The sequence below is a fragment of the Callospermophilus lateralis genome, chromosome 4, assembly GCF_048772815.1.
Source record: "Callospermophilus lateralis isolate mCalLat2 chromosome 4, mCalLat2.hap1, whole genome shotgun sequence".
In the NCBI taxonomy this organism is placed as follows: domain Eukaryota; kingdom Metazoa; phylum Chordata; class Mammalia; order Rodentia; family Sciuridae; genus Callospermophilus; species Callospermophilus lateralis.
Window position 1 is genome coordinate 40,252,463 of NC_135308.1, and position 120,881 is coordinate 40,373,343.

A 120,881-nucleotide genomic window follows, 5' to 3' on the forward strand; every position below is an offset into this window, starting at 1 on the left:
ATAGACCCTGTATCTTTTTTTCAGATTTGTCATAAAGGCTGCTGGCAGATTCAAAGACATTGAGATAAAAAAATCTTTGGACTTTATATATGAGTTGCTTACTTTTTTAAGTTAACAATTAATTTTGTTTTTAGCAAAAAGGAGAAGGAGTTAGAGGAAGTGGAGAAAAAGAAGAAGGAATTGAAATGTTTATAGGACTTTAAAAAATATAAATGTTTGTATTATTTTGTGTTTATTTAACAGCATTACTATTTATGACATAGGTTATGACAAAAGAGACAGGTTCTATCACTCTGAACGCAGGACTCAAAAGACCTCCTGTGACTCAATTGAACCAGACGTGAGCCTCTGTCTGAAATAGCCCAATGATCTATGTGATGGCAGTTTGTCAGCAACGGCAATACATGATGACCTTATCAATAACCCAGAAGGAAGGACAGAGAATGGGAATTTGAGTTATATAACTTGACTTTGAATATAGCTCTATTGCTTCATTAAGTTACTTAGCTTTATTTCTCCTTGAAACATTGAGTATTGTTACCATGATAATTATAATTAAGTGTGCCTTCATGGGGTTGGAATGAAAAATAAAGGAGATAAGTATATGTAAAAAAAGGATTTTTCAGAATATGAAGTTCTATTAGTTATGATTATAGATTTTATGTTGGTCTACAAGTCTTTCACAAATCATTTGACAAATATTAACAGTCTAATATTAGTCATGGACTTGTCATGGACTTACTATGGAGGAGGAGGAGGAGGAGGAGGAGGAGGAAGAGGAGGAGGAGGAGGAGAAGGTGGAGGAGGAGGAGAAGGTGGAGGATGAGGAGGAAGGGGGACCATATCAAAAGAAAATAAGGCCCAACTTGAAAGGGCTTCCTATGGCCAATTCTGGAATAATTTGAGCAACCAGATAATTTATGACAGTATTGGATTTTAGCCAAAACAGTAAAATAAGTGTCATTGAGTCCACATTAGCATAAAATAATGGAATAACTTACTGAATGCATGAGGCAGGATATATCTCCCTTATAGAAGCATGTGGAATAATACATGTAAGTACTATCCCCCAGAAAGAGGAACGTAATTCCCATACCACTCAGTGTGGAAGGTCTGAATGACTCATTTCCAAAAAATAGAAAATGGAAAGGAAAAACAGTAACTCCACAGAATACAAGCTTGGAAGAGACCACCTTAACCAAGTGACCAAGGTTTACCTCACCAGTGATAAGCCATTTGGATGTCAGCTACTCCCTGATATGAAAGAAGGAAACAGCCCTCAACCCTAAATAACACCAGGAAATCATGACGAGAAAACATGGGACTAAACCAATTGCTGAAAATTCTACAATATATCTGACTATACCCTTCAAAATGTCAAGGTCATGAAAAACAAAGAGAGAGATGGAGACAGAGACACAAGGAGAAACTAAGGAGACATAACTGTTAAATACAATGTGGATGGGTCTGAATTGCATACTGAAACAGAGAAAAGATACATTTAAGAAAAAAGCAAAACAGAAATGGCATCTACAGTTTTGTTAATATTATTTCTTAGTCTTGTCAAATGTACCATGGGTATGTAAGAAGTTAATATTAGAAGAAACTGACTGAAAAGTAAGGGCACTATCTATGTAAATTTTGTAAATCTGAAAGTCTTCCAAAATAAAAAGTTTATTAAAAAAGAAAAACCTTGGTTTGGCAATAAAAAGGAATGAGGTGTTGATGTATGCTACACCTTTGATGAACCTTGAAAGCATCGTGCTAAATATTTTTAAAAGCCAGTCACAAAATGTCACATATGATTATATTTATATGAAATTTCCAGAGTGGGAAAATCTATAGAAACAGAACTAGATTAGTGATTGCCCAGGGCTGAGGAGTAGAGGAAAGTGAGTAACTGCTAATAGACACGGGAATTTGGAGAGTGCCGAAAATCTTCTAAAATCAACTGTGACAGTGATAACCCAACTCTGTGAATATGATAAAACCCACCGGATTGGGCCATTCAAATAGGTGAATTGTATGGTATGGAAATTATATATCTCAATAAAGCTGTTATTTTTTTACCCTCTAGGGCAGACTTCATCTGTGGCTAGGTATTGGGGTTCAACCATTATCGTTAGACAGTTTTTCATTTCTGGGTTCCACTGTCTTTTCTGTTGCTGATGACTCTCCCCACTCAAATTATACCCTTTACCCAGCCATCAGGTAACATTGGATACCTCTTTCTCCCTACAGTCCCTATAAAACTTTAATTTATTTTACTGGTTCTGGTTGCATGATGCAAAAATTCTAACACCTCCCCACCCTGTGTTTGTGTGCTAGACCAGGGGTGGGAGGGGTGAATGGGTTTGGGTGGTGTTGATAATTACTCCAAACAAACTTTGTTCTGTTACCAGGAAAAACTGAGTGAATGCTGAGTAGCAAAGTAAAATATCTACTCTAACTTTCCTGCTCACTATTTAGAAATTGATAGAAGCATCTCAAATTTAAATTAATGAGATTTCCCTTAAAAACAGAAAAGAACTGTTATGCTGTATTTTCTTTTTTATTGATTTTATTATTATTTTTTAGGTACATGACAACAGTGGGATGCATTACAATTCTTATTACACGTATAGAGCACAATTTTTCATATCTCTGTATATAAAGTATGTTCATGCCAGTTGATGCCTTTATAAATGTACTTTGTCTTTTTTTGCATTACAATTCTTAATACACATATATACCACAATTTTTCATATCTCTGTTTGTATTTAAAGTATGTTGACACCCAATTTGTGTCTTCATACATGTACTTTGTATAATGATGTCCATCACATTCCACCTCCTTGCTAATCCCCTTCCCCCCTTTCCCTCCCACCCCTCAGTTTTCTTTTTGTATTCACCCAGAAAAACAAACGGGAATAAGTAAAATTCATGTTCATCTTGAGATGCTCTCAATAGAAAACAAAAGTATTGAGGGTTTTGGTAGCGATTTAATTAATTTCTTAAATTTTACTCAGGCAGGGCAATATTATACACCACCAACTAAAACATTGACTGTTTCAGGAAAGACTAAAATTGTTTATGACTGCAGCTATCGGCCATATGTCACTATTCAAATACAAATTAAAATTAAATAAAATTTAAAATGTAGTAACTTGGTTGCATTGGCCATATCGCACATATCCAGGGGTCATATTTGACAGAGGTCTATATGTTGCACAGTGTATGGAAAGAATATTTTCATCACAGCAGGACATTCTGTTGTGCAGCATTGTTTTAAACTATCATATTTATTTTTAGAATTTTATCATACAACAGATTCTTGAAAATATTTAACATAAGATAATCAGATAAAAACATTCTAAGTGGATTACAAACAAAGACTCTTACTTCCTTGTGTTTCTCTCACAAACACCTAAATAGCTCTTACTTTCATGAGGTTGGCTGAATGATCTTCAGTAGGTGGTGTTAACTGTCTCATCCCAGTGTGACATTTGAGTCTTTCCTGGCTGTGCCTCAGAGTGTTTCTTGCCAGCAAGCAGTTAGTGTTTGGGCAGTTCTCTCTTCTGCCTATTTGTCTTAGTTTGTTTTCTGTTGCTGTAATGAAATACCTGAGAGTGGGTAATTTATAAAGGAAAAAAGTTTATTTTGGCTTATGGTTCTGGAGGCTAGGAACCATAAGAGCAAGTGAAAGCTTCTGGTGAGGGACTCCTGCTACTTTAACTTAGGGAGAAAAGCAGCAGGGTGAGTGGGCATATGTAGAAGAAACAGAACATAAGGGACAGCCTCTCCTTATAAACACTCACTCTCACAGCAACTGATCCCATCCTGCAAAAGCAGAAACTCGCTCATTCCCACAAGACAGCATTAATATTTTCAAGGGGCTCTGCCCCTGGGACCCATGCACCTCCCATTAGACCCCAACTCCAAACACTGATGCACTGAGGAATTACAACTCTAACACATGAACTTTGGGGGCAGACATACAACCAAAGCACCAATAGCAAGTTCTCTCTTAGTATCATTTTGATCACTGGCCTGGCTTTGCTTGCTGCAGGCAGAACCCTACTGTGTTTGACTGGTTGGAGACAAAGTAATTGGTTCCTGGTCACGGCTGCTGGGGCCAGAGAAACACAGTCACCCTTTCCATGCCACCATTGCCAGCACAACTATCACACTGAATCTTTTATTGAAATTGGCAGAAACACAAAAATCAGTTCCAGAACCACTTGGATGACCTTGGTCCCTTTGCTCTTCTCAGCTTCTCAGGGAACAGAGAACACCAGGGCTCTCTGTGTTACGGCCTTTTCATTCTCCAGTACAGGGTTTTGTGGCTGCCTTCCCACAAGTTAGAAAGATAAGGTAAGCAAAATAGGGGGTCAGGTATGCCCCGCTCTGTCCAGGTGGGGCGGACTGAAGGTTGTCAATTTCAGGAAGACTTGGAGCAAATAAAGCCCGGGTTCATTTCTATTGTCAGCCTCAAGCTACACTTTCTGCTTCCCAATAATCCAAGCTAAAAGTCACATAATCCCTATCTGGACTTTCTTTAAGATTATACTGTCTCTGCAGTGTACAGATCTCCTGAGCTCCTAGACAAGGCTGGTGCATATTTCATCTATAGAATTCTCTAGAGCACCAGATTATCCTGAATGGTATCAGATCTTGGTTGGTACAAACTTGTCTTTTAGAGATCTCACTGTCCAGCTAACTTTTTCAGTCATATCATTGCAGTGTGTAAATGTTCCTATAAAATGACTGTTTGAAGCACTTCCAAAAAAATAACTAAAATTTTTATTTTTAATTGGTTCTTCTTAGTTATATATGAGAGTAGAATCCATTTTGATAAAAATCATACAAGCATTGAATGTAACTTATTCTAATTAGGACCCCATTCTTGTGGGCGGACACAATGGTGGGATTCACTTAGGTATTTTCATATGTGTACATAGAAAGATATGTTAGACTTATTCTACTGTCTTTCCTATTCCTATCCCCCTTCCCTTCCCTTCATTCCCCTTTGTCTAATCTACTGAATTTCTAGTCTCACCTCCAGCTTTACTGTGGTTTAGCTTCCGGGTATCAGCAAAAGCATTCAACCTTTGGTTAAAATTTTTATTTTAAAATATAGGATACAGAATTTAATTAATTTTCCCCAATTGAATGCATTAAAATCATTAAATGATTATTGTATAACAGCTTTACTGAAGTGTAATTGACATACATTAGCACCACTTTTGAAGTTTACTATTTGATAGGTTTTGATGTATCCAAAATCATCAACACAGTCAAGATAATGAGTGACCATTGAAAGTTACCTCTTGCCCTTTGGTGATCTTTCCTTCTTGTCCTCTCTCCCCGCTTCAAAACTTTCTCCCACCAACCTTAGACAACCACTGATCTGCTTTCTGTCATTATTAATTGGTTTGTATTTTTAGAATGTTGTTTAAATAGAATTTTACAGTATGCCCTCTTTTTAGGTTGGGGTGGGAGGAGTCTGAGTTCTTTTATTCAGCATGAATATTTTGATATTCATGCTGTCTTTATAAATAGCTCATTTCTTTTTTATTGCAGATTAGTGTTCAAGATTATGAATATACCAAAACTGTATATCCATTTGCCTGTTTGGGTTGTTTCCCATTTTGTGACTACTACAAATAAATGTCCTATGAGCAATCATTTTCAAGTCTTTGTATGAGCAATCATTTCCAAGTCTTTGTATGAGCATATTCCATTTTTCCCTTCTGGATAAATATATAAGAGCGGATGGCCATGTCAAATGGTAGCTGTGTATTTAAATATTTAAGATATTACCCTTTTACATTCCTATCAACAGTGTTTGAGATTTCCAGTTGCTCAACGTCATTGCCAACAACGTATGGTCTGGCTAATCTCTTTCAGTTTAGCCATTCTTACAGGGTGATATGGTATCTCATTATGGTTTTCATTTGCATTTCCCTCTTCACTAATCATGTTGAACAGATGTTCCTGTTACTATTTGTCATTCATACCACTTCTTTGGTAAAATATCTGACCACATTTTTTGACCATTTTAAAATTGGGTGTTTGCATATTATAGAGTTTTGGGTGTGCTTTACATAGAAGTTATGGATATGAGTCTTTTATATCAGATATATGATTATTTAAATATTTTCTTCCGGGCAATCATTTGTCTTTTTACTCTTCTAAAGTGTTTTAGAAAGAGCAGAAGTTCTCAATTTTGAGAAGTCAAATTTGATGTTTTAGTGGAATGTGATTTTGATGGTATAGGTAAAGAAAGCTTTGCTTAGCTCTTGATCACAAAGATTTTCCTCCTATGGTTTCTTCTAGAAGCTTTATAATTGTAGGTTCATCAATTAGGTCTAGAATTCATTTTGAGTCAATTTTTGATGGTGTGAAATATAAATTGTAGTTTATTTTTTGCATATGAATATCTAATTTTTCTGGCACCATAGGCTGAAAAAAATATATCCAGGGGACTGTTTGTGTACTTTTGTTGAAAACCAATTGACCATTTATGTGTGAATCTATTTCTGGACTCTCTGTTTTGTTTAGTTACTCTATTCATCTATTCTTAAGCCAGTACCACATGTCTTGATTTCTGGCAACTTTAAAGTTAGATAGTGTGAATTCTTTTCAAGATTGTTTTGGCTATTTTAGGTCCTTTGCATTTCTATACAAATAATATAATTTGTCTGTTAGTTCTTCAAAAGCAGTGTGCTAGAATTTTGATGAGGGTTGTGTTAAATATATAAATGAGTTTGGGCAGTGGTATCATAATAATATTGATTCCTTCAACCATGAAAACAGTATAACTCTCCATTTACTTATTTTGGTATTCTCTAATTTCTCTCAGCAATATTTACAGTTTGTAATAGATAGTAGTTGCTTTTTTTTTTTTTTTTGGTTTGTTAGATCTAACCTATTCACATGGTTTATGCTACTATAAATGACATTATTAAAATTTTCAATTTGCATATAGAAATAGAATTGATTTTTCTATTGACCTTGTAACATCCTTGCTAAAATAACTTGTTAGTTCTAACACCTCTTTTGTATATTCCATATGATTTTCTGTGGATGGGATCATCTGTTGCCAAGAAAAAAGTTTACTTCTTTGTTATCAAGCTGGGCATCTTTAGATTCACATACTAGCTCTATTGCATTGATTAAAACCTCCAGAGCATGTTGAATAGTAGTGGTGAGAGTGGACATCCTTCATTCATTTCTAATCTTAGGGAAAAAGCTTTCAGTCTTTCATTGTTGAGCATAATTCTAGCTGTAGTTTCATTGTAGATGTCCTTTATCAGGTAGAGGAAGTTCTTTTCATAGTTTGCTGAGAGTATTTTTAAGAATCAGGAATGGACGTTAAATTGTGTCAAATATTTTTTCTACAACAGTTGAGATGACAAATGTGGGTTTTAACAATTGATAATATAGTGAATTGCATTGATTTTTGTTGTTGTTATTAAATCAACCTGTGTTTTCTAGATAAAATAAAGTTTTTAAAAATAGAGAAATTAATCGAGGTGGATTTGAGTTTAATCTCCTTGATTAAACTCAATCTAATAACTAATCAGCTGCTTAGTTATTGTATCATAGTTTGTTAATTCACTAAAGACTATTTTAAATGATGATTATTTTCAATAAATCTCAAGAATTGCTTAATTTTTAGCTTAACAATCTTAAAATGAATAAAATATATAATGATAATTAGTTTGCCAAGGTTAAATGCAGTGTGTTTTCTTTAGTCCTGTAATGTCTACTTTTTAGGAGCTGGTAGGCATACCCAAATATATAATTTTTTTAGCTGAGAGCAAAGTATTCTGTGTAGTTCCACCTGTTTACACAACTCTTTGTTTTCTCCCCTCTCATTTGTGAGAACATTGGCTGGGAACCAGTCTAAATCAAAGCTCTTTTTGTCGTTTTCTCAAAGGAGATTGTAGGGTCACTGCATTGAGTGACCCTGGAAGTCCACAGGGTGGGTAAACATAAAACGATTAAACAACAATACCTCCCATCAGCTCATGCTCCCAGAGAGAGGTATAGGAAATGTTCATGGTCAAATTCAGTGTAAACTCGGGGCAGTTTAAACTCAGAGGCTGTTCTCACTGTTTTAGTCAGCTTTTTCACCTCTGTGGCAAAAAGACCTGACAAGAACAATCAGAAGAGGAAAAGTTTATTTGGGGGCTCATGGTTTTCAGAGGTCCATAGACTGCCAACGCCATTGCTCTGGGCCCTAGAGGAGGCAGAGCATCATGGCAGAAGGGTGTGGAGGAGGAAAGCAGCTCAAGATATAGCACCAGGAAGCAGAGAGTTAGCTGCTGCAATCAACAAGGACAAAATATATACCCCAAAGGCCCACCCCCAAGGACCCACCTCATCCAGCCACACCCTACCTGCCTACATTGCAAACCAGTTAATCCCTATCAGTGGATTAAAGCACTGATTGGTTAACATTCTCATAATCCAATCATTTTACCTCTAAACTTTCTTGCACTGTCTTTTACATGAGCTTTTGGGGGACACCTCTTATCTAAACCCTAACACTCACCAAAGGGGAATTACAAGATTTCCCCAAGCCTCATAGAGCAGTGAATTGCCAAAGTGAGGAGGCAGATAATGAGCTCTCAAGCCACGGAGACAGAGCCAATCAGACCTTGGTGGGTTTCTTTTAACCAGTATATCAGGTGAAGGAGATTGGAAGGAATTCAAGTCTCCTGAAGATATGAAATAAGCAAGACTTAATTCTCAAAGCTGTTAAGCAATACATAAGCAAAGCCTGGGACATAAGCAAAGGGTAGGGATTTCTGCAAGACAATGGTTTATAGTGCAGGTTTTGGAAATAAGGGAGGTCCAGATTGAGTACTGTTTTTAGAATTTCTTACCTGTGGCTCCTTCCATTTTCTTGCTGAGTCTCTATCAGTGTTTTATTCATGTTATTGTGAGATGAAGTAAAGAAATTAACTGTTACTTTACCAGAATATAACTGTTAAAAGGAGAAAGATACCATTCATAACATAACTTCTTTTTATTTTTGGTACTGGGGTAGAATCCAGGGTTGCTTTACAATTGAGCCACACCCTCAGTCCACCTTATGTTTTATTTTGAGACAGGCTCTTGGTAAGTTACTTAGAGCCTCACTAAGTTGCTGAGGCTGGCCTGGAACTTGTGATCCTCCTGCCTCAGCCTCCTGAGTCCCTGGGATTACAGGCATGCACCACCATGCCTGGGAACCTAATTGACTTCTAAGAAAGGATTCTGTTTATTGGACAGGATAGGAAAAGAGAAAAAGAGGACATTCACAAAGCAGAAAGGGAGAGAGTGGATCCTCTCAGAAAGGAGAAGGATAACACACCTTCTACTGTCCTTTTGTTTAATTGGGGGTCCCAGGAAGTTTCCAGAAAGTCCAGGTCCACCTCTTGACTTTTGACTGATATCAGGATTGCATCAGACTTTTAAGTCCCCACTGAGGGGAGATTTTACTATTATAATGACATGCTAAAATCCAAGGCAACTGTGGGTCACTTTTGTCTACAATCACTGGTTCCAAATTGTAACTTATTCTTACAGATTTTATGGTTGAGGAACTTTGTGTCTAATTTTCCCATCTCCTGGACTCCTGGAACCGGTCTGCATAAAAGTCACAAAAGTCCCCCATCAGAAATTGGGCATGGCAGCACATGGCTATAATCCTAGCAAGACAGGAGGCTGAGGCAGAAAGATCACCAGGTCAGTGAGGGTCAGTCTTAGCAATTTAGTGAGACCCTAAGCAACTTAGGCCCTATGTCAAAATTTTAAAAATTTATAAAGGGGTTTGGGGATGTGATTTAGTGGTTAAGCGCCCTTGGGTTTAATCCCTGGGACCAAAAAAAAAAAAGAAGAAGAAGAAAAGATAAAAGTCCACCAGGGCAACCCGTGCTCTGTGCTCTTCTTATCTGCAGGGAGGAGTCCTTGGACCTGCATTTCTCCTGAAGATAACAGGTTGTTTGCTGAGGAATGTAGCATATCCCATTGACTCAAGTCAGGCAGGCCAGAGCAGCCTCAGGCAAACTGTCCTTAAAAAGACAGTGTGTAGGGCTGGGATGTGGTTCAAGCGGTAACACACTCACAGGGCATGCGTGGGGTGCTGGGTTCGATCCTCAGCACCACATAAAATAAAATAAAGATGTTGTGTCCACCGAAAACTAAAAAATAAATATTAAAAGAAATTCTCTCTTAAAAAAAAAAAAAGACAGTGTGTAGCGGTCAGCACAGTAGATCTAGTCCACAAAACCATGTTCCCACTGCTGCCACCTTTCTGAATGACACATACTTGTGAGTGAACATTTGTAGACCTGACCCACATATTGTACAGGAATGAAACACTGATACATTTCTTTTCCCTATAATTGAACTAGATTCTGAGTCCCCTTTTCACTTGGTAATAATAAAAGTAATGATCTGATTTAAGGTTAACTCAGACATGGAGGGCTTATGACTCAATGGACAATGGCTATCTTCTTCATCAATTCCATATTCTCCCTTGGCTCCTTCCTCCCTTCTGCATAGGTAGTGATATGAGTTCCATATTGAAGAGAATTTTAACTATTATCCAGGTCAGGAGAAGAGGACACTGGGTCCTTGATTACCCATCATCCATCTGTAGCATCTACTGAGCTGCAACTTATCCTCCTAGGTGTCTGGGTGCATGGCTTGCCGCACTTGCTGGAATGATCACTGTCCTCCCAAGGTCTCAGTCTATTCATTCAATACAGGCTACTTCAGTCCTTCCCACTGGAGCATAGATCCTGAACTCCTTCATATTCAGTAGCCAGGTGCCATTTCCATCCTTCTCTCATGGTCCATAATAACTTTCTGCCACTATCCTTGGCCAATGTTTAGGCTAACTATCTAGATGTCTTTCTCATAATTTGTTGGCCATTATGGACACTGAATTCTTCTAAGGATCCCAGTCTTCTTCCCAGAGGAGGAATGCTAAGTTCTTTCTTGCCTTGAATCCTCCCAACCAATCTTGGATTTCCAGTTACCTTCCCCACCTGGACCCAGCCCCCTGCGGGGAAGAGGGGCAAGATCCTGCCATACTAACAAACTCATTCTTTTGCTCTCTCCTCCCCTTTGAAGTTCTTTTCTCCAACCAACAAAAGTCTTTCATCTTCTTCCTGTGTGGCTGAAAATGGCTTTTTCATCTTTCTCCTTCCCGTGTGTTGTTTGTGGGTAAACTTTATATTTTATTCCTTCAGGCTTTGGCTCTTGGTAATGAAAGCTATGTTCTCAGAATTCAGAAAACATGTTCCTTGTCAGGTGCTTTTAGCTCTTAGCTCCACTCTCTTACTGCTCCAAGGCTTTCTGGCTTTAGTTTCTAGCTGACTTTCTCTTCAGTGTAGATGAAAGATGTCACAACTTCTGGAACAGAAGAGAAAACTCATCATTAAAGGAAGTCTAAAGGTGGGAAGTCTCAACTGATAATTTATAATTTAAACATTATCTGCTACGCTAATATGTGTTTTTAGGTGGATAGTACTTTGTTGGATCAAGTTGAATCTTCCACAGAACCTAAAAATCACCAGTAGAGTCTATATTTTCACAAATACTTGCTTTGTTGTATGTGGAAGTAGAGACAGGAAAAAAAACTAGTTGGAACTCTGAGATGACATATTGTAGAAGAGAGGCAACAGATACTGTGAGCCTACGTTGACCTTAAGAATACAAGTCCCTACACCATCTAAAAATCTGTAGAAATTCCAACTTTCATGTGGCACAGACTGTGGATTCAAGCCAATTTTATCTCAGACAGTGAAGATGTCCCAGATGATATCTGTGCTAAATAGGAAATGGTGAAAATATGTTAGCTAATTATAGAAGTAGCAATTGTGGTGGTCGGAATATTCTTGAGGAAGCCTACATTCCTGAGCTGATCCACTGCAGAAAGAACAACATAAAACAGGACTCCACAAGAGGCAGCAGTGCAGTAATACTGTTTTAGGGTCTCAGGCAAGAGAAACTGAGACTCAGGTTCTAACCTACTTAATAACTCCTCTAACTCATTACCTACTATATAAAATGGTGCTCCAGAGGACCTCCACATGGTAATCAATCAATGTCTGGTTGGTTGACCTTGAAAACAGGGGATATATCTGGGCATCTGTTTAGATGAGTTATTGTAACTGAGTACTTTGGGGTCATCTAAAAGAAGGTCGGATAAATGTAAAATTGATTCTGTTAGGTTATAACAGAACGAATAGGTTATGAGAAAAATACGGTGGAGAGAGAAATACGAAGTATTTTGAGTAATCGTCTCCCTTGATGATAGAAGCCAACAAATACAAAATTTGGTGGGCAGGCCTCTGGCTGCAATTCTGGCAAGAGTAGATGCTGCATTCTTGAGTACAAAGGCCATCTGGGGGCAAAATTCTTTCTTCTTCAGAGGACCTCAATCTTTTCTCTTAAGGCCTACAGCTGACTGGACGAAGTCCACCCACACTTCAGAGGGTAATCAGTGTTACCTGAAGTCTACTGGTTAAAATGTTAATCACATCTAAAATATACCTTCACAGCAACTGGGGTTTGATCCAACTATTGGGTGCCATTGCCTAGCCAAGTGGACACACAAGACTAACTACTGCAATAGCATTTTTGTTTTTGTTTTAGAGCAGGCACATGGAGATGAGCAAGACAAGAACAGTGGGTAGCATTGAGATGGGTGGGTTCTCAGGGAGAGAGAAAAAGATCCTTACTAAAGGGAGACCTGGATCTATGAGCATGACCTTGGAGGTGGTACTTGTCTTCTCTGAGAGTCGAGAGGCATCCACACCCTGCCTTTGGAGTGCATATACTTTTACTTTGCTGTCTTTTAATAAATCTTTGCTTGTGCTTGCTTTTGACTTGTCCTAAAATTCATTTCAGTGACATAAGAACCCACCTATGCTGAGTTGAGGTCCCACTGCCCCTTGGAAGGACCTCCTCTTCCTTGTTTGGTGACAGCAAGACATACAGGTTTCTTCCTGTCTAGTTATGCAGACAGGATTCAGCACCCATGTAAACATAAGTTAGCCCCAAACTAAAGGAGCTCCATAACAAACTTTGGGGACTCTAGGCTCAAGCAGCATTGTTTTGTGGCTGAGAAAGAAAAAATGTGACCCTCAAATTGGGAAGAGAGGCGTATTCCCTGCTTCTGTGAGAAACTCAGCATGGCTCTGGCCCTTCAAAATTCTTAGTAAGTGCCAGAGAACAACTCTCTTGGCATGGATATTAACCTTTTCATTGTAGGCCCCAATAGCAATGACAAAGATGAGGTATCTCTCAGTTGGGGTTTTTGTATGGCAGAGGCTGGAGTGGAATTTAAGGAGAACAGAGTCACTGGGTGTGTCTGAGGAAGCCTTTAAAAATGCCCAGACATGCCTCAGAGAAACTTGTCTGGAGACAGGAATTTATGAATGAGACAGTGGAGACAACAAGAAGCCATATCTACAGATCTGAAAGACCTAGGGACCTGTGGATTATGCTAGTATTACTTTACAGATTGTAAAATCAGTTAGTCTTAGTACAAATTTTGTGTATTTAATAAAATTCCTGCAAATGTTGTTGTCTAAATCTACCTATAAACTTTTTGAAAACTACACCTAATATGGAGTTCAGGGCTCAACATGAGCAAAACCAGCTCTGTTCAGACAAACAGTATAGTTGTGTGGATGAGTGTATTAACTTCACACTGGCACAAACTTTGGTCTTGAGTCAAACTTATGGAAGTGTCTTAGTTTAATTATCTTAAAACTATAAGTGATCCAGTTTGATGACCAAGAGCACAAGATTCATAGAAATATAACCATGAATTCAAATTCCCGTGCTACCTTGCCACCTTTATGACTTGGATTAGTCATTTAATTTTTACATCTTGGTTTGTGTCTCTCCTGATGGGTCTATTAAGAATTCTGGCATACAGTAAGGACTCAACAGTAGTTGTTAATATCATGATTGCTTACTTCATCCAATATCATATCCATCTGCCCCCCTTAAACTTCAGCTGACATCAATGAAAGGGAATGTTAATATCTATTGTGGTTCTTAACCTTGGTAGGCATTTGGAAGCAAGGGACCTTTGGAGATGCTTTTGGGGGGTCAAGATGCTGTTGGTTGTCACAGTGACTGGGGAGTTCCATTTAGTACTGAAAAGATCGAGGATGATAAACACCTGAAATTTGTGAGCCAGTCTTGCATTATGAATTAATTGTCCTCCCAGCACCCTTTAGTGAGAAAGATGTGTTTTCATTTCTGCTTATTTTGAGCTGGAAAAGAGAAATGAAGTAGAGGAGAAGCTAAGCCCAGAAGGAAGGATTCATAAGACCTTACATATGACCAGCAAATTGTTCTAATTCCTCCAAATTCCTCATAACAACCCAATTATAAATTCCAATTTTATGACTGAGGAGGAAACAGAAGCACAGAGGTTAAGCACATTCCAGGCTTGGGTGGCTGGTAAATGGGAGTGCCTCATACAAAGCCCATGTGGACTGGCTTTGGAGTCCCCTGCTCTTAAACACTGCTTATAATGCCTCTCAGTAATTAAAGTGAAAAATAATGAAGCAACACAAAACACTTGCTATGGTTATAATTGCTTTTAGAGTTTCTAATGATAAATGAAAATTCTTTGTTTTCTTTTCAGCTCAAAAAGATTAAAATAAAGTCATTGTCTTAGGTAGTACCTCCCATCTTGTAAGAGAGAGCAACTTGAGGAAAGAATTAGCAATCCCATCATGTGTCTGTTCTTTGCTACACGTAGGTTTGCAGGAAATGTCTTCTCTCAGAATGCAGCCAACATTCTGTGAGTGTGTGAACATCTATTTTTATATCTTCTATTTGTAGAGATAAATTTATGTTGAAATATTATTGAATCTCTATAGCATTCTAGTGAAAAGTTTGATATTGGAATTTTTTCTGAAAATAAAAATGTACTTCGTGGTTTCAAAAATGAGGTGAAGGTGTAAAGAGAATACTGGAGAGGGACTTTAAAGCAGCCTGCACTTTTAAAGATTCTATAATGATGACCCCAATTTTCAGAATTAGGATTTTTACTCATGAACTGATGAACACAAATTTAGAGGCATCTCATGGTGACCCTGATGGCCAGCCAGCATATGACTTGAAACTACATTGCTGTTTTTAGTTTGTTCAGTAGTTGTGTACAATTATTTGAATATGGAGTATTTTATTGTGTTTTGCAATTATCTCAAATAATTATCAATAGAAAAAATGACACTAGTAATATGATAATTAGAGCAGATATAAATAACTAGTCGTGAAAAATTGTTCAACTCTAATTTTAATTGTGTACTCTTTGAACTTAAGACAGTTAAGTGTGTGTTAAATTGTGAGGAAGAAGAGAAAATAAAATGTGAAACAATGCTAGAAATAGATTGTTTAAAAGTTACGAATAGTAATTGAAGTGTACTGTTAGTGGAAATTGAAAAATCCTTAAAATCAAGGATTGGGAATTGTAATTAAATATACTCTGGAAACTGGAAGTCACAGGAAGCTCACAGGGCCATTGACAGCAATATGGCTGGCATCATCTTCCTCTGTCAAAGCACAAAGGAGTCAGGTGTTCAATTTTTGCTTGATAAATATTTTCATATAATCAATGAATAGCTCCGCATTTTTCTGCTTAATCCTAGGCATTTTTCTTTATCAGCCTACCTCTCCTCCCAACATTAAGACAAATTACTTTGGTTTCATGTCAATGCCAATTAACTTGAGCAAACTAGAGTTAAGAAATTACTATAGAAAATTGTTATTATTATTATTGGTGGTGGTGCTGGGGATTGAACCAGAGCGTTGAGCATGCTAGGCATGTACTCTACCACTGAGCCACATCCCCAGCCCAGAAAATTATTTTTTGTCCCTTTGTATAGAGCTACTTTTTTGGTGATTAGTATATGCCTTACATTTCCTGAAAAGAGACAGATAATATCCATTTATACCACTATTAAGGATTTCATAATATTTAAAATTTTCTAATAGTGTCCAGTTGATTGTTGGTCTATAGTTCTACTTTGGTTTTGAAGGACTCTGGACATGTAAATGTGGGTCCCTAAATATAAGGTCATGGAGAGTCATTGTTGAGTCATTCCCTTCTAATTTCTTCTCTCCTTTTTTTTTAAATTTTTTTCAAATTTTGAGACAAGGTCATGCAAAATTGCCCAGATTGGTCTGGAACCTTAGATCCTCCTGCTTCACCCTGTGGGTGCAGTGGCCCATACCTGTAATCCCAGCAACTCAGGAGTCTAGGCAGGAGGAACTCAAATGCAAGGCCAGCCTTGGCAATTGAGTGAGACCCTGTGTCAAAATAAAAAATACAAGGGACTGGGGATGTAGTTCAGGGGTAATGCACAAAAGAAATTGGACCAGAATACTTTCAGTTAAGGTAGAATAAGATCTGTTTTCCTCAATTTTCAGAAAAAGGTAATAGAATGATCTCTAATTTTTTTCTATGTAAAGTTTCTTGAAAACTTTTGAGTTTGCTGTTTCTAAGACCCAGCTGAATAAACAAATAGCAAAAAGCATGACCAGAATAATCAGGAGCAGCTAGCTAATGAAGTAGATCATTCTTTGACACATTATTGTGTTAAGATTATTATATTCTATGTATTACTATAAAATAGCTACATATATGTATACATGTATGTATACATGTAAGTATACATGTATATATGTATACATATATAGAAATATGCAATCCTATATCCTAGTAGAATATCATTTCATAGTCTGTGAAGACCATGGAATCTTAAAGAGCTTTATGACTTCCATGTGCTCTTTAACCCAGCAACCTAAAGAAGAAAGAATTGTTATTGGTCCTTAAGAGAAGCTACTGCTGATGAAACTCCTTCCACTTAATGACAGAGCCACCCTGCTCTGTCTGGAGTTTGGGGAAATGCCTCTTCCTTTTTTTAAGATATAGGGAGGAAATTTGTTTCTCAAATGCAAAGTAGCCTGTCCCCATGCATTTTGATGCAGACACCTTATAAATGGAAACTAGAAACAGTATCAGGTAGTAGCAGCTTTCAGTACAATATTTTGCAGGATGGCCCTGAAACGGCCATGGTTTATGAGGTCTGAGAGATAAATGACTAATTTGCATTCCAATGTGACTTTTAGAATATAATTCATTCATTAGTTGATTCTTTCCTATTATTATTTGATCGTCTTAGTTGGTTTTGTGTTATTCGAACATAATGCCATAGACTGGGTAATTAATAAAGAATAGAAATGTACTCTCTTATGTTTCTAGAGGCTGATAAATCCAAGATCAAGGTGCAAGCAAGTTAGGGCTCTGTCTGTTTCCAAGATGAGGCGTGGAATGTTGCATCCTCCGGGAATACTGCATCTTAACATGGCTGAAGAGCAGTGAAGAAAGAGAACTGCTCCCAGAAAGCCCTTTTAATAAAACAGTCATTTGTGAGGGTGGAGCCCTCATGACCTGAATGGCCCCCACCGGGACCCACCTCCCAACACAATTTCTGTGGGGATTAAATTTACAACACATAAATTTGGAAGAACACATTCAGACCATAGAATTAATTATCCCTGAAAAATGGCAGAATGCTCAGGAACAAAACTCTGGAAATAAACTTGATTTATTCAACCTGAAAATAACAGGATTCCTTCTTGGCCCTATGTTCAAGCCCTTTGAGTATGTCTTTAAGGTGATGAGACTGTCAATCATTAGTGCCAGATCCAAATGCAAACATAGGTGGCTCTCAGCAGTTAGATGTGAATCAAACCATTATGTCATTTCACCATTTTGAACAAATTCTGTTCACTGCTTTTATTTCTTTATTTTTAAAAATATTCTCTCTGCCAAAGAAAGAATTCCTTGCAGAGCCAGCATTTGAAATTACTCGTTATCTCCACAAGAAATCCTAATGTAATCCAAGAACTTCTATCTATTCATTAAACACTTCAAATTGTCGTGATCATGAAATCCGTACTCATATAGATTTTGCCAATATTTAGCATCTGACTAAATTGAAAAGAGAAGAGTGAGTTAAAGTAAGATTCCATCAATTATGAAAACTCTATTTTTACATTCTATTATCCAAATGCCAACGATGCATTTCAGATTTGTTAATAAGTTAAATATAAATTAAGCAGGAGATATATATATATACATATAGGCTTTAAGGTGCCCCAGAGGAACATTCCTTCAAATCTGATTGGACTTTGTAGAACAATTTTTGGGCTACTTTTTATTTTTATTTTTCAGTTGTAAAAACAGCATTGCCAAGATCCTGATAATTCAGGAGGGAACACCCTTCTCTTTTCTTTTTCCAGCTATTGTTATATGCTTGGGATATTTGCCTTTATTGTTTCCTTATGAAAAATATGCCTGATTTTATCTTGAGAAATGGTTACTACTCAAAAGATTATCTTTGAATTGAAATTTTAGTAAACATACACTTTGTCTCTCAGCTATTCAGTATTCAATTTAAGTTTTACACAAAATTTTTTTATTCTTCCCAAAGTATTTACTTTGACTCATGATACTATGACATCATTATTGATTGTGCCCTTTTTGAAATGGCTTTTTAAAAATGCATATTCTTTATAATTTTTGAAATCTGGAATGCAAATATTTGTAAAATGTTTTTAAAACTTAAAATTAAAATCACCCATTAACCCACCACCCAAATGTAATTGTTGTATTTGTATATTTCTCTCTTCTTCTAATCTTTCTTTATAGACATACACATGCATTTTTGAAATACATTTTCTATCCAGGTTATTTCTGGCTTGCTTTTTTATCATGAGTATTTTCCTAAGTCATTAAGTGTTCTCTGAAAACAAAACAAAATAAAACAAAAAAACCCCTTAAAGTCCCTGTAGTAAGTATTTCATATATGGCCACACCACAATTCAATAATTTTTTTAAGAAACTGTTTCTCGCATTTTACTGTTATTTAAAAGTGATGTGATGGGAAGTCATGATTGGTTGATCTGAAGATTTGACTCAGATGCTTCCAGATTGGTAGTTTTAGGCAAAAAACAAAACAAAACAAAAACCCTGTCCCCACCCCAGTGGTCAATTAGAATGCAACTATTTTGACCCAAGCTGAAGAGCTTAATGAATGTACAAGATCTTGAACTCTGAACAGATATTTGTAAATGACTAAAGAGTTAGGGAGTCTGTCACACAGACTAGATATCATCCTGGCCCACAAATACACCTTGTGCCCTTCAAAGAATGAGAGGAACTCATCACAACTGAAAATGGGATCAAACATGAAAAGCAAATCCTAACATCAGGGTTTGATGTCAGAGGGAGAGCGGTGGCTGTGGGTGCCACGTGCTCACTGATCTCAGAATGCATTCCACTCATGGAATGTGCGTCAATGGAAAGACTATGAACTCTGACACTTTGGTGACTCAGAAACTCTGCTGTGGCACCAACCCTAACTGAGCCATAAAAATACCTTAACTTTCATTTCACAAGAGTATCTGCACTGGGCAGATCTTTGACACTGGGGTGTGGTGGCAGCTTTGCAATTTCACAAACATTGAGGAGAGTGTGTTCTCAGCACTGCTGGTGACAATATCTACAGAGAGAGTGACAATGTTAGCAATGGCACTAGCTAATCATAATAGGAGATAAATCCCACTTTAGGATTACACTGAATGAAACTGTCATAGGCTTGGATCACCATGGTGGGGACAGATAAAACCCCTTACACTCTGGATAGCTGACAACATTGGAGTGGGAAATGTGCCAAACTGGGTTTATGTTTCATTTTTAGATCTGAAGCTAAGGCAGCCTTCCAGGCTTCCTGACACCAGACGTTGCATATTTCCCACAGTCACAGTGGAGGTAGAAAGCATCAACCTATATTAAGTCTTATTGTCCCTCGAGAGGTAGAATCCTCACCTGGCCAGAAAGGCACCAGGATTGGCTTGAGTATACACTGTGGTTCCCTTTTAAACATTATGGAGAAGAGCCCTGTATAAGAAGATGGAGGTTTGGGGTGGTAGGGTTTAGGTATTAAGTTAATGTGACTGTCTTTGTACTCAAAAGTTCGTAAAGCCTGAAATATTTTGATTTCATAAGCTATGCTGTGATAAATCTCTATCAGGTTGGGACCAGTACAAGAATGAAAAACTGTTATCAGTTTCTGACCCAAACTGGATTCTTTCTCTCTCTCTTGGAATTGTGGCATTAGTAACAAAACTAAGAGCTAATTATTCTGTGAAGGAAATTTTATTATTTGACCACAGAATAAGGAGAAACCTGGAGAAATAACTCTCGGATCAGCTTCTTGCCTGAACAAAGGATAAGGATCCTGTTAAGAGTAAAGAGAGGGCTTTAATTAAAGGGTAAGAGGACCATTCATGACTTCTTGGGGAGACAGCAATTTTCTTTGGGTCCTTATATGGGCCAGTTCAATTAGGGTCAGAAGCAGAGCAGATCAAGAAAACTCTGTCAGGCAGTAATTTCATTAGGGCCATATATTACAATGAAATGGTAATGAGTCTGGTTCTATTCTGCATCTGATTTCATAGGAGCAGCCAAAGTCCCAGATACACATCTGCATGGCTGCCTAAGTAGTACCCTGTCCCAACCGAAAACTGGTTAACAAGAAAAATTGTATCTCAGGTTTGAAAGGGTATTTTCCTGGTCTCAAACTCCTCCAAGTATTTGCTTTGGTCAGCTGGGGTTGCTATAACAAAATACCACAGACTGAATGGCTTAAACTAAAGAAATTTATTTCTCACAGTTCTGGAGACTGGAAGTCCAAGACCAAAGTCTGGTTTAGTTCAGATTCTAGTAAGGGTGCTCTTCCTGCCTTGCAAATGTCTACCTTCTTCCTGTGTAGAGAAGGTCCAGAGAGCTCAGTTGTCTCTTCCTCATTGTACTGGGGCACCAGCCCTATTGGATTAGGACTGCATCCTTGTTGAGAGCCGCAGCCGAGTCAGAATGACGCCTGGCATATTGCCAGAGGGAATGGTTGAAAGGTGACGCCAGCGAACCATTGAGATGATGATTTGAGTTAAGCTGTATATAATTGCTGTGCTGCTGGATTGATTGAGTTGTATATGGACCCTGCTCCTGGAATAGGGGGGCTCCGGGAATCTGCCTTGGCCGCCGCTACTTTGGAATTGGGGGGTTCGGAGAGATTTGGGCACGGGGAGCGCAGTGGAAGGAGTGTGTTCCTGAGTAGTGTGTGTGCAGTGCCGGTGAGAGTTGGGGAATAAAGAGTTGCTGTTTGAACCTACAAGGCTTTGTGGCAGCTCGGTTATTTGTGCCCAGCCAGACTGCGGCACATTCTTATGACCTTATTTAATCTTTGGCATCACCTAGCAGCCCCTACCTCCAAATACAATTATATGTGTGAATTTAGTGGGGACACAAACATTCGGTCCACGATAGTGTTTTAAACTAACAAAATTTAATACAAGGGACTAGACAGCTACAGAATTAATAGAAGGGGAAGAAGAAAAATGAGGAGGAGAAGGGATGGGGAGAAAGAGGAAGGAGAAGAATAATGTTTAGTAATAAAAGGTGCCATAAAATGGATCATCCTGTTCATAAAATTACTAAGAATGCCACTGTGTCACTGAAGTGGATGTCCTATGGTAAATATTTGCAGAGGGCACAAATGTTTTCATATTGTAGGCTCATTTTGAGAGATCAATCCATAAATATATTTACTGGTTCTCATTGCCAGTTTCCAATTTTATTTCTTCCAAGTCCCTGACATATGAACAAAATGCTGGTAGACACCCTAAATTGGCATTAGTGTGTACAGCTGGCCATCTATCCTTCAAGGCATATGAAACTTCTCGAAGTTAAAAGAAAAAGAAGCACAAGAGTTCTGCCTACTGGGAAAACTGCCTTCTCCTCCACCCTTTGTGGCCACTCCTGAGTGAAACCCAAGGTCTAGCAATCCCCTTGTGGCTAGTGTGGGGATATTGTGCAGAACTATCTATACACCAGGTGGGATCTTCCTTCATTTGTGAGCTAGGAGCATTAAATTCCTATAAAGCCAAAAGCAAGGATTGAGGGACAGCACTGAGAATAGGAGAGGGAGATAGAGGTCTGAAGTGCTTCCTCAGGCAACTCACTAGGACCTCCAGGATATGCACCAGTGGAATCTTTATATCCCACTTTCTCCTGATATTTGAATGCAGAGTTAACTTTGTGGCAGTATGGATCAAATACTTCATTCATGGGCTTCCTCTGCATCTTTTTAAGATGAGTATATGAGTACAACAGACCACCTAACATCCTTTAGGATGGCTACTCTCAGAAAACCAGACAATAATTTGTATTGATAAGGATGTGGAGAAATTAAAACCCTTGTGCACTGTTGTTTGGAATGTCAAAATGGAGCCGCCATCATGGAAAATGGTATGGAGTTCTTCAAAAAATTTAAAAATATGACTCAGCGATTCCATTCTTCAAAAAATTAAAAAAATATGACTCAGCTATGTTTAGAATTATTAAAAATGTGATCTCAAAGAGAAATTTGTACACCCATGTTTATAGCAGCATTATTCACACTAGCCAAAAGGTGGACCCATCCAGACATCCATTGGCAGATGACTGGAATAAGTAAAACATGGTATATACACACACAATGGATTATTTTTCATCCTTAAAAAAGAATTTCTGACACATGCTTCAGCATAGATGAACCTTGAAGACATTATGCCGAGGTGAAATGAGCTAATCATGAAAGAACAAATATTATATAATCACACAGTATTTATATGAGGTGCCAGGAGTTTTCATGTTCATAGAGACCAAAAGCAAAATGGTGATTGCTAGAGACTAGGGGCAGGAAATAATCAGGAGTTATTGTTTCATGGTTTTACAAAATGAAAAGCAGCTCTGGAGATGGATAGCAGAGATGGCTGCACAACAATGTGATTGTACTTAATATCATTGAGCTGAAACCCTAAAGTGATTAAGACTGAAAATTTTAAATTAGGTGTATTTTACCACAATTAAAAATTTTTAAAAAATAAATTAGCACAAAAACATTGTAGGACCAGTGGTAGGCCCTACCACTAACCAGCTGTTTCCAAGTAGGACTTGCCCTTGCCCAAGGCTCTACTCCAGAACCCCTATCTCCTGAAGATCCTGTGAGTGTTTTTGAATCTACTGGGGCTGAAAAAGGCCATGTGATATATCTGTATTCACTACAGCCCACCCAGCTGAAGAGTCTTCTTGCTCTAGCCCCATCTGGAGCAGGTAGTCCTTGTGGATACCTTAGTAATTGGTTAGTCAAGGAGCCGAAGGGCATAAAGTGAAGCCACTTGCCTTTCAAGTTGGAGGGGCTATTTCAACATGCCCTAGGCTATTGTTGATCCCTAGAAAATTCACTGTGATGTCAGAATTCCAGATTTTTCTGGAATGTGTCTCCTATTCTCTGATATTTACTTGTCTTACTTGGGAATCTGTTACTTTTTGTTCACCAGATATAATCAGCAAAAATTGATAAGTGTTATCAGTGTAGTAGACCAGTTTAGTATCCTTGACTTAGTGTCCTGATCAAAGTCCCCATGGATACATTAACAGAGAGGCATAAAATTATACTTCAGATTGAAATCAACTGCTTGTGATGATCTCTACTTACTAGAATGAATAAATATGACTTATTTTGGAAAATTACATCTGATGGGAATGTTGAAATGAATCTTGAAATGAATCTCAAAAGATTTGATAGAGAAGAGTAGTAGAAGCAAAGATGTAGAGATAGGCAATTGTAGGGTATAAGGTGTTTTCTTAGCATCTGGAGGACCATCTTAACTGACAGCTGCCATTTTAAGAAAAATTTTGTTTTCCTGCCCACTGGTGTTTCTGAAAAAGGCTCACCACTCTCTCAAAACAATCCAACCCTTAACACCCCTCCCATTAGGACCCATCCGGCTCTAATCCCTGAGCCTGCCCCATGAAGTCCTCAACCCCAAGCCTGTTTTACCTCTCTCTATCTATGGAGAGATGTGCTTTTATTTGTCAACTCTGAGAAATAAACTCTATTGTGTTTATTTATCTCTATTGTGTTTATAAACTCTGCCTGGTCTACGTCTTTCATTTATCACTCTCCTGGTTTCTCACTTTCCTTTCATTGGTGCCGAAACCCGGGATCTGGCTCCCTGGGTACCCACTCCCCTTTTTGAGGGTCACTGAGTGTCCCTGGGCCCCGATATGGATTCCATTGTGGCCCAGGCCCCCCATTCTGCTGAACGCTCTCTCTTCACCCACCACCAGACATTTCAGGTAAGACCTCGTCACTAAATGACCCACGGGTCCCAGGAAATGACCATTGATTGTCCAGCACTCCCAGGGTTACTGTGTGGTCAGGGGCACCCCCAGCCACAGCTTTCACAGCTACTGCTGATCCCTACTATCGATGGAGTCTATAGATGTTCTTTTATTTGATCCTGGGTTTTGAGAAAAACCACTGAGGGTGATTGGGAGTTGTTCCTGGTGAGACCTCATGGACTTGGGTTAATCTCTACCCCTATGCAGTCCCAGCTGGGCACCGAAGTGCCCCTACTGGCTCATGCCCTAACACTTACCCAGCAGTGGTGATGACCCCTAAGCATAACCATCCTCTCCACTTGGGCGATATTAGAGACTGGGGAATGCTCTACCTCTAAACTCACCATGGGTGGCTCCTCATCCATTCCCTCCCATAGTCCTCTAGACTGTCTCCTGGCTAACCTAGGGTCTCTCTCTCTTACCCTGAATCTAAACTCCCCAAAAATTATCTGTTTGAGCAATCAGATGTGGCATAAATATCCTTTGGACTCTAAATGGCTGCTGAATGGCACTCTAGATCCCAGTATTATCAGGGATCTTTTCAACTATTGTGAGTGTTTGGGAAAATAGAAAGAGATATCATACATTCAGGCTTTCTCCTCTCTACATTCTAATCTTTCTCTCTGCAACTCTTACTCTCCCACACAAGTCCTCTTAGCTCTCACCTCCCCTACACCTGCTTCCAAAGGGACATAAGATCCTACCTAGGACTCCTTCTCCTTCGAACCAGCTGATGAGCCCCCGCCATACCACAATTTTCTTTCTGATGAAGCCACTGTAGCAACTGTCCCCTTGGTCCCTCCACCCTTCTCTCCTCCTGCTACATGCTCACAGGCTTCTGCTGCCCAACCTGCATCTCTGTGTCCTCTACACAAGGTGGCTGGAGTAGATGGTGTAATGTGCCTTTCTCTTTGTCAGATCTTTCACAGATAGAAAAGCAGCTTGGGTCCTATACTTCATGTTCCACCACATATATCAAAGAGTTTTAATATCTGACTCAATCATATAATTTGACCTTCCACAATATCCATATGATCTTGTCTAACACCCTCCTGCCTGAGCACAGGCAAGTTTGAGAGCAAGCTAGAAATTATGCTGAGGAGGTACATCAGACCTCCCCTGCCCATCTAATTGGCTCTGAAGGGGTCCCAGATTGGGATCCCAATTGGGATTATAATTTGTCTGGAGGAGTAACTAGTAGAAACCAATTCATTACTTGCCTCATGGCAGGACTTAGAAAGGCAGCCCATAAGGCTATCAATTATGAAAAACTCCAGGAAGTCATCCAAGATAAAAATGAAAACCCTCAGCATTTTTAGATTGCCTGACCAAGGCTTTATTACAATATACTTATCTGGACCCTGAGACTCCAGATGGCAGACAACTACTAATGACTTACTTTTTCTCCTAGAATTTCCCCAATATTAAGGCCAAACTAAGGCACCTTGAGAGGGGGGTCCCTAATTCCCCAAGCTGAGGTTCTGGGAGTGACCTTAAGGTGTATAATGGGAGAGATGAGAAGGCCCGGAAGCAGAAATATCAGATGTTACAAGCCGTCTGTCCAGCTCAGCTTCTGTCCCTGGTTCCACTGGCCCGTGGAAGTGTCCCTCAGGGTCACCCAGACACTGTTTTAAATGTGGTCAGATGGGTCACTGGGCTCATACATGTCCCATGTACAAGCTTCTGGGCCCTTGCACTGGGCCATTGACTGTCCCTGAGCCAGTGGTGGCCCCTGGTCATACAGCCCTTCTGGTTTCCCTTTCCAACTCTTAAGACTGGCTGCAGAGGACTGACGAGGCCCAGGTCCCCATCACCTGACCACTACCATCACTCCTTGGGAACGCAAGGTAACTCTGTGTATTTCAGGTAGGCCTGTCTCCTTCCTTCTAGACACTGGGGCTACATATTCAGTCCTCAAGGAGTTCTGGGGGCCTGCTACCAACCCTTACAGACATCTAGCCTTGTTTGTGCTTTTGGCTCTCTAGCTTTCACCCACTCTTTTTTGGTCATTCCACAGAGCCCTGTTCCCCTTATGGGAAGGGACATCCTCATAAAGTTGGGAGATAGGCTTTCCTTCTCCCCTCATATATGCTTCCATTGAGACTCACCTGTCGCTCCCCTGATCCTCACCTTTACCTTAGGGCCATCTCCTATTCCGTGTTCCAGTGCCTTCCCATTACCCTCTTCCAGGGTGGACCTTACTGTCTGGTATGTTTCAAGTCCTTCTATCGCCTCACACCGCGAGTCCATTCACACCTGTCTCAAAACCCCCCCTCCATTTTCTGGCCCAATCACAATACCTGCTCTCCCTCCTTGTTGCTGCTCTCCCTCTCTTTTTGCAGAGCAGCCTTGTCAGGCTCCTGACAATAAACTCACTTCTGACCTCAAGTGTGTGTGTGTGATTAGTCCTGCGCCACTTTTCTTTCATTGATGCCAGTGACTGGATCCTGTTCTCCCATCAGCTTTGCTCTCCCCTCTGGGGATTTGAGCTGCTTTGGGATGCTGGCCTGAGAGCCCAGGATAATGACCACACACCCTCTTCCATTCACCTAGCGCTCTTCTTCTTCATCCATACTCTGGCCTCATTTGGGTAAGTGACTTGGCCCTTCCTTTCCCCTCCTCCTCACAAATCTACAAGTTTCTCTCTAGAACCCCCTTCTGCAGTGGGCCCTTCCTTTCCTGACCTCTCTCCTTGTCATAGGCCTTTTGCTAAGGCTTGGCTCCCTGCACCATTACATTTATTCAAGACCAGATTCAAAGGATCTCTAACCAAACCGTGAACCAGCTTCTGTTACAGAACTTCCAACCCTTCACTAAAATTGGGCCGTCCCAAGTCAGCATTGCCCGGCACCACTTGACCATCACCATTGCCTCAATGACACCTCATGCCCCTAACAAGAGTCCAGATGCTGCCCCTTCCCATCAGGAATAAGCTACAGAAGATCAGAAGATTGGTCTATGTTCCTGTCCCTTAAGGGACCCAAACAAACAAAAAAGGGGGGAATATAAGTCCTTGCTTAGCATCGGGGACTGCCATCTTAAGTGACTGCTGCCATTTTAAGAAAAGTTTCACTTTCCCACCCAAGGGCATTTCTGAGAAAGGCTCACCACTCCCTCATACCAACCCAACCCTTCACAGCCTGCATTTTTTCCTGCCCAAGGGTATTACCACTCCCTCATACCAACCCCACCTTTAATAACCTCCCCCCATTAGGACTGCCCTAAGCCCCAAGCTTGTTTTGCCCCTCTCTGGCTATGAAGGGATGGCCCTTTTTTTTTTTTTTGTCACCTCTGACAAATAAACTCTGTGTGTATCTCTGCCTGGTCTCTGTCTTTCATTTCTCGATTGCCCATCTCAGTTCCTCGCTTTCCTTTCATAGGGTATAAAAAGTAGCTGGCTGACTAATGGGTAAATTCAAAATACATTTATTGAGCACCTATTGAATGCCAGGGATGTACTTTGCTGAGTTTGTAAAAGACAGCAGTAGGATGTGGTTGGGCGTTCAATGACAGAATAAGGAAACGATTCAAAGGCAACTGTAAAGCACTTGAAGGCTTTTAAGCTGGAGAGTGATATGATTAGAGTTGCTTTTTATGAAGATTAATCTGGCAGCAGAAACTAATATCCCATCCAGGAAAAAACAATGCAGATCTGAGCTGGAGTAATGACAACAAAGAAGGAAAAGGATGGGATGAGTAAATGTCGAGGAGGAGGGATCTACATCTGCCCTGATATGGGAGCCAATAAGGGCAGAAGCCAAAGCAGGCTTAAAGCCCTTGAGCTTGAGCAACTGAAATCAACAAAGGAAATAAGGAAGTCAACAGGAGGCTTTGGTATTAGGTGGCATAATGAGAGCTGATAATAAGAGACTGAAGTACCTTGAAAGCAGGGGCTGGAATTGCTCTTGTCTACACTTTTATTCCAGGGCTTAGCATATGACGGGCACTCAATAAATATGTGTCAGAAAATATGATACATGCTTGATCTGGAATTGTCACACCCACCCTGAGAAAGAGACATAATTATCTCGTATTTTTGCTATTAATTCTATTTTTTAAATTTTGAATTAATTTAGGCATATATAACAATAGAGAATATTGTAATGAACACATCTATGGCTCAGCCTGAGAGACAAAGCATTATAATATCATCTGTCTTAGTCAGTTTGGACTTTAATAACAAAATAGTATGAACTGAGTGCCTTATAAAACATCAGAAATTGATTACTCACAGGGCTGGAGGCTGGGAAGGTAAAGATCAAGGTGTGGGATAACTCAATGTCTAGTGAAGACCTACTTCCTGGTTTACAGATGGCTGTCTTTTCATTCTGATCTCTATGTTGGAGGGAGTACAGGTCTCTCAAGGGCCCTAATTCTATTCATTCTAAAGTTTCCTCCTTTCAAAAGTTCCGCCTCCTAATCCATTGCCCTGGGGATTTGGATTTCAGTATGTGCATTTTGGGGGAATGCAAAAATTCAGTCCATAGCATTATCCTTATCTCCACCGTATAGGTGAGAAGGCTGAAACTGAGAGTAATAAGATAACATGGTCAAGGCCCCATAGGTAGTGCCTGTCAGAGTCGACTTGAGCATAGGTCTGTCTGCCTCCATAGTCCATTTTTTAAAAAATATTTATTTTGGGGCTGGGGATGTGGCTCAAGCGGTAGCGCGCTCGCCTGGCATGCGTGCGGCCCCGGTTCGATCCTCAGCACCACATACAAACAAAGATGTTGTGTCCGCCGAAAACTAAAAAATAAATATTAAAATTCTCTATCTCTCCCTCTCTCTCTCTCTCTTTAAAAAAAAATATTTATTTGGGGGGGTGTAGATGGACACAATGCCTTTATTTTTATGTGGTGCTGTGGATCAAACTCGGGTCCCACCCGTACTAGGCAAGTGCTCTGCCGCTGAGCCATGATCCCAGCCCCTCCATAGCCCATTTTTGTAACTACACCTGGTTTGTGACAAGTGGATTATTCATGGGATATCCAAGTAGATATAGTTAAGTAGAGTACTTAACTATAACATGTGATGCAGGGAGAGAATTCAGGACTGCAAACATCATAAGAGAATTATCTGCATCAAAGTGACAGTTGAAGGGATGGGAGTAGAAAGGGAACAAGTAACAATGACTGGCCTGAGGACATAGACTTGGGCTTGAACAGTGGAGTCTTCCTGGAGGGAGAACAAAATAAAGGAGTCTACTTAAAAACCCTGCCTGTTCACAGAGTAAACGTTCTTTTTGGCCGCCCAAGAGTTTCTTTTTTTGGTTTCTGGAAAAAGGGCAGAGCTGTCTACAATCCACTGAGTAATTTTTCTCAACATCTTTGGCACAAGGCAAGCCAAAGAAGACATGGATGTTTTGCATCATTGGGTGCATAAGACTCCTGAAGTTGAGTATGCTGTTTTTTCAATCAGGGAGAACCCTGAATGTATCTCTGACTCTGACATACTGGGCATCTAATACACTTCTAAAGGAGGCTGGGCTTGTTTGAAAATGGGTACCTTCCACCATATGTAGCAGGACCACTAGGGTTTAATACTGCTTAGTAGGATTTTATTGAATTTGTAACCATTAGCAATACCACCCTCCAAGGAAGCACTTTTTGGCTTTCCTGCAAGATCAGATGTTTGAGTTTTCTTTGGAGAAATGTAAGTATTTCATAAAAAGTCTTGCTAAGTTTGATAAGTTTCCAAATCTCTTCAGGCCACTAAAGATCTCAAGATTTTAGAAAAGTTCCCAGTTAATATCAAGGTTTTTTTTATTTCCTCTAGCGATATTATTTGCAGCTGAAATATCTATGTAGTACATTTTTCTTAAGATGTTTTCTAGAAGATGTTTGGTAAAACATAACAATGCAGTTTAGGTCTTGCTCTGTCAAGTGTCCTTAGAGCTCTTTAAAGACATTATCAATTCCTTTAAAAAATCAGAAAATGGGGCTGGGGTTGTGGCTCAGTGGTAGAGTGTCTGCCTTGCACCTCGTTTGAGGCCCTGGGTTTGATCCTCAGCCCCACATTAAAATAAAGGTATTGTGTCCAACGAAGATTAAAAATAAATATTTTTTTAAAATTAGAAACATGAAAAAGAGAGACAGTATTATGTTTTGACTCTCAAATTCCTCTTTTCTATAAAATTGGTATAGGCTAGGCTATACTAGAATACTGAAGCAATCTTGAAATCTCAGTGATTCATGCAACAACAACCAAAAGGTGTTCTTTTCACTCATGAAATTGTCTGCCGTGACTCTTCCAGTGGTGACCCCAGGATACAGTCTATTTTTCTCTTGTTTCAAGCTCATGCTGAGTACTTTGGGCCACAGTAACGTCATATATTGAGAGTAAATTCACTGTCTTTTTTCTCTTTTTAAGCTCAACATGTAACTTCTAGATCATCAAGACTGGGGAAGAGAGAGCAGAAGGGCTACACAGAGGCTTTGCAGGAGGTTACCCAGAAAGAGGCACAAGCCACTTCTCACAGTTCCCTGGCTAGAACTAGTTACATGGCCCCACCTAACAGTCAGGGGTTTGAGAAGTGTAGTCGTCGGATGTTCAGAAAGGACAGGAAAATTACATATTGATTTATATATCACATAACTGAAACATTGAGACACTGATGATAAAATGAGGGCTACCTTGGCAAGGGTAATAGTTCGATGAACATGCAAGTAATTCAGTCTTAACTCTGATACTTTGATGGTGAAAATAGTTTTGTTGAAATACTTTTATTTTCCATGTGGGATTCACAAATACTAAAGAAACACAGTTTTTCCAACCCATTTGGCGTATGCTGATTTAATACAAATCTGGGTGTGCATCTATCTGCAAATTTTGTGGAGTTGAAAGCATAACGTTTTCCCTTCCTGTCTCTGTCTTCCTCTCCCTCTCCCTCTCCCTCCCTATTCTCTTTTTGGACCAGGGCCAGATGGAAACATTTTGGGGTGCCAACTTGGATGCAATATTCATTCAAATGCCCTATGGTTCATCTCAGGCACAACAGATATTAAACATTAAGAACTAAGGGTCTGAACCCAAGTCTGTCCACTGATATTTTTCCTAAGTAATAGATAAAATATAACAAGTAGATCATTCTTCTTGAGGCATCTGTTGGAATTTCCACAAGCTTTGTCATCATCTTAAGTTGGCCTACTTTCAATTTCTTGATGTTAGTCATTTCACATTTACAGAATTTAGTATCATCTCATCTCTCTTTGAGCTGTCAGCATCAGCCATGATACTCTGATGACCAACAGTTAAATAAAGGCAATATTTCTTGAATAAATAAATGGTTATTTTGCTTTTCTCCCCTACTTAAGATGAATATAGTTAACCATCTCAATAATATACTGTGTCTCCCTCAAGAATTCCCCTGATTCTTCCTACTTTTCCCCCATCTCTTCTGCATGTGGGGTGGTGGTTGGGGAAAACAGGGAAGCTTGGGGGATACATGACAGTGTGAGTACCAGGGAGGTCAGTGGGGCTATTGAGGGTCTAATAGTCTGTGATGGAGGATGGGGAACAAGGTGAGAAGGATTCCTTGGGGAACAAGTTAGATCAAACCAAAATGTTTGTTTCTAGAAAATTCTTTCCCTATTGTCAATTTATTTCCATGTCATTCTATATTAATTTATCTAAATAATTTGATTATAATTCTTGGTTCATTTTAACCCACACTGAATTTCTTTGATAAACATAAAATGTATTTTTAACTTGTGAATTTTTTTATTAGTGCCAGGCTACTTAAATTGTTCAGATTTACATCTCCTCACTGCCAATTAATTCTTTTAAACTTATGCTAATAATACTTATATAAAAAAATTGCTCATTGAGTAAACTCTTGATTAGCCTACCAGTGGAGGGATAGAAGAGCTTTGAAAGCACACATTTCAAGATCATTATCCCAGTCGGAATGATTTCCTCCAAAGAAGATATGATTCTTGTATCAAGTAAGATGGAATTTAGAGATGGAAGCTACATTTAAGATTATCTGGCCATGTGACTTCCTCATGTAATAAATGGAGTGACAGAGGCCAATGTTGGGACGAGAATGCTCTTGAGTCTATTCCTGGTGCTCTTTAGTGAAAGAGCATGAATACATAATAAATACTAGTAAAAGGTCAATCTTGTCATCTGAAAACTGTTGTTTATAGTACTAGAGCTGTAGATGAAACAAGATGAATGAAGAGGATCTGGAAATTTTAAAATAAACTCAACTCTGTATCAAATAAACAATTTTTTGGAAGACTGTAATATGCATATCAGGTATTGAAAAGGGAGGTAAAAAATTCCCCACTGTCAAATAATGTGTCACACAGATGAGTAAGAGCTAGAAAAAAATTGAATAGATATCATTCCAAGAACTGTGTACAATTCTGTGAAATTTTGGTCATGATGGAGTGTTTTAAACTTAGGGCCACAAGAAAAGAAGGTGGAGGTCATTTCTTCTCTTTGGCTTTCCCAGTGGCTTAATGATGCCTCAGAACACATGCTTTGTATCCTTGTAGCTTCCAGTTCCGTTTGTGCTAGGTGAAGAGAAAAACACACACCCAACACAGTGCCAAGGGAAAAATGTCTCTTGCAATAGTCCCAACAGTGAAATCGCAGGTTGATGTGAGATGCCTGATTTAATAGCACACTTACTGGGGTGCGAACACTGTTGCTATTATTTCCACTCGTCCCAAATGTTATGCCGGCTGAGTCTGTGCCCAAATAGAGAGGGAGCCCACTAGGCCATACTGCAACCTCAGTTGTGTGGGGCAGTCCTTTTTTCCCTGCCCTCCTGTGAAATACCATCTATCGCAGGACGCTCTGGAAGGAAGCCAAAGAGGATGCGAAGTGGCGCATATTCCCCATCTGTCCTCTGAGAGGCCACACCCAACACAAGGCCCTCATTGTGTCTTGGGGAACAGTAGATGTACAGTACTAGGGGGCCGGCTGCCCCTCTTTTCTACTTTTTTTTTAGACAAGGTCTTGCTCTGCTCCCCATGCTGGCCCAATACTGGGCTTCAGCGACCTCCGCACCTCAGCCTCCTGAGTAGCTGGGATCACGGGCACGCCACCACCCGGGTTTTCGGGTGGTCCTCTTAAAAAGAAGCCCGAGCCTCTCACTGCAGTGACCACAGCCACGGAGGAGGGGAAGCAGCTCAGGCCACGCAGGTGGGAGAAGGCGCAGAGCCGCGCGCCCAGCACCGCGCAGGCGCCCCGGGTCCAACACTCGGGGCCTGGCGCGGGCGCGGCGCACCTGGAGGCGGAGCTAAGCCTCGTCGCCGCGTGCTCCCGCGCGCGAAGCCCCCTCCCCGGGCCCCTCCCGCCGCGCTGCAGTCGCGCAGGTGCGTGAGGCCGCGCCCGCCGGGGACCCTGCAGACGTGGACCCGCCATGGAGCACATCCGCACGCCCAAGGTTGGTGGCACCCGCGCGGGCGGAGGAGGGAGAGAAGGAGGAGGGATGCTGAGCGCGCAGGAGGCTCGACTTCCCTGCAGGGAGCTGGCAGAGCTTGGACCGCGAGCCGAGCGAGGGAGGAGCAGGCGGCGCTTAAGCATCTCTCCTCCGGTCCCTAGGAGGCCGGCCTTTCTCTGGCTGTTTCGCAGGCCTAGCTTTAGCTAACCTCTTGTCCTTGGTGCTCCGTAGACGTGGGGTCGAGCAGGAGGGAACCCGGCTCGTGTGTCAATTAACAGACTGCTAATAACTGTTTCCATCTCTTCTGGCACTAGGCTTTTAAAATTTTTCATATGTAATTTTAAAAACTGTTGACAGTTCTGAGGAGTTGACAGGGAGACAGACCTTTCAGTAGAAGGAAAAGGAGGTATATGCAGGTGGACTGGATGCACTTGAAAGCATGTTGAATCTTAAGCTTCAGACTCACCCTACTCACTCTTCCCAGGCTAGCTTCAAGGGACCTTTCATAGAGCTGATGATGATCAGTGTTTGCCCTAGGTTGAATGAGGGTGTGTTCCTGCCTTTTCCAGTCTGTTTAGTTATTTGGGGAGAAGGATGCAGTTTATAGATCCATCCACTGGTGTATTTTAAACAACGCCACCTTTTGCCACTCCACACAAGTGACTGGTCCCTGATTATACAGTTAAGTAACATTTCCTGGAATCCTTGGCTCAGTACCAAACCTTCCTACCCATAATTGTACTGGTAATATAATTTAGAATGAAAATGATTGTCATTCCTGCCTGGTGAAAACCCTGAACTAGTGAGAGAATACATTTAAAAATCCTATTGGCTGTTTCTTGTTTCTACCACCACAGCTCCTTTACATCTCGGATGGTCTCCTATTCAAACTCTACCTTCATAACAGAGTTAGGTCAAAGCTCTTCATCTTAGTGGACAGAGAGCTCAGGTAGCTTCAGGAATATGGCTCATTTCATGGAAGGAGGGAGACAGGTAGTTTGCTTTATATCCAGCAAGAAAACTTTATTCCTAAATTGTAGAATGGTTCCTGAGTATTTATTTCTAAAAGCCTGTTTAAAATTGTCGCATGCCAGTGAAAGAATAAATCTTTTACTTTGCTAGAGAATGTTAGTTCCTATAGTATATTTACATTGCATTGATTTTGCACTATAGAATTAAATTGTTGCTTCACAGTCAGGAAATTGTAAACTTAGAAGACAGTGCCATAAACCACAAGATAGGTGGTTCAAAGCTTTCAGGGTTTAAGTGGTACTAAATAATTTATTCCAAAATGACAAATTTAACTCATGGATTCACTCTGCCCTTGCCAAGGACATCTCTTCTTCTTTAATGAGGAAGAAGGCCCTTTATAAGAATTGTATGTGATAAGAATGTCAGAAGCAGGAATGAATGGGCAACATGACATTGGATATCGTTTTCTTATAGAATATAAATATTGGGGAGTAAAGAGACCTTTTCTAGTCCATTTCACATTCATCCTGCATAAAATCTGATGTGTAAATCTGATTATTCTTAAAATTGATTTCATAAACACCCTTCAAACAGTGTAGTACTTCAAGTTAGAAATCCCCTTCTATATAGAAATGGAAAGAAATTGGTGGTGGTGATGTAGACTTATCTGAAGTGTCTCTGAATTGGGGAATGGTTAACATATAGAATATTGCAGGGAAATAAATATAAAATTACACAGGTGGGGAGATGAGATTTATCTATTCACTCATTTCATTCCACAAGCATTTGAGAATCTTTCATGTATCATGCTTGGTGTTAAGGGCCAGGGGACTCACAGACTGGAAGGGGAGCCACTTGTAAATATGCCATTGCATGATGGAAAAATGTACAAGATACTGTAGGTAGAGAGGGGAGAATGGATAAAAGATCAGCTCTACCATCAAGGGTGAGGAAAGCTTGCTTAGAAGAGCTGAGAGTGAACATGGGAGGAGTCAAGGAAGGCCAGGAATATTTGAGCCAGCAATCGTGTAGGGGTGTGTGTGTGTGTGTGTGTGTGTGTGTGTGTGTGTATACATACATACATATACCTATATATTATATACTAATAAATAATTACAAAGAAGTCGAAATCTCAAAGAAGCTAAAAACAATAACACTGGTAAAAATTAAAGATCCCTTGTATTAAACAACACCCTCCTTTAGATTTACATTTTTTAGTCCAAAATTAATTTTCACCATCTAAATGAAAAAGAGAACAAGATTACTTTCAGAGCATGTCTTATAAAATGTAAAGTTGTCAAATGATCATATGCATCTTTGTTGTTTGCTCCCATCATACCCTGAGAGAATTGAATAGACAGTTTTCCTTTGATTTCATGGTTTCATGTCTTGGGTTTGTACTAGGTTGATGTTAATGTGTCTGAGATCCTAGCTAAGTAATCTACTTTTTCTGGAAGGCATTTTTTTCCCCTGTCTGGGTTTATGTGACCTATTGTGGATTTGGAGCAATATTTACCATGGGGATTGCAGGATTTTATTTAAGAGGAAAAGAAATGTATGCATGTGTAACACACAGTTGCTTTCCTATTACAATGCAAAGCATTCAAATGTCTTCAAAAGCTATATAGTAGCCATCACAGCCTCTTTGTTTTGCTTCAGTCTCTGGAGTGCAGTTTAAGGAGACACAGGCACATGAATAATTTGGAACGCTTAGCACATATCTCTTCGTGTGTGTGTGTGTGTGTGTGTGTGTGTGTGTGTGTGTGTTTAACTGAGGCTTTGAATACCATGTGCTAAGCAGAGCACTCATCTCCCAGAATGATTCCTCTATAGGCAAAATCATTTTCAAAGGACAAGCTTACTTCTTGTTGGGTTTAAGTGAAAACACCAAGTGCTACCTGCACTCTTTGTAGTGTACTTTTAGGTTCCTACTTCACTGCCTGGCTTCCTTTAACACTCTGAAAACTTTCCAGTAAGAAATTATTCTGCTAGAAGCTTAGGAATAATTTGAGTTCAGATACTATCTAGTTATATGAAAAGACTTCAGAGCTCCTAGAGATAATTGGAAGTGTTTGTGGATCTTAGTTTGGTCCTGGATGGATGTTAATCTGTCTGGGATCCTGGATAAATAAACTTTCTTTGGAAAGCATATCCTCACATCTGTAAATTGGAGTTATAAAACAGAATTTGTAATAATCGTTAAAACAGATTTTCAAAATGTCTTCTCTTCTTTTCTACCCCCACACCCAAGTCTGAGATGTTACTCTAAGAGCCTCCTAAGTGGGCTCCTAATTTATTCCTTTGCTCCTCTCTAATCCCTTTTCCACAGAGGGGTCTGGATGTTGCTTTTATGATCCATATTGATCATATATTGCTCATCTGCTAAAATTCTTGGATGGCTTTTCTTTGTACAAAGTAAGACTCTTCAAGAGGCCCATAGGACCCTGTGTAGACTGATCGATCCCTTCTTACTTTTCTAGCTTCGTTTTGTGACCATCTTCTTTTTTACTTACTGTCTGTTCTCTGATCACAATTGGCCTTTGTGGGCTTCTCGGAGGTGCAGGTTCTCTTCTACCTTGGGACTTGTGTACTGTTGTTACATCTGAGAGAATACTAATCCTCTGTCTTCATACCTCAAATTCTAGTTTCAAATTAAATGTAATTTCCTCAGAGAAGCTATCCCATCTTCATCAGATCTGCCTGTCATATTTTATCATAGAATTTATTTTCCCTTTATGTTCCACATTACAGTTATTGTATTTATTGGAGTGATAGTTATTTAATATTAAGTCCTCTTCTTACTGGGAGCTCTCTGAGGGTGAGGGTTGTATTCACCCCATATCTACAGTTCTTAACATAGTGCCTGGTACCAAGTAAGCATGTGACAAATAAATTAAAAATCAAATGAATGAATAATTATTGATTTTGGTACTTCATTTTAAAGAATTTTTGTTAGTGTGCATTGCACCCATGATTTGACATTATTGTGAATTCTGTAACAATATTAGCATGAAGTATTTGTGGAGGTCAATATATCTTATGTAGTATTGGTGTATGAGTGTCGCAATATTACAAGCATATGTGTAATCACAAAATATATTGTAATGAGATAATGTAAAATTCACCATTTTTATCACATTGAAGTTTAAAATTCAGTGGTTTCAGAATTTACAAAGTTGTGCAACCACCACAGCTATTCAGTTCCAGAACATTTTCTTTTCTCCCAAAGAAATCCAGTATTCATCAGTAGTTAATCTTAAATTATAATACAATATCTTACCCTATCTATGTTAAATATTGTTTTGTTAGGTTTAAACTATTGTTTAATCCCTTACTCTGTTTTAGATTCTGATATACATCTGCTATTTCTCTCAGTTTGGTACCTTCTACTATTTAATAACGTGCTTGCCTCCTATTACCCTATCTTATATCTCATCCAAGAGATAAACTAAATTAGAGGCATGAAAATTTTTAGTGACTTAAGTTATTTACTTTCATCTCTCAGGATCTTGGCCCTGATAGCAGATGTACTTGTTCTCTCTGTTTGATTTCATTTACCAGTTTATGAGTCTGTCCTCTAATACCCCTCCAAATAGCTTATCGGAGAAAGAAAGGAAGTACAAATGGTCTAAAATGACTGAGTGACTCCATGATGTTCCTGCTGACTGATGGTTTCCTTTTTTAGGTTTATACAAAGTTCCATTAAAGAGCTCATTTTAGAATCTTGCTTAGAATTAATGTCAAACTCACCAACTTATCTGCATCGTCCATTTAAAAATAGTTATCTCGTTTTAAGGTTCTCTAAGTGAGGGAAAGACATTGAGTCATAGATTTTCTTTCTCCATTTCATTCACCATCATTATACCATTGGCACTAAGGGTTGTACTCCTTTTATTTTCATTTAGCAAATATTTTTAAGTTATAGAATTAATATAGAGTACTATAGGAATTAACTACTGTTAATATTTGAGTACATTTTCTTCTGGCATGTTTTTATTTGTATGCATCAAATTTTTTGTTTGTTTAGAAATTTAGGATCATGTGGATCAATTTTGTAGATTGCCTTTTTTAACTTACCATCATATTGTAGTCTTAAAAAACATACTTTAGAAGATTCTGGGTGTTTTAAAATTCTATGGAAATATTATCACATTAACCATTTCCCCATTTTAAGGCTATTCTACTAACGTTAATTATTTATGAACATTTATTAATATTGTCTGCATATCTAGGATAGAGCCCTAGATGGAATTATTCAGTGAAGATGAAGGATTTTTATGGCTGAGATAGGTTGCCAAATGACTTCTCAAAATGTTACATCGTTTTCCATTTTCAGAAACAGGGTATAGAGTATCTTTTTTATTGTATCTTTGTTCTCTTATTGAAAGACCATTTGCTAATTTAAAGGGGAGAATAGCACTTCATTCTCCTAGGGTATTTTGTTGTAACTAGAAGCTGAAGCTTTTTCAAACATGAGTATTGACTATTTTGTTACTTTTCTGAATTATCGTTTTTCCCATTATATCAATTGGTGATGTGTATGTGAATAGTGTGTATGTGTATACATATATTTTAATAACAACCTATTGAGATATAATTCAGATACCCTAAAATTCAGCCTCTTAAAATATGTAATTTTATGTATTTTCAAATGTTCACAGAATTTTACAACCACCATCATTATCTAATGCCACAACATTTCATTTGCCCCCGCCAAAAGAAACCCCATACACACTAGTGATCACTCCCCATTTTCCCCTCCCCCACCCATAGCTGCCACTAATGTACTTTCTGTCTCTACCATATTTTCTGGAAATTTCATATAAACTAAATCATATACTGTGTGGCCTTTTGTGGCTTTCCTTTTTACTCAGCATGATGCTTTTCTGGTTTGTCCAACTTGCCGTGTTCATCAGCATTTGTGTTACCATTTTTTGGCTATTATTGAAGAGTGCTGCTGTGAACTTTTGTGTATAGGCTTTTGTGTGGACTTATGTTCTTATTTCTTCGGGGTAGAAGTTTATTTCTCCAAGATTAGAGTTGCTGAATTAATTATAGAGAAACTTTATGTTTAACATTGTAAGGAACTACCAGATTGTTTTTTGAAGTAGCCACACCATTTAAAACCCCACCAACGATGTCTAAGGGTTCCAGTTTTTCACCCTCACCAACACTTGATATTGTCTGTCTTTTTTATTTTAGCCATTCTAGTGGGTAAGAAGTGATATGCAATCTGTGGTTTTGACTTGCATTTCTCCAGTGAATGATGATGATGAGCATCTTTCATGTGCTTATTGACCATTTCTATATCTTCTTTAAAGAAATACCTATTCAAATCCTGTGTTCATTTTTCAATTGAGTTTTTTTTTATCTTTTTAATTAGTAAGTTGCGGGAGTTCTTATGCATTATGAATACAAATCCCTAATCAAATATATGATTTGCACATGTTTTCTCCCATTCTGTAGGTTTTTCCTTTCACAGTTTTGATGGTGTCCTTTGATGCACAAAAGTTTTTAATTTTGATGAAGTCTAGTTTACTTGGGGGCTGGGGATGTAACTCAGTGGCAGAGTGCTTGCCTAGCATACGTGAGATCCTGGTTTAATCTCTAGCACTTCAAAAAACAAAAGTCTAGTTTATTTATTTTTTTCTTTTGTTGTATTACATCTATGCATTTTTAAAAAATCTTCTTTTTCTGATTATAAAAGTTTATATTACAGAAAAATTAGTTAAAAAAGCAGAGTCATAATCTCAACACTCAGAAAAAAACTACTACTATATATATATTCGGTCCTTTTCTTCACATATAAATGGAAATGTAATTTAAAACAAAATTGGGTCCATTTTTCTCTTTCATTCTACCTGAGTGTGCGCATGCATGTGTATGTACATATGCTGTGTGTATGATTTTAGTGAATAAGAATCTGTTTTTATATGTCACAGTATACCATAAATATTTTTTCTCATTTTAGTAAATGTTCTTCTGAAAAGCATTTTTCATAAGTACATAAATGCACATTCTGTGGATGCACTGTAAGTTATTTAGTGTTGGGAAGCAGTTCTCTGTGGGTCATTCACATTTTTATACTTTTATTCTGAACTATTTATTCAGAAAAAAACTATCTGTTCATTATAATCCCTTGATGAACAGTTTGGGAAGAGAGAAGTAGTTTCCTTCTTAGTAACAGAGGGCAAGTTTGATTCCTATCTGGGATAATAAAAATGTTTTTCCCTTATGGGCAAAGGTTAAACAGGTTTGTTATCAGCCTCCTTAGACTATTGGCATTTCTTAAATTCTGAGCTTAAAAGTTCTGCATGTATGACACAGATCCTCTCTGTATGTATCAATGAATTATGAATATCATCTGTTTCATATAGTCTCATAGGTCATACTCCTTCACGTACAGTGAGTATAACATCCTTTATTTGTCTCCCAGAGACTTGTGTCTTCTCTCAGTGCCAATGAAACTGTGAGACATACTCGTTAGTCTATAAGCAAGTTAAAATCTCAGATGTTTCCAAGTTCTTGACGGCTTATCCTCTAGTATTTAATAGTTAATATGTATCAATTTTTTCACTATAATAACTGATAAACATCACTGCATTAAATTGTTATATAGATCTCTTTATTGCCTCAGATTAAATTTCAAAGTTATATTTTTTTGTTTCTATTTCTGTCTATATTAAGATTTTGATGCCTTTTCCTACAGTTTCCTCTAGGATCGTGTCTGCTTCTAGGATAGCAGAGGAACACTTATAAAAAATTCATTCTTGAGAATGATATATGAAGTATGAGTTATTCTTATTTATTCTTATTATGGTTTATTCTCATTTCTTTGCTTACTGATATGATTGAGCTTAGTTTTTGTGTCTGTGGTCATTTGTAGCAGTACCAGTTCAATAATGGTAGTAATGAAAGGAAATCCTTAAAGAGCCCTATAGCTACTTCACTAAGCACTGCTCTGTAGCTTTACACTAGTAATACACTTAGTCCTCAAAATTATCCTATGAGATGAGGACTGTTGTTAGTCCATTTAACAGATGAGGAAACCAAAGATAAATAAATTAATCAACTGTAAAAGGCAAAAGGAAGATTCAGATTAGCCAGTGTAGCCCTAAAATTTGTGTTCTTAACAACTACACTAACTACACTATTTTGTGTTTTGATTTTTAAAATAGGAGAGAGAATGCCTTTTGGTTTCCTGTGGCTCTCAGACCTGGTTCCCTCCTTTCCTCTAGGTGAATGGTCTGCCTCTGTGTTATCAAACATTCCCCTCACTTTTTCTTGATATTGCAATTTGCTTTTATCAAAAGAACCAAGCTCAGCATTGTGTTTTGATTCAGGTTTGTCTAAAGAGAGATTATTGTCCAAGTGTTAGACTCTCTTATTGCCCAGTATTTAACAACTGTTGAGGAGACAGTCTATATAGTCAAATCTGCTCTCTCACTTCAAAGACAAAGCTGATGAGTTTGTTGTAGTGAACCACACAATTATGTCTTCTTTAGTTTCCCAAGTCTAAGCCAAATAATCACTTAAATTGCAGTTAATCATTCCTCAGAAATCCACATTTCTTAAAATCCTCACTTCTGATAGGTCTGGCCAGTGCTTGTTTGAGGCCTAATTGTCCTCAGAGAGGCTTGGGTGTGCACAACACACAGTCTGTCTTAGAACTTAAGAATCCATAATCCTTCGTTTCATGTTTATGCACAAATGTAGCCAGCTGCAAGGTACCTTTCTGATTAGGTGAATACAGACCACATGTATGTGTATGTTGTGTGTGTTTATGTGTGGGTGTGTTATAGTCAAAATGACATGGAGATAAATAGAGTAACAGGGTTGTTAGTTAGGAGTAAGTTAACATTGTTATTTAATATATGATGATAATATAGTCTTTAAGATAAAATGAAATTTGAACAGAGATATAATTTAGAACATTCTTAACACCCAAAAAAGAAATTCTACATCCACTAATAAGTATTTCCTCTTTCTTTCTCTCCACACCCTAGAAAAACACTAATCTACTTTCTACCTCTGTAGATTTGCCTAATTTGCATATTTTATATAAATGGAATCATGTAATACATGGCCCATTATGACTAACTTTTTTCATTCGGGTTAATATTTTCAGGGTTTATTCATATTATAGCGTGTACCAGTACTTCATTCATATATTTCTTTGCTGAATAATGTACCATTTTATGAATACACTCACACTTGTTTATGTTTTTACCAGTTGATAGATATTTTGAATTGTTTTCACTGTTTATTATTAATAGTGCAGCTATGAACATTTGTGTACAGGTTTTTGGACAAATGTGTTTTCAGTTCTCTTAGGCATATACCCAGGAAAGGAAGCATCGGCTTATATGGAAACCATATGCTTAATCTTTTGAGAAATTAACATTTTTCCAAAGATGCTACCCCATTCAACAGAGGTGTTTGAGAGTTCCAATTTTACCAAATCCTTACCCGCATTTATTATTATCTGTTCTTTTGATGGTAGTTATCCTAATGGGTGTGAAGTAGTAGCATACTGGAGTTTGATTTGCATTTTCCTGATGGATAATTATCTCAAACATATTTTCATGTGCATATTAATTATCTTATATCTTCTTTGAAGAAATAGCTATTTAAATCATTCTTCATTTTTTGTTGTTGTTGAGTTGTAAGTGGTATTTATGGATTCCGGTTAATAGATCTCAACTGGATATATGACTTGCAAATATTTTCTTCCATTTTGTGGGATGTCTTTTCATTTTCTTCTTGTTGCCCTCTGAAATACAAACCTTTTAAATTTTGATGAAGTCCAATTTATCTGTTTACCTATATATATTTTTTTGGTTGCTTTTGCTTTCTGAATCCTATCTGGGAATCCACTGCCTTTTCCAAGGTCACAGAAGTTTACACTGTTTAGGTCTTAAATTTACTTACAATTAATATTCATATATTGTTTTTAGTCAGCTTTTTCACTTCTGTGACTAAAAGACGTGACCAGAACAATTGTAGAAGAGGAAAAGTTTACTTAGGGGCTCACGGTTTCAGAGGTCACAGTCCATAGACAGCGTGGCTCCATTCCTCCGGGCTTAAGGTGAGGCAGGATATCATGGCAGAAGAGTATGGTGGAGAGAAGCAGCTCACATGATGATCAGCAAACTGAGAAAGCAAACTCCACTCACCAGATACACATATATACCCTAAAGCTATGACCCTAATGCCCCACCTCCTCCAGTTACCACTCAGTTAATCCCATCAGGGCATTAATCCATTGATCAGGTTAAGGCTCTCACAATCATTTTTCCTCTAGACCTTCTTGCATTGTCTCATATGTGAGCTTTTGTGGGACAACTCGCATCCAAACCACAGCATATATGATGTGAGTTAGAGATCCATCATTTTTATTACATGTGGAATTCCAGTTGTCTCAGCACTATTTGTTGAAAAAACTTTTTTTTTTTTAACCCTGTATAATTGTCTTGACTCCCATGTTGAAATCAGTCCACCATAAGTGCATGTGTTTCTTGCTAGACTCTCAGTTCTTTCCTGTGATCTCTATATTATAGCATTACCAGTTCTTTAGCCTTTACCAGTACTTTTAGTACTTTAGTATCTTTAGCCATTATCCAACAGTCTTGATGACTATAGCTAGGTGTATCATTTTGATTGAGTTAACTGAAGGACTTCAAAGGCTTATTTTACTAATATATTACTTGTTAGAGACTGAACAGAGAATATAGTTAACTTAAACAATGTGGTACACAGTAACTTTTAGTTGTTTTTATTATTTATCATCATTGCAAAAGGACTTTGCCCCAGGTTTATATGCTGAAAAACTTCCATGAAAGAATTTTATTTAAGAATAAAAAGAATTTTCTTAATCCAAACATTTCATTTGACCTACTTATTCACTTCCCCAGTGCACAATGGGTTTAAATATTTTTTTCCTCTGGAGGCCTTCTATAAAGAGTGGCTTTGTGTGACCCAACTCTAGTTCACACCCATGCTTCAGAGAATATTTTTCTTTAATAAAAACATTAATCTCTGCAAGCACATGGATTTTAGGAAAGGTATCCAGCTTTGCTCAGGAAGCCTCTGCAGTGGCCTGTGAGGCAAAGCCTTAGGGACATCGCCCCAGATTCCTGAGGGAGGGGTCTTTTTGGAATGGATATGTGGAGAAGAAACTGGGAAGCACTTTGACTTTTTAGTGGAGGAATATAACAGAGTAACATGGGCACTGCCATTAAAGGGGATGTGGTTGAGATATTATACACCTCAAAACTTTTATTATACACCTCAAACTTTTTTAAAATTTTTAATTTTTTTCCCATTCTGAACAGGACAAGCTGTGAACTAGGTATGAAACTAAAGCTCTTGACTAGACACCCAGGATTCCGAGACTTTGTCCCTGTAAGGTTCAGTTTTATATTCTTATATCGCACTCAGAGGGAGCCCAAAAAGCTCATTTTGAACCATATTTCTTAGGTCCGGAACAGTCTCAACTATTTTTTTCTAGTGCCCTTTCCCCTGGTGGACAGCTAGTTAAAGCCTTTGGGAGTAAAAGTACTTCCCAGGACATAAACCGAACCCTTCCTCCCACAGCCATTTAAAATATTTTAAAAATAACTCCCACTTAAAGTTTTGTGGCAGGCTATGACAACTTTATAAAAATTGTATATTTACTTTTCTTCTCTTTTTCACTTACTAAAACACTGCTTATCACGGATTCCCGGAGAAATAAATTTATTGCCAAGCTATGAAAGAAAGTTTCATTCCTTCAGGCATGTAGCAAAGCATGAGTTATTCTGCATGTTCAAGGTGAAATTCAACTAGTTTGAGCAGTGGTAGTTTAAGAAAGGGATTCTGCCTTTTGGGCTAAGCAGATAGATTTAAAGACTTTGTTCTTGAATTTATTCATTCATTCATATTTTCAGCAAATATTCCTTGAGTGCTTCCTAAATGCAAGTTGCTGTTTAAGGGCTTAGAGATCCAATGGCGAACAAGACAGCTAGGGGCCCTGGTCTCATGGAACTTACATTGCTGTAAGAATTAAACAAAAATAATATTGCAGTTCTTTAAAACACTATGTGTATCATCCATGTATGTTGTCACATTAGAAGCTCTTCTATTAGAAGATCTAGTTCCCAGATCCTGTTAGCCTTCCCTGTAAACCTTCTAGTAGCTTCCCACCCAACTCAGAGAGAAAGCCAAAGTGGCTCTGAGATTCCTTCTCACTACATGGGCCACCTGGTCACCCACTCCTCACTCCTCACAGATCTGATCAGGTTTCCTCACCTCCCTGTAGACTTGAATATTTCAAAACTGCCCTTGCCCAGGGCCTCTTCAGCTTTTGGTTCTGCTGGCTAGAATCCCCTGTCCCCACATGTCCTCATGGTTGGCTCTCTTGCTTCCTTTAGTTCTCTACTGAAATATCTAATCATTTTATTACAGAAGATTTCCCTGGACCCTGCTGTCCCTCACCACCCAACCACTTACCTGCTTTAATAACCCTCCCTTGTATTGCATGTACCCATATATGCACATACACACAAACACACACACACACACACACACACACTTTATTTTTTCTTGTTTATCTGTGTTTTGCCTATTTCCTGCCTACCTATCCCCAAACAATGCAGACCACATGTGAGCAGTGACCTATCTTGTCTACTCATGTATCTCTGGCATCTAGAATAGTCTGTATCTGATACAGGTTGAGGAGCCCCCTGAATATATGTTGGATGACTGAATGAAGGAAAAGAGTTAAATGTGACTATGTCTGAGCTTTAGTACCTTTCAATGGCTTTATTTCTAATTATTCTTCAGCATTCTGTTTTAGTTCTGTGGCACTAATTTTACTTTTGCAGGTGAAGTTCTGCTTCATTCTTTTTTTCTCTGTTCTCTGTTTCCACTACTAGCAACATATTCCATTTATAATTAAATATTCCTCGCCTTGTCCGAAAATTCAAATTCAACAATGCAGCCTTTCTACTTAATGATACCTAATTCTACGTACAATCCCTTACATATATTGTTTTTACCTATATTGTTGATTTTCATTCATTGGACAAATATAATTCATTATGTTGTCAGTTGTAGTCTCTGTCATTGTAATGTACCTAGGACTATGGAATAAAAAGAAAGAATAAAATGAGTTAAGTTTGAAATGTGAAAAAAAAAGAATACAAAGACAAAAAAAATGTGATGCCTATCCCTAAGGATCCTACAGTTAAGGGTAGCTGTGATACTTTGTAATTATAGTGGTTTATTGTTTCCAAAAGCCAATAAACCAATATCCGTGTCTCCTTTTCCTTTCTTCCCATAATTCTGATGTAAGTGTGTACATAGCGTTGTTATGGGGCTGTAGGAAATATTATCTAGAAAATCATTAGTGCTTTCCTCGAGAATATATGTTCTTGGTAATAAGTAGTGTGGTACAATAAGAATAACATGTAAGAAGGCAGAATAATGAGAGCCCAGGTGTCACAGTGGTTTAAAGGAAGGAGAATGTTCACAGCAGACTGGATGGTTGAGGCAAGATTGTTCTTAAGAAGCTGGGCCTTGGGTATCAGGCTGAAGAGGGTCATGCAGTGCTGGGTATGCGGTGTCCTCACTGATGTTGGGAACCTCAGAGCTCCATGACAGAGCAGCAGTGCAACAGTTCTTGTTTGGCCCCAGAAGAGGCTTCACATCTTTGTGTCTGCACAGCAGTTTGCTTTATGTTCATTTCCCGGAATGAGAATGATGGGCTCTTGAGGGTTGTACCGTTAGAGGAGGAAGAGAAAAATATGGTGCTGATTACACAATTTGTCCTTGAGGGCTTGGGGGCCAGCAGTGAGGCATGGGAACGTGTAGATGGGCTGGAATCTGGCCTTGTCCTGGATGGACAGACTGTACCCCTTCGTCCTCTGGCCCTGATACTGGCCAGGAATTGGTGGGAGGGGGAATAAGACTTGCTTCTCCCTGTTCCTGGACTGTCTCCTCTCTTTGGACCAGCAATAAATTCCATTTGGCACAACATGCATTTGGAAAAATGCTTTCCCAGAGTTCCCAAAGAACTATATAAGTAGGCAGTTTAGTCCCTTTCTATCTGTGCCTTTGTGAAAACTATGCCAAATTCAGAGGCATTTAGAATTTTAGAAATCTTTTGAGCAAAAAAAATCATCATCATCATAAAATAAGGTATTGAATTTGTGTATTGCTTCAACGCAAGGTCTTTTTCCTCCCAATTCTACTTTGTGTTTTAAGTGACTTTACTGTTTTTAACTCAACTATCCTTAATAGATCACTCCATACATTTATTCTTTGAGTTCTTGGTAATAATTAGTGTGGCCCAGCATCTGTTCTTAATTTATTTTCTTTTTAACATCCCTCTCTCTCTTTTTCTCTTATTTGTGCTTGTTGTAATGGTATTTTTGGTTGAGGTTATTTTAAGGTGGTGTCGAAATAAATCCTGGGACTGTTCTTTTGTTCAGCAGCACATGTTCTTTTAATCCTACACATCCAGAGTCATCCTACCAAAATAAATTATATGGGTCCTGTGCAAAACTCTCAAGTGCCTGCCTTTTTATTTATGAGAGTTGGTTTCTGGCACAATGTTTGTAGTTTCCTCTGAGCTCAAACAGGCTTCTTTTCCTCCTGTCTGCCTTTTCCAAGAATTACCCGGACTCTTATTTCTTAAGCAGCTATGGCTCTGGGTCTCTAACAATTTTAGCTTCATTATTCCCCTCAGAGAAATCTAGAATTTAGTTAAATATCAGTCAAATCTGCTGTTTTGACAGTCATTTAGGTAGATAGAACAGCAGCCTCTGCATTTATAGGCTTTCCAGAATCATCAAGGTTTTTCCTTGATCTTTCACTTGAGTGAAAGAATGCTTATCCGTGATGGAAGTCTCATTGTTTTTTATTCCTTTTAAAAAGGAATAAAAATAAAAAATAAAAAGCCTGTGTTTTTCACAGAGAGGATCGCTTTGTATATAGGATTTACTTGGACATTTGCAGGTGTCTTAAAAATATATAGAAATGTGTCTGAGGTACTCTGTTTCTCACATGGAGCAAAGACTTCACTTTGGAAGTTGATAGACTAGAAATCCTTTTAACACATGTACAATTTCAAGATTTTAATTCATTTTATTATTTTTTTGTGTGTGCAACCAGCATAATAAAACACTTAATGGATATACTCATTTATCCTTTCCCACTTAGTTTTGAAAACTATTTCAAGATTACCAGGTTGAATTTTTCTGAGTATTTACCCCTGGGATTCACCCCCTTGGATTATGAGTCCTTTTCCAAACTGGGTCTTAGTCTTTCCAAATGTGAATCCTCCTACTTCAGAACTGAATCTGGCTCTGTCCAGGTGAAAGTTTGTACGCGAGAAGACAGATTGAAGATGTGATCTCTGCAGGCAGAATGGCTATTTAGAGGGAAGGAAAGCGAAAGAAGGATGATCTGTCCTCACATGTATTCCGGTTTCAATCAGTATGTCTTTGGAGAATTATAATTGGCATATACCATATGATACTTACTGGTGATTGTTTTAGGACTGAAAGGAAGAAACTGGTGAGCAGGTTGTAGAAGGCCCTGATCAGTAGCAGAGGGTAGACACTGTGACTCTGAATAGAGTGACATGATCAAGGTGTGTTGTAGGATGACTGTTTGTGTAACAACTTGGGTAACAGATGATGTGATAGACACGTGCTGGGCTTTAGTTGCCCATCATCCATTCTCCCAGGCTCCCTCTCAGAATACTTGTTCAATCTGTATGTTTTGGGTATGTCACATAATATCTGACTACTCAAATCATGGTATTATGTGAGCACTCTGATTGGTTTCAGGATAAGGATGCAACCCAGCAGAATTCAGTAAACCTTTGCATGGGGAGCTGGGGGAGTAGCTGCTGCGTTTCTCCATGCCCATGGTTTGGTAGGAGATGAGGTTGAGGTTGCTGGAGCCATCCAAAGCAGAGAACAGAGAGGGCCAGCATCGAGGGCACAGCCAGGAGATAGAGTATGAGGAGCTGGGTGCTCTGAGCCCCTGGCCAGTCTTGAAGCTAGATCTACTACTGACATTTATATATGATCCAATAAAATTCCTTTTGGTTTGGCCATGTGAGATTTAGATTTCTGTCTCTTTCTCCTAAAAGGGTCCTGACAGAGATGGAGTCAGGAAATCTGTGTTTAGTATTACCAATCAGGAGTCTCTTGATCAATAGTCTGGGTATCTGAGTAGGCACTCAACAAATTAACCTAATTAATTAATTAGTAAATTAGAAGGACCTTAATTGATTGGGGGCAGCTCTCTGGTTTTCATAGAGTTCTTTCACAGAGAGATTGTTTTGTATCATATCTGATTACATTTACCATGTTTTTGAAATAACAGTTTCATAGCAGGATATATTTTTAAGAGAGTTAACTTTTTTGGGTAGCTTAAAAATGGGTTCTTTTCAGACATCCCAGTATATGTTGTATATCCCACAAACATTCTCCTCTGTGTTGTACAAAAGATCTTTTATGGATCTCATGAAGGGTGAGATCTGTTTCTTCTGGTTACATGTCATATATTTTCTTGGATTGTGCTCTGTGATTTTTGCCCTTTTCTTAGTTCTTCTCCAATCTCTGACCTTTGAATAAAATGGTCCTGGGAAAAGACTTTCATTGGTTTTATAGTTTTAAACAGATTAAATCTGCCTTTTGGGGAAAGGATTGATGTTCCTGATTTTTCTACCAAAAGAGTGGATTAGAATACCCTTAAAGTTTCATGGATAGCACTTTTTATTTGTTTAAGCAACTTTATGTAAGGGTAAAAAGTGCTTTTTGTTTTAAATTAGAAAAGTTAAATGTTTTTTTTTTTCTGTAATTGTAAGAGATTATAGCAATTCTGAATGGTCTGAAGAATTTGTTATTGTTTTAATTTTTCTGCTTGCATATCAGAGTACTTTGCCAACTATAATTGAGTAGTCCATCTTTCTGGAAGAATCAGTAGTTACTACTAGTTTAACATAGAGGAAATGAAATCACAGATGTGAGGTGAGCATTCAGTGGGGACAGAAAGCAAAACTGATGTCTCTGTTATGGGTTTCTTTAGTAATAATTACTGTTTGTTAAAAAATTACCAACATGGAATCTATCTCGATTCTGCTGTCTTCTTTCCTGGCAACTGTTCTGTAAAATTAGACTTTACAGAGTGCCCCAGTTTGGCATCAGAATTTAGTTAAATGGCCAATAAGGGAGTAGGCACTGCTTAAAGGCAAAAGAGCTTTCATACCGGTATTGTCCAAGAGCTTTCATACCGGTATCGTCCACACGCACCCACCTCCCAACTCTCCAGATCCAAAGGCATCTGCTCTCCCCAGAAGCTTCCACACCACCCTGCAGTGGGTGTTCCTTTCTGAGAAGCTGTCAGGCCAGGAATCTGGTTCCTGTGTGTCACAGCAAATGCAGCTGCTTTTTATGTTACCCTGTCCTGGTGGATGGCCATTGGACACCGTGGGACTGGTTGTTATAGCCACTGACCAGAACTCTCACTATTTTATTCCAATCACTGTGCTAAATGCTGCACAGTACAAGAGAACTACATTAACTTTTACGTATTTTTTCACCGTATGATTATTGCACATTTTTGTATTCTATACTTTCACATTTTTGGCTCTGCTCACAGCTGAAAAACATTTTAGGCAGAAATGGACTCTGCCTGTACTTTTAGGTTCTCATTATTGTAATTGTCTCAACTTTGGTTTTTGCAGAAGTCATCCTTGTCACTCAGGCTCTTTCTGACCAGTGAGGAGGGTATTGGGTGGGTAGGAAGGCCCTAAGTGTCTGCCATGTAGTCTGAATATCAACATCAAAGACTAAAAAAAAAAAAAAAAAAAAACAAAACTGATGGATGGCTAATTTTTTTGTTTTTAGAAATAAAGTGAGCATTGTGATATGTATGTACATTCTCAGAAATAGTTTTCATTGTTTCTTAAGGATTTTATGGCATTAGATTGAATAGGACATCTAAAAAGAGATTCAGTCAGATGTCATTTCTTTAAGAAAGCCAACCAAAGGCTTTTTTTTTTTAATACTTTAACAAGACTTTTAATTTAGATTAAAAAACTAATGATACTTACTTATGAGAAGTAGAAGTCTCCAAGAATTACAGAAACTCTAGGATTCCTACCTAGTTATTAGCTAACTCCTCTCTGAAAGAAGCAAAAAGGAAAAGAAGAATTTAAGACAGGGAGGAGTTTAAGACAGGTTAAGACTGAAAAATAGCCAGTTATAGCCTGGCATCTTCTCACCCTGGCTACCTGGCCTGTGTGCATGGGCTTGGGATGTTCCTGGCCCTACTTTGGGTCTAGAGCTGTGGATGTCAGTGTAGCGTCTGTCTCCATTTCAGGGACTGTCGCAGCACCGTTGTTCTGAGGCGGGGGCTTCCTTTCCTTAGAAAACCACAGGGTTTCAATGGTCAGCCACATTCCTGGATGGCTGAATTTCTGGAGAATTTAATATTGAATTGTATTTGACCTACAGAGTAGAAAGCTAAGATCCATGTTCTATGAAGATTGAAATTAGAAGGTGGCACCATCAGAATTGCTAAAGAGAGGCTCTGTCTCTCTGTTGTGTCTGTGTTCTCACAGTTGCTATTTCGTGCCACTGAGTCAGACCTGCAGCCTGCTGGAATGGAGGGAGACATTAGAAACCCTTAGATTCTTTATTGAAGGCAAAACCCAGAAGGAAAAATGTACAACTGCCTGTGCCCACAGTTCAGTTTCAAAACCAGAACCAGAACCAGAGCCCAGGCCTCCTGACTTGCAAATACTTTTCTTTTCATGTTGGTAGAGTTAGGAAATGTCATGATACCAAATTTAGCATGACAAACTATTTATCTAGCTGCTTTTCTTAGATTAGAACATAAACTTGTCTTAGGATTTGGCTGCTGCAGACATTTTGATTTCTCCCTGTTCAACGGTCTCTGGATCTCTTCCCCCGGGTGATTGACAGTGACCTTTAGCCTAATTTATATGGTACTGAGAACTTGGTCTCTGTCCTGAACAAAGCTTGTGGCTAGTGCCATTGGTTTTCCTCCTGTCCTTTTCAATGAATGGTAACTCTACCCGGCTCTGTGAACTCCTTATCCTGCAGAGCGGCTTTACTTACGCAGATAATCCTAGATGATTCTGGAACCCACAGTCTTCGGCAGTCTACCATTTGACCTTCAGGGTAGAAAGCAAAGATCCATATTTATTATTCTATTAAGATTGAAATTAGAAGGTGGCAACCATCAGAATTTCTGAAGAGAGGCTCTGTCTCTCTGTGATTTATAAGGTCCTCCTGACTCCTAGGCAGCGAGGGAAGGGCGAAGAAGGACTTGTGTTCTGTAGCCAGGGTGTCCTGTTTCAGACCTGGCAGTGCTTTGTTGGAGCCCCATGTTTTGACTGAAGCTTTTCAGCCCTGGCCCAGAAAAGCTGACAAAACCTTTTTCCTCCCTCAATCTAACACCAACAGAGGAGGGATAGGAATAAAAAAGGATGTTAAACTGGGCCACAGTCTTTTCTGTTGGATCTGTAAGATTCTAGAGGGTATACAAAGACTCTGTCTTTGTTTTTCTTTTTAGAACCTAACTCAGTGCCTCACAGAGGCATTTTGTTCCATGGAATTGGATGTTCAGTGTTCCCTTTTATTTCTTCTGAGAATCCTGAAAATCTGTCTGTGCCAATGTTTGGTCTCTCATATCCTATTTCCAAGTTTCTGTCTTTGAGTTTATCTCAAAGGATGGCATTCTGATAACAGTTTTGCATATATTTACAGTATAATTTTGTCTTAAAGCATTGTGTTTTCAAAATCAAATTTCATGTGTACAATTGCTTAAAATAATTGCCAGCTGATTGTTCTAAATATTAATTTTAAGTAACAGTACTAGAATGACCTCAAAGACCGTGATGAATGAGTACCTTGGGGTTTGGAGTTAGATGAACCTTAGCTACAGACTGAGCCTTGCTTCCTGTTCCCTACATGAGCTGAGAAAATTTGTCAAGTCTCTAAATGGAACTTTGAAATGAGGTTTATGTAAGAACCTAACTAATATAGGGAATTAACTAAGGTCAGAGATGCAGAACCATAGAATGAAGTATGACATAGAGTAAGCACATATTCTAAGAATATTTGTTGTTTTTTATTATTGGTTGTTATTTTGAGAATTTTTACATAAACCAAGAGACTGGGTTTGGCCTGATCTGTGAGATGTTGGTAGAGTTATTTTAAACACCCCCCCCCCCCATTCTCTTACCTTCCCAAAGTCGAAGGTTCTCCTGAGAATTTCTGCCAGCTTCCAAGGCTTCTTGCATTTTTTAAGTCTTCTCTGGCAATATTTGCTGCTTAGTACAGGGGGTAGGTTGTTTTACCATCCGTTTGTGTGTGCATCTCTATTCAATGACAGCTAGAATGGAATCTGCCTTTTCCTGAATTACAACCCTTCTACCTCCACCCTGACCAAAAAAAAAAAAAAAAGGAAAAAGAAAGCAACACCAAACTATCAAGGAAGGCTTCTTTTTGGTATATAGGCAGCTGTTTGGATGATTAGGGCAAAGGAAGGATTGATGCTACGTTAGAGCAAATGACTTCAAACAAATTAGATTATACTTGTCCATCCCATCCCTGGGGATTATTTCTTCTAGCACTTCACTATGTAATAAAACACTTAAAACAAGGTATAGGTATTTTCTAAAATACTCTAAAAGAGTAACAGTGCTTATATTTGGATTATGGTCCTAGGGGTGATTTTCTTCCTTCTATATTACTGAATCTTTGAACATTTAATCAATTTGTACATAATTTTTGAAGACCAGTTTTAAAAACTGAGAAACTTCATAGGGTTGGAAGAGATTTTACCATAAGCAGGAAAACAAATCCTTACCCAATCATCCTTATCTCCTTTTTCTAATCCTTTAAAATGTGTTCCTCTGAGATCCCTCTAAGGAGTCAGTGTATTTCCTGTGTGCATCACAGTGCGGTGCTCTTGTTGGTGATGCTGGGCTTCAGTCTCTACAGCATCTTGATCTGCCATTTGCTCCTGAAAAGTTCTTAATGTGCTTTGGTCTTGTACCCTACATCCTCACTTCTGCAAAGAGGAGCTCTTTACCTTTTCAGTGCCTGTAAGTTTGTGTGTCAGGTTCTTGGTTATGACTTCTGATCCTGGTGCTTGCAGGACCACTTCTTTTAAGGTTGCTAGTGTGTTTCATGGGCAACTTACAGTTCTTGCCTTCCTCCATCTTTCAGCACCATATGATGTAAAAAAATCCCTCTCTCTCAAAGCATTCCCTCGGCCATCCCCCTGACAGCAACATCTCCTAATTAATGGCCCCCTTCCTGGCCACTCCTGTCAACTTTGCTCTTCAGATCCTCCTCTTCTGTGGGACCTTTAAACATTGAATTTCCTCATATTTCTTCTCTTTCCACTCTGCATACTCTCCCTTCAGTCCCATGGCCTCAAATATCATTTATAAATCAAAAACTAGAAATTTACTGCATTTCAGCAAATCAGTGATGGTAAGAGGAACAGATTTTATGTCCCACCAAGAAAGAAAAAAGCAGTGCCAACTAAATGACACAGTGACATCACATTAGTCATATGTGAATCTCATTGTCAGAAATGTCAGGAAGGGAAAAATGTATGTAACTTCACGTAGGTTAAGTGCCCTGCCCAGAGCATGCATATCTAGTGTGTTTTAAGCTGTGTTCCCAGGAGTTTGTGGCTAAGCTGCAATAAGTTTGCCTCAAGAAATGGGTAGTTTCCTGAGTCTTATCTCTTCAAATATGAAAGAAGCCTTATTGCTGTGTAAGTTATTACATATGTAGATGAGATAGAATTTAGGTAGCTCAGCAATGAGGCAGTCGTTGAACCAGTGGGTTTTCAGGGTGGTGCTGGAACTCTGAGTTTTATTTCATTTTTAAGTTGCTCTGGCTTAGTATGTACCATGACATGAGCCCTGAACACTGTTCTCTGTCTTCACAGAATTTATTAGGTAACAGAATTTTAATCTTTACTCTTCATTTCTTTTGCTGTTACACATCACTGGGAAATCATGCTGTTGGTGTTTCCCTCATTTTTTTTTTTTCATTTCTTTTTTCCCTCCATAACTTTAGAATTGCTTTTGACAGCTCTGGGACCTATGAGAACCATTGCCAAATTTTGAAATTTAATTTTCGTGCAGCAGCATCCAAAGTTAACAAATAGACATGGAAAACTCCCACTGTGTATTCCAATCTATCAACATCTGTGTACCTTATTCTGTTCCACTCTATTTTCTAAAAATAATTTAAGTGGTATGGCTTCTGTCACTTCTGTAGGAAAAAATAATTTATGCTAAATATTTTTGGTTCAAAAATATTCCTTTATAGTCAATATATTATCCACAAAAAGTCTTGTTTCATTAGCCCTAAGTCCAGGAAAAACCATTTGTACTCCATTTTTAGATGTTGTTAACTGGTATAGTGCCTCTGGTCCTACGCTTAATGTAGCTTAGTTTTAGCATGCAAATGAGTTTTTCTCCCCCAAAAAATGTTCTAAAAATAATATATCCCCTTATTTTTTCTCTTCCACAGTTCTCTTTAATAATATCATTTCTTGTAGTTAGTTCAAAATAGAATGTTTAATAACAAAATTTTAAATAAAAAAAATCCAACCATGTGGGAATTCAAAAATATTCTCCATAAAAACTCTTGGGTCAAAGAAGAAATAAAAACTGCAATTACAGATTTTTTAGAAAGCATGAAGAATGAGTATACAAACAAAACTCAAAGGATGCAGCCAAAGATTTACTTGGAGGAAAATGCTTGAATTTAAAAACTTTTGTTATTAAACAAACATAATGAAAATTAACAAACTATTAAATCTGGGGATTTATAAATAAAAACCATATGATATACCCAAGGAAGGCAAGTTACAACATTTATTAGCCATCAAAATCAGAAATTAACAAATTAGAAAAGAGAAAAATTATGAAGTCGATAATTTAAGACCTATTTGCTTTAAAGAAAAAAACCTTACCTGTCTAATCACAAAATAGTAAAAGCACAATTCACAATATTAGGAATTAGAGAAGAGATGAAAAGGGAGAAGTTTGACCCCAGAGAAGGATTTAAAAATATTAAGAATTTGAAAATATGCATTAAGAAGATAGTTTATAAAGAAAATAGATTCCAAAAGAAGATTAAGGGAAAAAATGGAGACATGGAACAGCTCTGTAACCATATAAAAAATTGAAATCATTATTAAAGAAATATTTCCAGAATAAGATTTATCTTTGTTTCAAACAATAAACAATGTGTATGATAAAAGCTTTCTGATTAATTGGTATATTCACAATATGATAAATTCAATTGATAAAAGAACTCTTATTTTATCAGCATTTCCAGTTTCAGTTTCCAGTGTCCTTTGGAGGTTGTCTTGACCTTTCCATTGCATTTCATGTTGGGATGATCCCAGGGCACACATCGTTGACATTGCTCCACACAAACAGCTAAATGCTTGAAAAACGAATCATTTGCAGGCATCTCTTGCAACCACTGAATTTTTAGCTCAGTGATGAGAATTCTGCCAGTCAAAAGATTTTATTCTAAATGAATATGAGGATCTTAAATTAGTAGGGTTTCTTTATATACAATTCTCTGATACTTTTTTTCCCCAAAATGTATGTTTGTATTTCCTACTATGGTTTATATGACAGCAAACAACCATAAGGACATTTCTACAACTTTAGAAACACATGAGATCACATATCATTTTCTTTTTCATAGAATGTAGTTCATGCATAGTTACTGTGTAATCTCAGAGCTTTACTGCATACACTTTCTGCCTTAAATTAGAATTTTTGTGTAATTACTATGAAATGAAAACATGGACCTTTTTAAATCTCAAAGAAAGGATAGAATCTACAAATGCTTTGTAGTACATTTAAAGTCATCTTTTAGTAATTGGTGAATATTTATCTTCTATATACATTATCATATTGAAGTCTAAATAAGGGGGCACATTTTGGTTTTTGTTACTGTAGGAATTCTCAAAATTTTACATTACAGTAAGTGGGAGATTGCCTGCTATTTTCTGAATAGCCCTTTTGCTTCACTGAAACTCTTTCCATCAAACTGGTTTCTCTAGGTTGAAAATGTCCGGTTGGTTGATCGAATGTCTTCTAAAAAAGCAGCCCTTGGTACTTTGTATCTGACAGCTACTCACGTCATATTTGTAGAAAATGTACCTGATGCAAGAAAAGAAACATGGGTATGTTTTCCTTGTTTTTTGGCTTTTTGTATTTTCCGTTGCTGGAAGTAAAATAATGTGACCCTCAGTTCTTTCCTCAGGGTAAAGTGGGGGCTGTTGGGGTCTGGATATTCAAAGGATTGTCTCTGGAATGTGTGCCTTGTCCTTTTCTATTGTTGAGTCATATCCACCCGATCAACTTAATCATCGTTAACACTAACCACTTGGACATCAGTAAAGACAAACCAAGAGATAGCCTGCAGCTTCAAGTGCTTCATGTTATTATAGCCATCAAGTAGATATTCAATAATGTCAATATGCCAGATACAGCATTTTCATAGTGCTTAATTTGTTACATACACATTATTTGCAGGATCCTATAAAGCAACCATTCAATCATTTTATTAGGTTGTTTCTATCTATCTGATAATTTTGAAAAGAAAATCTAGAGAAGAGTCCCATCTGCTATTTAAAATAAAAATATTAGATATTTCTTAATTTATTCAGTAGTCTAACCTTGACATTATGACCAGACCAGAATCCCTGAATGGCAGATATCCCCCTTTCCAGACTCCATGGACAGTGTTACATTTTTGCAGAGGTGGCAGGCACTGTGGGGTGGACAGGAGCTTGGAGAATGAAGTGCTGCCATGGAGGATATAGTGTGGACCTTGAAAGACCAGAGAAATGCACTTTAGCATGGTTTCTGTTCAGTGAAATCTCTTCCTTAGAGAGCAGAACAGTGGTTACCAGAGGCTGGAAGTGGGGTAAGGAGGGAGGGAATGGAAAGTTGTTAACCAAAGGTACAAAGTTTCAAATAGTCAGGAAAGGTAGGTTTTGAGGTCTGTTGCACAGAGAGGTACTATAGTCAGTAATAATGTATATTTCAAAATAATTAAGAGAGCAAATTCCAACTGTCTCACCCTAAAGAAATGATAGATAAGCAAGATGATGGGTATATTAGCTTGATTTGATCATTCCTCATTGTACACATACATCAGAACATCACATTGTATCCTAATACTACTCTACATAGTTATGATTTGTCACTTGAAAGTAAGAGAAAATTAAAAACTAAAATAAATCCTTTCTTCTGCAGCTTGCCTGACCACCAACAGCTCAGAAAACAACAACCCCAACTTGCTATTGAACTTGAGTGTTCCATGTGGAATTAAGGAGCATGGTGGCACCTCCCAGTGGAGCTATCTCTAACTTCTGTTGATTGCAAAAAGTTTATTTTACTAACTTCCCATGACCTTATTTAATTTTAGCTCTTAAGCATAGTCAACATTTAAGTACCAAATGTTCTCTTACCTGAAGTTGTACACAATTACATGCTAAATAGTTTGTTTCAAAATAATTATGCTGGATATCAGAAAGCTTGGTATAAAAAAAAAAAAGCTAAATCGAGATAGTTGGTTCTCATTTGGAACATCTCATTTCTTGTTATCTGGGCACAGGTAGTGACTTAGCTGAAGGTTGGGTGTGTTTCTTATTCGTGTGGCTCAAAGACCTGTGTTAGTCCTTGTCATATTTGTTGGTTATTTATGCTTAGTGCATCCAAAATAACTTTTGGTTTCTAGATTCTTCACAGTCAGATTTCCACCATTGAAAAACAGGCAACAGCTGCTACTGGATGTCCTCTTCTGATTCGCTGCAAGAACTTTCAGATCATACAGCTCATCATACCACAAGAAAGAGATTGCCATGACGTGTACATCTCTCTGACACGCCTTGCACGGCCAGGTAGGCCAGAGGACTTGGCATTGAATATGGACCCACTCTTAAGCAAATCATAAATTATGTGCAAGAATTTGTTCAGTTTTATGAATGCTACTGTTTTAGGAATTGTATGTCGTCTTTGTCCTTAGCTGAGGCCAAGAAGTCTGAATGATCACCTGCCATGTAGTTCCTTGTCCTTGAGGGTTTCTCCTGAGTTTGTGACCTGATGGGCCTCTTTCATTAATCTTGGTATTCACATTTTCTTGGTAGAGGTTGTGTGTTTTCCTTTTAGGATGAAATCATCTTAAAATTATGTCCTTCTGATATACTATGGTAATTGAGCCACCTTGAATGAGGGCTTAAGACAGAACTGATAAATTGTTTTGCAGCATTGTTAACCAAACACTGCTTGTATATTCCTCCCCCTCTCAGAGATTTTAAGGTTTGGTTTCCTTGGTTTTTGATATAATACATATTTTTCAAGGTTGGTGCACCTAACTAGACTTTTGTTAGCAACAGTGAATATTTGGGGTATGGATGTATTGATTCTTTTAAACAGAACGTCCTTAGATATGGTGAGAAGAATGTCTATTTTCGAAAAATAGTTTCTTTCATTTACAATATTGTCTAGCCTGTGTGTCACATTGGGGTCTTTAGTTTACTATTTACTTCTACAGAAGTGTTTTTTGTCTTTCTGTGTGGCTTGTGTCAGCTGTTAAATTCTTCTGCTCAAGGGAACTTCTAGGTTCCTTCAGAGCATACCGTGAAAAAAAAATTATATAGAAGTAAAGTGTTATATAGCAGTCCTCAATTAAGGAAATGGGATATGTGCTTATTTACTTTGCCAAATGCGTTTTGATTCAGGACAAGAAGTTTGTGAACTTTTCAAGGCATTGACGGGGTCTTGAGTTCCTTATGATATGACCATATCATTTGTAGGTAGCTAAGAGCCATATCTAATGGAAGTGATGCGTGCCAGCTGCCAAAATCTGGTAATTTTGACTTTGCTTTGTTCCCCTTTAAAGGCAGTTGGTTGAGGTCTTTTCCTCTAAGCATGTTGAAAAGAAATGCAGAGTAAGCCAGAAAAGCAGTTGAACTTTTTGGAGGGTGCACTATAATTGGAACAGAAGTTCTGGGAAGATGTACATTAGGTTGCACGCAGCAGAGAATGCGAGGAGAATTGTGTGCCAGCAACTTCTGTGTCACTGATTAATGGATGTTCTGGGTAATAAATGTGCTGTGACCGGATTAATGGGATTTAGTAATAGTCCAGAGAACTGGGAAAGGGCTGAGCAGCTGGAAGAGTAGATCACAGCGGTAGAGGGGGCTGTGGCCCGGAGCCAGAAAGTGCCAGGACTTTCACTGTGAGGATCCACAAGGAGGAAAACCATTCTGGTCCTCTGCTTTTAAAAATATGTACTTTTTCTTAAAAGGTGATGTTTGGGGAGTTAGATATTAAAGGCAGCCAGAGACCTGACTGGTTACCTTTTCCAAAAAAGGAAGCGTAGCAGTTAATTGAGTTAAAGCCATCACCTGAGAGGATTTAAAAAGACTCACTAACAGTTTGGATATGGGCATTAGAAATGTCAGTTTATGTAACACACAGTGCTTTAATAAGTGTGGGAAGATGAAATAGAACTAAAGGCGGTTTCACAGCTTTATGTTAAAGGCAGTGCTGAAGTCAGGACATATTACTGGCTCTACCCCTGGAAGCAGTGTTTTGAGACTGGGTGGAGATGAGGAAAGGTAGAGGGGGTCAGATATGAAAAGGCTGCTCTCAACCTGGGGAAGGAATAGTTCATCAGAACCCTCTAAGGATAGTTTTCAAAATGCACCTTCTCCTTCCCCTTCCCCTTCTCCTTCCCCTGGGTATATCACAGTGAAAGAGATCTTTGCAAAGCTCTCAAGATTCTTAGGATTTCTGGGATGAAGGTAAATCAAGTTACCGAAAAATTGGGAGAGTTTTTTTTTTTTTTGGCCTTTTGTAAGAATAATGGTAAGCATTTGGTCAGGGGCTATGAAAGATTCTGATACAAAATAATGTGGCCAAATTCAGTAAGCTCTTTAATTCTCAGTAAAGAAACAGGTTAAAATAAAAGTTGTGACCTAAATGAGAAAATAAGTTCAACCCCATAGATCCAATTACAAATAAGGAGATAAAGTTTTCTGATTGAAAGACCCCTGTTTCTCAAGGGCTTCTGTTTTTCCCATGTTCTCTTAATTCTTGCTTCTCATTTGCCTTCTGTTGTTTGTTTTTATATCAATTATTTTTCCTTCTTTAGTGTTTGTGGGCCCTTTAACATTTAAATAATTTCTTTTGTTTATTTTCCCATTTTTACTAAATTACAGCTTTCTAGTTCATCTCAGTATCTCAACTCCCAATTCCTGTGCTATGGATTGAACCCAGGGTCTCACACATGCAAACCACATGCTGTGCTATTGCACTGAGCTACACCCCCATCCCAGTTTATTTATTATGATTAAAAAAAAAACTCATAAGTAAGGTGGTCTCATTTGCTTAATTTTAACTTTTTATGTTTCTTCTTAGTCATTGATATTCAAATGGACTTTAAAGTGGAGTTTCTTATTGATGATGCTAATCTGAGTTTAGTAGTCCATTTTCACTGTGTTAGTGTCAGTGTCCTAATGCTTAATTTGATAGGCATCCTCCTTACTTTTACTTTAAATATACAAAATCCAACAAAAGTTGTGTTAGTTTCACCTCACTCCAAATGGTCTTTCAACTACATTTATTTTAGTTGCTTGAATTCAGCAGAATATCTGGAGCAGTTTGTTTATCATGAGTTACTAAAACCCCCATATTTCTTTTTTTTTTTTTTTTTGAGAGAGAGAGAGAATTTTTTAATATGTATTTATTTTTTTAGTTTTCGGTGGACACAACATCTTTATTTGTATGTGGTGCTGAGGATCGAACCCAGCGCCACGCGCATGCCAGGCAAACATGCTACCACTTGAGCCGCATCCCCAGCCCCAAAATCCCATATGTCTGTGTCCTTCTTATATAGCTTGTAACTTTGCCCTCCTTACCTATTGTTCACATTCTGCTCATGCTGAAATAGTGTTGTTTTTCTTTCAATTTTAAAGTACTTTTGATTTTAATATTAAATTACCTTCTGATTTTTTTCATTTAATCTATAATAAGAGGCTGTTCTTCCATATTTTTCCCTAAATATTCTGTTTTCATAACCTTTTCCCAATACCTGGGAATCAAGCTAGGTTATTTTCCTTCCTTCCCTAATGTTTTGCCTTCCCCATCCCTCTCTTTCCTGTGGCAGAATTGAGCATCCTTTCATTTGTATGGGAGGGAAGGAGCAGAGAGTGGGAGGTGATGGGGGCATCATTTGCTGGCTTGCTAGTTCCAAGTCTAGAGCTTTCCACCAGAAGCCTTCCTTGCATCTTCTCTAGAGTGAGATTGTCTGAGAGTAAGGAGGTTGATGAGAGCAATGGAGATGGAACTGGATTGGAGTGACATGTTTTCATGGGTTAAAGAAGACCACCATGAACGGTGCAGAAATAACATCAGTCAAAACATGCATCTCTGTGTTTGGGTGAAGGTCCTGCTTTTGACTGAAGCACCGATTAGGCTATTCTAGAAATGCAGCTGAACTGATATTCACTTTTCATTTCATGTAGCATGTTAGCAATTGTCATTTTGGTTTCTGAATCTTTATTTCCACATACTTCTTCTGAATTTTTTTTTAATTTTAAAATTCAAGCTGCCCATGAATTTTACTCCTTTAGTCCAGAGGCATGTAAAGTATTTTCTCTTTTTTAAAAATTTTTATCTCTTCTTTTCAGTTACAGATGATGGTAGAGTCTATTTTGACATACTTATACAAACATTCTTATGGGAAGAAAGAACTCCTGTGCCCTTCCAGTAACGGGGCCTCTTAGAATGCGGCTCTCAGGGCACATCCTCTTGAACCTGCTGGTCCCTAACAGCAAAAGACTCCAGACTTTGTGATGTGCAAACACAGTGAAGTATCAGACATGTTCTAAGAGTAGGTATTTTAAGAGTGGCAAATCAACTGAGGGATGGAACTTTTCTAGATAGAGTAGGCAAATATTTTTCCCTCAGTTAAAATTCTATGAAGTTTAAAGATTTTTCTAAAATGAAAAGCAGCTCTGCACAACAAAGAACAACAGTGAAGAGACAATCTATGGATCAGGAGGAAATATTTGCAAGCCATTTTTAAAAATAAGGGATTAGTATCCAAAATATGTAAGGAACTGAACTCTAAAGAAAGAAAACACATAACTGATTAAGAAATGGTCAAGGAGCCTAAATAGACATTTTTCAAAAGAGGATAGATACATGAAAAAAAAAATGCTCAGCATTGCTAATCATTAGAGAGAAGCAATTAAAGCCACATTGAGAGATCTCCTTACACTTGCTAGAGTGGCTAATATAAAAAAGATGGATGATAATTCTTTCATGATAGTAAGGTTGTGGAGGAAAAAAAAACTCTTCACACACTGTGGGTGGGAATGTAAATTATTATAGCTATTGTGGAAAATGATATGGAGAGTCCTCAAAAAATTAAAAATAGAACTACCACATGATACAGCAATTCTGCTTCTGAGTATTTATCCAAAAGATCTGAAATCAGTATGTTGAAGAAATGTCTGCACTCTTCTTTCACCAAGATGGGAGGAATAAGCCTGAGTTTTAAAAAAAAAGATCTATTGCACAACATGGTGAACATAGCTAGTAATTGAATATTGTATATTTCAGTATTCCGTCAAATGTTCTAATCATAAAAATGTTAAATATTTGGGCTGGGGTTGTGGCTCAGCGGTAGAGCGCTCGCCTAGCATGTGCGAGGCCCTGGGTTCGATCTGCAGCACCACATAAAAATAAATAAATAAAGATATTGTGTCCAACTAAAAAATAAGTATTAAAAAATGTTAAATATTTGAGGTCAGGATATGTTAATTAGGTTGATTTAATCATTCCACGTTATATTTAAAATCTCAACATGGCACTGTACCTCATAACTGTATGCCACTATAATTTGTCAATATGTAATTTTTTAAAAGGTCTATAACCCAAACAAACAAACAAAAATTAGCCTTCAATTTTTGATCTTACCTCCCTGCTGCTTGCTAAAGATTTTGTTATGTATTTTTTAGGAACTGGGAGTGAGAGGAACAGAAAATTACAAGCTGGGATATATCCAGTGACACTTACATTTGTGTTAATATACTTTTAATTTTTCAGAGCAGATAGTCCTGTTTTCTTCTGGGCATTTTAATAAAAAGCTGCCCACTTTAACAAGACTGAGCTTTGACTTAACAAAAAGGGAGTTTTTTCTGCCCTCCTATAGGATTTTATTTCAGTTGGGCCTGAGGTTTGGCTGATCACCCTTTTCTTTAAAAATATCCAAAAGAAACTTTTTAATTTCAGTGTCAACCCATTTTAATGTCTTTAGAGTGATCTTGATGTCTTAAGAGTATTTTTAATGTCTGTTATGAATTAATTTTGCTTTTGTTTATGTACAGTTTTATTGCCTCTTCGAAGTAGAAACAGGCATCAGCCCATACACAGAGAACTATCAGGAATCCTAGAATGTTTTTCTCTACCTTTAAACCTATTTGTAAATATTTAACCAAGAGAACTTAACTTCCACTATTACCCCATATTCATCAGCTCTTTCTTCAGAGGGAACTGTAGTGTTCTCAAGAGATTCTTTTGGCATCTTAAACAAATTGCATTTGTGGTTAACATTATGGTAGCAGAAGCCTGAGTCATGAAAATGGTACTTAGAGATGGAAAAGATGTGTCAGTGTTGAAGCAGCTGTTCCCAGAACAGGATCTCAGGTTTTTTTATGCTGTCTCCCAATAAGCTGACAAGAAACCATTTTTACTGGAAGAGTCTGCTCTGTGTTTATGTGTACATGCACCTGTATGTATTTTATTATTTGTTCAAATAGTCAGTATTTCAAGTTTTGAAATTTAGAAAAATGACATCAAGAGAGACTGAAAGAGTCTAAGGTATCCAGTCAAGTTCTTTTTATTCATAGAAGTGTGTGTGTAATGACTTAAAATACAACCATGTCTTTCTTCCATGTGTATGAGTCACCTCAACAGCAACCAACAGGAGTTTGAAACTGCCCATGTGTAACTCATCCTCTTGCAGATGGTGAGATTATTTATAGGGTCTCCAAATACATGTGTCTAGGAGCTTTAAATTGTGCTAACTCGGGCTGGGGATGTGGCTCAAGCGGTAACACGCTCACCTGGCATACACGGGGCTGGAGGAGCGTGTGTGCCGTGGTCCAGAGCCTACAGTCTGCAGCCAGACAGCCTCATCTCAGTCTTCCTTTCTCCCCCATGAGCCTCGTGGCCCTGTGTGCAGGAATGTTCCTCAAACTTCTTTGCCTCGCATTCTCATCTGTAAAAGGAGAACGACCACAGTGCTTACTAACTGGATCAATACATTTATTGGGGCAGAATCTAGAACAAACAAGGACTTCATTAATTATTATTAGTAATGTTTAGGTTTGAACTGTCCAGTATGGTAGCCACTGGTCACATGTGACTGGCTGTTTAGTGCTTAAAATGTGACTGAATCTGAACTGAGACGTGTCATTGAATATAAAATACACATGGAATTTCAACGGTGGTAGAAAATGAAATGTATAAATATTAATATACTTTGCATCTTGAACATATTGAAATGATAATATTTTGGGTATATTGGGTTAAATGCAAAATATTACTAAATTAATTTCTTTTTTTTAACTTCTTAAAGTGTGGCTGCAAGGACAATTTTAATAACATATGTGGCTTGCATTGTATTTCTGATGGACAGTGCTGGCCTGGACACTTTCCTTTTATGGCAAGAACCGAGGAAGAAAACCAAATCCTAAATTTTATTGCAAAAAGAAAAACAGTGTGGTCATTGGGCTTGGCCTCACAAGCATAAAAGGCAATATATAAAGACAGAAATATCATGAAGAATTTGAGAAAAGACTTTGATGGTACATCCTTTGCTCCATGACCAGACCACTGTGTCTTACACATTGATATCTTATTATGAATCTTATCAATATGAGCAGTACAGTTATATTTAAGTAGTTATTATATGTTCAAGTGTTTTAAAACATAAACAGCTTTTCCAACTATTTTGATATTTAATTTTTAATATTGTGAGCATCAAAATGTGGAAGAGGCCTGGCCTCCTTTCTACCTCTGAGAGGCTACTCCAAACCCCCAATTGAGATATATATCTTGAATTATTGATGTCTAAAGAACACACACATTCTTCATTATTTTTATGCTTCATATTTTATGTGGTTTGGAAAAAAATATTCACTTTTAAAGCAACTAGGCGGGTGGGTGGGGGGAAACACAGGGAGAAAAAGCCCTGTTTTCTAAAAGGAAAGAAGCTCTTGCAGAGTTGAGTCCAGATGCCCCAAGACCTTGTCAGGAGGAGGAGCTGGGTGACCCTGGTCACAGAGGGTGCTCCTGGGATTGTTCCAAGGGTGAGAGGCTGGGATGGTGAGCTCTAGCTGGGACAGAATGTTTTTGGGGAGATTTGGTTCTGGCTTTGACTCAGCTTGATTTGGCTTATTCTCCCTTTTCTTGCAGTGAAATATGAGGAGTTATACTGCTTTTCATTCAACCCCAAGCTGGATAAAGAAGAAAGAGAACAAGGTTGGATGCAGATCGATCTCAGTGAAGAATACAAGCGAATGGGCCTCCCTAATAATTATTGGCAGCTCAGTGATGTGAATAGAGACTATAAAGTGAGTGGAGGCAGTTAGCGAAATCCAAATAGTCAGTCCACATGGAATCATGACTTTCATATCCTTTGGATGTTCTGTCCCTTTGTAGGTATAAGTGTGTGGGTTCCCAAGCCTCTCTTAGTTATTGCTAGCTTTATTTTTTCTCTCTGCACCTAGAATCAGGAAGTTTGAACAAGGGAACCCTGGAGACCATCACTAATAGATACTCCTCCTCTTATGTTTGAGGAATTGGAAATTCAAGGAGGTCCTGTGGAGACCTTGTGGCCAGGCAGTTGGGGGGAGGGCCGGCTGGGACCTCATTCTCCCATCACATCTTTTTATAGCACAGGGAGTGATTAGTGGGGAAGTCAGAGAGACTCTGATGGCAGTTTGGCACCAGCTCCTCAGTGTGCTCACTGGACTTTTGATTGGTACACAAGGTCACCAAGAGGGTCCCCCAGAGAGATGTGGGGAAATATGTCTACTCTTGTAGAAAGGAACAGAGAGAGGAGGGAAACAGGAGTAGCAAATGAAACTCATGTTCTTTCCAGTGGTGGATTTTCACATCAGTGTTGGCTTCATTATTCTTAAAATGTTTGAAGCAATAATATTAATGTAAGAAACTTCCAGAAAGTTTGCAAAAAAACTGAGGGGTTAAGTACCAACCCACCATCCCTATACTTTAACATTCTTCTGTGGCTTTTTTTTCCTTTCATTCTTGTTATTTTGTAGTGTTGGGGACTGAACTGAGGGCCTGTTCATGAGGCAACCTCCCACCCCGAGTCCACTCTTCTGTCTTAAAATTTTCCTTCATTTTTTTTCTCATCTACTTACTTTGATAACTTTTTTCTTATCTAAGTAATGCTTGTGTTTTGGGTCATTCACATTGACTCTTCTGCCAATTGCCTTTTCATATCCCTGCTCTTTTTTTCCGTAAGATTGTCTTTTTTGGGGGGAGGGGCTGATAGAAGTATTTTATATATTTTAGGTAATAATCTGTTGTAATTTGTGTAACTATTGCAAATATTTCCTCTCAGGAGCTGTTGATAGTTCCTGGGGAGTCTTGATTCTTTTTTTTTTTTTTTTTAAATCAAGTTTTATATTTTAGCATATTGTTGAAAAATAAAACCCCTGGTCTATTTGCTAAGCTTTGTCCAAATTTGTTACTATGTAAATTCTATAATTACATTTTTAGTTATTACGATTATCATAGCTTTATAATAAATCTTAATTTCCTTTAGGTTTGGTCCTTCCACATCCTTCTTCAGAGTATCCTGCATTTATAGTCTCTTTAGGGTAGAATAGATACTCAGTATACTGATTCCTCTTTGTAATTACACTTCAATTTAACAATGAAGCCTTGTTTAATCATTTTAAAGTATCTGGGTAACACTATCAGTCTAGTTTTTTCTCTTACTGAAACCAGCCTTTGCATTGAATTTTTAGGCTGGAAATAAAAGGAAGGGAAATCCAAGTTTAAGGAAGAAAATTGGATGTCTCTTTAAAAAAAAGATAAAATAAAAAGCATGTACACATCCTTGGGCAAGGAAGAAAATGAAGTGGGGCCACATCTAGTGGAATAGTGTTTTCTTGGAAATGCAGGTTCTTTTTCTTTTTGACAAGATTTCCTTTTAGAATTAGCATTACAGACATGACTCATGAGCAGTCATTAAAGTCCTACATTGTACAGACTGCAAAACATGTTACTTAACATTTCTTTTCAAAAGTAACACGCAGCAAAACAAAGATAGCCATCAATAAACTGCATTGAGACAGAAGAGGTAAAAACCTAGGGAATTTTCTGAATTTGTAAATATCACTGAAATAGGGGAAAAGATGATATATCCTGGTTTATTACCATTTTAGAAATAGGATACAAATTGTGTTCTTCCAGAATATTTCTGTTAGTCAACTGAGAGAGTTTTGTCCTAATCCCTTCCTTGTGGTTTTAGTTTCATGATTGAGAAGATGTGTACTTTTTGATTCCTTCCTTTACAAGTTATTTTATTTTACTTCTCATAGATCCTTTGAGGTAGGTGGGGCAAGTGGTGTCACTTGGAGAAGAAACTATTGATGATGGAATTGACACCAGACATAGAGTATGATGACGTAGGCCTCTAGAGCTAGTTCTGCCATTTTCTATTTGTGTGGTCTTCGACAGGTTAATTATTAATATTATTATGTCAGTTCTGTCCTCTTTTCTCCACCATTTATGATACTTGCTTATGGTAATTTAACTCTCAGAGCCAGGATTTTGTTTTATATCCAACTTTGGAATTATCTGTCTTTAAATAAAGTAATTGGCATTTATTACTAGGTTAAATTTTTAGTTGAACTCTCTTGGTCTACAATTTTAAATATATCCCAAACCTGTGATTTTATAAAAGCCATTTACTTCAGTTTGCTACACCTATGTTTTATGTGTTATTATTCTATTTTATTTGTTTATACGTAAGTCATTTTGTGCTGTTCATACCCTTCTTTTCCTCATTCATCATAAATTTCTTGAAACAAGTTTTAGATCCTAAATGTTTAAGAAGAAACTTTGTATGTAGGTATATCCCAGTTCCTGACAACAAACACTTATCTGAAAGTTTTTGATTGAGTAATTGGCCTTGAATACAGAGGTCTCAGATCACCTGGATGGCATCTGAGATGGAAAACAACCTGGGACAGCAATACGTTTACTGGAAGTTTATAACCAGGTCAACAAAGATCAATTGTTCTGGGAATATGAGATGTTCAAGGCCCCAAATTCTGTTGTTTATATCTGCCCCAGTGCCTAAAAACAATGCCTGGAATATAGTAAGTACTCAGCAAAAGCTTGTTGAATGGGCGAAAGAATTACCAAGAAAATTCCTCAGGGCAGGACAACACAGAGACATGTGGGCTAATTTAGCTAAATTAGCTGGAAGGCTAATTTATTTAGTGGAAGGAAAAGAAAATTGTTTTCCTTATTTATTAAAAGTTAAAATGATTAACTTTCTAATATATTTTCATAATTAACTAAGGCACAATCAGAAGAAACATAAAAGATTCAGGAAAAAAATTCTTCAGAAAGAAAGCTTTTTTCACATTTATGAACTTTTCCTATTCTCTCTGAATTTTCTTTCTTGATTTTCAAAACCAGACAAAATTGTGGGAGGCTTATTGAGGTTAATGGTGGCTTATATTTCCACCATATTTAAAATCTCATCTGTGCTATAATGTGGTACATGATTCATTACTAGAATTTGGACTGCAGCTCTGAGCCTGTAGTATAAGTGACAATTTACCACAATTTTTTTTTTATTGTGGTAAAAAATACGTAACATACAGTGTGCCATACTAACCATTTTAAGTATATGGTTTGGTAGTGCTCAATATATTCACATTGTTGTCTAGCTTATCTCTACAATAAATCAGCTTACAAAAATGAAATTCTGTGCCCGTTAAGCAGCAACTCCCCATTCCCCCTGGCAACCATCATTCTACTTCTGTTTCTATGAATTTGATTATTTTATATAACCTCGCATCAGTGGAATCATACAATATTGTCTCTGGAGTGGCGTAGGTTACTTAACATAATGTCCTTAAGGTTAATCTGTTATAGCATGTGACAGAATTTCCTGCCTTTTAAAAAAGCCTGAATAATATTCCATTAAAGATCACCATATGTTGTTTATCCATTCCTTAGATGATGGACATTTGCTTTGCTTTCACCTCTTGGTTGTTATGAATAATGCTGCTGTCAACATGGTTGTACAAACATCCCTTTGACACTCTGCTTTAAGTCTTTTGTTTATTTACCCACAAGTGGGATTGCTGGATCGTATGCTAATTCTATTTTTAAAAATTTTAGAAAACTTCCTACAGTTTTCCATAGTGGTTGCATTTTTAACAGTCCACCAACAATGGGCTCCAGTTTTTCTCCATCCTTGCTAACACTTGTTATTTTCTGTTTTACTCTAAATGGTGACAACCCTAACAGTTATGTATATCTTCTTTGGAGAAACGTCTGTTCAAGCCTTTTGCCTATTTTTAATCAGGTCATTTGACTTTGTTGTTGAAGTGTAGGGGTTCTTTCTATATTCTGGGTAATAATATAGGAGATACATGATTTGCAAAAATTTTCTCCAGTTCCATAGGTTGCCTTTACATTGTTTTGATTGTACGTAGACCCACATTTTTAAGTTTGATGTGTTCCCATCTGTCCCATTTCCCATTGATCTTATTTCTTTTTTATTGTCTTTTTTTTGTATCATATTTAAGAAATCGATGCCAAGCCCCATGCAATACAGCCTTTCCTTTACGTCCTGTGTGTGTGTGTGTGTGTGTGTGTGTGTAGTATTGGGGATTGAGCCCAGGGGCACTCTACCTCAGAACTATATTACTAGCTACTTTTATTTTTTTGAGACAGCATCTCACTAAATTGCCAAGGCTGGCTTCAAACTTACAATCCTCCTGCAATATATTGCCTCTTAAGAAGCTGGAATTACAGTTGTGCATCACCATATAAAGCCCCTGAATTACTTTTACAGGAGCTTTATAAATTTTTATCTTACATTTAGGTCTTTTAATCCATTTTGAGTTAATTTTTGAATATGGCATAAGGTAAGGGTCTGCCTTCAATTTTTTTTTTTTTTTTGTATGTATGTATCTAGTTTTTCCAGCATGATTTGTTTAAGAGGCTGTCTTTTTCCTAGAGTGGGCTTGACAACCTTACTGAGGATCATTGGAATATGTGTGTGTGTGTGTATGTGATGGTTTGTTTTTGAGTTCTTTATCCCATTGATTTATTTGTCTGTGTTTAGGCCAGTATCACTGTTTGATTACTATAAAATATATGTGACTTTGGAATATACTTTGAAATTATAAAGTATGAGGCATCCAACTTTGTTCTTTTTAAAATTATTTTGGCTATATTGAGTTCTTTGAGAATTCATACATATTTTTGGATGAATTTTTCTACTTTTGCAAAAAACACTCTTGGGATTTTGATAGGGATTGCCTCAAATCTGTGGGTTGCTTCGGGTAGTATGGACATCCTAACTGTATTAAGTCTTCTCATCCATGAACATAGAATGCCTTTCCATTTATTTGTGTCCTCTTCAGTTTGTTCCATCAGTATTTTTGTAGTTTTCAGTGTAGGATTTTTACTTTAATTTGCACTCGCGAGCGCTGTCTACTTTGATGAAAGCAGGATGAATTTCTTTTCTTCAGCTCTGTGAGAAGTTGTATTTTTTAACTGGCACTGAGTCTGAGTTTTTTCAAAGATGTTTTAACTTGTTAGAGCTCCCCATGAGAAACTCATCAGAAAGTTCTGTATGTACCATGGAGTTTTTCTCCTGAGACCCAGTACTCTGGGGAAAGGAGGAAACTGTAACTGGTTATCATCTTCCTAGGGGGAGACCCTGCCAGCCAGTGCAAGCCTGGCTGCTATTGACTGGGCTCAGGTTCTTAAGTTCTTGGCCTTTGCACACACTAAGCTGTGAAGGTCTACATTTTTATGTCTTGGAGAGTGAGAGGTCTGATAGTCTGAGGGCAGGGGTCTGTCCTCTCTGGTGCCCAGGTGAACAAAGAAGACTGTGCACACATAGACAATAATAGGGTCCTTAAGTTGGATTGAGAGTGTCAAGGAGAGTGGGCTCCGGATGTTTATCTTCTTTCTTGGTCTCACTCCATCTGTGGTGCACCCAGGGCCATGACCTGAGCCAAGCTGGGCATTTTCTGGCTTTGGGAGACCCGTCAAAGGACCTGGGAGGAACCTCAAAGTTTTTTACTCACCTCTTGATATTCAGAAGCAATATTGAATAAGTATGCTGAGAACTATTGCCTGCCACTTAATTTTATTTCATTTAGTCATAAAATTTTGCAATTCCTTACTGTTGTTGTAAGGAAGAAAGTAGGTAATCCCCAACTTAGTGAAAAACCTACTTATTTCTTTTTTTAAAAACTGTTATTTTAAGAAAATGTCTGTCTGGTGCAATGACTGCATGTCTTTTGAACCTCAGACAAGCAGGAGTGGTCTATGTAGTAATGATCTAGCAGCCTGACTTCAGGCGGCTTTAGACACTGGGTTGGCATGGGGATGGAAGTCCGTGTCTTGCGGCAGTCATTCTAGCTGTCCCAGTCCAAGTAGGCTTGGCCATCTGTTCTTGGTACAGGAGTTTCCTCCAGAGTGCTGGTGCCAGAGCCCACAGTAAACTCTTTGGTAATCTTTCCTAAAATATCTTTGGGGGGAATCTGAAAATAATGCTTTGGGCCTGTGGACATACCCTTTGTGGCCTTTTTATCTCCTGCTCCATGTTGTCCACCGGTCTGGTAATGAAGATGGTAAAGGCAGTCAAGGGAGGGCAGCATGATGAAACAATTTGAAAGAGCTTAGGAGACTTGGATCTCACATGTAGTTGGCTTGCACTCCCTTTAATTCCATCTTCCAGAGTGGTAAGGGTGGGTGGAGATGGACAGAGGATCTGCAGATAAAGTATTTCCTCATTACTCCACCTACTTGAGAACTCTTGATTTGCCTAGGAAGGAAATAAACAGCTGCTTGATGAAGCCCAAGAAACTGCAATTGACACATTGCAGAAAAGATTGATAGACTGATGCAAAAGCAAAACACGTGTTGAGCAGCAGCTATAACTTGCTCCCACTGACATTCCTTTCAGCTGTGACAGTTTATAAAGTACTTTGTCACGAGTGCTATCTAATTGATCCTTTTATCAACCCCTCGAGATATTATTGCTGCAGTGTTGGGTTTAGAGATTAGAAAACTAAAGTGCTCAGTGTAGTTTAGCTTCTTCAAGGTCATAAAGTTGCTAAATCAGAACCAGGTGCTGAAGCAAATTACAAAAGCCTTCTAAGGTATGAGAGTTTCCACTGTGATGATTCCTGCCAGAAAGAGTAAATCATTTCTTACCACTTACAAATCAACACTTATAAAAATCAAATATAAATAAAGCTGCGTATTGTGCGATAATGAGTGGCACATTAGGAAATCAGATTCAGAAGTCTATATGAACTGGAGGATCAGAGAGGAGGCTCCCTAAGGGAACTGGAACTTTGGTTTGGCTCTGGAAGAATCGATGAGATTTGAGAAGGCAGGACAGGAGTATCCAGGGAGGGGAAAGGAATGCGAGCCTTTGTGCCAGGGACACAAACGTAATCAGATGACAGCTACTGCGCTTGTATTTTAGGAAAATTTTCCCCAGTGTCAGGCAGTCTTTCAATCAAATACTACTGGCTTAAGTTTTCTCAGCTGTTAGGAGGCAAAAATTACAATTTATCTCTTTTTAATGGACAGAATGCTCAATTTTTACTGGACTGCTTCACAAACAGGGTCCCAGGAGAACAGGGACGGTGTAGAAGGACAGGATGCTCAGGGGTGTCTTGTTTATTGTCAGAGTCATCACAAAGAATCAGTGACACTTTATTTCTTTGAAGTGTTTTGGTTTTCTCAAAAGAGCTTCCTCTGTAACTTGATTGAAAAAACTTAACGTATGCCACCTACAAGTATGGTGGAGTGGAATTTCTGGTGGCAGTTTACAAAAGATTACTCAATTGTCTAAAAATCCTTCTGTATTTTCTGGTGATAGGTCTGTGACTCTTACCCGACTGAACTGTATGTTCCCAAATCAGCCACGGCACACATCATTGTAGGGAGTTCCAAATTCCGGAGTAGACGGCGATTTCCTGCCCTTTCTTACTACTATAAAGATAACCACGTAAGTCTCGAGGCATGCTTTTGTTTTACACGTTGCTTTTCTGTTTTATCATCACCAGACCTTTTTCTAGCTTCCCTCTGTTCACAGTGTGTTTGAATTCTTAGAGGTATGTGGCTCTTCCTGTAACTCAGTGCAACTGTGCTAAGACCTTCATCTCATATAGAAGTGGATCTCTGTGTTTATTTGACAATAAAGTAATGGGTTGGATTCAGACAGTACCTGAGCTTAATCTTCCATGATTCCTGCCCTCCTCTAAGCAGTCCTCTTGAGAGACTCTGCCTGTTCCAGTGCTGAAGGACCTTTGCATGTTGATGTTAGAAGAGCCCCTGAAGTCTGAGACACATTCTTTTCCTTTTCCTTCCATCCCCCTTTTAATGACCATTTTCCTTTGAGTATCCCCACTCTGAGAAACCTTCTGGCTATCATTGCTCATCAAAACCCACACATGGAACAGGCCATCTTCCATAAAAAGTTAGTGGATACAAATTCTATAAGTGTACTGATCATTTTCTCTCTTGTGATTTTGACCTTTTAGGCTTAAGACCTGTCCCCGCCCCCCGCGCCCCCAGCAATAGAACATTGTGCTTGTGAACAAGAATAACAATTTTATAGTTAAAATACTGGAATGCACCCCCCCGGGGGGTGGCTATTACTAAAGGGACATTTTGATGATAAGATGACTTGGCTAACGTTGGGCAGTGGGAATTGGTGGTTAGATGACTGGGCTAGGTAGAGCCTCATGATCTAACCATGGTCATTTTATGAACCTTTTGAGGGTCCTTTGATATAAATGCCCCTGCTGCTAGTTCCGAATTCCCTTTGGATCCACTATTGCCATACACAGTGTTGTAATCATGTCCTACACACCTGTTGGTGAATCTAGGGTGGCTTAGAGTGATGGGATGGCCAAACTCATGACGCTTCACAATGGACATAGTAGATCCACAGCAGCTTGAGGTCACATGGACTCAATGCCCAGGGGAGGAGGGTACCACATGCCACAAATATCCACATGGGGGTTGCATTGGAGTTCAAGGAACAAGCAGGGTCGGGGAGAGGCAGGCTTTGTAGCATCAACATGGTGAGGTCACCCCAGGCTTATTTGAATAATTCTGTGGTCTTCTGGGAAACTGAAACACCATACTCAGGGATGAACAGCAACTGCCCCTACCCTGCTGGATAAGGAGAATTGTTTATCCATAGAAGCAGAGTGTTGAGGGGAGCTTGTATTGGGGACCTTTCAGTTTCACCAGATGTCAAGGCAACCCATAAGGTTAATTTTAGGGCTTATACCACACCTGGGCTAGGTAGAGTCTCATGGACTCCCTTTGGAATCAAATGGCTTTGCAGATCACAGATAGAGATGTATGTGTTCACAATTTTGTGCATGTTTGTAATCAAGAGCTCTCAGAATTGGTACATTTTTTTCTTCTTATTATATTATCTTTAAAAAAAGAGAGATGTTTGCTTTAAACTGTGCACCACATGGTTTTCTAAATTCCCAGCATAAATTTCTGGGACACACAACTCTTGAAGATTTCTAAGGGAAGTTTCCTTAAGAAAAACACAGCCTTTCTTTTTATCACTAATATTCATTGAAACCTCTTATGTGATAGGCACAATTCTAGGAGTATTATAGTGTTATATACTTTATCACACACTTTGGTTTTAATCTGATTACTATTTTATAGATGCGAGAATTAAGATTTAGAAAAGATACATAAATTACCCAAGGTTATATAGTAAGTGAGACTAAAACTAGGATTAAAAGCCAAATCTTTTTGAATGCTGGTCTTGATGCTGTATTAGGCCATCTGGCTTATTTTTCTGCTGGGGGTACTACTTTTGGGTAAGAATTTAGGATCAGGAAACATTGTCTGGAGGAAAATCATGGTTTTACTAATTACTAACTGTGTGATCTTGAACAAGTTCCTTAACCTCTGTGTGCTTTCATCACTTCATCTATAAATAATAAAAGCTCTTACTATATATGATAATTAGAAGATTAAATACGTGAAGTTCTTTTTTTCTTTTTTTAATTAATTTATTTTTTAAATACACAACAACAGTGGAATGCATTACAATCCTTATTACACATATAGAACACAATTTTTCATATCTCTGTATATAAAGTATGTTCATGCCAATTTATGCCACTATACATGTACTCTTTTTTTGCATTAAAATTCTTAATACACATATATACCACAATTTTTTTATATCTCTGTTTGTATATAAGGTATGTTGGCACCAAATTCGAAGTGAAGTTCTTAAACATGTGCCTGCCACATATGCACTCAAAACATGGAGATTTTAATGATTAGTAACTTTGTAAATAAGCAGCTTTCCTGATAATACCACTGGGGATGTTTTAATCTCTGTTGACACCTGTAGGAAGTACTGCCAGGGCCTAGTAATACTTTCTTAAACTCTCGACTATCTAGAGTGTTTATAGGATATATAGAAACACTCAGAGACCACTCACTGTTTGGTACAAAATTGAAAACTGCATGTGAGGAATCCCTGAGTCAATAAGGAATTCTTTTTGGAGCACATCATAGGTCCAGAAAATGACCCACAAAACACTAGCATGAAGTCCACTTAACATGTCTGGTATAATGTATTAGCCACATTTCACAGTATAACTGTTCCGATTAACCCCTCATTTAAATCTAGCTTCTCTGCCCCAGAAGGTAATTGATAACTGTTGTTGTCACTAATTTGCTTCACTTCATGGTTGGAATCTCACTGGCTTAGTGAGTTTAGGTGTGTGCATTCACAGACCAATTCTTACATTTAGAGAAGGTCCCTTCCTTTACTCTTCTAATAGAATCTAACAGGTTGCCTGGTGCTAGCCGTCCTCAACTAATATTTCTTTAACCCAGATAAAATAACTTGTGAAGCCAACTCAGAATTATTCACTCTCCAGTCAGAATTCCCTCAGAGCAGGGTGGCAGACTCTGACCCCATAAAGACCACTACTGAAAGGAAGCCGGATCCCAGGCCAAGCCATCTATGGCGATTTGTTGGTCCTTTGCTCCCCAGTCCTTTGGTCTCTCTTTGCCTTGCTTTTGGGTCTTGCCCTGGTTTTCTGTCCTCTTCTCCCATGTTCAGACCCTCTGGTCCCTCACCTCTCCCTACATTCAAGAACGAGATGACTCTGAAGGGACTCAGCTGCTCCTTTGCTTTACTTTCCATTTTCCATGCACTGCCCTCCTGAATTCTGAGTGTAGCTCCAGGTCCTGATTTCCTTGAACCACATCAGTAATGGTCCCTTTCTACTTCAGAATGGAACTGGCAGCCTCAGATGTCTATATGTCTAGCCAGTCTATGATTCTTGATGTTTATGACTAGTGAGAAATGTCCCCACTTGCTTCACTGAGGGGCACCGATGCCCACATTCTTCTGGGGAAATGCAAGCCCTTGCCACGTTGTCTTGAGTTGGGCTTTAGGAACTGGGAAGCTAGAAATTAGACCCAGAGAGGGCACCTTCTCATGGGTGGAGCCCTATTATCAAGCCAGTTGGGCAGGAAATGATACATGGTAACTATTTCCTACAAGGGGTTCCCCTTCTCAGTCTGTCAGGAGGGGTTCACTTCTCATCAACCATGACTACTGCCTCTTCCTACCCAGGGGAATTGCAGACTTAAGGTAGATTCTTTGAGTCATTCATGTATTTTGTTGGGAGATTTATATATTTAATTTAAACATTAAAGCAAAGTTTAAATCTACAAAAAGATACTTTACCAAAAAACCATAGGTTTTGGGCTGAAGTTGTGGCTCAGTGGTAGAGTGCCTAACATGTGTGAGGCATTGGGTTCGATTCTTAGTACCACATATAAATAAATAAAATAAAGGTCTATTATCAACTAAAATTTGTTTTTTAAGTATAAAACCTTATGTTTTATAGCTGCAAGTTCATCTGTACTCACTTATTCACAACTCAGGGGTAGGTTTGTGTTCTTCCACATGTCATTTAACATTGCAGTATACTGCTGTGCCTGAATGGGGAATGGTTTCAGGATCCCCCTCAGAGACCAAAGTCTGATGATACAAAAATAGCATGTATTTGTGTATGACCTGAGAGCATCTTCTTGTGCAATATCTTCTTTAGATCATTTAAAATACCCAGTGCAATGTGAATACTTTTTAAGTAGTTATTATGCTATATTGTTATAATGACCAAAGAAAGTCTGAACTTATTTAGTACAGGCACAATTTTTTCCTGAATATTTTGATCCACTAATGTGGGATCTATGAATATGGAAGGCTGATGTACCGTGTTAGAATTGCAGGGTAAGGACAGCGCAGTAAAGAATGCAGATTGATGCCAAAGTAGCCCCTTGATTTTAAGCACACTGGAGTCAGCACAGATTTGTGTCAAGCTGGTACCAAACCTGGCAGCAACCTGGGCTTTCATTACAGTGAAAATTTACCATTTAGAATTAGAATTGATTTTTAGTATTGGTGATGTTTTTAAATACGTTAGTTGAAAAAATGACCAGCAGCATAGCATTAAAAATACATGCACAGAGCCATGTGTGTGCGTATGTAATTTTTTTTTTTTTTTTTTTTTTTTTTTACTGGTCTTGCCATTAGCTCTATCCTGTAAGTTTTAGAATATTTATTTTGTATTTCTGCTTTTGGCAGGAAAATGAAACAATACCAATGAAAAGGAAAGTAGGTTATTTAAATGGCTTTAAATTTCATAATTTTGATCTTATCTAAACATCTTTACACATTCCTGATATCATCTTACACAAAGAGTTTTTGTACTGTTTGCACATGAAGTGGTTTCTTTGACCTGAGTTAAAAATCTAAAAAATCTTGATTTCCAGAGACAGTGTTACCTTATTTTCATAAGCGGGTGTGTGGTGTAGGTGAACCAAGGGGTCTCTGTTTCTGAGATAACTCCAGAGTCTTCTGGGTGCAGTTGCCTGATGTTGCTGTGTCTCTATGGCTCTCCCGCAGGCCTCCATCTGCCGGAGCAGCCAGCCACTGTCCGGCTTTAGTGCACGGTGCCTGGAGGATGAGCAGATGCTCCAGGCCATCAGGAAAGCCAATCCAGGAAGCGACTTCATTTACGTTGTGGACACTCGGCCTAAAGTAAGTGGCACCATTCCAATGCCTCTATGCGACTCTGCGGTGGGCAGCCAGAGTCCAGGTAGAGCTGACAGTCCACCGCTGCTGGGTCTGCCCAGGGGCTGTTCCTCTTTGCATGGTCAGTACTCGGGCGCCCTGCTGGGCTGCTTTCTGAGGGCCTAAGCTCCTGAAGGGCTGACTGTGTCAAGCACATTTTCTGTTTCCCCTGCTCCTAGCTTTGTGAGCACATTAAATGAGGCTGGCTTAGTTTTAGAAATTGCCCTCCTAAATACACCCAGGGACCATTTGATTTTTTCCTAAAACACCTCTTTCTACTCTGACAATATGAAGTTTACTGTGGAGCTCCAGCAGTTCAATTTTTGTGAGGCATTCAGATACACGCGTTCAAATTCTACTTGTGGTAATCTATACCTATGATTTGGAAAGAGCTACAAAATATAATGTTAAGTTTAGAAAAGTCACAAAATAATATGTATATTATTATATTTATGTAAAAAACCTGTACATATGTAAAAGTATATAGAGTAAGATCTGGAAGGATAAATAGCAAGCTATTAAAATTCCATGGAGAAAGGAGGCTTTGGGGAGGTAGAGAACTTTTTTACTTGTCTGTTGTTAGAAAAATGTTATTTTTTAATTGCCTGTGTATTAATCTTCTAGTTTGGTGAAACTTCCAGTAGGAAATAACAGAGCTAGTCATCCAGGGGCAGACCAAGGTGATCTTTCACTTCCCTCCCATTTAGCTTCACTTTTTAAAAAGCACAGTACTGAGTACAGTACAGTTTTCCAGTTAAGCTTCTTAGATCCAGTTCTTTCAAAATCAGTCAAAAAACAGAGTCCCCAGAGGGATATGCCAGTGAAAACAAGGAAATGAATCACCTCTAAGTACAGTGAATATATTGCATGGAGTGAGATGACAGAATGAAATGTCCTTTATTCAATATTTTTCCCATTGTAGTTTCTACCCAAAAATGAAATACATTTGGGCCTATGACTGATGAGAGCAAAGATATACATGTAGCTCTTTCTCTCCATGTGGGTATGGAAAGGAAAGGAGTCTAACAGGTACCATTAAACAAGACTAGGATGCAGGAACGATGTGTAATATAATCCCACTGGGAAATTAAAAAACTGAGGGGGGAAGTGTATATCAAAACCTGTAGTTGGTGAGAGGTGAATGGTAAGAATTTTTTACTTTTTAAATTACTGTTAGGAAAAAAAATACTGTTGGAGTTCTTTTCATCATAAAAAGGCTTAAAGAGTATAAGGACCTTCAATGTTATAGAACTACAATGTGACCAGCAATTCCATTCCTAGATATATACCTAAGAGAAACAAAAACATGTCCACATAAAACCAGTATTTGAATGTTTTTTCATTATTAATAAGAGCCTAACAAAGTGGAAATAAATAAATATTCACTAAAATATAAATCCACTGAGAATGGATTTATAAAATGTGGTATATCCATTCAGTGGAATATTATTCAGCTATAAAAGGGGTGAAGTACTGATACACTGCAATATGATGAACCTTGAAAATGCTATGTTAAGTGAAAGAAGTTTATGCCAAAGGACACCCAACTGGGAGATTCCATTTATATAAAATGTCCCAGGCAGATTCATAGTGATAGAAAATAAACTGATTATTGCCTTGGCTGGGGGGATGGGAGGAAATGGTGTGTGAGGGGGGCAACTGCTGATGTGTAGAAGATTGTTCTTTGAGGTGATGGAAATGTTCTAAAATTAGATTATGGTGAAGGTTGCACAACTATGTGACTGTACCAAACACCATTGAGTTGCACTTTCAATGGGTGAATTGAATGGCATGTGAATTATATGTCAGTGAAGTTGTTAAGAAATGAACATAAAGGGGCTGGGTATAGCTCAGTGGAGAATACTTGCTTAGCACCCACAAAGCCCTGGGTTCAATCTCTAGTACCAGTTGGCGGTGGTGGGGAACACAAGAAAATAAAAAGAGCATCAAAAAAAGAACAGAAAAGTAGGATCCACAGCTTCAGTCACTCGAAGCATACATTATTAAAAATAAGTATTTATAGATAGTCTGTACTCAGTGGAAATTTGAGAAAATAAATGAGAATGGGATGCGATCTTTTTATGGATACTCAGACCTTGGTAATTTTCACTGCTTCTCTGAGCCTCATTTTAAAAAATATTGTGATTCATTTCCTCCATCACTTAATGTAATGTTTTCCCCATGTAATGTCAGTGTTCTCCTCAGGCCCTTGGCCTCAGAACAGTCCATTCTGTTTCTGATCAGAGTGTGCTACGGAATAGCCGTGTGGAATAGTAAGGGTGGAGTTGTTCTCAGATGTCAGATCAGCAAATCAATCGTGGAAACCAGCGATGAAACATGCTACGGCCAGGTCATAATCACATTCTAGTAGATCACACATCCAGATCCCTTCCTTTTAGATACACTCTCAAAGCACGACACATAGGCAAAAGCTTCAAACTAGAAACAAAAATAGCTTTTCAGCTTAACGGTTTTCACTTGATAGTTGCCAGAAAAATCTCTGACTTGTACTGTTCTCCTTCAGTTTGTGACCTTCTCTCTGACTCACGCTTTAACCCCTTCCTGCAAATGCGTCCCCTAAGTAAAGTGGAGGTCTTCTGAATTTCCTAGTAGTTACAGAGGATGAATGAATGAATGCCTGCTTCTTCGATACATACTGAAGAAAAGACCAGGGCTTTAACTGAGTAGAGACTGGAAAGCCCTTTTCCTGTCCTGTTTTTTCAGCTTCCGATAAAGGCAGACAGATTCACCTGCTAATTTAAGAGCCAGTGACCCAAGTTTGCCCTGTGTTATGTAAGCCTTCCCTAGAATGTAGCAGCTGTAGGGCCGGGCATATTCCAGATTTAAAACAAATTAATCCAAAGGATTTGATTTGAAGGGTATATTTAGCACTTAGTGTGTTTACTCTAAGAGATAAGTGGTTCAACACTGATCCATTAAAGAAAATTGGTGGCCCTCTTCTCGTATTTATCCCTGCACACACACTTCACATGATTTTTAAACTGTTTGCTTCGTGCTTTCATTATTTTAGAGATCGTGTATGTTGATTTTTGTTCCAGAGTGTGTTAGGCTCCCTTGGTAGCCGGGAGACTGAGTTCATGTTAGTCATAGAAGGTGTGGACAGTGGCAAACCTGGTACTTCCTAAGGTCGCTTACAGGTTTGATTAAAAAGAGAAAGGCTTTGGAGGCAGCCTGGAGGAGTCAGGTCCTTTGGACAAGGCTAGCCCCATAGGACAGCCTCCAGAGCAGCTTGTTCAGGTGAAAGCCTTCTAAATTGCTTATTGACAATACAATCACGGGAGGCAAAGGTAGTGAAGTCCTCAAGCACATATTGAATATCTCTTCAAAAATTATGTCCTCGAGGTCACATATTACCGCTAGAGTTTGGTGCATGAGGAAAATTTGCAAAGGCGTAGATGCGGTATTTGCTGGATTGTAAAATGAGGGATAACTCATTATATCTCAACCTTGTTCATACCCTTCTCATGTTCTGGATTTTGCTGAGCTTTTAAAAACTGCCAGGTGCTTTCGCATTTAACATAAGAACCCTGCAAATTAGGAGATTTTTCATTTCGTAGGTAAGGGCTTAGGTCCAAATTTACCTAAGGTCACACAAAATTCAGATTGAAATCCAGGCCTGTCTGTTCATGGTGGTTTGTGGGTTTTTTGTTTTGTTTTGTTTCACTGTGTGTGTATGTGTGTGTGTGTGTATACAAAATCTTTCCCAGGGGAACCTCATCCCCATGTTAGGGTTCAGGAGGATTGTTACTTCTGAGCACACCCCAAGTTAAGCTGCAGACTCAGACCTGAAGAACTAACCATTAGTTCACCCAAAGTCAGGCCAAGGCTAGAAAAGCAAAAAGGTTTCTGAGCTGTACTTTGAACACCAGCCCCTGTGGAGGAAGTGCTGAGCCAGGCACTGGCTTCAGTTGGTGCTTGGCCTTTTGTCCTTGTTGCACCTCCAGAGACTGTTTTGTGGGTGTGGTCTCCAGTTTCACCTTCTCAACGATTTCCTATGGCATGACATGATGCCATGTGGGGTGTTTTTCTTTTTCTCTGGAATTGGTGATTAGGTGGCATTATCTACTCACTGGATCTGGGAAATTCAGTTGTAAAGATTAGGGTTGCCAGAAAGAGGGGAATCTAGGATCTCATTTCGTAATCAGATGTACATCGTGTTTGCTGAGGGCCATCCTGGCAGCAAGCAGAGGAAGAGAGAATGGGAGGGAGACAGGGTGTGGGGGCAGTGGAGCAGTTCACATTCCTGTTCTCTGTTAGGGCAAATTTCCTGTGAGTTGAGCTGGACATGAATTATCTTACTAGAACCTTCCTCAGAGAGCTTGCCTGCTGGGGGTCTCTAACTGCATGTGACTGTGGGATATCTTCTGGCAAGGGAGGCTGAGGGAACAGGCTCACACCAAAGTGGATCTCCATGTCAGTGACGTGAACTTCCTCTTCCAAGAACCCACATCACATGCCCTAGCAAATTCACGGAAATGGTCATTTAGTGTGATCCAGGAAACAAAGACAGAATCACAACCTTGCCTAGCTTTGCAAAGAGCTGTTCACCACCGCTGCCCGACACTACACAGAACCTAGATGAGCAAGAGGAGGGAGGGTGTCCCAAAGCAAAGCACTCACTGGTCCACACAGCCCAGAATGGGGGAGGGAGATTATTTGCATTATACCTGGGTTCCTATCTGAATATGTCCCTCAAGCTGTTATCTACTTACAAAGTAGGAAAGGAGGAATTTTGACCAGCTCAGTTGGAGACAGTAGTTGTAAGAAATAAAATCTTCTCATAATTTCACATTGTGCTGCAAGTTAAGGTTCTTCACTGAACCAGTTATGGATGGAGGAAGGGAAAAGGACCATCACCGGACAAACACCAGGGCATGGCCCAGTCCTCCTCCTGTGAGATCAGCGTTTGTTGTCGTTTCCCAACTGTGCCAGATGAGGACCCGTTGTTACTTAGGCATAAAATGTAACTGCTGAAATCTTACACTCCAAGCCTAAGATAGTGACCAGCCTGCCCTTTAACTTGAGATCAAGATGAACTCTTGTGTTTTCAGAGGTTTGATTGATTGAGGGTTGGGGGTGAATCTGACGCTGTTTCTTTTTCTTTTCTTTTTTTTAAGAGAGAGGTGAGAGAGACAGACAGAGAGAATTTTTAATATTTATTTTTTAGTTTTCGGCGGACACAACATCTTTGTTTGTATGTGGTGCTGAGGATCGAACCTGGGCCGCACGCATGCCAGGCAAGCGCGCTACCGCTTGAGCCACATCCCCAGCCCACTGATGCTGTTTCATTACAGTCTTGGTCTATTCATCTCTTACTTCATTCTGTTATTCAGTCACTTATCCAGTTAATCAGTCAGTCAATCAATCTTCATGAAGTTCCCGTTCTGTGCAGTAGGGGTATGGCCCTAAATGAGGTGCAGGGATATGACCATCAGTGAGCCTGATAGGTCTCCATGGGGCTTATGTTCTCTACCCCTCCTCTCATTCACCACTGAATGTTTCGGTGCCTGCCTGTTCCACTCTCTTCTCATTCTGGTGGATATTTTCTGTTGTGGACACTAAATAAATCTCATTTTTTTTTTCTATTTAAGCACGCTAAGAAATTCCTCAGTCATTCTCTGCTATCTCAGTTAAAAATTTAAATTTCTTAAATGAGTCTATTTGCAGAGGACCCTAAATGCTTTTTGAGCTTCTTCTCTTGCTTCTGCTGCCATAGATGAACTTCTGCTCCTCTCGGAATGGATGGCTCACTAATACTGACCTGCCCCTGTCCCTGTCCCTCTCCTCCTCTTGCTTCATCTTGAGGGTCCTCCTCTGTGCTTGAAGTCCAGCCTGAGCTTCCAACTCTCATGAAACAGTAGCCCACACCGGGTTGCTCTAGACTCCAACTCCTGCCGTGTCGCTGTCTCTGCCATTCTGTCTGTTATCTTTTGGTACTCTGTGCTCTCCTTCCCGTCGCAATTGTAAGCTCGGGACAGCAGAAGTAGATTCTTGTGCATCTTATCATTGTACTCAGTGCCTGGCACACAGTTCATTGAGAAACAGCCAAGTTTCTTTTGTTTGATTTATGAGCTTCTCTGCACCCTTTATGCTGTTATCATCAAACAGCATATTTTCCATATACATATATATATATATATATATATATATATATATATATATATATATATATATATATATATATAAATACTAGGGTAACTTTTTTAATATTTTCAAATTGTAAAACTGTGTTTCCTGCTTTGGGGTTTCAGCTTTTGTCACATTATGGTTTTTAGATCCTGTAAAGTAGGTGAAACTCCTGACAAAAATTACACTTGGGATGGTAGATTAAATATTGCCACCTTCTGTTCATTATGTGAAATACACACTTGCTCCCAAGATTTCCCTGTGTTTGCTCCTTTGTTTTTAAGGAAGACTACCAATCAATTCTCCCGCTATCTATAATTGATGGTTTAAAAACATAGAGGGGCTGGGGTTGTGGCTCAGAGGTAGAGCGCTCACCTTGCACACGTGAGACCTTGGATTCGATCCTCAGCACCACATAAAAAAAATAAATAAGTGACATAAAAGTATTGTGTCCAGCTATAACTAAAAAATAAATATTAAAAAAATGTGAACATGGAATCAATTATAGATTAAAATAATAGCCATAGTATTTTATTTCACTTTTTTGAAAGAGTGTCTCTGTGATATGTGTTGAGCAGGCTTAACTTGAATTATTCAAGAAACAGGATAAACACAAGGTTCATGTAACATAAGGATACTTGCAAGAATCTTATTAATTTGTTCTGTTTTATGAAGCTTGTTGTAAGGGGTAAACCAGCAGCTCTGAAAAATGCTTATATAAAGCAGTGACATTTTATAATGCATAGTTTTAGAAGAACAATGCCTATAAGTATTTTTTTAAAAAAATTCCCTTAAAATATTTAAAATTAAAAAAATAAACATAAGTTGTCTTTAAGATACATGATTAAGGTGTTTCCTTGATTAAGCCTAAAGCCTGTTTTATTAGGGGAAAGGTGACTCTTTTTTAGACAGGGAACAGTGCCCCGAGGTATTGACATTCCCCCAATGAACTGATGCCACATGAACTGAATCATGGAGCCAGGGTGCTATTGAGATGGGAGTCCCTGGGTCTGGCATGGTAGCACATACCTGTGATTCCAGAGGCTCAGGAGGCTGAGGCAGGAGGATCATGAGTTCCAAGCAGCGTTAGCAACTTGTTGAGGCTCTAAGCAACTTAGAAAGACCCTATCTCTAAATAAAATATAAAATGGGCTGAAGGTGTGGCCCAGTGGTTAAGCACCCCTGGGTTCAATCCCCATACCAAAAAAAAAAAAAAAAAAAAACGGAAATGGGAGCCTCTATGGCAGTGACTTACCCTCTGCTGTTTTATTTTTAACCTTTGATACATTTATATTTGTTATTTAAATTACAAAGTTAATGTATGTTCTTTGTAACAGTGAAGGAATATAGGAGTATCTAAGGTTTATAAATGGTGTTTCCCTGCCACTTGCCACCCTCTGTCTTTGTGTTATAATGGTTGCCAGATCAGCATATTCTTCCATATATTTTGTTTTGCTTAATAAATATGCATAAACATAAATGCATATCTGTAAATTTGCTTTTATTAGAAACGGATAATTATATGAATTACACCCTCTCACACACACTTACACATATATATATATATATACACAAACATGTATTCTTCTTGACACTCGGTAGTAGTCTAGGGTAAAAATAAACTGTAATTTATCCAGTCATTGCTTTATTGAGGAATTAATGGGTTTTAAGTCTTTCACTATTATAAAAATATTATAATAAACATTCTTAAACATTGTCATTATATGCTGGTACTTTTGAAATTTTGTCAGATTATCAGAAGTAGGAGATCTGGGTCAAAGAATATATGTGTTTTGAACTTAACTTACTTTTTTGAAAGTATTGCTTTGCATCATGCTCTTAAAAGTGACCATTTTTTTTCTGATAGTGTGATCTTGGCATAGGTTCTCTCCCTGCTGCCCTTTGTGGGGTGAGCAGAAGAGTCAGTGAAGATGTTTCTGAAGATGTCACAGCTTGCTTAGGCCAACAGCAACAGTGGGGTATTAGCAGACGCATGTCCATCTAGAAATGGATGCATTTCCCAGGACAAGGCAGGACTTGTCCCCTTCTTCATTTTACTACGTAGAGCTCAGGCAGAGAGATTTTGGACTTAATGGATTTCTTCAGAATCCATACCAGTTTGAATTAAGAAACCTCTAACTTCTCGTGTGCAAAATTATGATAATGAAAGTGACAAAGGGGAGAAAAGCCCATTTATTAGGTGCCTGGATTTAAATAGTGGCTGGCAAGTGTCTGCATTCCTCTTTTCACTTTATTCAGTGATTCCTGCTCAAGGTTTAATTGGGTATCTGGGGGATCCTTGTTGGCAAATTAGAATGAATGTGACATTTGATAACATGTTTATTGCAGTATCATATTGGAAGGTACCATAATGTAACTTATAGAGCATTATGTTGACAGCTGTATCTGCTGATATTCTGCCAATCTGCAGGTTGTAAGATACGTTATTAAATCCGAACAACTTGGCTCCATCACAGAATTCCACATTCAGTTTGGCACCTCTGACAGGAAACTGCAAGAGGCATCTCCAGGAGGGTTTATCTATAGAATGCTTCCCAGCTAAGAAAATGTTGTGCATGCCAACAAATTCATGTTGTTGAAATAAAAGCTCAGTGTGAGTCCCTGGAACTACATAGCTCAGTAGAGTGTCCCAGTGATTTATATCATATTATGTTTCTGCACATGATTTTGAATGTTTTTATGAATATCTGTAAAATGTTTTGGTTGTTTCGTGGCCTGAATATAATTGATAACTATTCTGTTTTGCTGACCACTGCAGCTTAATGCAATGGCAAATCGTGCTGCAGGGAAAGGCTATGAGAATGAAGACAATTATTCCAATATCAAGTTTCAGTTTATCGGGATAGAGAACATCCATGTCATGAGGAACAGTCTGCAGAAAATGTTGGAAGGTAATCCATTTCCCTATGCACAGCATTTAAAAAAAATAGAGTTAAATATCTTGATTCCAGAATGAAATTAGATAGTTTTTTGATTTTAAACTTTTTTTCCCCCAATGATGCTGTTTACATAGGTGTCATAAGCTTGGAAAAGTATCATGTTGCTGTGATTCTTGAAATATTCAATAGTCTCTTTTTTCCTTTAACTATTACTGTGAAGTGGTTTTGTCACTTGATTAGCAGTCAGGGATGCTTCAGTGGCACTCAACATCTAAGATAAAAGTGCACAGGGATTTTTTTTTTCTTCCCCACATTAGTCAGACTCACATTCAAGGACCTTTAGAGAAAAAATGATGCTACATTTAAATCAATTCTTTAATTGCTGTTTTTGTGTGGAAATCAGGTTAATAAATTGTATCTCCAACTTGCTGAGTGGCCTTTAGAAGGGCGAGTATTGGAAGTCCTTGAACTCATTTCTGAATGGCAGCAACTGCTGCAGTACACATATACCACCCCCCAACACTAGTACATGTAGCAGCGAGCACGTAAAACTTGCACACACACTCTGCATGCTTTTGTGGAGAGGAAATGAAATAGATGATGCATAAAACAGTTATTCATACAGCCATAACTAATCAGCAGAAAATGTGCATTTCAAGCAAAACTGGATCCTGTCTTATGCCCCTTGTGATCATAAAGACCCACGGAAGAATCTATTGCCATTGTCCACCATTTCTGACACCAGAACCAACTAAGAAGAGGAAAAGGAGGATTCAAAAGCCATGGCTTTTGCCTTGCCTCTAAATGCTATGTGTGTCCTTCTGGTGAGCACAGCTGAGTGCTAGGAAAGTGGGCTCTCGCAGTAGGAAATGTGGAGTCTGGGGTATAGATGGATAAAGAAGGTACTGATTTTTTTTTCTAGAAATGCACACTTGCTTTCAGTTACTTATGTAGTTCTCCATATAATTAGAAGGGTAGGGCGTAGTGAGGCTGGGGAATCTTGAGCATCTCAGACAGACCTAATGTCCATTCTCTTTTCTGGCCTCTCTAGTTTATATCAGTAATTATGAAACTTTGAGCACATCAGTTAATTTAGTTGGGGCTCTGTTACTTGCTGTAAAATGGGGGGATTGGGTTAGTAATTTCTGTGGGGCTTTATCATTGCAACAGTTTGATGCTGTGATTGCAAACACTTTAAAATTGAGCATTTGAGGTCTGGGGGTATAACTCAGTGTTAGGACACTTGCCTAGTGTGTGCACAGCCCTGGGTTCCATCCATGGCACTGGAAAGAAAATTTGGGCATTTGAATGTTTAGAAGTAATCCTTCCCTTCAACTGAAAAAAAAGAAAGAAAGAAAGAAAAATCACAGTCCTATAATTACCTGCATCTGCTTCTTCACATAATCTGTAGTCTCTTAGGTCACAATGGCTGTACTCTGGGTGTGATTATTTGAGCTTCTTACACTTCTAGAGATTTTAATGAGAAGTCTGGCTGTCTTTGATGTAAGCTTTATACCCCTTGAAACATTGAGCTAGCTTGATACTGTTATAGAAGGGGCGGGCAATCTTTACAGGAACTTCAGTATGAAGAACACTCATTGTTAGACTCATAAAAACCCTTTATGTTGATACGTTTTACATTTTTCATTTAGCAGTTTCAAAATTGGCTTTTGAGAGCATCTTTTATGCAAAAAGTTGCTCACAGAAATGCTTCTGACATATAAAATTGACTTCAGTTTTTATATTGGCATTTATTTGGTTTCTCAGTGCTTATCCCTCTGGTCTGACTGACTGTTTTTTCTAAAGGACAAGCAAACTGACCACATTGTGGAGGCAGCTCTCCTTTTCATAAGGGCTGTTGGTATTTGTACATAACTTTTCCAGCTACGTGCAGTGCTGTAAGCAAGGACAGCTTTCTGGATGCCATTCAGGGGACTTGACCAATGTTTGACTATCTGTTTTTACTGAGTAAATTATAAACCACTTGTGGAGGCTCAGCTGATGATGAAGTGATGCAATCAGAGCCACCTGAGGAAGAGGAGGTTTCTTCTTCAAACACCTGTCCTTGGCATCAAAGAGACGGGATGGTTTACACTGATGTGCCTGGTCCACAGGAAGAATGCATTTCACTCATGATGTTTACTTATTTTCTTCAATTTTGTCAAACCTGTTGTGGATATTCTCAGAGTAGATTCTGGACAATAGAAAAGTAAAATTATTTGCATTTTGGCTGCAAACAGCTCTGTTTGTAAGAGCTGTGAGATATTTCATCAGGAACAGAAATCTAGGACCAAGTTCACATCCCGTATAGGTTTTCAATAGAGCTGATTTAACTTAGATTTATAAGTTCTAAACTAAACTACTTTTGTGATATTCCCACCCACTAAGGAGATACAATGATGCCTTTCATAGCAATTTGTAACTTATTAAATGTTTTTCATAGTAGTTTCTCTTTCAATCACATATAGGATGGTTTTCCTCTCCAGTGATAGAAGGACATCTGGTATTGTCTTTGGTACGGAAACAGTGAGGATACTGTTATCATCAGAGGTGGAGTTTTCCCTCTGAGGAATCCTCAGTGTTGGGGAGGGAAACAGGGAGAGGGGCATAGAGAGGTGTGCACAGAACTGCTTTCACATCTCCACTTGGTGAGGTGGTGCCACACTGTGACGGCTCTTCCTGTCCTCTACCTATAGGGTAGGTGGATGCTTATGGGAAAGGCATGGGAAGGACACTGTCCACCTTTTTCAATTAACATGACGTCTTTTGGATGCAACCTAGAAAATTTCACTATCTCCTCATTAGTAGTTTGGGGCCTAAGTTCCACACAAATCTGAAATTGATATCGCTGTTGTGTAGCTCTTCGCAGCTGACCACTTATTTGTTGATTTATTTATTTAACTAAAAGTTGAGCAACTTCTATGAACCAGGCTTCATAAATATTTTTACTTAGGTAATAATTGTGTTTGATTTTCACAGCAATAGTGTATAGTGCATATTATCTATACTTTATAGATAAAGACAGTCTCTTAGAAAGGTTAAGCATAGATAATTTTTGAGAGGAAGCAGTAAGTTGAAACAAATAGTCATGTAAAATGTGTATGTAAATTTGCTCTAGAAACAAAAGAAATGTTCTTTAGTTATTAGAGCAAAGTACCACTTTTTTTTACCTTTTTTAAAAATTTAAAGTATCTAGTACTAAAAAGAATGTGATAAAATTAGCACTTTATTTCTGGTATCATTTAAAAGTTGGCTTAGAGAGACATGTTTTCTTTAGAGATGTATAATTTTTTTTCCTGATTGCCTCCTTTTAGGGACTAATCCAAAATACAGTTTAAAAAGTAAACACATAGACATGCAAGTATTGACAGTAGAGTTTTATTTATAATAGTAGGATAGTGGAAGCAACAGCAGTTGACTGCTTAAATAATTTTGCTCTACCTTCTTGATAGAAGATTTGGCATCTGTTAAAAATAATAAATATGAATAATATGGGTACTAATACAGGAGAATGGGTATAATATAAGTTAAAAATTTAGGCTGTGGATTTTATATGTACTTCTGTTCACTACAGTAAGTCATATGTATGAAGTAAGGCTAGGAGAATGTCCAGAATATCACTGGGTTAGCACAGGAGGATGAAGGGTGATATTTTCTATCCTCTCATTTATAGAATATTTGCTCTGGTTTTTTTTTTAATGATACACATTTGCTATCTCACAGATTCTGTGGGTTAGGACCCTAAACATGTGTCATGTGTAAGTGGGAACCTGGAGACCCCCTTCTGGGGGCTGGAGGAGGCTGCAGTCAGCATCAGCTGGGCTGTGTTCTCCTCAGGAGGCTCGGATGGGGGAAGGAGCTGCTTCCAAGCTCATTCATGCTCTTGGCAGAATCAGCTGAAGACCCCACATTTTATTGGCTGGAGGCCACTCCCAGGTCCGAAGGCTGCCACAGCTCTGCCACACAGACTTCTACATAAGCTGGTCACACATGACAGTTTGCTTCTTCAAGGCCTGTAGCAGTGCCTCTCCTGGTCTATTTCAGTTGGAATTAAGACATTTAAAAAAAAAAATCCTTCCCATTATTACATAACAAAGCAGGATTTGAACCTTGTACCTTCTTTCATGTTACAGTGATCCTTGTTTTGTGGTTCTGATATTAGATAGGCTCACAGAAAACCACCACACACAGTAATGATGACAAAACATTTTTCAAAGGATTACTGTGTACTCAACACCAAAATTTTAAAAGTTTATTCAGTTGAGCCTTGTGAGATCATGTGATGGCTGCTCTTATTCTCTTTTATAGATGAGGAAATTGAGGCACAGAGGCTAAGTACCAGTGTCAGCTCACAATAATAAGTGATAGAACTGAGATTATTACCTCATTAGTGTGAGTTCAATCACCACACTCTTAGCCACTCAGCTTTACTGCCTCCCTGGGGAGTGGGTGAGGCCTAAGTATGAAAAGACCTAGGTTTAGGTTCTTGCTTTAGACCTCATACTTCTCATTTCCTGTATGTGTGAAGCAACATCAGTAATATGTTTTCTCTATTTAATTCAGACTTATTAAAATGATTCCTTGCAAACTACCAAGTACTTTTCAATATGAGGAGCAAATGCTTTCTCTTGGGAAGCAATAATGTATTTAAAAATAAGTATGGTGGGCTGGGGTTGTAGCTCAGTGGTAGAGCGCTTGCCTAGCACATGTTTAGGCATTGGGTTTGATCCTCAGCATCACATAAAAATAAACAAATAAAATAGAAGTATTGTATTCATCATGCCAAGTGTCAGTTGGGCATTTTGGGCTAAAAAATATTTTTAAAAATAAAAATAAATATAAGCACTGGAAGGCTGGGGAAAAAAAACCTCAGTTGGTAGAGTGTTTCCCTTGCATACACAAGGCCTTGGGTTCACTCTCCAGCACCACAGGGAAAAAAAAAAGAATTAAAAATAAGCACTGGATAAAATGGATAGGTTGATGATGAATTCAGTCGGGCAAGTATTTGATAGGTCCTTCCTATCAGTAAATTTTCATAATTTTTCTATTCAAAATACAGCATGATTTTCAGAGTCATGTAGGTGCTTGCCTCACAGTGTGATCTGAATCCATTCAGTGCAAGTTCATAAAAAATGATTTAATAAACATGTTAGGCCTGTGGGCATTGTCTCAGTAAGTTATTTTACAGAGTTACAGATGATAGCCTGACAACAGACCAGATGGAAGTGGGCCCAGAGCATGTGCAACAAAGGCCCAGTGTCATTTGGGCATTTTGGGCCATACTGCAGTGAGGTGCTATTTGAAAGGGGGCCAGGCTGATTCCATGTAAAATATTGAAGTCTTTTATAGGAGGCCCCAAAATGTAACCTCCCCCTTTATTTGGTAATATTTTCTGAAATTGTGTGTATTAACAGTGGAGAATGTTTTTTGGCAAAATCAGATGTCTCTAGAGATCATATAATAATCTGTTGTTCTTTGTGAAGTTTCTTAGACTTTACTCATCAGAATCTATATTAGGTATAGAAAGAATGGTTAAAGGAGCAGAGAGCTTAAAGTATACCACGAGAGGAACCCTCTCGGTGGGTATTTCTTGGAGTACATCATAGGAGGCACCATGTTGGTAGGTATTACTTGGAGTTTATCAAAGGATGCTCATCTTGGTGGGTATTATTCAGAGTTTTTCATGGGAATACACCGTCTTGGGGATACTACCTGGAGTATATCATGAGAGGCCCATCTTGGTGGGTATAATGATCATATAATTGATTCCTGCGCTGGTCTTTCTGCCAGGTTGCCTTGGGACCATGGTCTACACGGGAACAGTCCCTAACGCACAGCTCCAAGGTTTCCATGAAATATTTCTCTCTGCTCAGAGAACTGCTCCATAGGTTCAAAAGTCCTTTCTTTTTTATACTTTCTTCCTTACTCATGTCTTTATTGGTGATGGCTAACTCAGCCTTGATGAAATGGAAGATTTCTACCCTTCATAGATATTTATAATTTAAGTTTTTCAGTTTAAATTAAGTATTTCCTATTACATTGTCTATAAATTTATGCTTGGAAGTTTTACTAGATATGAATTAATAAAGTCAATAAGTTTCTTTCTTTTTTAGTTCTCCATGATATTTTGCCATTATTAATTCTCTGATTACTAAGCTATTAGATGGGACAACCAATAATGTCCTGAAAATCTGGGTATTTCTCATCAGAATTTAGCATCATGGCTTCGTTTCTACATGAAAAACCCTAGTCTCCTTAAAGTAGAATTAGAAGACTTCACATAGAAATAGTAGTTGTCAGGCTTTGTAATGAGTCCTCTCCTGGGCCAATAGATCTATCTAGTCAGGATTTACTTGTTATTATTGCATGGTCATTTGGAGAAAAGAAATGGATCAAGAATATGTACTTGGCTTCGGTGTGCTATTGGATGAAGATTTAGAATTTGGCTGCAGGAGCCCTGAATGTTACCAGTTGAGAGAGTAAGCTCAGTATCCTAAGTGCTGAGGCATAGGGGACAAGCTTGCTCTTTGTAGATATATGTGCTATGAATCATCCATGGATGATTTAGTAAATTTCCTTAAGCAACTCTTTCCAATCTGAAAATTGGGAGTAAATAAACCCTGTATGGTAGATAATATATAAAGAGCTTCAGGCCTAATTTCTGATTATAGTAAGTACTTAATAAAAATGAGCTACCACATTTATCTCAGACATTCATCATTCATTAAACAGTAATTGAGAGTGGTCGATATGCTGGGCATTGGATAGACAAATGCTTTATTCCTTAATACACAAAGAAGTAGCCAATTTTGATAAAAGGCAAAAAGTCATGATAGGAAGGAAAGATCATGCTTGCTTTAGTAGTGATCTCAGCATGGACTGTCCTGAGTAAGTCATGGCTGGATGTTGTAACTGGATGTCAAAACCAAAGACTTCATTTCCAGGCAACGTTATCAAAGGAGAGGACAAGAGCAACCAAAATGATTTAATGAGAGAATAGAGGCTATTTTTTTTAAATCCACATTATGCTTTCTTTTGAGGTTCATGGAGACAATTCAAAGATTAATGTAAAATTTCCCACCCTCAGAATTATTGTTCTTTATCTTGTTAATCATGATTGCAAGTTTTTGGGTAACTAGGACATTTACAAAAGGAGTGCTTATAGAAGAAAGCGGCTAATTTTAGTGGCAAGATGAACTGTTTTTCCATAAAGCTTCAATTTGGGGTTGGCTGTTCAATATTTGCTTGCCAGTGACAACAGGCTCTCAAGTTTGATGAAAGTGTTGGTCCTGGGAGCTTTTTCAGCTGGAATAAGTCCCACCTCCCACATCCTCTGCTGCTTTTCCCTCCACTTCAGTATTTGCTGCCAGCATCTTCATCTTACATGATTCTTAGCCTCCTCTCCAGGGCCTCCTACTAAAATCTGATATCCATCCCAGGCTTCCGACTCTTTCAATACCCCGGTCTCCTCCCAGTCTAAACTCCTGTTTCCACTTTCTTTTAAGTTTCCTATTTAGATTTATTGTCCTTAAGTCCTACCTTCTATTTAGTTCCTGTTCCTGGCTCAGTTTGTGTATTGAGCTTTTAATTGTTTTCTTTTTCTAGTGAAAATAATACATAATGTGGTGTGCAGGAAACTAGATACCTGTTATAATATACGTGCTGTGCCTGTTGCATCTGAGCCCTTTCCTCCTCCGTCAATTGAGACAATTGCATCTACCATGTGGACTCAGTGAAGGGAAAGCCTGTGTGCCTTTTTTTACATGTGGTAGAAGTTCTGTAAATGGCCACACATATTTTTTATTTGCTGCAAAATTTTATGTATACCAGCAGTAAATATTCATGTCTTACTGTTCTTAACATCCATTAACCCTAAGGTAGTACAGGTTGCCACCTTATACTGTAAATTTGTCTTTAGATACAAAGTTCACACATGGAGCAAATAAATGCTAACGACATTCTTCGTGTGAACCTGCTGTTTGATTTTCTTTATGCTAGTAGGAATTAGTATTCACATTTGTTTATGTGTGTAAGCACACACGTTTATTAGATACACATGCACACACATAAGCATGTTTACTATTGTCCGTGCTAATTCAAGCAATGCTAACACAGGTGCACAGAATTTAGGCTTGATTGCACCTCCTAGGCATTTTATACAGTCTTTCTAATACAAAACCGTATGAAAATGACTTTCATGGCATTATTAATTATATAGAAATTCCAGAAAATATCAACAAAGTTAGAAATATTTTGAAGAATAAGCTTTAATCTTGTCATTATCCTATGGAGAAGCTTGTACACAGATCTTTCTAGTTGATGCAAATTCTCTATAAAGAGGGTCTGTGTTGGGTGACTTGGGTAGGGAGGAATGTGCTGCTGGCATCAATAAGTTGAATACAATTCACTTCAGAGCTCAGAAGTTTATCCTGTGTTGTCATGGTGGGCTCTAAGTAAAAGAAGGAGACTACAAAGCAGGCTTGACTAAACATTTCCACATCGCAGGCCATAATTATGTCCTCTTCTAAAGGTTTTCTTACTAGGATATTCACTGAAGGGAGATTGTTATCATTTTGCCAGTTCTTTGAAGACTATCTCCTTGGTCTTGGCTTCTTGACTCCAAAATGGGAAAGAGACAAATCAAAGATCAGCAGAACTCAACCATATGTCAGGGTAGTACATATGGGGGAGGGGGACATGCACATGTCTACTTTAGGTCTTAGGGTGCAGGAAAGACCACTCCCATTGGGGTTCAAATGGAGCCTTTCTTTATGTCCTCACTGACATTACCCAGCAGCTATAATAGGAAGAAATGAGATTGGTGTAAGTAACACCCAAGTAAGACCAGACAAGGCTGTATTTCCTTCAAGTAAATTTCATATTTCTCAGGTTCTAAAATTATACATCTTTTTCCATTATGGTTTATATATGTTTATGGGATATAGTTACCCTGTTATATAAAACAAATATCACTAGACCTGTCATTAAACTCCCAGCTAGTAAGTACAGTTCTCTGTAATTTGTGGCATATGCCTCTGATGTCAGCTGAAATGAACTTTGTTCAGCAAAATGGTTTGTAAATATTGGTTTGGGTTTGGCAACAAGAGTGAACAAATCAGTATTTCTGCCTTATCCTGAGTTTATCCAAACAAACCCAACAGTTTTATATTTAAAAACTCAGGCACTAATCGTTTCAGTCTCAAGTGTACCCCCATCTGTCAGGTGTGTTAATCATCTGCAGAGCTGTTTGCCTTGAACACTGCCGCTGACCATTAGGGGAAGACACCCTCTCACTTGTCATCTGGCCTGAAAACCTGGTGGGTTATTTTACAGGCGTGTGCAATTTGAGTGTTCCTGAAAAAAGAAATGTTACACAAGGATCCATTCTTAGTGTGAAAAGAAAGGAAACCGATGTGGCAAGAGCCCAGCCGCCTGTCCCTTGGCCATGTGAGCTAAATGAACAAGAGAGTGCTGGAGAATCCTCTCTCCTGGATATTGTAGGGCCTTGTTTCCTGAGCTGTGGATTCCTCTCTTGCTTTAGGCACAGGCCATCTCCAAGTTAACTGGAAAGCCTGGTATCTTTATTTTTAAACTTGCTGTCATTTCTGTGCCTTGTGGGAAGAGAAGGTGAAAAAGATCGTTTGTTCTTGGGCTGAGCTTCAGAGTTTGGATGCCAAGATATTTCTCAGGCTCCCTGGGCTTTTTGGAATAAACAAGAATGCTAACCAGCCCAGAGCCCTGTAATAACAAACTGAAAGTTTGTCCTTTTTAGTGAAAAAAACTGCAAGAGAATATTATCTGTGGAAGGTTTAAAGGAATCACTTGAGTTCTGCAATTTCACAGGGTGGAATGTGTGTATTTTAGGATTAAGTTGAACACTTTGGGTCACGGCCCAAAGTGGAAAGAAAGGCCAAGCAGCAGGCGCCCAGGGAGTGGCAAGAGCTCACAGAGGGTGCTGGAATTTGCCACGCTTCCTGCTGGGCTGTGTCTTTTAGTAGTGTGCAAAGGCAGAGGCGAGCCTGCCACTTGGAGGGCCTATGCAGTATTGCTGAGCAGTGTCACTAGAGGACAAATCTGCTGGGCTGGGACAAGAACAACAGGGCTCAGTTTTAACTAGGAGCTGGCAGTTGGCCTTTGCATCAGAGTCAGTTCTTTGTCTTCAAATTGTGTCTGTGCTCCTATGAACTCACAGGAAGCTTTCTGAGGTGTGCCATGGTATGTTGCTATATGGGGATTGGCTCCTAGATTCAACGTCTGTGCCCTGTGCCCGTCTTCCTAAAACAATGTGACCTGCCATAGAAGGCTCTGCATGTCCAGGCGTAAGCCAGCCAGGCTTTCCCACCTCCTGTTCCTAATTGTCCTTTTGCCACCTTTCGAAAGAAAACACCCTTTGCCACACCCCCAACTTGATGCTTGATCCCAGATTGTGTAAGGAGATGTTTTGCAGTTTATTTTAGAAGTACATATGCAAAAAGGTTTGAAGCTTTCTGATCAGAATAAACTTCCTTGAGCAAACTAAATTAGCACTCTCCATGGAAGTATAGTGTAAGCCTCAAGTACAGACATTTGTTATTTTAAATTTCTTGGTAGCCATATTGAAAGGAGTGGGAAGAAAGAGGTGATTTAATTTTAATAACATATTTTACTTAACCTAATATACTGAAAATGTTGTCATTTCAGCACACATCTGCATATAAAACTATTAATGAGGTATTTTGGATGCTTTTTCTGTATGAAGTCTAAAACTTGATTTTTATTTTATGCTTCCAGCATAGTTCAACCGAGATCTGCCCCATTTCCAGTGCTCAGTAGCCACATGTGACTGAATGGCTACTACTGTATTGGGATAGTACAATTCTAAGTGATAGCATAACTGTCAAGCTGATGGTACATGTGAGTCAAATAGTACTTTGATTTGTGTTAGAATTGTGAAAAATAAGACATCTGAGATTGAGAGGCCATGGTGAAGAGCACAAGCTCAGTCCCAGCCTCATGATGGACCTGCTGGTAGACCTCAGACAAGCTATTTCACCTCTCTTGGTACTGGTTTCCATAGTAAAAATGTGACAATAATACTAGTGCTTTCCTTATTATGACTGTCGTAAGGATTAGAAAAGCTTAACTATCTATGTAAGGTACTTAGGAAAGTGGCATCTGGTATTTAAATTTTACTACAATTATTATATTATTCCTAGTATAACCCACCAAGGTAGCCATCATATGATGGCAAACACCCTAGCTTTGTCTGTCAGAATACCTGTGTTTGAGACCTTCTACTATTGATCACTTTGTATTTTAGCTTTTCTGAGCCTCAGCTTCCCCTTCAGTTGAACACCTTCTATCTCCTAAGACATTGTTCTGAATGAACAGGTAAGAACATGTATAGCTACTATTCTGGGGAGTCTTCATTATGGCAGCATAATATATATAAGTACTATCTTGTTTCATCTTCACAACAACTATTTGAGGAACGTGTTTTTATTCCACCTTTACATTTGAGGAAGGCAAAAACTCAGCTGGCTGCAGGTTTCATTGCTGGAATTTGAAAGCAGGAATGTCTGACTTCAAAGTGCCTGAATAGTGCTGCGTGCTTTATTAAGAGGGTAGAAACATAATCCAACTATGATGTTTAAAGGTGGGGACTGTGGGAAGTGATTAGGCTTAGATAAGGTCCATGATCAAATTACTGGTAGCTTTAGAAGAGAAAGAGACATCACAAGATGTACACATGCTATGCGTACTCCTTGGTGATACCCTCCTCCATGTCAGGACTTTGACAGCAAGAAGGCCATCACCACATGTAGCCTTTCAACCTTGTACCTCTAGAACTGTGAGCCAAAATAAAGCTCTTTTCTTTATAAAATAACCTGCTACAGGTATTTTATTAAAATATCAAAAAACAGACTCATACAAAGGAAATCTTCAGGTGCCAGAAATGAAGACTGTTAAGACTTTGAGCTGTTTCCATGGTAAAGGTTGAAGGCAAAGATGGAGGGCCATTGCTCCCAGTGAAGGCTTATTCAGTGTGTTCATCATTGTTATTCTGTAACTATTATTCATGGCTGAGGCTTTTTGTATACTGTGGTTATTTCCTTTCTAGAACAGTTTAGTGTCCTCCCTGAAGTTAATACATAGTCATCTCACTGCTTTGAATCACTCCTAGTCCTAGGGCAGCAGGACCAGCAGTGGTTCGAAAAGGGAGCCTTGTTTTGGGAAGGTGGGGGATGAGGCTATGGGGCGGTGGTGGTGGTGTTTGGAGGAACAGAGGAAAGTCACTGATGAAGGGCTGCAGCGGGAGCTGGTCAAGATGTTTCTGGGTGGCTTCTCTTGTGTTGGGCTGAGGGCAGGGCTGAAAGTTTGGAAGAAGAACTGGGTGGAAGATGGGGCAACGAGCGCAGGGAACTTTGAGAAGGCTGGCTGTGAACTCGCTAAGATGACAAGAAACAACCTCATGCAGTGGCCAACACTAACTCATCCACAGGCCACCAGAAATGTGAATCCAAACACGCCAGGAATGCCACCCCTTTGTGTTTCACTCCACCTCCTGCTTGAGTGCAAATATGCTGAAGTCTGTCTAGATGATGGTTCCGTTGCATCATATTCTTGGGCCAATCCTGCACCTTTTTTTCTCTTTTATTAGGAACACTGTTCTTAGATGTTTGCAACTTACCTTCAGTGAAGCCTTTTCTTAAGGATTCCACAGAATTATGGAAGTCTTGCTCCTAATCAGTCTTTGGGTTGCTTCTGCCAGGTGTCTGCAAGACTCGCAGTCCAAACATGACCACTTCTCAGCTACCAAGCTCCTGTACATAAGCAGAGTGTGGGTTAGATCCTCAGCGTGCCCCAGTCCAAGCCCAGGGTCTCAACATCTCAGGGTAAATTGTTATTTTCCTTATGTGGAGATCAGGCTGAGACTAGCTTAAGGTCACCGTACTGGGTCCAGGAGTGCATTTTTTTTTTTTTTTTTTTAACATTTCAGTTTCAAGTGGGGAATCTCCTGCCCTGCTCTGGCCCAAAGTCAGGTCTGTTGTTTCTGTTCATTTGAGCACAACCTGTATTTACCCACTTCTTACTCCCCACTAAAAGGATAACAAAGTGGTTAAAAAAAAAAAAAAGAGGTATGTGTGTGTTTATGTGTGGTTATGTGTGTGTTAAAACTACAAAAGGATGAGAGAATGGAAGAGGGGGTGACAGTGACACTAATATGAAAGCTGGATAATAGATGAGTGATAAGTGACAGAAAAGACGAGAAAAAAGCTGGAATTCATGATTGGAAGGGAGAAAAAGCAAGCCAGATGGAACTGCAGCTGTTCAGGATCTGGAAGTTGAGGTATCAGGTATCTCAAATGAGGACTGGCTGAGTGTTGGCAGCCAGAAGCAGTTGTTAAGTCCCAGCCTCTCTGTCCCCTGCACTGCCAGTGAATCCTCTTCCCACACCTGCACAGGAGAAGATGGTGATGAACTTCCTGGAAAGACTGACCCTCTAGAGCGCTTCTGGGATCAGGAACCCACCCAAAGCTGGCGGACCTGGGAAAGGGATAGCAGGACAAAAAAGGATGGGTTAAGTGAATGTCTACGAAGGGAAGAGGAGATGTGTGGTTCCCTGCCCCAACTCCATTCTTAGGACATTGTCATCCAGTCTTATTGACTCATGAAGGTGTATGGAGACCCTCCCTGGGACCTCCAGCCATTCCAAGAGAAGGTCTCCCAGATCCTGCCATCAGTGGTGAGACTGGCCAAATCTCCCACAGCTAAGCTAGCAGCTAAGAAAGCCTGCCATGTACATGGCACTCCAGCCAGCCCTTTTGTGCCCCACTCTCATGTGGGAATGAACTGAGATTACCAGAAAATTGAGCAAAGCAAGCACAATATCAATGATTATAGACCATGCACGCACACAGGCAATCTAAGCAAGCAAACAAGAAGAATTTAGGAGGAAAAATAAAGAAACAGATTCAATCCAGAGAATAGAATAAGAAGAAAACAATAAAACTGGCATTAATAACCTTAAAGAAATAAAACTTGGTGAAACTAAAAAATGTCATAGTGCCAAGTGGTAGCCACAATTTTGAGAAAGAACTCTCCCACCTTCCTGGTGAGAATGCAAATGAATGCAGCCCCTCTCTAAAGAAATTTGGCAATACTTGGTACTGATGAAGATGCACTGACCCTATGGCCCATTCCATTTCAGTTATGGAAATACATTTATAGGGAGATTTTCCACAAGGAGATTATACAACCATATTTTTACTGTGCTGTTTGTAAATATTAGAATAGAGGAAAGAAATAATTGTTAACAGTAGGGGAACAGATAAATAAGATATATTCATCAAGTGGAATACTATGCAGTTACTAAAATGAATGATATTTATTGATGTGAATAGCTCAATGAAATAATGAAAAAACATCAAGTTGAAAAAGGTTATAATTATGCAAATTTTAGTGCATATCTATCTATCTATATCTATATCTATCTGTCTCTCTCTCTCTCTATATATATATAAGCTGTATTATTTGGGGATAATAATAGTAATAAGGGCTAACATATATAACTATCTTTGGAAAAGGGGCTTTTGTTTATCTCCATTTTACAACTAAGAAATCTAAGGCCTAGAAAGCCTAAATACTGTCCAAGCTCACACAGCTAGCATGTACATAGTGAAAGGACAGAAATGTGTTTGGGAATATTAACAGACTGCAAAGGAAGGAAGCAAGATACATGGGAACATGGGACTTTTTTTGGTAGCATTTTCTACCTTTTTAATAGAGATTTGAAACAATTATAGCCAATCTAGTATCTATTATGTTATTTTTTAAACAAATGTTTTAGAGAAGTTTTAGGTTCTTAGCAAAACTGAGCAATAGGTACAGAGATTTCCCATATATCCCCTCCCCCACAGGCTCCGCCCCCCTCCACGGTTATCAACTGGCCCCATCAGAATAGTACATTTGTAACAATGGATGAACGTATATTGACACATCATCACCACAGTTTACCAGTTTACATTAGGGCTCACTCTTAATCTACATCCTGTGGGTTTGGATAAATACTTAGTGGCATGTATCCACTGTTACAGTATCATACAGAGTTCACTACACTAAAAATTATTGTGCCCCAGCTAGTCATCTGTGTCTCCAGCCTAGCTTTTGACTGTCTCCAGAGGTTTTTTTTTTTTTTTTTTTTAAGTTATAGATGGACACAGTATCTTTATTTTACTTATTTATTTATACGTGGTGCTGAGGATAAAACCCAGTGCCTCACGTGTGCGAGGCAAGTGCTCCACCACTGAGTCCAGCCCCAGGCCCTGTCTCCAGAGTTTTGCCTCTTTCGAAGGTCATAGTGGGAGGCTAAAGGATGTGGCATTTTCAAGTTGGCCTCTTTCATTTAGTAATATCCATTTGAGTTTCTTCCATGTCTTTTCATGTTATAATAGTTCATTTCTTTTTATTGCTCAGTAATAGTTCACTATCCACATGTGTAATATTTAAAACTCATACAAATTTTAATATCATAACTTTTAACGAGGAAAACTGTAAGCTTGAAAACACTGCTAAATACCCAGGACCTCAGGGTTGAATTGGAACTATAGTTCTGTGAATGGCTGTGTGTATTCTCCCCTGGGCTTCAGTAGAGTACCCTTTTTGTACTTTACCAGGTAATGATAGTGTCTTCCGGCCTGTGGTGTTGGGCCTGGAGCTGGAAGGGGACAACACTGTGATCTAGCAGAATGACAGTGCTCCCAACAAGAGTGCTGCTAGAGAAAGAGAGACATCAAACACCCACTACCCCACACCCTCTGCCTTTGGTTATTAGGTGCTTCCAGCAGGTCAGGCTTTTGGAAAGATTTTGGGATCTTAACTAAACATGGTCCTTATATGGCTTTCTAAAATAGGGCTTTTTGCTGGGAATCTCTGTATTATTTCTTTCATCATTGCTGTCTCTGTGACTCAGAATTTAACCACTTGTGCTTTTCTGTGTGACTCTTTGGTTGCAAAAAATCAGAGTGAATCCCCTGTGATCTAGCATATTTAGGGGCAGGGCTAACTATCTTTGGAAAAGGGGCTTATTTGTTAACTTATTTAAAAAATAAATTAAATATTTGTCACTAATCATTGCCACGTGCTCCATATACACAGTGCTTTCAAAGAATTAATAAGAGTCGAATCTGGGAGTTTAGGGATGGAAGAATTTAATTTACTATATCTTCCCTATTTTAAAAATGAAGAAACTGAGGCCCAAAGAGTTAAATGACATGTACAAGACAACATAGCAAATTACTGACGGAGCTGAGTAGGAAATAGGGCTCCCTCTCCTCGCCTATGTTTATTTCACTGCAAAGTACAAAAAAAAAAAAAAAAAAAAACAAACAAAAAAAACACCACAACAAAACTATGGATCATTGTTTCATTTTCATGGTTTGTATTAAAACTCCTTAAAATGGGCTTTCTGGGCATAATTCTTATAAACATTGAAATGCAGAATTTGTGATATATAGTCAGAACACTATTTCTGAAGTTTTTTCATACCTTCTATTAAAGAGGAGTTCTCTAGATGAAAGTTTCTTGTTGGTGATGTTATAGGAGTGTTTACACACCTACCTCAGATATCTATGTGTATACAATATAGTTATCATTGGGACACTGGGTTTATTTCAATCAAAGGGAAGGTGTCTGGCCTGCTGCACTGGAGTGGATCAGAGGCACAGATCTCATTTTTAAGTTCACAGGCTTAACTCCCATTGCATTGTTGAGAACAGGAATTGGTCATTTCATGAAGACTTTTGGGATAGTTCCATTTTATGTTTTTGTAAAAGTCTCAAACTGAAGAGGTTGAATGATGAAGAGTTCTAATTGGATAAGTACTACAGTTAGTTTTATGGTTTTTCCTCCCTAGTAGTCTTGATCCACGTACTCCTTAGGTACCCATTTTTAATATCTTTCAATTTTAAAAAAAATATTTTTTAGTTGTAGTTGGACACAATATCTTTATTTATTTATTTTTATGTGGTGCTGAGGATCCAACCCAGCTAGGTAAGCACTCTACCGCTGAGCCACAACTCCAGCCCACCTCATTTTTAATATCTTTACTGGAAAGGTAAGTAGATGTTCTCTGCTGAACCTTTACTATACTAACATTCAGTGATTTTCATTAATTGGGTTTAACCTTACAGATATGATTCTGGTAAACAAATGCAGCATCCATCATGGCCAATGAAAGTAGAAAAGCCTTACCTGAAATGGTTCAATGGAACCAAGTTTAGTAAACTTTTGATTCAGGTTGTCCAGAGAATATCTACTACAACAAACAAATTATTAATAAACTACCTGTAAAACATGATCATACATAAAAGAGAGATTGCCTTAATTTCACTTTTATATCTTGATTCATTTTTCAGTATGTGAACTCAAATCTCCCTCTATGAGTGATTTCCTGTGGGGGCTGGAGAACTCTGGCTGGTTAAGGCACATCAAGGCAGTCATGGATGCAGGAATCTTCATTGCAAAGGTATGTGATTGCAGAGAAAACAAATGAAGGGGTAAACTAGCAACCATGCTGACATCAGAAAGGTGACCTGTCTCCTCTCCATGGGCTCCCCTGTACTTCACTCTGCTGTCCTGAGGAGATGGCTGGCTTTGCAGACCTCCATAAGGTTTGCCTTCTGAACATGTAATTTTGCAAGAATACAGTGCTTAGTTGATATTTCAGTGGTCAAGTAGACTATTTCCAAAATATTCTCTCTTCCATTAGGCTTAGTTCTGGTGGAACAAAGAATTTTCTGTAGGACAGTACAACCAAATGTGAGTCATTTCAGTGATATGGCCTTAAGGCTTCCATTGAATATATTATTTTTCTTAGACATAACATAAGCAGAAGTTATGTCCCTCAAACTGGCAGGTAGATTCCACTTTGCCATGAGAAGAATACTGTGGCAACTTCCACTGTTTTTGAATGTATTCTATTGTGTTGTTCAGTGTTTCTAAAAATAAGTTCCTCTTAGATTTACACTTAAGAGAATCATCTTTTCTGATGACATGGTCTGCTCCCCTTTATTAGATAATCATTTACTCAACAAATATTTATTTAGTGCCTGGTACTATTCTAGGTGCTATGGATGCAGTGCCGGCTAAGCCAGATCACGTCTCTCATCCCTCACAACTGACATTCTGATGTGGGAGACCAAAAGCAAGAGTAAAAAAATAAAAATAAATTTCAGGTAGTGATAGATGCTTATAATGATATCTTTACCAATTTACATTTCTTGCCAGGATACTTTCAGCTAGAAGTTATGTGTGTAGTTTCAATAGTGAATAGAAAATCTTCCTTAGCAGATAATTCTGGTACAATTTTTAGCTTTGTTTTCACCTTCTTTCCCTAAAATATCCATTATTTCACTCTTATCCTTTTATCTTTAATTTTGTGCTTTTAAAATTTAAAATTTTGTGCCTTTTCCTTTTTGGAAAAGGTTGGGGCCAGTAGTTATTCCAGGATTTCAATAAGACTTCACATGGAAATGGGAGGGCAGGAAAGGGTGGAGGGTGGACAAGAAATGTCAGAAAGGTATGTTTGCACAGGAAATATACTTTTATTTCATATCTGTGCTAAATTTGAGGTGACTTGAGTGAGGGCTTCTGGATGTAATGGAAAGGGCAGGAAAAGCTTAGCTGCTAGCACTCACTGGGCCACTCCTTGGTTCTGCCCTAGGAAGGCAGGGCATAAACGCCAAATAAAAGAATGAACAGGTTTTGTTCTGTTTTGTCTATATTTTTCTCTAAGTATAGAAGTTAAACCTAGTTCTGATGAGAGATGTTTCCTTCTATCGTCATTCTGTGTGACTCTGCTGATTGGTATCTTCTAGGCAGTTTCAGAGGAAGGGGCAAGTGTGCTTGTCCACTGCTCTGATGGCTGGGACAGGACTGCTCAAGTATGCTCGGTGGCCAGCCTCCTGCTGGATCCACACTACCGGACTCTGAAGGGCTTCATGGTGAGTGTGGCTGCTGGGCCTTCCCTGGAAAGGCAGTGCCTTGATCACAGTGGACTTCTTTTTAAGAAACTTTTGGCAACATTTTTTTTTTTTTTTTTCTGATCAGCATTATTTTTCTCTTAGTAGATCAGCAAGGTTAATTAAAGGAGAAAAAGTGAAGTAGGCTTGGAGTAAAGAGGTACATTTCTGGGATACTGAAACCACTTCAGATCAATGCTACTGAATATGAATGGGGACAAATATAAAAGACCTTCAGTAGTGAGAAAAATAATAAGCTTTATAAAAATTTTCTCATAAATACTTCCAGTTTGGGATAATGTGTGTAACAAAATACTTTTGGGGAAAAATATCAGGGAAAACATTTTCTATATTGTTCATGCTAATTGTCTCTAGAAGGAAAAACTTCTGTCACTTCCAGGTTTCTAAGTAGTCCTCACAACTTAGATGAGAATATTCACTGTTTTTAGGGTTTTTGTGTTCTTTGATGCAATTATGAGTATATTCTCTCCTAGAGGTTGATCCTTTTTGGGTATACATCAAGATACATTGCTTCTGACTACAGTTGCCTGGGGTAGTGAAGTTTTGATTGAATAGTGAGATTTCCCTAAAATGACTGCAGGGACTTTCTAGTGACTGGGCCATTACCTGGTTCCTTCCTCTTGAACCATGATTGGATAGAGAATGCCATTCTGGGGTAGATGCTGAGAGGAGCCCTACTGGAATATCATTATTACTAATCTCTTTCCCAAGTGCCATCAGCTGACACCCTGGGGACTTGAGAGAAGAGACCAGCTTCCTCCCTGAGCTTTCCCTTTCATTTTATCAGGATGCGCCTAAGAACTTGAATTATCTGTGACAGGATTGATTTGAGGGTGACATTCCTGCTTTAGACCCCTCTCCTGGGCTGAGGTTAGGAGGACTAGATTTCCTCATTTACTTTTGGAAACTGGGTTCCAAGTCACACCCTGCCATGAATCTTTCTTCCACATACCTTCCTTTTTTTCCACTGACTCTCTTCCTGATTGTGCCACATTAAATTTATAGCACAAATGAAATGCCCTTCTGAGTTAACAAGGACAGATTTCAACTGGTCCATACATTTTTTTGGGGGGAAACTAATGGCCATTTTAGAGCACTGGTGATATTAATAGGACTATTCCATATAGTTAACATTTTTTAAATCCAGACTACTTCAGTCTGTGAACTTATGGTAATCCTAATTCCAAAGCAGGGCTAAAGCTTCTAATATACTCATAAACCCATTTTAGAATTTTTCTCATGTATAGTAAAGAACACTGGAAAGCATTTCTAATTGTTTCTTATTGAAAGGTTGGTATTTTTAATTATTCAAAGAGGCAGTATCATGTATTGGTTTAAAGATGGGGTTTAGAGCAGAGAGACCTGTGGTGTAAAGTGGTGTCCTCTGCTTCCTATAGCAGGTGAATATTAAATCTCTCTCTGCTTCACTCTCTGTTGCTGTAAAATGACAGGGATAATAACACCTATCCCACAATGAGGTGAGGTGTCACATGGGAAGCACAGCAGTGTCCAGCAGGGAGGAAGCATTGAGTGGATGGTGTTATGGTGTTTTCTTTTTTTAACTTCAGTTCTCATTTATTTTTCCTGTGCATGACCTTCAATTTTGCCCTTCCCACATGCATTGGTGGATATTGTCATTTTTTACTTATTTTCTGGTTATCTGAGGATAGTGATTTCTGAACCAGATGTCTCTGAATCTTTCAGTATTTTTGGTTATGGTCTCTTATTTTCCTTCATTTGCTTCTCTCCATGATACTTATATTCTTTCTTGTGTAGGTATTAATAGAAAAGGACTGGATTTCCTTTGGCCATAAGTTTAATCACAGGTAAGAAATATTTTAAAATCTGTTGCTTTGAATGTTTAGGATAAAAACACTGTTTCTGAAGTTTTCAGTGCAGTGTCCAGGGGAAAAATAACTTGATTTTGAAAGGATTTTTACTACTATTTGCGTATCCCATTTGGAAAGTTTAAATTATGTTGTTTTGCATCATAGTTTGAGAGGAAATTCTCAGACTCTAACTGCACTTAGTATTAGTTGGGCAGAACTCAGTAGAGTTAAATTGTTCCAGAAGAGACATATGACACTTGCTCATTCATTGACCCAGGAAGGATCAACTCTCCCTCCTTCCATGCACACTGGATTTACTGAATTATTCCATTTTGGAAGTGCTGACATTCACTTTAGGCTGCAAGTTGTGAGAACACTTATTGTGTTCTGCCCAGAACGCAAACATATTACTTACACAGAACAAATATCTATTACCAGATGATATTTTATCTCAAGAACACAGAAGGTTTTAAAATTACATTATCTTCAAAAGACAAAGAGTTTTAATATTATATTAACCTGAAAATTGATAATCCATGTATAATTAGAGAAATGCTCAGTTAATCAAGAAAGCAAAAGAAAATGTCTAACTATTTGGGAAAATGTAAATTTCTAACAAATAACACAAAATTTATTGATTAGATTTATTTGACTTTAGATTTTATTTAAAGTTGTTTATAGAAGAGCAGTATGTAATGTACATTCACTTGTCATTTCAAAAATATTGCTTGCTGTTTCAAGATAAAATATTTTATATTATCCTAAAAAATGTTTTCTGTGGAATCTGTGGTCATATAAAAATGAGTGTTTTGTTTTTACTCTAGAAATGAGAATATCCTAGGAAACCATTCTTTTTTTTTCAAATTGTCTTTCTTCCTTATTCCTTCCCAGCAAACAATGCAAGAGTGAAAAACCCAGAAGTTGCTTAGAAATTGCTTCTAATTCTCCCATTAGTCATTAATAAAGTAGAAGATTTATTTCAAAAGTTTTGTTATACTTTTAAAGTTTGAAATAAAAACTGCTCATTTTTCATGGAAAGTTTCCTTGAATTTAATCTCTGGGACTATTCTACTTTATTTTATTTAAGAGAGAGAGAGAGAGAGAATTTTAATATTTATTTTTTAGTTTTCAGCGGACACAACATCTTTATTTGTATGTGGTGCTGAGGATCGAACCCAGGCCGCACACATGCCAGGCGAGCACGCTACTGCTTGAGCCACATCCCCAGCCCCAACTATTCTACTTTAACACTTTCTTTTGTAACTATAACATGAACATGTTATCTTCTTTATACCACCATTACGAAGTTCTTGAAATTGGAATTTAAAGGTTAATTTTTCTACCTCTTATCCTGAGTTTATAAGATTTTTTTTAGGAACTAGTGTTGCCTTTATGATAGTTTATGAATTTATAGCCTTCTAATTTAAAAAACTTACCTTATAACATATCTTCTACTTTGTTTTATAGATATGGCAATCTAGATGGTGACCCAAAAGAAATCTCCCCAGTAATTGACCAGTTCATTGAGTGTGTCTGGCAATTAATGGAACAATTTCCCTGTGCCTTTGAGTTCAATGAGAGGTTTTTGATTCACATTCAACATCACATTTATTCTTGCCAGTTTGGAAACTTCCTATGCAACAGTCAAAAGGAGAGACGAGAACTCAAGTAAGTGTTTTGGAGTTTTAACTTTTATCTCAAGCTTTGGGCAACATAGAATTTTCAGGTGGACTTTTATAATTTTGGACACTATGTCATTTAGTGCACATATCTATACTGACAGATTCAAGTTCTTTTCTTGTTTCTGGCATCATTTCAAAGTGGCAAAAATGTAATCAACTGACAGAGATCTGTACAGTTGTACTTTTTCCTTTCCCCCAGTTTCTGCCTGATATACCCAGACAGGTTGGGGGGTCTTGAAAATAATTCTGGAGTCAAAGAAAATAATTTTTGCAATTAAAAGTTAGATATCTTGGGTGAATATATGGTTAGAATAAAAACTGCAAATATAACAGGGAAAACAAATTTTAAACTCAAGGCACTGTTAATTTAGATTAAAAGTGCACTGCATCATCCAAGGGTAAAAGTAGATAAAATATGGACTTCCAAGTACATTATAAAGTCAGAAACTTAATAACAAGGTGATTTAGGAAGTGCAAATAAGAGAATATTTTTGAGATTTTCATAGAATAAAATGATTTTAACTATGGTATATACATGATCAAATTTAATTTTAGAAATAAACAGTATAAATAAAATAGGCTTTATGCCATCAAAGTTATACAAAAATACTTTTTCAAGTGGATACTGGTTTATTTTGTCCAAGGAACTTTAAGTATTCCTGATAGGGGATGATTTAGAAGCAGAGCGCATCCTGTAGGCTCACCTGTTTTCCCATATAATTTGTGGCTTGTTGCACCAGACTCTCAAGTTCTAATGGTATCTGCTTGGATTTTAATTCTGGCTTTTACATTCACTAGCCATAGGAATTACTTAATCTCTCCATTTCTTTAGTGTCTCTTCCAGAGAATGGATATATCTTACAGGAATTCAGTGAGGGTCAAAAGAGAGAAAACACAGGAAGCCCTTTGAAAACAGCCTGGCAAATAATAAATGTTCAATGAATATTTGGACAAAAAACTATATAAGCAGTTTTTTTGTTTTGTTTTGTTTTTACCTAACAAGAATTAAATATCCTGTCCAGGCTAATGCAGATAGTAGGGGAGGAGTTGAGATTATTATAGTGCTATTCTACTATATCAAGAAACCACCAAAAAAGATTTTAAATTTCCCTTCTGTAGAACAAGGACTGTTGTTCAGATCACAGTGCTTAGTTCCTTTCCAGCTGTTATATTATACATTTACTATTCTTAAGAACCAAGATCAGTCATTTTCGACTTTTTTTTTTTAAACAGTATTCAAGAAAGAACATACTCTTTATGGGCTCATCTGTTGAAGAATCGGGCTGACTACCTGAATCCTCTGTTTAGAGCAGATCACAGTCAGAACCAGGGATGCCTTCACCTCCCTGCAGCTCCATGCAACTCCATGTACAAGTATGTAAACCTTTAGCAATCTTCAAACTATGGAGTGAAACTGGATTCTGGCACTGTTTAACTTTCAGAGGCCAAAGTGTCTGAGACAATGGGTTTCAAGGCTTTTTTGTATATACAATCCTCCAGAAGATGCTTGAATAACTGACTGGTATTTTTGGCCGTGTCTCCTCCCTCTCATCCCTCTAAATGTGAAATTCTCTTCAGAAGTTGATGTTTTATAATAATGGTATCTTAGAAATACATGGAAACTTGTATTTCTAAATGAAAGGGAGGAGGGAAGAGAGAGAGGAAGAGAAAAAAGAAAACCAAGTGTCTTATAGGCTAAATTAGAATGACACATTTATCAAATTATCACATGGTTTTATCTCTGCTGAATCAAGTCCCAGCTTATTTCTCTTGTGGAAATAGATTATTTTAAGATTTTATATATTGGGATGGGAGACCAAGCATGTTGTATGTTATCCTTTGGCTTCTTCCCTGTCTTATGTGATGAAATGACTCAGAGGTCAGCCAAAAGGCCAGTGCACAGAATATAATGAGAAACCACATTCCTTTTCCCTACTCACTCCCAACAAATACTTACTGGGTCCCCCCCCCCCCAAAAAAAAAATTTATTCCTCAAGATGGTTTTATTCTCATTTGTTTTAATATCATTATTTCCCCAGACTTTTAGAGCAGAATGTTAATTCTATTATACTTTAAAAAAAAAGCTTCAAGTTTAAAAGCCTCCTTTTGCAGCTGAAAGACTCTCAATATATGTTCACTAATTTTGAAGTTCAAAACAGCCATTAAACAAAAACAAAAATGTGGTAACATGTGTTACTTCAATCTATTATAAAAATATATTTATTAAATGCCTCCTAATTCAGTATCATATATAAGTAGACACTTCATGAACTTAACTTTCTTCAAAAGTTTATGGGCTCCCCCCAAAAACCATCAACATGAAATTATTGCAACTTTTTTGAACTTGTAATTTGTGTTTGGTTATTATTTAGACTGTGGAACTGTAATATTAAAAATAACTTGTAAGATTTGAGAATGTGAGTTTTCAGATTGTGGTTTGGTGGTACTGTAAAGCTCTTTCCTTCTAGGTTTTGGAGTGGAATGTATAACCGTTTTGAAAAGGGGATGCAGCCCCGACAGTCCGTTACAGATTACCTTATGGCCGTGAAGGAGGAATCCCAGCAGCTGGAGGAAGAACTGGAGGCCCTAGAAGAAGTAAGACACACTTGCTATAATCTATATTGTGTGCTTGCAGGTACATGTGACTAAGTCAGAGTCACTCCAAGTGAATTTGGGCTGACTAAATAAAGACACAGACACAGAAAGTACCTTTTTTGGGGGCTCAGTGACTGCTCATCAGCCACAGCTCCCACAAAGGGGGCAAGGCAGGCAAGAAAGAGGAGGGGAGCACGCCTCAAATTGGGGTTTTATTAATGGAGGGAACTAATCCATGGAACACTCCATCCAAAAAAGGGCAAGGATTACAACAAGGGAAGGATTACAACAAACAGGTGAGTTTGGTACAACCATCTGGTAACACCCACTCCCTGAACTGCACCTTTCTTATCCAAGCAGAGGTAAAGTCCACCTGTATTGCAATGGATGCAATACCAGTCCAGTACCTCTTTACTCAGGACTTCAGGTGTGTACATAGCTCCTATACAGGGCGGCTCCTGACATGTGCTTATTTCTTTCAGAATGTGGCCCCATGAAAGTCTCTAGAAGCCCATATATAAAATTAGCAGTGACCATTTTTTATTTATAATCATTGGATGATACAGTCTCACTCAGGTGAGCACCCAGATGACTGATGTCCATACGTAGGAATTTAATGCATATCACAAATCTGGCTCATGGTCATTTCCACAGTGTGCTGAACTATTTGGCTATTTATACACACACACACACACACACACACACACACACACACACACACACACACATATTTTGTTGTTGTTACTAGTAAATACTAGTACTAAATTTTTTTCTGGAGAAAGCATGAAAAAAGGTTGAAAAGGAGTAAAATTAGACATTTTATCTGTAGTAAAAATCTACTACTTCACTTCTTTTTTTCTTTTCTTTTTTTTTTTGCTACTGGGGATTGAGCCCAGTAGCACTCATCCACTGAGTCACATCCACAGCTCTTGTTATTTTTCCAGACGGGTTCTCACTAAGTTGCTTAGGACCTTGCTAGACTGCTGAAACTGTCTTTTGAACTTGCAGTCATCCTGCCTCAGCCTTCTGAGTCACTAGGATTACAAGTGTGCATCACCATACTTGTGTCCTTTGTCTTCACTTTCAAGAATTAAAAAATGACATTATGTTTGTATATAAAAGATAAAATAATTGAAATTGACTACTTTGGGCTTCTGTTACTTCCCCATTTGGGCCAGGGAGGTTATAATATACTTAAATGCTTTTCCTAATTGGATAACTTTGTTTCCAGTGATACTAGTTAAGTTTAGTTGATCACCAAACCCACTTGGATTTTTGCTTTGTTCTGCTTCAGTTTTTTTCTTAAAACACTTCACCACCATACCATTCATTTGTTCAGGAATTGGCAGTAAGTTCCTATTGTTTGGGACCTGAATTTTGAATTGAGGTTCAATAATTTAAATATGATGAAAACTTTAAGATCATATGTAGTGAGGAAAAAGTATTAGGGGTGAGGGTTGGAAATTGTCAATAGTTAAGGTTCTTCTTTATCCTCATAGAGCAATAACGTGGCTAGAAGAGAACATAGCTTTTCCGATTGGTCAGTATCTAAAGAAAGTTAAGCAAAATATCACAAATTAAAATTGAATTCTACTCCTTGGCCCAGTGGATACTCACCTGCAGGTCCCCACTGAGAATGATGCCCTGGGGAAATGGTGCTTTATGATTCAGGGTTCTCAACAATAGAGGTGGTCATTTAGAGGTAGCTGGTGAGGCTGACTCCTGTTTTCATGATATTCTAGAAAATATCACTTTTTGAGATATAAATATCATGGATGATCTTAACTTGGGTTGCAAATTTAAGTGTTTAAGCTGGACAGGTAAAACAGACTCACAGGTTAAACCATTGGTTTGGAGAACTTTTAAGACCAGGTATAAATGGTACTCTAGAAATCTGCCAGCGTCCAAAAAAACATTGCTGTATCTGTATGATGAATTCTGTCTTATATCATCATGTTTTACCTTATTGAGAAGTAGTTTTTAGCCTTGTTTATGCAGCAAGATCACCACCTCCCAGGAAATCCTGATGCCTGGGCACTAAGCCTAGAAATTTCAGTATCTTGAGTGCCACAGGTGATGTGAATCGAATCAAAGAATAAATGAAGAGAGTGAAATGAGCCGCAGGTTGGGGTTTTAGAATTCTAGAGCCATGGTAGATCTTTTTTTTTTTTTTCTTTGAGTCATCATTGGGCCAGTTAAATTTACACTTCCTAAAGACATACAAGCTTTATGAAAATCTTAGGATTTTATTAATCTTTTCCAGCATTCATTTTGTTGAACAATTGTTAAACAATTAAAAAAATATTTATTTAGAATATTTTAAAGTGCCTTAATTTAAAAATTTTGATTATTATTTCCTTATATGACAGGAAAAGTTTCTTAGTCTGGCATTTGAGATTTTCCTATAATTCAGTTTAATCCAACTTTTCAACCTTATTCTCCACTGTTCCCTTTGCTAAAATTGAACATTTTCTGCTTCTTGCTCATTATTGACACCTCCTTACCTTTGTGTTTTTCTTCTCACTGTTCCTTCTACCAGGAATGCTACCAGAATGTCCAGATTTAATCCTTTCAGAGTTCTGTTAAAATGCACTTTTCTCCCTGAAGCTCACCTGCATGACACCACCCCCATCCCTCTTAAATTTGACTCTTCCAAATCCTTACATGAACACTGCCTCGGTTAAACACTTCAAGTTCTCCACAGCTGGATCTAGATTTATTTCTGTTCCTCATATTGCCCAACACAGTGCTTTTTCATTAATACCTCATGAGTGGTTTTGAAGGAATATGAGATACTCCATCTTATAATACCTCCCCTGCTGACATTACAGGATATAATCTGGTAAAATATATTTTGAATAGCCCAAATGTCTTTAACCCGATGAATGGAGACACAAAATGTGGCATATTCATGTCATGGAATGTAATTCAAAATAAAAAGCAATAAAATCCTGATACATGCTACCATATGGATGCTCCTTGAGAACAGAAGCTAAGTGAAAGAAGCCAGACGCAAAAGGGCATATAGTATATTATCCATTGATATGAAATATCCAAACTAGGCAAATTTGGAGATAGAAAGCTATCTAGCAGTTGCCACAGGATGTAGAGAAGGGGAATGGGTGCTGACTGCTAATGAGTATGATTGGTTGGAGGTTTTTTTTTTTTTTTGAGGTAGGGGAGGGGCGATGAAAATGATGTAGAATTAAGTAGGGATGGTTGTACAACCTTGTAAATTTACTAAAAGCCACTGAATTGCATACATTGAGGGTGAATTTTATAAGTGAATTATCTCTCAATAAAATTAGATAAACACCTCATTCCTGACTTAAAAAAAAAACACTCTGAGTTCATGGGAACCAAACAGGCATAGAAAAGAGGGAGACTATTGATTAGCAGGTATGTTATCTGTGTTATACTGTTTCCATTTATAGAAAACCTGTCACGGCAGTTATTATCATCCTCACACTAGAGATGAAGAAAACAAGCCTCACAGAATTCATTTTGTTCATGGCCAAAAAGCCTAGGTTTGAATCCTCATCCATTCGAGTCCCATATTCTTAACATTATACCCAGCTGGAAGGCAAACTAAAGGGATGCATGTATAAAAGGAGAAGGTAAATTATTTATAATTTTCCCCTGAAATTGTTATTTCTTCTTCAGAGGCTGGAAAAAATTCAGAAGGTCCAGTTAAGTCACACTACAGTGAAGAGTAACAAGCAAAGTGAACCCAGCAAACACTCAGGGTTTTCTACCACAGACAACAGCACAGCCAACACTCCCCAGGATTACAGTGGGAATATGAAATCATTTCCATCCAGAAGCCCTTCACAGGGTGATGAAGATTCTGCTCTGATTTTAACCCAAGACAATCTGAAAAGCTCAGATCCAGACTTGTCAGTGAACAGTGATCAAGAGTCTGGGGTGGAGGATTTAAGTTGTCGGTCTCCAAGTGGTGGTGAGCGTGCACCAAGCGAAGACAGTGGTAAGGACCGGGATTCTGATGAAGCTGTGTTTCTAACTGCCTGAAGTTTCCCTTTGGAGTTCCAAAGTGAAGGACATACAAGAAACACTTCCAAAAAAAAGGGCATGGTGCAATTCTGAATAAAAATGATTTAGGAAATGGGACATGTCATTGAGAATTGTAAAATGTAGCTATGAAAATGGAAAAAAATGACCAACTCTTAGTGTATTTAGATGTTTAAGAACAGGAAGTAGCCACTTCTTTCATCAATATAAGGAAAATTATTCATCATTTTGAAACTCATTCTAGACTATGAAAATTGTATTCACTGAAAAACAATTATTCTATCATCACTTGAGGTTACCAGTATAAATCTTCCTTGTCATAGCATGCATCTCCTCACAAAGCCCCCTGACCCTCTTCCCTTAAACCTGTTATGAACTTGAATGTCTCTTATTTCACTTCCAGATGTACAGTTTGTGTTTTCTACCTTCTGACCCTATTACCATTATTTCTAAAAATAGGGCACGTTGATGAGATATAAGGAGCTTTGAAATTGTTTAAACTTATCTTTCAGGTATAATAATCACTTTAACTTTTCCTTAGATAATATATTTTGAATTGTTAATAATAATTTTGTTGCCCTTTCTGGAATCTCTTCTGTTTCTCATCATTTAAAAAAATAATAAAACTTATAACTTACTTTTTCTCTAAGATGGGTCTAATACCTAATAAAATAGAAGCAACATTCACTCTATGGCTCTTACATATGAATTCAAATCATATTTGCTTTCTTAATAACAACCTTTCGTTACTGTTCCAGAGACTAGACTACAAAGATTGTTTGAGCTAACTATCAACCAGCTTGATTCCCGAAGTTTAACACTCTAAAAGTTAGTAGGGTAAAATATCAATAAGAGCAAATCCCAGTTAAGAACTAGAGAATTTGGCTGTCATGCCTATTAAACAGGGGGAATGAGTTACAGCATGTATCATTCTAGAAATTATGTGACTGGTGAATCTAGTTTAATTAACATTAGTAACATCTCATGAACAATGACTACTAAATATCCTGAAAATTTTTTGTTTTGGTAAAAGGCACATGTGAAACAGAACCATTCTCCTATCTTACTACTGAAACACAGGACTTTACTAGGTAACCTGAACTTTTGATTTGAAGGAACCTACTAGAGAAAAGTTATCATGTTTGAATAGAAAGAAAGAGTATTCACAATGTATGGCTTTGAAATATTAGTACATTCTAGACTGTAGAAGGATTAATATGTGAATTTTTATTGGAGAATATATTACATTTTGCTAAAATGGGAGCAAGGAAAAGAAAAAAGGCAAGTGATATTGTTGAAATCTCTAGTATGAAAGATTTGGGGCATAGTAATATACATAAAACAAATTATACAGTATAATTGTTAATTGTATGCATATTTAAAAATAGAAGTTATTTTAATATACTAAAGACAGTAATATAAAATGCTCTTTTAATGTTAAAAAAAAGCAAGTACAATTGTTTTAGAATACAAAATCTGAGTATTTTCTGCTAAGTAGTTCCCAAATCAAATACAAGGAAAGGTCATTCATTTTCTATAATAAAAAAACATATATAACAGAGAATACCCTGCTAAGAAATACTTATTAGGATATAGGGTCAATGGCTTTTACATTTTATAATGTATATAACTCACTTCATACCATTCTTGTAGTTGTCTACTTCTAGAAACTTTGTTGCCTAAAACTGAGGATATGACTTTAATTTCTTCCAGTTGGTAGTGTAAGGCTAAAAAAAAGCAATACTTTTTTTTAAAAAAGAAAAGAAACACTGTCTATACCAAAAAGGACTATGCATTTACTCGGGAAAGCAAATATTCTATTTGATATATTAAATTTTAATTTTATAATGTGACATCTTCCATCACAGCCATAAACTTTTTAGTTGCCTCAATCTTTTTACAGAACATTATGTTCATTTAGTCTGTTTTATAAGTAACTAACACTGAACTCTATATAAAAGTTTATATTTATTGCTTATTAAACGTTTATTGTGCTTTTACAGAGCCTTTAAAGAGCACTCTCAATCCAACAAGACTAAATTCTCTTAACACTACATTTTTATTTTAAATCAAACTGCAATCAGGAAGTGTTTTATTATTATTTAGGGCAGTGGTTTAAAGTGAAAAGAATAAACCGATATGCAACTGACATGGGCCTGTTACTTCCTAATTAGTAATAGCGCTCAAGTGATTTGTTATTCAGTGATATTAAGGTATATTTGATATGAAATTGATAAGAATTTTGATCATGATTAAGCAAACCAATAATTTGAACTATTTTATAGAATAAAGGAAGTTAAGGAAAACAAAGGAAAAATATTTATTCAAGAGTACATAAATCTGAGCTGTCTTTCAATATAATCATATATAGATTATGATTAAACCTTATTTGTCCAACAACCTCTATCCCAATAAAAATTCTCTAGTCTGTTTATTCCTAGAAA

The 120,881-nt window shown here is 38.2% G+C and overlaps 1 protein-coding gene across 1 annotated transcript; it reads left to right on the top strand.

Annotated features, from left to right (window-relative positions):
* The first annotated feature begins 4,267 nt into the window (after positions 1-4,267).
* Positions 4,268-118,915, top strand: Mtmr7 (myotubularin related protein 7). The gene is made up of 14 exons (XM_076852432.1): positions 4,268-4,353; positions 57,813-57,935; positions 59,498-59,660; positions 67,252-67,409; positions 74,966-75,094; positions 80,066-80,200; positions 89,160-89,292; positions 106,677-106,786; positions 108,138-108,263; positions 110,079-110,128; positions 111,599-111,799; positions 113,047-113,187; positions 114,282-114,408; positions 118,072-118,915. The coding sequence occupies exons 2-14, from the start codon at positions 57,840-57,842 to the stop codon at positions 118,435-118,437; spliced, it is 1,935 nt and encodes a 644-aa protein (XP_076708547.1). The 5' UTR covers positions 4,268-4,353; positions 57,813-57,839; the 3' UTR covers positions 118,438-118,915.
* Positions 118,916-120,881: the final 1,966 nt, after the last annotated feature.

What these genes read in the sequence shown, in the direction of transcription:
- Mtmr7 (XM_076852432.1), top strand. Translation starts at nt 57,840, where the DNA reads ATGTCTTCTAAAAAAGCAGCCCTTGGTACTTTGTATCTGACAGCTACT. An exon ending in ACTACTATAAAGATAACCAC is followed by an intron (nt 75,095 to 80,065) that starts GTAAGTCTCGAG and finishes GCTCTCCCGCAG; the next exon opens with GCCTCCATCTGCCGGAGCAG. An exon ending in CCATGCAACTCCATGTACAA is followed by an intron (nt 113,188 to 114,281) that starts GTATGTAAACCT and finishes CTTTCCTTCTAG; the next exon opens with GTTTTGGAGTGGAATGTATA.